This window comes from Chionomys nivalis, chromosome 13 (genome assembly GCF_950005125.1).
Source record: "Chionomys nivalis chromosome 13, mChiNiv1.1, whole genome shotgun sequence".
Classification (NCBI taxonomy): Eukaryota; Metazoa; Chordata; class Mammalia; order Rodentia; family Cricetidae; genus Chionomys; species Chionomys nivalis.
This window is the reverse complement of record NC_080098.1, coordinates 69,439,430-69,560,610: the sequence shown is the minus strand read 5'-3', so window position 1 is coordinate 69,560,610 and position 121,181 is coordinate 69,439,430. Positions and strand designations below refer to the sequence as shown.

Sequence of the window (121,181 nt, the reverse complement as noted above, 5' to 3'; positions counted from 1 at the left end):
GTACTGGTGCATTTTTCCCTCCTTACACCCGTCTGGACCATGGCATCTCAAGTCAAGCTATAAAGCAGCAGGAGAAAGGTGCTAGAGCCTAGGAAAGTGACATCCTCATCCAACAGAGGCACTGTGAGTGCTGTTCTTGCCCAAGAAACTCCCAGGTGGGCCCTGAAGCTGGTTTAGCAGGTAACGGTTCTTTCCAGCCTAAGTTTGGTCCCCAGGACCCACGGGTGGCAGGAGAGAGCTGTCGCCACAAGTTGTCCTCTGAGCTACACACAGACACACACACACAGACACACACACACTTTTGTTTGCTTTTTTGATTTTTTTTAAAAAGACTCTCAGGCCAGGCGGTGGTGGTGCACGCCTTTAATCCCAACATTTGGGAGGCAGAGGCAGGTGGATCTCTGTGAGTTTGAGGCCAGCCTGGTCTACAAAGAGCCAGTTCCAGGACTGGCTCCAAAGCAACACAAAGAAACCCTGTCTCAAAAAAGCCATAAATAAATAAATTAATTAAATTAAAAAGGCTCTCAGGTCTGGAGCAATGGTTCAGAGGTTAGGGGCACTTTCCTGCTATTACTGAGGACCTGGGTTCTATTCCCAGCACCCAAATGGCAGTTCACAACTGTCTGTAACTCCAGTTCCAGGAGATCTGACGCCCTCTTCTGGCCTCCAGTAGACCAGGCACACACATGATGCACACACATGCAGGCAAGACATCCATACATATAAAAAATAAAGTTCAAAAATAATTATTTAAAAAAGCACCCAGATTAATAAGATTTAAGCCCCTTAGCAAAGATTTGCTGGGGGCTTCTCCACCTCCTCCCCTTCACTTCAGTTTTCTGACTAATGTTCGTTCTTCCTCTCCAGGCTGTTCTGCGGTCCCTCCAGGGGACCCATGTAGGTAGTTTGAGTTAAGTATTAGAAGCAAAGCCAATGGTCTGCTAGGAATCTGGTCACCCTCTCTCACTCCCTAGACTGTAGATTGGAATAGCCTCCCACTGTGGTGGTCTGAATATGAATGGCCCCCATAGGCTCAAGATTTGAATGCTTGGTAACCAGGAAGTCGCTCTATTAGGACATGGGGAGGGGGAGCTTGTTGCAGTGGGTGTGGCCTCGTTGGAGGAGTGTGTGTGTGTTTTTTTTTTTTTTTTTTTGGTTTTTCGAGACAGGGTTTCTCTGTGGTTTTGGAGCCTGTCCTGGAACTAGCTCTGGTAGACCAGGCTGGTCTCGAACTCACAGAGATCCGCCTGCCTCTGCCTCCCAAGTGCTGGGATTAAAGGCGTGCGCCACCACCACCGGGCTGGAGGAGTGTGTTGTGGGCTATTTTTCCACTGTGTGAAAATGTACTGCTGTGATTGGTAGAAACGCTGAACAGCCAATACCTGGAAAGAGGTTACATGGGACTTCTGGGCACAGAGAGGACTCCGGGGACAGAGAGGACAGAGAAGAAAAGCAGAGTCACCAGCCACACATGGAGAGGAGACAGGAGTTGCAGGATGGAAGAGAGGTGATGCCATGTGGCAGAACACAGATTAAATAAAAGCTAGTTGAGACAGCCTAAGCCAAAGGCCAAGCTTTCGTAAGGAACAAGTCTCCATGTTGGCAGACCAGAGGAAAGTCTGATGACAGAAGTGTGTCACTGGAGGTATGCTTTGGGGCTTCAAATGGAGCCAACTCTCCAGCCCCACGTCCCCTTGTCCAGGTCTGCCTGTGAGCTGCCATGCTTCCTGCCATGATGATAATGCACCAAACCTCTGAACTGTAAGGCACCCCACTTTAAATGCTCTCCTTTATAAGAACTGCCGTGGTCATGGTGTCTCTTCACAGCAATGGACACGGACTAAGACACGGTCACTTTGGGGCTGGGGACAGCAGTTCAGGACATTCACTGGCTGCTCTTCTAGACGCACTGGCTTCAAAAAACAAAACAATAAAAGAATTTTTTATTTTAAAAGGATATGTTTCTTTTTGGTTTGTATTCTGAGACAGAGTTTTTCTGTGTAGCCCTGGCTGTCCTGGAACTCACTCTGTAGACCAGGGTGGCCTCAAAATCATAGAGATCCACTTGCCTCTGCCTCCCAAGTACTGGGATTAAAGGTGTGCACCACGTGCCTGGCCTAAAATCTCATTTTTAGAAGACTAATTCTCATTCCAGAAGATACTCCAAAGGAAATGAGAATACTATGATAATATCCTGATTAATAGACAAGTATGTTAAATTTACTTCAAAGCCTATTCTACACCTGAGGTCGAGAAAACTCCTGGGAGCCAGAGAGATGACTCAGCAGGTAAAAACGCTTGCCACCAAAGCTTGGCCACCTGAACTCAATCCCTGGGACCCACATCGTGGAGGGAGAGAACTGACTCCCACAACTTGTCCTCTGACCTCATCCTATGAGCCATGACGCATGTGCCTGAGCATATACACACTAAATACAAAGGGAAAGGTCTCACGGTGTTCGCAACAGTGAGCTAGTAATCATTTGATAAGCAAAATAAACAAAGGTGATACGCCAGATGTGTGTGGTAGCACACGCCAGGAGCTAGAGAGGCACCCAGGGCTGAGGCAGCTGGAGACTTTGAGGCCAGTCTAGCTCACACAGAAGGCTGTCTCAAAAAATAACAAAGATTGAAGTTGCTTGTTGTGATCTGAATGAGCGACACCCCCACACACCCGGCCAGGGTATCTGGACACTTGGTCTCCAGTTGGCAGTGCTGTCTGAGGGGTTATGGAAGCTCCAGAGGGTGAGCCTGGCTGGAGGATGTGTCACTGGGGAGAGGCTTTGGGAGTCTGTGGCCTTGCCCCACTTCCAGTCCACTCTCTCCACTTGCTGCTTGCAGCTAAAAAGGCAATCTCTCACCTCCATATTCTCTGCCTCCCCAACATTCCCGACTCTCTCTGGAACCATAAGCCAAAAAAAAAAACACCCTTTCTTCCATATGTCACTTTGGGTTGGCTTATCACGGCAAAAGGTCCTGACACAGTGCTGGATTCTGTTGTCACAGCAACACACTGGAGAAAGACCAGAGGTAAACACATCCAAAGGTCACTGGGGCCAGGGCAGGATGAAGAATATTTCATACGCACTGATGTCTAAATTAGTATAAGAGTAATTTATCAAGCCAGGCATGGTGCACAGGCCTTTAATTCCAGCACTTGGGAGGCAGAGGCAGGAGGATCTCCATGAATCCAAGGCCAGCTTTGTCTACAATGCAAGCTCCAGGCCAGTCAAGGCTGCATGAGACCCTGTCTCAAAAAATGCAAAGCACAGAGGCGGGAGGATCTGCAGAGCGAGTTCCAGGACAGCTAGGGCAACACAGAGAAACCGTCTCTAAAAACCAATAATAATAATAATAATTTTAAAAAGAGGCTTGTATAAATTATATGTTGTCTCTATAAAATATGCACTTTTCTAAGCCTGTGTGCACATGGTCAGAAGACATCTTTTAGAAGTCAGTTCTCTCCTCCCGCCATGCGGACACAGGAACTGAACTCACACAAGAGTCTTCACACTTGGTGGCAAGCGTCTTTATGTGCTAAGCCATCTCAGCAGCCCATGTTGTCTCTTTTCTAAATGTGTCCTCAACTAGACCAGACTCATCTTCAGACAGGAACGGTGTTTCATACTTCCTTTGGATCTCAACCCAGCTCAGGGTTCAGGTTTGTTTGTTTTGGGTTTTCAATCCAGTCTCTCTGTAGCCATGGCCATCCTGGATCTCACTCAGTAGACCAGGCTAGCCTTAAACTCAAGAGATTCACCTGCCTCTGCCTCCCTAGCGCAGGGACCAAGGGCATGCCCACTATCACCCAGCTCAGTGCTCAGAGTTTTAAGGCTCAAACAATGCACAGCTGTTATAAAACTGACTGAATTTTATGCTCCAGCACAGAATTAACAGGTTTTAATTAGAATGTTTATTTTTCCCCCAACATCTGCCATTCCTAGAAACAAGTGAAACCACTTGGAATTCCTTCAGAAAAAGCAGAGATCGCAGAACAATGGGCACGTGACTTTTTACTTCTCACAGGTGCTGCTGAGAGGCCCACACCCCTTCTGGTACTTTTCTCATACACTTTCCTGCTTAACGACACTGGAAGAGGAATTCGTCATATTCAAGTATTAAAATCAAGAACAGCTGATTCTAGCGAGCGCTTCTGCACCTGCGATTCTCACAGTACGAGCATGCCCACACGCAATCCTTCCAGCCCTCGTAGTTCAACAAGAACCTGATTCCTGAATCCGACTGGAACATCAGTCCCGCCGGGCACCTCCTCTTCCCTTTAGTGTCTCTATTCTGCGTGCTCCTGCTCTTGTCCTGGAATCAGCCACCGAATGCTCTCAGTCCGGATGGTAGCATACATAATAAAACTAATTAAAAAGAATAAGGAAAACACAAGCAGCCAATCCACGGTCTTTATCAACGTGCTGGGGAGAGGGCCCATTCGGTCAGCTTGGGTTACCACCACATTTTTCTTGGCTTCTATACCTGAAAGAGAAATCAATTGTTTCAAATTAGAGAGAAAACACATCTAAGGCTTGTCTACAGCACAATGCATGGCATGCAAAATGACAAGCGACCCTAAAGCAAACAGCACAGCGAGCGTATCTTGGACGGATTTCACCTGCGTGCCAGGGCGATTTGTCACTTGCCTTTCTTCCCAGCACATCAAAGGGTCAGGCATCTGTCCAGCAGTTCAAAGCTAAACCTCCAGAGATTCTGTGGCTCCTCAAAGCTTTCCTAGCCAACGTCCTGGTAGAGTAGACTTTCGTTCTCTTAAGACCAAAGCTCAACAAGTAAGACCACTCACAAATGTTCCCATGGGTTGATTTATGTTAAAGTCAAGATGCCTTTAAATAAGTTACTGAAAGAATCGCTTGAACAATTACCCGCCACTGGGTCAGTGATCACTAAAGATGGCGGGCACCTAGAATTTATCTACAAGCACTACACACAATGGCTTTCTTTCCCCACATCAATGAGGGATCCAGCACAAGGCTCCAGATTCCCAGCGACCTTGCAGCCTCTCACCTCTGAGCTAACGAGGATCTCTGCTCTCTCATGTTAGAAGAAAACTGAGCAGAATGTGCACTGAGGTGCGTTCTAACCTGCACTCGTTTCCAAGAAGTACGCCTCAGAGAGAAGCGGACGCTCATGGCCAAGGCTGTAAGTCTTTGAAAAGGGACGTTTTCCAGGGGAAGGTTTCTTCAGCTCACCACAATCAACATTTTACAAGAAATAAACCATAGGGCCATAAGCTTTGGCAAACACTAAGAATTCAAACAACATCTGCAAATGGATTAATAAATGGAACACACAACAGTGGTGCACGCCTTTAATCCCAGCACTCGGGAGGCAGGGGCAGGCGGATCTCTGTGAGTTCGAGGCCAGCCTGTTCTGCAGAGCGAGTTCCAGGCCAGCCAGGGCTCCACAGTGAGATCGTGTCTTTCCTCCCCCTCAGAATATTAATTATATTATGCCTGCATACCTGTCTGATTGAAGATGAAGATTTTCAGCGTTTCCAGAGTTCTGTCTGTGTGATTAAACCTTGCCATGGGTTTAGCTCCTTGGAATAACAAAATGTTAGGAACAGCCACAGTGCCAAATCTGGTGGAAAGACTGCAGGAGAAAGAGGGCAGCGGGTCAGAGAGCCCCAAACATGCTTCCTCACATGGCTTGCCTATGTCGGACTCTTGACTTTTGGTCTGCTCCTCACCACTTCCTCAAGGGTCAGGGTTCGGGCGTTCCTACTCTGCTATCCAACTCAATTGCTATTAGCACATGGCTCTAGCCATGACCCAGTGGTTCCACTATTTAAATTCCAAATGTCAAAACAACTCAGACCAGAAAATTCTAATTTGTGGATAAAACAAAGTGTGTCAATTTTCTTGACAGAAAAAAAAAATCAAACTTCATAATGCCCATCCCTCCCTCAAAAAAGATCAGCATAGTAAGCAATTCTTTGGCAAATTGGTACAAAGGAATCCATGACTCAACCTACACGCCAGGAGGCTGACATCTAGGAAGGGAGAACTCGGAAGAACCAGCCTGCAGGCTTGATTCGCCTTCACACAGACAAGTCCAGGTTCTGGCCATGGTTAGAGGACAGAACTCGCTCTGACCTTGGGGAAATTATTGAACCTCACTAAGCAAGCCTCGGCTTCTGCCGTGACTGAACAGTTGATGCTGGCATGTAACTCTGGTGCTTCAGACACTGGCAGAAGAATCAAACACAAGCTCCAGCCGCTGTAATGAAAATGAGGGTCCTCCACACTCAGGCAAAGGAAGGCAGCGAGGCCGTCACCAACAGCCTTCGGGAGGGAGTGCAAGGAAGGTGCCAGGCCTAAGGGCCGGAGTCTGGCATGCGTCAGAGCCTGACCAGTGTCACTATCCTTAGGCCAGGCCTGGCAGACACTATCCTGGAGCAGCTAGACGGGTGGCTAAGTTAGGGCTGACGAGATGGCGCAGTGACCTGTATGCGTCAGCTCACAACTGCCCGTAACCTCAGCTCCAGGGACCCGACACTCTCCTGCCTCCACACACACGCAGACACTCACATACCATGTGTGATGGCTGATCGTGGTTGTCAACTTGACCACATCTGGAATCGACTAAGACCCAAGCAGCTGGACACACCTGTGAGGGATTTTCCTGATTGGGTCATTTAAAGTAAGAAGACCCACCCTAAATATGTATAATTTGAGTTAAGAAGACACACCCTAAATCTGGCCAAACCTTCTGGTGACAGCCTACATAAAAGAACACGAAAGAAGTTTTAGCCTTTTGCCCGCTTGCCCTCACCCTAGCTGGCAAGTTCTTCCATCCTGCCCAAGAGGTGTTCCTTCGCTGGCTTTAGTGCCTACTTCTTAGGGATTCCAGTGTAGACTGGAGACCAGCTGGGACGTCCAGCCTCGTGGACTGAAGAACTACTGGAGACAGTCCTTGCTGGAGTAGCTGGGCCACAGCCTGTAAGCCACTCTAACAGATCCCTGTTAATAATACAGATTCCGTCTATTAGTCCTGTTCCTCTAACGCACCCTAGCATACCATAAATTAAAAAACAAAATAAGTCTTTTAAATATGATAATTATTAATTTGAGGGACAACTTATTTCTTCATAAACAGTCAAAACACATACACACACTAAATCAATAAATAAATGTAAAAGAAATGAAACTCTCTCTCTCGGGGACCTGACACCCCACGTTCAGTGCTCACCTCCCCTAACTCTCTCTCGGAGACCTGACACCCCATGTCCAGTGCTCACCTCCCCTAACTCTCTCTCGGGGACCTGACACCCTTTCCTAGTTTCTTCAGGCACTCATACACATGAGCACATGCACAAAGACAGATAAATGATAAAATTTTTAAGATTAAAAAAGGGAAATAGAGATGGCTCAATGGTTAAGAGCACAGGTTGCTCTTTCAGAGGACCTGAGTTTGATTCTTTGCACCCATATATTGGCTCATGTAACTCCAGTCCCAGGGTATCCAGCAGCCTCTTCCAGCCTCCATGGGCATGCAGTGCACAGCCATATATGCAGTCAAAACACCCATATACATACGTTAAATAAATAAATAAAAGCACTTTAAAAAGAAGTCGACAATTAAAAAAACAAAAACATGCCCAGAGCCGGGCGGTGGTGGCGCACGCCTTTAATCCCAGCACTTGGGAGGCAGAGGCAGGCGGATCTCTGTGAGTTCGAGACCAGCCTGGTCTACAAGAGCTAGTTCCAGGACAGGCTCCAAAACCACAGAGAAACCCTGTCTCGAAAAACCAAAAAAAAAAAAAAAAAAAAAAAAACATGCCCAGACCCAGCACAGCACAGGGCTGGGCCCACACTGTAGGCTACTGTACAGAGACCCCTATGTGATACCACCTGTGCCAATTTAATCTGGTCCTCTAGCCATGTCCCTGCCATTCTTATAACCCCACACACACACAACAGAACTATTTCATTAGGGACTCCTGGAACCCGGCACCAGCAGCGCTCAGAGGAGCCTGGCAACCAGCAGCCTCCACACTTGCCTTTCTCTTCCATCCTTTACAAAGGCCTGTTGACTTCCCTACTGTAGCCTTCTCTGTGTCGCAGTCCTGGCTGTCCTGGAACTCACTCTGTAAACCAGGCTCGCCTCAAACTCACTGATTTCCACCTGCCTCTGCCTCCCAACTGCTGGGATTAAAGGTGTGCGCCACCACTGCCTAGCCCATATTTGAAGTTTAACCAACAAAGGCATTATATGACTACAGCCATCAGCTGACAGGATAAGCCACAACCCCACCAAAGATACCTGCTGTGCTGAGATGCATCCAATGCCAAAAAGGCAAGAGTTGGAAATGCCCGAGGCAGAGAATTAAAATGAGGGGCCAGGCTAGCAGAAAACCGGCACCACGGGGTATAGAAGAGGACCAGCGTACAGTCACTACCATTTGGGTTTAGAAAATCCATAAGGTCCTGTAGAGAAAGAGACAATAGTTAGAAATCAGCATTAAATGTGTATGTGTGGCCTAGGCAAGGAAAGAAGTCTTTAGGTTAAAGGACAGTCAGGGATACATAGAGGGACCCTGTCAGAAAAACAAAGCAACCCCCCACAAAAGTCATACGTGTATGCTTATGAAAGGCTACCCAAGAAGGACTCCCAGCTGCCTCCAGCGAATGAGCAGCAAGTGGGTGGGCGGAGATGAGGGAGACTGAACACCTTAACCACTGTCGGGATTTGGAGCCAAAGAACACATGAATCGACAGAAAAGCACTATGAGGGCCAGGGCACACTTATCTCTGCCCTCTCCTGAAGCCACTTTAGTGTTTCTTTAACTGGTCAACTCAAGTACTAAGTCCTCACAGCACACACAGACCATGGCCCAGCCCACAGAATTGTATAACACAAACTATGCTATGGTTTGGATCTTTTAAGATTTTGCCAGGCACTGTGGTGCCCAGCTTTAATTCCAGCACCTGGGAGGCAGAAGCAGGTGGATCTCTATGAGTTCTAGGCCAGTGTGGTATAGAGTGAGTTCTGGGACAGCCAGGGGTACACAAAGAAACCTTGTCTCAAAAAAACAAAACAAAACAAAAAAGATTTATGTTATTTTTATTTGTTTGTATGCATTATATGTGTATGTGCACGGATATCCACGGAGCCAGAAGAAGGTGACAGGTTGCCTGGAGCTGGGATTACAGGCAGTTGTGAGCCCAACCCAGATTGGCTTGGTCATATGTGCGACACAGCAAACCAGTCCTGCATGGCCTGAGAACAGTGTTTAGGAGACACTCTGGAGGGAGTGAGAGCCAGCTGGCCGCGGTCCCCGGAGAAGCCTCATGAATTAAACATACCATGTCCTCTATGACACTGAGCTCTCATGGCTCCCGGAGCTAGAGTTTGCTTCTCCCGTGTGAGCAGGCTGATTGCATCCTGCCCTTCTGGCTTCTTGACCATCTACAGTGACTGTCAGCCATTATTCCAGAATACCCTTGGGGAATCATCGTTTATCTAAGTATCTGGAAACGTGGCTGGGTTTGGTATGACGGTCTCACTCACCACAGAACAAACAGTAGACTCACATTCTTTTGAGGAAGAGAACTTCTCACTGTAACACAACTGCCAGCAGAAATATCCAGCTGTAGCTTTAGTAGTTCATGTAGTTGTATTTCATTTATATTTTAATAAATAAAGTGTGCCTGAAGATCACAGAGTAAAACAGCTCCACAGGTCAGCCTTACGGACCAGGAAGTGGTAACACACCTTTAATCCCAGTAGCCACACTAGTTTGCCATAGAAACCGGCTGGTGCATGCCTTTAATCCCAGAACTAGAGAGGATTATAAAATGGGAGGAGACAGCGCTCAGTCTCAGTCTCATTCTGAGATTCCTGGAGGCAGGATCACCATTTTGAACCTAGGTCAAGGTAAGAGTCAGCAGCTGGCTGTTTTGCTTTTCGGGTATTCAGGTTGAACCCAATTTCTATCTCTGAGTTCTTATTAATCATGCTTCAAGTTCAGATTTTCTTTTCTTACAAAAGATTTTTTTTATTTTGTTTTAATCATGTGTGTAGATCTGAGTGTGGATGTGTATACCTGAGTGCAGTTGCTCAAGGAGGCCACAAGAGGGCAGTGGATCCCCTGGAGACAGAGTTCCATGTGACGGTGAGCCATTCAGTACAATCCTCTGGAAGAGCAGAATGTTCTTCATTGCTGAGCCACTTCTCTAGCCCCTCATTCAGATTTTTTTTAAGTCATTTATTTTTTGGTGGTGCTGGGGATTGAACACAGGGCCTTACACATGCTAGGCAGGTGTCTATCACTCAACTCTAGGAAAAGAAAAATGTCATTATGACCCCAAGCCCCTGTCAGTAGAATGTTTTGACAAGACTTGGAAGTAAGATTATCAAAAGAATGACTAGCTTTTGATCACCTAAAAAACATCTTTTTGGGGCTGGAGAGATGGCTCAGTGGTCAAGAGGGCTGCTCTTCTAGAAGACCCAGGTTCAATTAATAGCACCAACACTGTAGCTCAGAACTGTCTGTAACTCCAGTTCCAGGGGATCCAACACCCTCACACAGAGAATATACAGGCAAAACACCAGTGCACATTTAGTGCATTAATTTTTAAAAAACTTTTTTCTTTTTAAGAGCATCAGGCTGGAATCCGGGCAGTGGTGGCGCACGCCTTTAATCCCAGCACTTGGGAGGCAGAGGAAGGTGAATCCCTGTGAGTTCGAGGCCAGCCTGGTCTACAAGAGCTAGTTCCAGGACAGCTAGGACTGTTACTCAGGGAAACCCTGTCTTGAAAAAAAAAAAAAAGACAGCAGGTTGGGAGACAGCTCAGCTACAAGAGCTACATGGACAAAGCTGTGGGTTCAATCCCCAACAGCTCATAAAATTAAGTGTGGTGGTCCAGCCCTGTGGCCCAGCACCCAGAGGTGGGAGCAAGAGAACCAAAGTTTAAGGTCATAGGTCATGCTTTGCTATATAGCAAATTCGGGATCAACCTAGGATACCTGCCAAAACACCTGTCTCTGCTGAGACCTGTCAAACAAAGAGCGGGAGCTGGCTGCAGGCCTCGGCCTTCCCAGAACCGGGATTCCAGGCCTGCAGCACCATGTCCAGTGTTGCATAACGGGCGGTAGTGACATTTCATCTTTTCCCTATACGCGCCCTGAGAGCAAGTCACTCAACGCCACCCTCACTTACAGTGGACAGAGACAAAACTGAGGGTGGTTAGAGTGGGCTATTCATTGTGTTTTAATAAATAAAGCTTGCCTGAAGGTCAGTGCAAAGCAGCCACACAGGCTGGGCGGTGGTGGTGCACACCTTTAATCCCAGCCCTAGAGAGGAATATAAAACAGGAGGAAACAGGTCTCAGCTCAGTCTCATTCTGAGGATTCATGGAGGCAGGATCGCTATTTAGGTTTGAGGTAGAGGTAAGACCCAGTGGCTGGCTGTTTTGCTTTTATAAGCTTCAGGTTGAACCCCAATATCTGTGTCTGGGTTTTTATTATTCGTGCTACAGGTGGCAGTGCCCTCTGGTCACAGCTACCTGAGTCCAGGTGTTGGAGACCAGCCTGGGGAACGTTCATCTGAAAGCTGATGAATACTAGAGTGTTAAATCATAATAATATAGATTGTCGAATCAAGTACCAGAGCATTAAATCATAAATATGGAGTGTTGAATCAAGTACCAGGGCATTAAATCATAAGTACTAGAGTATTGGATCATGAGTGCTAGAGTATTAAATCATAAGATGAGTTTGAAGAGACAAAGGAATGACAGAGAGGCAGACAGACAGACATCATTAACGCAGGCTTCCTACCTGGGACATGTTTAAAATCTTCAGGGTGAAATTTTCTAGCCCGGTCACATTCCTCTCCTCGCAGTTCACCTTGGGAGACTTGAGGCTGTCAGTGCTGTTGGCATCCTCGGTGGCTACGGGCTCAGCTTCCGCCACTCCAGGCTCGGGGTAGTAGTCCTCTTCTCGCTCTGGGAAGCCGCCTGCACCGTGCAGCGCGAAGAGGCTCTCTTGGCTGCAGCGCGGGTCGTCCTCACCCAGCACGCTGCAGGTGCCATCTGGGGCCTCCGCACTCCGTTGGTCCTCGGCCGCACCCGGAATCACCGACAGCACTACCACGGAATCTCCACGAGGACCCGGTCCCAGAGAGGGATCAGCAGGCTCTGCCACCTTCCCCTGGCCCTGATGGCCCTGCGTGACCTCTTCTTCATGCAGATAGAGGGCCCCAACCTGGAGACCGGGGTCAGGCTGCTCTTCCCGCCACACATGGCCACTCTCTTCTGCAACTAAAGAAGGCAGCATATTGTCATATCTGACTCCAAAGCCAACAAACCCCAAAGACTTATCTTCGAAAAGGAGAAAAGGTTTCCATTTTTCTATCAGAGAGTCACCTACCTTCTCCAGTTATGGAGACCATAATAAGGAGTGCTGTACTGACAGATGCCAAGTAAAAAGATAAACACAGAACACTAGAAATCCGTGATTTGCCACATGAAATACAATTAAAAAATAAACAAAGAAATAAAAAAAAAACCAGTGAAGACCACCAGCTAGGAAAAGATAACAGAGACACTAAGAAAATAATGATGGTGGCCTGTGATGATACTTTGTTTGTGCTATAACAAATAAAGCTTGCTGAAGATCAGAGCTAAGCCCCGCTAGTTAGCCATAGAGGCTGGGCAGCGGTGGCACACACCTTTAATCCCAGCACTTGAGAGACAGAACTCACACCTTTGATCCCAGCACTAGGGAGGTGGAGACAGGAGTGATATGGCTGGGCAGAGAGGGGAATATAAGGTGGGAGGAGACAGGAGCTCAGAGAATCCAGTCTGGGGACTTGCAGAGACAGGATGCCCCGTTTGGTCCGAGGATGTCTCAGAGATAGGAACTAGTGGCTCTTTCAGCTTTCACCCCTAATATCTGACTCTGGGTTTCTATTGTGAAGACAGATTAGAATTCATGTTACAGGAGCCCACATCTCTAAACCCAGCACTTGGGAGGCAGAGGCAAGCAGATCTGTGAGTTCCAGGCCAGCCAGGCTATTACAGTGAGACCCCATCAAAATAGAGGAGGGAGAATTTCTTCTTTAACTTGACAAACTGATCGTAGCTTGAGCCATCCATCAAATGACAATTATTGTATCACTAGTTTCAAGTAAATTGCTCGGGAAATAAAACAACAATGGGGGCACTGGGCCCATTCTCCCAGGGAGCAGCACCCAGAGTCGGGGCCTTCCCACCACTCAGCCTCTCTCAGGAGACTCTCTGCCATCTGTGCAAGGAAGCCTAACGAGGAAAGGCAGGACAGGCTGGGGCTAAGGGGGCAGTGAACCTCAGCTTCCTAAAGGCAATCCCCAGCATGCTTCCGTAACCAATGAGAAATGTCACCAATGCAGGGAAACACACAGGACTACTGTGAGGGTAGCGGAGAGATGTCCTCAGTCCTAGGACATGAATGTCACAGTGACGGTAGCCGGGGGTGCTTACAGTTCGAAGAGATGTAGAATGCCACAACTGGACTCCATCCACTGTCCCCACTCCTCTAACACTGCCCAGACCAGGCTACAGCCAGCTCCCGCTGCACAACTGCTGTACCGACCTCCCTCTCCCAGAGCTGCTCCGTAAAGCTGCTCCTTGTGGCGGTCCAAGGGGAACTAGAATCCTGTTCTTGCTTCTCCCCAATATACACACTTTCAGTGACTTCCCCTGACCGGCGTGATTTATACTCTATAGTGTCTGGTCCCCAACCTGCCATGGACTATTCCTGAGGGTGGTTTCTCGGCTAAGAAAGCCCTCTACCTCACCTCTTTACCTCCACATGAACCCAGTATCCTTCGAATGGAGGCACTAAACTTCGCTTCTACAAAGACCTCTAGACCAGGGCAAGAAATCTCCAGATGGCACCCAATCATGTCCTGGGCTTTCCTTGATGTATTTTCCACCCTTATAATTCATTCAATAATTTGTATTCATTTGATGCCTGTCTTGCCCTGCAGATAGGAAGGCAGGCTCTCTACTTCGTCTAATCCTTCCCTGCACACCGGTGCCATCGATCAGTACACGGCATATGATGTGTTTCCCTGCACACCAAAGCTGGTAGTATACGGCATACAATGCATGGGAAGACTGAAAATGGGCTGGATGTGGTAAATTGTACTGGTAATGCTGGTAATGGGGAATCTGAGGCAGGGGGATTTCTCTAACTTCAAACTAGGATGGGTTACATTGTTCAAACAAAGAAATAACAAAATAACAGTCTGCTATCTGACCGCCTAGTAAAGACTACCATAGAATTTTGGGTCCCAAGAGCAGATGCTAACCCGCAATCCTAGGCACCTGAGCAGCACCGCTAGCCCCAAGTGCCAATCCGTCAGTAGTATCTGCCGGGGGAACCGGCTTTGTATTTTCAGTCACTCTGAGAAGGAACTGGCTGAGATGGTTCCTTTATCCATTTAGGATGTTCTAGATCCTAGCTGCATGACCAATGCCCTAGTCAGTTGGGGCTATCCTCAGGGTCTACATGAATGTATGAATGTAGCCTGCATTTTGCAATGAGCTCACAGTGACTACCAACCCTGGAAAACCTGAGAAAGTAGCGAGGGACTATCAATGTGTGCATAGAAGTAGAGCAACTAAAAGTAATATTGTTTTGTTTCTTTTGCTTATTTGTTACAGGGTCTTGTATAGCAGAGGCTGGCTTTGAACTCCTGACTCTGCCTACACCTATGCAGTGCTGGGATCACAGGCCTCAGCTGCCATACCTGGCTTTAAACATTAAAGAACGCCAAGATCAGGACGGCAAAGGGAAAGCCGGGACCACTCACATATCTCATGGCTGCTGCAGAGATGCTGTCTAGAGCCTTGGGACAGCTGGCAGGGGCCAAAGAGAGCCGTTTCCCGGCATTCCCAGCGTTGCTGCTTTCTGGTGAGGGACAAATAAGCCCGGGGAAGCAAGCCAGGAGAAGGAACACTCTCGCCCCTTTATCCCTTGTTCCAGTGCCTTCCAAAGTCAAGAGAGCCCATTATCCATACACCTTCCTCATTTTTAAGGCCAGTGAGTAAATGAAATGAAAACAGCAACTCCTGGCTGTGAGATCTGGCAGATATGGCTTACACCCTGACCCTCAACCCTGGCTGTATAACGTGAACCCGGGATTTACTGGTTCCGAGGCTCAGTTTCAGGTGAGGCATCCGTAAGTGGGGGCGATGAGGTCTGTAATCAGCACTGGGCAAGCAGCAGGATCACCAAATTGGGGCCAGTCAGGGCTGTCTCAGAACAAACGACGGCAACAGAAAATGCTTGGTGCGGAAGTGAAGGCTGGAGAACTGGGACTGCAAAGCCAACCAGGGTCACATGAAATTCTGTCTCAAAAACACCAAATAAATCCCCTTTCTCTGAGCTCAGCACAGCCTCCCTGCAGGGCATCCCCAGGAAAGGAAAAATCTTTTTCTGTTAAATGGATTTTAGGGGGCTGGAGAGATGGCTCAGCGGTTAAGATCACCAGCTGCTCTTCCAGAGGTCCTGAGTTCAAGTGCCAGCAACCACACAGTGGCTCACAACCATCTGTAAAGAGATCTGGTGCCCTCTTCTGGCCTGCAGGCAGAACACTGTATACATAATAAATAAATTCTAAAGAAATGGATTTTAATGGGGTGGATAAAAGAGCCATGAACTAAGGCCTCTCTCCGCTTCCCACTCTAGACCCACGGAGTGGCTCCCTTCCTCACTTAAGGGGTCCCTATACGCACGGGCCCCAGGAATCTGCTGTTGGTTTTCTGGTCTTTCTTTCATGCAGATACCTACTGAGCAAGAGTGGCCATCTTCGAAAGGCGGTCCAGCAGGATAGACTCCAGCATGGACTGTGAAATCAGAGAGACTTCAGGCTCTGGTCTTTACCAGGAAGTGCGAACAGGCAAATTGCTTATCCCCTGTGAGCCTCGGCATATCATCCAGCAAGTGAGAAGCTGTCTCCCGGCGCCGGTGGCAGGACTGACCGGGACTGACACCATGACGCAGGCATCACGCAGAGCTCTGGGATTCTAACGGCCACAGCAACAATCAGGGTATGCCTCGGCCAGCGCCAAACACTCCCTCCGCTCAGGCCGGCTGGGCCTCCAGCGCCCGCCGCCCCGCGCCGCCCCGCGCCGCCCCGCCCCGCCCCGCCGCCGGGAGAGAGAGGAGCAACGCGTCGCCCCCACGCAGCCGCCTTCCCCGGCCGGGCCCGCACTCACCTTCCAGGCTGCGGGCCGGAAGGCCCAGCACCCACAGCAGTACTTGCCACCAGCAGAGGAGACGCATGGCGCGCGACACAGCCGCGGCGACAGCCACCGCGGTGGAAGACCAACCGGCGCACAGCAACGGTAGGCGCGCCCCCAACCCCAGCCGGGCTGTGGGGAGGAGGAGACTTGAGAGCGCAGGCGCGGCTGCGGGTCGCCATCTCGACTCCTGGCGGTCTCTGCAGACGCCATCTTGGAGTCGGGCGGTCGGCCTCCGGCCAGTCGCTGGCGACCTGTACCGGAAGACGCTTTGGCATGGGTATTTTTGAGATCAGAGCAGGGCTTCAGCAGGCCTCCCAGGCCATCTCCTGGCTGCTTGCAGCACATACTGCACCTGCCTGCAGAGTTAATACCCTTCAATTCAAGAAATAAAGTCTCAAAAGCTTGTCGGTACACAATGGCGGAGGGGCAGAACCTTGGGAAGTCACAGATTTTCTTGATTACTTCACCATGTGATGCTAGCAAATCTAGTTAAGTTTGAATTTCATATAACTGCTAAGTTTTCACAATATATATATGTATATATACAATATATATGTGTATATGTATCTATACACACATACATATATTACAATATATATATATTGTAACTGAGCATCCTATAATCTACCAACATCTGGCAAAGTACGGTTTAATTGATTAGTTGGTTTAACACTGGGTCTCAGAAGTTAATACTAAGAATATGACACTTTAGCATGCTGAGTCCTTTGAACTCAAGGACGGTGGAAGGCCTCTTTAGAAGCATCTTCAGAACCAAGACCTAGCCAGGTGTGGTGGTTCATGCCTAAAATCCCAGCACTAGGAAACCTGTGAGGCAGGAGAATTACTGTGGGTTCCAAGCCAGTCAAGGCTACATTCAAACCATCCTAGGCTACAGAGTGATACCCTGTCTCAAAAATGAGAGGAGGGGGGGAAAGGAGAGGGGAAAATGGTTTTGAGGTAAAAAGCACATGTGCTCTTGCAGAAAGCCAAAGGTTACAAGCCAAAAGTCTTGGCACTCTGAGTCAAGAAGCTGTAATACTTAGCTGGTGCTGGCTACTGTCACTCAAAGCCCAAAGCAATAAGCCTCTGAAGACTTGTGAGCTACAAATCTCAGGCATTAAATTGCAGAGCCAGAACCTGGAGGAATGACTCACTTGTTAAGAGCACAGGACCAGGGTTTGATTCCCAGCACTCACATGGCAGCTCACAACCATCTATAACTCCAATTCCAGAAATGCAGTGCTGCCTCTGGCTTCCATCAGTACCATACACTAACATGATACATACATACACGCGTGTGCATGTGTACACATGCAAATATGCAGAAAAACACCCATAAACATGAAATATAAATATTTTGTTTTTTTGAGACAGGTTTTTGTAATCTTGACTGTCCTAGAACTGACTCTGAAGACCAGGCTGACCTCAAACTCACAGACATCCACCTTCCTTTGCCTCTGGAGTACCACCACCACCTGGTCATACAATAATATTAAATCAGTACTTTATGTAACTTTTTTTGAGATAGGGTCTCACTATGGTGTGGAATATTAAGATGCGATAATTTCTTTATGCTGTGGAACATTTGTTTTTAATGATACAAAGATGTGTTGCATTCTTTTATGTTGCATTTGTTTAATTCTGTGAGGCTGTGTTACTTTCCCTGTCTAAAATACCTGATTGGTTTAATAAAGAGCTGAATGGCCAATAGCAAGGCAGGAGAAAGGATAGGCGTGCTGGCAGGCAGCAAATAAATAGAAGGAGAAATCTGGGAGAAGATCAAGGATCAAGAAAAGAGGGGGCTGGTCTCCCAGGCAGACACAAAATAAGAAGGAAGGAAAAGAAATACAGAAACAGAGAAAAGTATAAGCCCAGAAGCAAACAGTAGACAAGATAATTTAGGAAAAGCAGGCAAGAAACAAACCAAGTTAAGACCAGGCATTTATAAGTAACAATAAGCCTCCCCATAAACACACACACACAGGAAAATAAAAAGAATTATATTGGGGCTGGAGAGATGGTTCAGAGGTTAAGCACACTTTCCACTCGTGCAGAGGATCCGTCTTCAATTCCCAGCACCCACATCAGGTAGTTCACAACTGGTTGTAACTCCAGTTTCAGGGGATCTGATGCCCTCTTATGGCCTTCTCAGACATCAGGCACACTTGTGGTAAGCATACATACACGCAGGCAAAACATTCATACAAAATAAAAATTTTATAAAAAAGAGGCTGGGCATGGTGGTGTCTTCCTCTAATCCCTCTGAAGGCAGAGACAGGCAAATGGTTGTGAGTTTCAGAAGCCAAACTGGCTTACATAGTGAATTCTAGGTCTATGTAGTATTGTTAGTTGTTTTTTACTCTTTGCTCTTGGCTCTTTTGAGGGATCGGCTACCCAGCTCCCAAATAAATCACACAGAGTCTTATTCTTCCTTATGAATGCCCAGTCTTAGCTCAGCTTGTTTCTAGCCAGCTTTTCTTACTATATCCCAGCTACCTTTTCCCTCTGGGCTTTTCCCTTTTCTTACTTCTGTATATCTTACTTTTATTCTTACTCTGTGACTGACCCCTGACATACTCTTCCCCTTGTCTATCATACTCCTTTCGGTCTTAGAGTTCTCTTCCTATTTATTCTCTGCCTGCCAGCCCTGCCTATCCTTGCTCCTGCCTCACTATTGGCTGTTCAGCTCTTTATTAGACCATCAGGTGTTTTAGACAGGCCAAGAATCACATCTTCACAGAGTTAAACAAATGCAACATAAACAAAAGCAAATGTAACACACCGTAAAATAATATTCCACAACGTAACATTTTCTTGAAAGTTATTTCATCCGTAAAATGGGGGTGAAATACATAGTATCTTGTGCCTATGTAAAAGCCACTAGCACAGGGTGTGGTGAAATACTTAGTATCCTGTGGCCATGTAAAAGTGATGAGCACAGAGCCTGGTTCATGTAAGCACTTCAAACTAGTAGCTATTGCTATCTGGATCCTGCAATTCTAGTACAACTAAAGTCTCTCCTTTTGCCCATCCGATAGAATATTAGGTCAGACAAATGCATCACTAATCTGACCCCAGGGATAAGTCTTACAGCCATGCTTTTACCATGGTTAAGTTCTCAAGTGTGTTCAGGGGAATCTGCAACAAAGATCAGATGAACCAAAAGGCTCAAGTTTCAGAGCTTATCTACACTCATTTAGCACAATCTTGCTGTCTCCCACACGTCCCCTACTTCATTGGAAAGCAAACAGGACAGAGCAGTAGAGGGATCATTTAAGACTGGGAATTTGACATCAGTTGAAGATCCTGCTACAAAATAAATACTGGCTTAATTTATACGCTAATGAGTGAGGAGCCTATAGGGAGGGGTTTAAAATTACCAGAGGAGATCATCTCTAAGATTAAGTCTAGGGGAGGATAAATGTGAGAAGGTAAGGTGAGTACCCCCTCCTGTTATCAGAAAGAGCCAGGGCAGACAAGCTGTTTCCTCTGCAGAGAAGGCGGCCACACCAGGGTAAGTCCCCATGCCTGTAAATTCCAGCTCAGAGGCAGAAGCAGCTCAGGTTCAAGGTGGGATACACAGTGCATTTGTCTCAACAAATGAAAAACAAAGCAGCACTTCTTAAAAGTGTGTACCAGTTACTTCTGTAACAAAATATCATGGTCAAAAGCTTACAGAAGGAAGAGTTCATTGTGGTTTATGGGTCCTGAGGGAAGTCCATAGCAGCAGCAGCAGCAGCATAGGAAGCTGGGATGTCACATCTTCAAGCACAGACAAGAAGCACTGATCAAACTGGGAAATGAGGCGAAGCATAAACTCTCAAAGCCCAGCCCTCAGCGACCTACTTCTTCCAATAAGAGGTACAGGGCTGTAATCGGAAAACAAAAGGAGTAGGCTTGTTGCTAGTGATGGGGTTCCCAGGGTCTTGGCATCTTAAGAATGAAAGGTCTAGGGCTGGAGAGGTGGCTCAGCGGTTAAGAGAACTGACTGTTTTTCCCGAGGACCCGAGTTCAATTCCCAGCACCCACATGGCAGCTCACAACTGTCTGAAGATTCGGTTCCAGGGGATCTGACACCTTCACACCAATGCACATAAAATAAAGTTAAATAAACCATAAAAAAAGAATGAAAGGTATAGATTACAAAGCAGCAAAATTACTTTATTCAAAGGAAAATAATAGTACAGATTAGAAAGAGTACTACCTGGGGCTTCTTTTTTACGGAGCCGAAAGGAGGAAACAGCTGGTCCCTAAGCATTATGGTTTCTCATGGTACTTTTCTTTGTTGATGGATAGGTTATTCTATAACTATTTCTCTACTGTGTATGTCCCTTCCCACACCACACCTGACTTTAATCATAAGCATGCCCAATGATGCACAGGCTAAGATGTCAATAGGGGATGGTGGCACTTGGGATTTAATCCCAGAAGAGGCAGGTGGATCTCTGTGAGTTCGAGGCCAGCCTGGTCTACAGAGCGAGTTCCAGGACAGCTACACAGAGACACCCTGTCTGGGGGGGAAGGGGGGAGATGGCAATAGGGGATTCTCTGGAAATCAACTTTGAGGACTGTCGCGGACCCCCTCGTCCAGCAAGGATGACGCGACCACCGGAGCTCTTCTCACTGCAGTTTTATTTCAGGACCTTTTGACAATTGTAAAATTTCTCTCTCTCTCTCTTTTCCTCTCTCACTCTTTTCCTCTCTCCTTTTTCTCCTCTCCCAGCCCTTAAATAGGCCTGGGCCGCCAACCTCAGATTGCCAGGTGGGCACTGCCCATAGGTCCACACATATGCAAGCAGCTGACAGTCATTGCATGATAATAGCATAAGTCAGGCCTAGTTGATAATCACAGCGAGCACTCGCTTTCGGGATTGCAGAGGGCGGGAGCCAGCACCATCATGTGCGACTCCACGCAGCTCTCTACATTGCCATCAGGTGTGGCTTCACGCAGCTCGCTACAGTTCCCCCTTTTTGTTTTGTAAAGCTACAGGCAAGAGTAGAGGTCTGATCTCTGTTAAAAATGGAACATGTACTAGTGTCTGTCCAGGTGTCATCCACCCAGAGAACACTAGACCTGTCCGGTGTCCTTTTACAGAGGTGGGAGTTAGACACCAACCCACATGCAATCAGACTTGCTCTTCTTGAGGTTGATGTATGCTTACCTCAAGTGCAGTGCACAAGCCTCGCATCCTGTGCTCGCTTACATCTCTTTTAAGATAGATAGCCAAACTTGGGGAGACTGTCCTGCTTCAATGGCCGTGAAGGCCTGAATGATCATAACTGCATTGCGATGCTGTGAAACCCTTATGTGACAGACGCACCACAGGCATACCAGGGAGGCAAGCACCATTAAGCCTGTTAGGGCTCCTACTCCCACCCACTCCTTCAGATGATCCATGGAGTGATCCAGGAGGATAGTCCTTCTGCCAGGCTGGTATCCATGCGTGTGGAATCTGCAGTCGCAATCGTCATCCGCAGCTTTTCCAGTTGTTTTTGAATTCACCAGACCAATTACCTAAAAGATATCTAGACAATTCTTTAGACAGATTAGCTGCATGGGTTAATCTTTCATACTGAATGCTGGTCACACACAGCCCTGGATGGATAGAAATGTCTGACAGACTAGGGTATGGACTTGCCTCTCAACATACCCCAGCTGCCATACCCCCATGGCACATTCATTCTTGTCAGCTGAGTGCATGGAAGACACCTTCTCCCTCGTGCACCTCTTTGGCTTCCCTAGCAGCTCAGCTGATCCTGCTTCTGCTAAATGACCATATGCTGTATTCTCATGAGTTGTCTGATCTTACACAGGATTTAAAGATAAATGCCCATGACAACAGGTGTTGAGATTGCCAGCAGTAGGGTTCCTAATCACCATTAGACCCAACCTCCCATTTGGGCTATGGTATTCTACCAACCCTTTGGCTAAAACAGTACACACAGGTACCTGCTCTTACAATAGGGCAGTCTCTTGATTTAAATTCGCTCTGTTGCAGACTCTTCAGCAGCGTGCAGAGCCTAAAACTGCCATTGCCTTTTCCTGGCCCTGCAGCTACGCTGCGTTCTCGGGCAGCCCTGTGGCGTCTCTGCTCCAGCTTGTCTCAGCTCCAGCACTTGTTGCTTTGCTGATACTCTTAGCACTGCTGTGGCATCCGCCAGGCTAGGCACCGACTGCTGAGGCAATGTGCCTTCCACCACAGCCACCTAGCAAAACTCTGCTCCAGCTCTGCCCCAGCTGTCTTTCTGCCCCAGCTGCATTCGTTCTGGGTCCAGACTGGTGCACGGAGTGGAGCGGAACTCAGGAAAGCAGGCTTGCTGCTCTGAAGGGACCCCGCTTAAATTATAGGGAATTTGGACGTTGTCAATCTGTCTGGCTACTTCCTGCTGAGCGGGGACGCTGCATTCTCACTGCCATTTTCAGCCTCACTTGGACGCAGGTCACGGCAGCGACTGGGGAGAGGCGGAGACTCTACCTCCCTACCGAGCTGGAAGGTGGAGGTGTGGCCGCGCAGAACAGCCCTGGTTGTGCTGCGCTTCTATGCCCTGAGGCACACGCTGGGAGTGACCTAGCTTTCTGGCCTTGTTGGTCCTCAAGGCAGGTCCTGGGGTTTGCAGGTTTGCAGACCCTCAGCTCCGCTTGGTCTTGGAGCCGCCTGGAGCTCCTTGGCCTTGGAGCCGCGGCTGCTCACTCTCCACTGCAAACTCAGGAGGTCTCGGTAATTCAAACCACAGGAATCTAACTCCCTTCCTTAGCGTACCTTGTTCTGCAGCAAAATTCAGATCTCTACCAAGCTTGTCCCAGGATGACACATTAAGATTGCCAGAGATGGCAAACCAAGGAACAATTGTGTCACATTCAGTCAAAAACCTTTCCAATGTGCTCCTTAACAGCTCGTTAAGAGCCAGAAAAATCAAGTGTGATGTTGAAGCGCCCATTCTAAAATCCCATTCTTCCTTTTAGTTTTACTTTAAACCGTCCACTTTGGTCGTGGCTCTCATTACCCCCACTCTTTCTACCGGCGAGAGTGGAAAACCCGTTTTCGCGGATCCCCAGTCTTTACCTGAGGATTATCTGGTGCACCCCCTGACTGCAGCAAGTTCTGGGCTCCACGGAGAGAGGTTTGGAGGATCCCCATACGCGGCACCACTTGTCTTGTCCCCGTACGGGCCACCACCTGTCACGGCCCCCCTCGTCCAGCAAGGATGACGCGACCACCGGAGCTCTTCTCACTGCAGTTTTATTTCAGGACCTTTTGACAATTGTAAAATTTCTCTCTCTCTCTCTCTCTCTCTCTCTCTCTCTCTCTCTCTCTCTCTCTCTTTTCCTCTCTCACTCTTTTCCTCTCTCCTTTTTCACCTCTCCCAGCCCTTAAATAGGCCTGGGCCGCCAACCTCAGATTGCCAGGTGGGCACTGCCCATAGGTCCACACATATGCAAGCAGCTGACAGTCATTGCATGATAATAGCATAGGTCAGGCCTAGTTGATAATCACAGAGAGCACTCGCTTTCGGGATTGCAGAGGGCGGGAGCCAGCACCATCATGTGCGACTCCACGCAGCTCTCTACATTGCCATCCGGTGTGGCTTCACGCAGCTCGCTACAGAGGACAGTTTGCTTTATTATAAATACAACCCAAGACAGTTCAGGTAGGATTAGAATTCCTGCTCGCTTAATGGGACATAAAGCTAAGTAAAACTGAATAGAATCCAAATGTGATAGTCGTTAAGGGGAGGAGGAATTTATTCCATTGTTCAGGGTGGGATGTGCATGCATCTCAGCGCCGGCAAGGATCCTAGTATGCTAACAGGTGGCTGGACGCATGGCTAAGAGAGGATGTGTGTGACATTCGCAGGTAAGGGTCCCAGGTTGTCAAGTGCCTTACTGGAAGAGAGGGCACATAGTCCAAACCAAGTGGAATACCAGACTACTGAACTATCCCTGCATTTACCTGCTTGAGGCTTGTTAATTCCCAACTCTAATATCTATAAAGAGACATCCTGGAATCTGATTTGAACTAGAAATGCCTCTTAGAACAAATGCATCACTTCAAACGGGAGCCCTTGAGGGTATCTGCTTTCCTTTTTTGAGTCTTAGCTGGGCATGGTGGCCCACACCTTTGATATCAGCACTGGGAGGCAGAGGCAGGCGGATCTCTGAATTCAAGTCCAGCCTGGTCTACAAGGAGAGTTCTAGGACAGCTAGGGCAGCCCAGAGAAACCCTGTCTCAAAACAAAACAAACAAAAGCAGTCAAGAGTCATATGTATCGCTGACTGGTCTAATACTCGGATGTATATAGGGGAGGATGATCCTGAATTTCTGATCCTCCTGCCTAACCCAACAAAGTGCAGGATTGCAGGGGGTGCAGGCACGAACCAGTATGAATCAGTACCCCTAGTTTTATGCAGTGCTGGGGATCCACCCTAGGCCTTGGACTATACTAAGCCAGCACTCAACCAAATTACATCTGCAGCCATCTAACCTACCTTTCTTTAACTTGTTGTATTTAAGAATAAAATTGTAAATATGATTTTGTTGGCCCAGCACTAAGACATATACCCATAATCCCAGGACTTGGGAGCTGTGGCAGTGGCACCGTGAGTTCAAGCTCACCTTCTGCTACATGGTGAATGTGAGATCATTCTAGAAAAAACAAAAAATTATGTCACTGTTAAGGTCCTTTTAAAACATTTTATTTATTGTCTAAATTTTCTTGCTATCTCAAAGATCTTTTCTTTTTCTTCTTTTGTTTGTTTGTTTTTGGAGACAGGGTTTCTCTGTGTAGCCCTAGCCATCCTGGATCTTGCTCTGTAGACCAGGCTGGCCTCAAACTCAGAGATCTGTCTGCCTTTGCCTCCTAAGTGTTGGGAATAAAGGTGTGTGTCATCACCGCCTGGCAACCTTTTATTTCTTAAGTCATACCAAGACACAAGGAAGATATCCAAAGTCAAAATGGCCAAGGAAGGGCTGACATCAGGTAAAATACTCATCGTACAATCATGATTACCTGAGCTTAATCTCAAAATTCACGTAAAGAGAGAAGCAACTCCACAAAGTTGTTCTCTGACTACAACACTTGTACCCTGAAATGCGCATGCCCACACAAATGCATCATACACTTATAATAATAATAAACATTTTTTTTAAATGACTAAGGAACCTGAATGGCTTCTACAAGGCAAAGCTGGAGCACTTGAACCTAGCAATGAATAATCTCAACAGAATGACATCTAGTGCCTCAGACTGTCAGGGTCATGGAGCCAGCGCCTTACCTCTTCAGTAATCCCACTGACCCTCCCATTGATTTGATTATCAAGGTAAAGAACCAACTCATCCCAGCAAGCGCGGTGTGTCGGTACATTTGATAGATTAGGCCTGTTCAGCGACTTTTCTGCTTACAATGTATTGACCTTTAAAGCTACCTCATTTAAATCAAGGAACACTTATATGAAAATCTTTGGGAATTCCCAGTGAAGGAGGGTGAACTCCTTCCCTGTGAGCTGTTGATCAGGGAGGAACCTGAAGCCCCCCAAACAAGACAAGCAGTTGCCCGTTGTTGGCTGCCAACCAGAACTAGATGGAAAGATGTCATTGCAGAAGACACAAGTTCTGGTGGCAGAACATGGGGAAATCAGGTTGGCACTGAACTGGAGGTTCTCCCTGTAGCCTAGCTTGCGGTGTTGAAGATGCTATACCCCTGCTTGGGGAGAACTGTCATCAGCAGGCTACTTCAGCTGTAGGCCCTGCACCCTATACTGTGACTAGCCAGGTAAGGTGGTCCCAAGACCGCAATGATGCCAAGTCTGTTATGGGGGTGACCAGCTGCTTTCTGGTTAGATTTGAGGCTTGCTCCACTGGAGGGAATTCATACCTGGTACCATACAACTGTTCAGAAGCCTGTGGCAGGGGAGGTCATAGGACCTAGTGGCAAAGCTACTACTGTTTTGCTAAATGGACGTGTTGTGCCTGTCAAATTTCCTTTTAAATAATTATGTTTATGGCCATAATTAGTGTTGCTGTCAGCTTTGGTCAGAGGCTGCTCTACAGCTGGCAGCAGCAACTGCAGAGATTCATAACGGTGGAAGTTAGGAAAGTAAGTCACTCTGGATGCTGTTGTGATCTGAATATAAATATCCTCCATGTGCTCATGTTTGAACACTTGGTCCTAGGAGACAGCACGAGTTCCTAGGTTATACAACACTTAGGAGGTAGGCTTTGAGGTTCTACAGCCTGGTCCCACTTCCTGCTCACTCCCCTTCCCAACTGTCAGGATGGCCTGCATCTGCGCTGTCCCTACCACAGTGAACTAATATCCCCTCTGAACTGTAAGACAAACCCTTTCTTCCCTGGCTTGATTGTCAGGACATTCTATCAGAGCAACAGAAAGTGATTAAGACAGACATTTAAGCCAGGCAATGGTGGCGTGGTGCATGCCTTTAATCCTAGCACTCAGGAGGCAGAGGCAGGCAGATCTCTGTGAGTTCGAGGCCAGCCTGGTCTACAAGAGCTAGTTCCAGGACAGGCTCCAAAGCCATAGAGAAACCCTGTCTCAAAAAAAAAAAAAAAAGGACAGACGTTCGGTCACAAATCGAACCATCCTGGCTAGTTTCCATGTCAATGCACCTCAGTTTAGAAGATGTCTCCAGAAGGCAAGTCTGCTGGGCATTTTCTTAATTAGTGATGGATGGGGAAGGGCCCAGCCTGGCCCGCACCTGGGCTGCTGATCCTCCATTCTATAAGCAAGCAGGCTGAGCAAGACAGGCCACGAGGAGCAGGCCAGTGAGCATTTTCCAGGGCTTCCGCAGCAGCTGTCTCCATGTTCCAGCCCTGCCTGCCTTTGATGATCACTGTAAACCACATGAATCCTTTCCTCCTCAAATGACTTTTGACTATGGCGTTTCATCACAGAAAGAGACCCTAAGATAAGAACATGTCTGTCACCCCCTCTAAGGGCCAAGGAACACAGCGGAAGGGGGCAGAGAGAAGGTAAGCCAGCGGATGGGGTGGAGTGTGGGACACTGTGCCAAGCATGACATTGCCACTGCACTTGAGCTGAAGCAACTGCAGCTACCTGCATGAGACTGGGCCGCTTACACGTCCTGTAGGGAAAGGGCTCATGAAGCCTGGCTCCGCCCTGAGGACTAAGACATCCAGTGGTTGCTGGGGGAAAAAGACATTTCTTTAGCAGTGTACCAATGGTGGCCATGCTCACAAGCAACGTCACTGAAACTCTTGGATAACCAAAGCCAGACATAATAGAGGGGGGAGCTGCTTCAGAGAAGAAAGGGGATTGGAGCAGGGGGCCAACAAAGACTGAGCATAACCAAAATACATTTTTAAAATTTTTATTTATTTACCAGGTTTTTCGAGACAGGGTTTCTCTGTGTAGCTTTGGAGCCTTTCCTGGAACTTGCACTGTAGACCAGGCTAACCTTGAACTCACAAGAGATCCGCCTGCCTCTGCCTCCTGAATGCTGGGATTAAAGGCACGTGCACCACCACCGCCAGGCTCCGAAATACATTCTAAATATGTGTAATTAATATGTGTTAGCAAAACAATTAAGGGAAGTCCTTAGGAATAAAAACACACAAACAAAAACCAATTCAAGAGGCACTATATGAACTTTGCAAGACTGCAGGACCAACATGTATAAAACAAGGCTGGTGAGATGGCTCACAGAAAAAACGCCGCCAGGCCTGACCACCTGAGTGCCATCTCCAGAAACCACCCAGCGGAATCAATTCCACAAGTTGTCCTCTGACCTTGCACGCACGCACGCGCACATACACACACCCAATCACAATAAATAAAAATGCAACAACAGCCAGGTGGTGGTTCACAAGCCTTTAATCCCAGCACTGAGGAGGCAGAGGCAGGTGGATCTCTGTGAGTTCAAGGTCACCCTGATCTACGAGTAAGCTCCAGGACAGCCAGGACTGGCCCAGACTTCCCGTGAGCGTGGACGAAGAGGCGCTGGTCTCTGGCAGGAACAACAGCTGCTCTCACTGGGCCGAGTCAGGACACTCCAAGGGTGTCGGCACTGATTGAGTGGTTCCCAGGGGACCAGCAACTCACAACTAGGAGGAAAAGTCTTCCGGCTCTCCCTGTGGTCTTCTCTCCTCAGGGAAAATGGCACAGCCTGTTTTCTGCACCAACCCACGGATGAGGAGGTGGCGGAGCTCAGACTTCTGATCCGAACTCTGCCAGATCCGGCCGTGCACTGTGGGAGGCTCAGCTCCTCAAAGTAAAACTATACAAGCTCCTCCTGGTCAGCCTGTTCCTGCTCAACACCAGCACCTGAATGCCTTCTGTCGGTTCCTAATTTGTGGAAAGTCTGTGGGTTCCTCTAAGACAGACCTCACAGCATCTCTCAAACTTTTAGACACAGACAAAACCGGTTATGAGCAAATGTCACTTGTCTGGGTTTTCCTCCACCCCTCACGGCACACAAGCCAGCGTCCATGAACATACATTCACTGACTCGTTTTTTGAGGAAAGCCGTCCACTTGGCATGGTTCCTGAAGATTCAACCACCTCGGTGTTACCGAGGCAAGTGTCCCGCTCCAAGACCAGCCCTGCAGTGACTTCAAAAAAACCCACCGAAGAAAGACACCCTGGGGAGAGGGAACGCCTCCCCGAGGCAGCCTGAAAAGGGCAATCCTGATTCCAGCCGCCCTGAAACTATTCCCAACGCCAGCCAGGAAGTTCCTTCTTTCGGCGTGCTTTGCCGCTCAGCAAACCCAGACTTGCCTTGGCAGGCGCCGGGTCTCTCTGTATCTCTGAGCCCTGGAGGAGGTAGGTTTCCAAAGGGACTTTCCTGTCCTCACTCTGTTTTGGGATCCCGCAGCGGCCAGTATTGGCAACCCTGCCTGGCTGATGCAAAAATGCCCGTGGTGACACCTTAGGCTCCCGTTTGCGTACACATGCATACTACACACACCACGCTTACACGTACGTGGAGGCCCGGCGGGGTTAGTAGCCGCCAAACTGTGCATGCACCCAGGAGCGAGCGCTGCTCTCGGGGTTCTCCCAGCAGCCCGGTGAGGGATTCTGGTCAGCAACAGTGATTCAGCATGGCTGCAACGGAAACCTCCTCCCTCCCGGTCCTCCTTCCTCGGACTTACTCGCAGCAGCTTCTACCGCAGAAGCGACAGAGGTAGAAAATGTCTTACCCAGAGCTCCCTGCAGCCCTTTCAGCTGCTAAAAGCAGCAACCCACTCGCTCCCCCTCCCCCGCAGGCTGGCTTCTCCTCTGTCTCCTAGGAACAGCCACAGCTTCAGCGGCGGCTACCCAAGGGTTATGCCACCTTTCCAACTGTTTCCTCTGTTCAGGCATCCCCAGCCCTAGCGCCTAGCCCACCCCACGGTCTCCTGCCTCCTCTGCTGTCGCAAAGTACCGGAAGAATTCTAACAGAGAAAAGCTGATCCCGCCTTCTCTCCTCCTCCTAGGCTGTGTGAGTCTGTGGGCCTGGCCGCATCGCTGGAATGAGGAGGCCCCTCTGTGGCCTGCGGTGGAGTTGACCCACCTGGGGAAATTCACTTGTCACATCGGCTCTGCCTAATTTCCCTCACCAAATCCACAGTAGTTCCGAGAGGCGACAATGAGACACGTGGGATTGGGACGGGTGGGTGTCACAGAACTGACGCGATTAAGAATTGGACAAGGGAACTGGAGCAAGACGTGCATTGTTGTTGGGGGGCGGGGTTACAACTGAAACAAGCCCCTTGTACTATAAAAACCCCAAAGATCATTGCAGTGGTCAGTCACCACAAGAACACTGCCACGCTGTCGTCCTGGGCCACGCTGAGAGGCCACCATAACAGAACAGCTGTCTAAGGTCTGCCAAGCTGAAACATGGCAAGCTGTAGCTCCGCCTCACATGGCTACTACCGAGCACCGTGTCCAGCCCAAGTCTCTGTTTGCTCTGGCTGTTGGTCCTACCTGGAGTGGCTCCTCCAGCCTCAGTCCTTGAATCTTTTTTTTTTTTGGATTTTTCGAGACAGGGTTTCTCTGTAGCTTTTGGTTCCTGTCCTGGAACTAGCTCTTGTAGACCAGGCTGGCCTCGAACTCACAGAGATCCGCCTGCCTCTACCTCCTGAGTGCTGGGATTAAAGGCGTGCGCCACCACCACCCGGCCTTGAATCTTTATAGAACAGCAATAGATCACAAGTCTTCTAAAACCTTCCCTACGTGACACCAATGACAGCAGTGACCTCCAAAACAACTCCAGCTGTTAATCTCCCCTAATGAACATCTCGGGAGCTCGTTGTTGGCATGCCTAGTTTCTCAGGCTAACAGACAATCTTGTGGAAAACCGGAAGCTAGCTGTGTCTCCTAGACATAACCAACAGGCTCAGAGATAATTGGGTCAATTAGTGATGGAAATCGGCTCAGCAGCTTCCCTGACGGTGCAGAGAACACAGACATGTGTGTCCCTGTTCTAGGACTGCTCACCCGCAGACACACCTGGCATCTCTGAGCCACTCAAGCGCAGGCCGAGTGTGTAGCCTTCAGCTCAGTAGTCTTCCCCTGCTCCTGATAGATACTTGACCCCTCATTCATGAGACAATCCCTCCTGTCTTTCGGAATGTCCCGCTTCCTTCTCGGTATGCCCTGGACATCTGCTTAAAAGGGAACTTTTCCTAGGCTCTAATGTTTGTGCGGAACTTCTCGGGGGATACAATGATGCGTGTGAAAATATAAGAGATGCTCACATGTGTTACCATTATAGTTCTGACCTGTGACTCTCGTGTGTGTTACTGTTATATGTTATAGTTCTGACCTGAGACACTCATGTGTGTTACCATTATAGTTCTGACCTGTGACTCTCATGTGTGTTACTGTTATATGTTATAGTTCTGACCTGAGACACTCATGTGTGTTACTGTTCTAGTTCTGACCTGTGACACTCACATGTTACCATTATTGTTCTGACCTGTGACCCTCACGTGTGTTACTGTTCTAGTTCTGACCTGAGACACTCATGTGTGTTACTGTTCTAGTTCTGACCTGAGACACTCATGTGTGTTACTGTTCTAGTTCTGACCTGAGACACTCACGTGTGTTACTGTTCTAATTCTGACCTGTGACACTCACGTGTGTTACCATTATAGTTCTGACCTGTGACACTCACGTGTGTTACTGTTCTGGTTCTGACCTGAGACCTTCACGTGTGTTACTGTTCTAGTTCTGACCTGAGACACTCACGTGTGTTACTGTTCTAGTTCTGACCTGAGACACTCACGTGTGTAACTGTTCTAGTTCCCATCTGTTAAATTTCTTCAGTGTTGCAGAGACCTCAAGTCATCCCACAAAGCGGGAACACAGGTACAGAAACTATATAGAAACTAGATGTATTAATGACTTGAACTTGACATAACGTTCTGACCTCAAACTGCCTAAGGCGTAAGTCTCAAAGTTTATCTCCCCAATCTCCCCGTGTCCTCTTAGCTGGGACCACTACCCAAAGTCATTTTCCCTCAGATGAGAGGAGGCCCGAGTGACAGCTCACACCCAGCGGCCCTGTATCTCCATTTTTTCACAGCCAAACCCCTGTCTTTCTCCCACCACGTCCATTCCTCCTCTAATCAGCTCTGTGCTTCTGTTCTTGAACTTGACATAACGTTCAAGACCCCAGGCCTCCCTCCACCCCAAAGCAATTTATGCAGTCAGCATTTCCAGCCACGATGCCGTCCATCAGCTTCATCCAGAATCCTCCAGCTCCCAGTTGGCTTGAGAAGAATCAGTGTTGAAAGAAAAACTTCCTTTTTAGGTCTTGATTGGTCTAGAAAGTTCTCCCTCCTGAGCTCTCCCTCAGCACAGGGAGCCAGGATGTTGTCTGAAGACCATGCCTTCCCATAAGGCCCCTTTCCCTCTTTTCTGGCTCCCCCAGTGCTTTGCTCTCTTACTTGGCAGGTGCCTAGCACAGCACGTCTCAAGTCACACCGTGCATCTGAACCATCTACTAACTCATTAAAGCGTAAGCATTGGGGGATCAAAGGCACAAAGGGGCTTTTAGGGTGATGAAAATGTTCCTTGTCTTGACGGCTTAGGGGGGTGCCAGAGAAATGGCTCTGTGGTTAAAATCATGTATTGCTCTTGCCGAGGACCTGAATTCGGTCCCCAACACCCATGTCTGGAGGCTCACAGCCACCTGGGGCTCCAGCTCCAAGGGTGCTTGCATTCACCCATGCACATATGCAAACACGGTCCTACACATATTTATATAACTAAATCTTGTATTAAAGAGAGACTACTGCATTTTTTAAATTATACACTTAGAAAGGGAACGTCTACCTAAGTCTGTATATTACAAAAAGAACACTGGACTATTAGGCTCTACCTCACACCTGTGGCAGAGCTCGGCATGAGCAATTCATGAACCCTGCAGGTGACTGAATGCACAGCTAGACGAGAAGATCGCTAGACATTGATATCCTAACGGGGCACAGTGCAAATGTGCTCACCAGACAGACGACCCCATGCACGTTGCTTTAGGAGCATCGTTTTTCCCTTCTAAAACAAGAGACTAATATCACTAGCTATGTCCGAGAGTTCTTAGTTTAAATACAGACGTGAGCAGGCAGCAGAAAACCTGGCCTATGACAAGTATCTAAAAGCCACCAGTGGCACCCAGTCCCACGGTCTTCCTCAAGGTTATTAAACAGCCTTGACCCCCTGATCTTGGAACCAAGGAAAAACTTAGTCAGGTTGAGAGGGCCTTTGTGGAGTTAGCGTCCGCTCCCAGTGGCCACAGCTGCTAACAGGTCAGCAAGGAGCGGCCAAGACTGGGGCTGAGAGTAGAGCCCACCTACCTGTCTGCCTCCCAAAGTCCCGGCAGACTCTGGGTCACTTGCTGAATGAATTCTAACTAAAGTGCCCTGGAAAAGCAGGAGGAAACTGAGAAAGGACCGAGGGCCCCCAACAGGCCGGCAGATCACTACCTGGTCCAGGGGGACACTTGCCTTCCTTCCCTTCTTCTCTGAGGACAGAGAACGCGTGTCCTGGGTCAGCCTTCTAAGGATGACTGCCTGTAGATCACTCCTGAGATCTGTGCTCCACCTTCACGGTGCTCGCATCTCCTCTGCCTCCAATTCACATCGCGGTGAGCAACTGCGACAGCTCCTGTTCCTCTGTATTCACTCAGAGCCGCGCGGCAGGCTCCACATTGCTGACTCACTTGCACCCTTTGTGTATTTTTATCCCCTCCAAGGCAGTGGTTGTCAACCCATGGGGGAGGGAACACATATCAGATATCTGTATATCAGATATTTGCATTGCAGTTCGTAAGAGTATCAAAGTTATAGTTATGAAGTAGCAACAAAATAATTTTATGGTTGGAGGTCACCACAGCATGAGGAACTGGACTAAAGCATTAGAAAGGTGGAGAAGCCCTGGGCTAAGGGTTATAAACATGAGAGGACTGAGGTTCTGAGGTAAATAACTTGACCAAGGCCTGATCAAGGGTGCCTGACCCAGACAACTTTCAACCTCACTTCTGATTTAGGAACCTCTAAATCAGAGCTGGCACCCAAAGCTTTCAAAGCCCTCTTTTAGGAATGACCTCTGGTCCCCAAGCAAGGTTGCCAGTGTGGAAAGCAGCTGCGCAGCATCCCCGGGAAGGGAAGCAGCCTCCAAACACCTAAGGGATTTACAATGCTCAAATTTTTCCCAGGAACTCTCTCCTTTCCCAGGTCTGCAGCCCACAACTGGCGCCCTCTGCTGGTCAACCTGTGTATGTCTCCTAGCAAAAGTGAAACCGCTTTTCAGTCAGCCTGCCGTCTAGAAAGAAAAGGAAAAGCCTGCTTCGGTCACAGACAGATTCGAGAATGAGCATAGTTCAGCTTTGATGGTGTTGACCTTTTATCTACTGCTCCCACCTCACCTTTCAGTTCTTTTCTGGATACAAAGAAAGTATAACTGTTTTGCATAAGGAGGTTAACTACAAACGACACATCTCTCCCCACCAATCTAGTGTACCGCGATATATGTGTGTGCTAAGGTAGGGTGCGCACGCCCAGGAGCTAGAGACTGTTTTTCTATAGCGCTAACGGCGATCTCCACGGCCTTGCACAGGGTGGGTGGACACCAACCAGCGGTCTACATGGGCCTCCAGAGCACGGGATGGCAGGTGTATGCCACATGCCCAGCTAGGCACCGAGGGTGCACACATGTGAAACAATGTAAAACCCCACATGCAGCTGAGCATGGTAACAGAGGGCTATACTCTCAGGTACTGCCTGCCTCAACCAGAGTTTGAGGTCAACCTGAATAACTCAGTAAAACTGTCTCAGAAAGGAAAGTAAAAAAGTAAGTCTGGGGATGTGTAACTCAGTGGATAAGCGCTTGCCTGGCATGCATGAGACCCTTGGTTCAACCCCCAGCATGGAGGACTGGGGAGCTGGAGAATGTCTCTGGTGACTTGATAGCTTATACTTCAGCCAAGGTCCACTGAACTCTGCAATGGGCTACAACGGGGCTATGGCATAAAGTTCTGTAAACCTGGCATGACTAGAAAACCCAAGCGTTCACAGACTGGCAGACAGGGTTAGGGTTACACACATAATGGCAGTACCTGAGGCACTCAAGAGACGTGCCTGTCAGAAGTCAGCTTGGAGAAAGTGGAAACCAGAAGTAGAAATAGCATTTGGATCTTAGGAAGTTTGTGGCAGGGTTTTGTTGTTGTTACTCTTATGGCTCAGTGGTTATAAGCACTGGCTACTTTTACAGAGGACCAGAGTCCAATTCCCAGCAGCCAGATGGTGGCTCACACCCATCTATAATGAGATCTGGTGCCCTCTTCTGGCATGTAGGCATACATGCAGGCAGAACAGTATATGCATGATAAATAATATTTTTTTAAAAATTACACTTTATTTTGCTTTTTTTGGGGGGGGGTTTCGAGACAGGGTTTCTCTGTGGCTTTGGAGCCTGTCCTGGAACTAGCTCTGTAGACCAGGCTGGTCTCTAACTCACAGAGATACGCCTGCCTCTGCCTCCCAAGTGCAGGGATTAAAGGCGTGTGCCACCATCGCCCGGCTCACAGCTGATTCTTTAGCCTGAGCTGGCTGACCAGAACCACAAAGTAGCAAATTCAAAGTAGCAAATGGCCCTGATAGACATCTTCACTTCCCCTGCAACATCACAGGCCGGGTTCCCCTCGACTGTGTTGCTCGCAGCATTATCCTCTAGTTTTCCAGGTTTCGCAACTGACCTTTGAAAACTCAGCTTCTCTAGGACAGCATTCCAAAGTCCTTCTACAACCCTCCCCAAACATGGCCAGGTCTGTCACAGCAATAGCCCACAAACCTGTCACCAATTCCTGTCTTAGGGTTATTGTCGCTGTGATAAACAAGGAGCTGGTGCAGATGCCTTGAGGAATGCTGCTTAAGGGTCTGCTCCTGTGGTACCAATCTGCTCCCATGGCTTGCTCAGCCGGTTTTTATAGAGAACCCAGGACCACGTGCCCAGGGCGGCACCACCCACAGTGGGCTGGCCCCTCCCACAGCAATCACTAATTAAGGAAATACCCCACAGGTTCGCCTGCAGCCTGATCTTCTCTGCTGTGCTGGGTTTTTTCTGATTTGACTGAGCCTGTGCAGGTCTTATGCATGATGTCACAGTTCCCGAGTCACGTGTGCTTCAATCCTGTGGTCTCCAGAAGACACGGTTTTCTTGTCACTCCATCTCTTACAATCTTCTGCGTCCTCTTCCAAGTAGATCCCCAAGCCTTGAGGGAAGAGGCTAAGGTACATTTGCTTTTTAACTCATACAAACCTTGAAAGTATTGTTTTCTACAAACCGCCTTTATTGATGTTGGCATAGCAGGCATTGGAAAGTTCTCACATACCCCATTCTCATTACAAGGCTCTCAGTTTAGAAGAATGTCACACTGTTACTCCCAGGAGAGGAAGCAGGAATACAGAGGGTGCTGGAGCTGTGAGCCCAGCAGACGACCAGGCACACAGAACAACTCTACTCACAAATTGGCCAATGTTTTAGGTCATATTCTCGGCTATGAGATTGCTTTCATTTTAAAACTAGGACCTTGTCTTCGTTAGAGTTTCTACTGCTGTGTGAAGCACCATGACCAAAAGGCAGGCTGGGGAGGAAAGGTTTGTTCAGCTAACATTTTCACACCCACAACTCTGTCCATCACTGAAGGAAGTCAGGACAGGAACTCAAACAAGGCAGGAGCGGATGCAGAGGCCATGGAGGGAGCTGCTTACTGGCTACTCACATAGCTTCCTGCCTGGTTTCTTCTAGAGCCCAGGGATGGCCCCACCCACCGTGGACCGGGCTGTCCACCGTTGATCAGTGCCTTAGTTAGGGTTTCTATTGCCATGAAGAGATGCCACGACCATGGCAACTCCTACAAGGAAAACATTTAATTGAGGGAGCTGGCAGTTTCTGAGGTTCAGTCCATTATTATCCATTACTATCACAGTGGGGATCATAGCAGTACACAAGCAGACACGGTGCTGGAGGAGCAGCTGAGAGTTCTTCCATCCTTCAGGCAACAGGAAGTCGACTGAGACCTTGGGCAGGATACTGAGCAGAGGAGACCTCAAAGCACACCCCCACAGTGACACACTTCCTCCTAGTAGTGCCACTCCCTATGAGATTATGGGGGTCAATGACATCCAAACCACCACAATCACCAATTGAGACAATGCCTTACAACTGGATCTCACGGAGGCCTCTCCTCAGCTGAGGCTCCCTCCTCTCTGATGACTCTAGTGTCGCACTGACACACAAAACCAGCCAATACAGACCTAATTATTAAGAAATCACTTTTTAAGTGAATTTGTGAGGTTTGTGACTGACTGCCACCTAGAGGTTACTTCACTTCTCTGCACTTGGCTGTATCCATTGAGAAAATGCTCCCAGTACCTGCCCTGCTTCCTTCACTGGGCTGCTGAGAGTCCACAAGTCAGGTAGCAACTGTGTTTGCAATAGTTAAGTTGGTGTAAGAAGGATATGTGTTAGGACGCTCTATCACTTGACATCAATGGAGGTCACTGCTGGCAATCCAAAATATGTCCTCAGGGACGCAGCTGCACCTTCGTGAAGTTTCCCTTGTTGGGGAGAACACAGTCCTCAGCCGTTCTTTCAGCTTTGCGGGGACATCTGGGAGACACTGAAAATGGACCAAAGTAGGATCTGGGAAAAGAATTGTTACTGAAATTTCATGTAGGCTTGAACTCTTGGCACGAGCCTATACTGGAGAATATCTAGGCAGTGGTGCCAAGTGTTATTTATCCATCTTTCCCAAGGGAAACGGGCGGGGAAGCCTAGTCAAGCAGCAATGACAGACGCTAAAGGAAGACCTGCCCGAGGCTGCAAGCCAATGAAGAGGAGCTTGTCCTCTGGGCAGGGGCGTGTCCTGCTTAACTGACAAGGCTCCGCCTAGCTTAGAGTCAGTCCGGCGCAGGACAGCTCGTGAGCGTGGGCTGTAGTAGGAAGTGACCAGGTTTAGCGTTTAAGGGAGTCGTGAGAAATAAGCAGAAGGAGGAAAAGTCTAGAACACTGTAGGCGACAGTGGGGTATGAACTGGATTTATTTAAACCCGAGAAGAAATACTAATGGCAGGCTCCAGCTTGGGACCAGGCGGTTATAGCAAGTTTAGTTCAGGGATAATCAGAGAGAGCCCTGAACCCAGGTTCTGCCTGGGTCCCACCCTGTCACCAAGGACTTGGGGACTCATCCCAAGGGCCTATGGTCAGTCCGCCCTGTCTGAATCTGGAATGCCAATGCAGTTGTTGGCGTGGCCGGGATTCTATTCTCTAGGTAGAGTTGGGAAGTCAGGGTCAAAAGATGATGTAGGAGAAATGAAGGAGGGAAGACCAACTCGTCTCAGACATGAGAACAGCGCATGCGTGTGTGTGCGCGTGTGTGTGCATGCGTGTGTGTGTGTGCATGTGTGTGTGTGCGTGTGTGTGTGCGCGTGTGTGTGTGCGTGTGCATGTGTGTGTGCGTGTGCGTGTGTGTGCATGTGTGTGTGCGCGTGTGTGCGTGTGTGTGCATGTATGTGTGTGTGCGCGCGTGCGTGTGTGCGTGTGTGTGTGTGCGTGTGTGTGTGCGTGTGTGTGTGTGTGTGTGTGACTTAAAAGTCTTGGTCCACTTGAAGCTTCACTAGTTTCAGAAAAATAGAATAAAACTATATGCAAGTGTCGTAATAGGAGCGGCAGGGCTGCGTCCCTGGCACCCAGCCGCCCGCATGGCTAGCTTATGCCCCGAAATAATTACACGAAAATGTAGCGAGCTGCATGAAGCCACACCTGATGGCAATGTAGAGAGCTGCGTGGAGTCGCACATGATGGTGCTGGCTCCCGCCCTCCGCAATCCCGAAAGCGAGTGCTCTCTGTGATAATCAACTCCTAATATCAACTAGGCCTGACTTATGCTACTATCATGCAATGACTGTCAGCTGCTTGCATATGCGTGGACCTATGGGCAGTGCCCACCTGGCAATCTGGGGTTGGCGGCCCAGGCCTACTTAAGGGCTGGGAGAGAGAGGAGAAAAGGAGAGAGAGAGAGATTTTACAATTGTCAAAAGGTCCTGAATAAAACTGCAGTGAGAAGAGCTCTGGTGGTCGCGTCATCCTTGCTGGACGAGGGGGACCGCGACACGGAAACTGTATTCTTTTGAACACTGCCTAGCCCATTAGTTCCAGCCTCTTATTGGCTAGCTCTTACATATTGATCTAACCCATTTTTTTTTTTTTTGATTTTTCGAGACGGTTTCTCTGTAGCTTTGGTGCCCATCCCGGAACTAGCTCTTGTAGACCAGGCTGGCCTTGAACTCCCAGAGATCCGCCTGCCTCTGCCTCCCGAGTGCTGGGATTAAAGGCATGTGCCACCACCGCCCGGTGTCGATCTAACCCTTTTTTTTTTTTTTTTTTTTTTTTTTTTGGTTTTTCGAGACAGGGTTTCTCTGTGGCTTTGGAGCCTGTCCTGGAACTAGCTCTTGTAGGATCTAACCCATTTTTAATATTTTGTGTAGAACCATGAGCTGGCATACCAGGAAAGATCTTAACCTGCGTCTGTCTGGAGTGGGAGAATCATGGCGACTTACTGACTCAGCTTCTTTCTCCAGCATTTTGTTCTGTTTACTCCACCCACCTAAGGGTTGGCCTATCAAATGGGCCTAGGCAGTTTCTTTATTAGTTAACCAATGAAAGCAACAGATTAATACAAGACCCACCTCCATCATGCAAGAACGCAGGAAGGTGTAATTGCGTGCAGTTAGCGGAGTGTTTATTTTATATTTCTTTGAGTTTGGTGATTTGAGTCTACCCCTGATTAAAGTACGGACTGGAACATGAAAATGTTCTAGTCAACATTTATAGACATAAGTACAAGAGAACTTTTCTTCCTAATCCGAGTGAAAATAAAACAGTTCCATAGATAAGATGTACTGGAGGACATTTGTGCTGTTGAGATTAAAAATCCAACCCAAAGCAAGAAGCCCAGGTAGGCTGTTGAAGTCCAAAGCAGTAAAACTGATCGCACGTAGATTGAGAGCTGCAAAACCTAAAGCCGGCTGAGGTGAAGCCCTGGAGACAGAAGGATCCAACAGAAAAGCTCCATGTGGAACCCAAAGTGAGGAATATGGGGTGGGAAAGAGAACAGCAAGCTCTTCTCTTCTCAAGCTGGGACTTAGGGGATAGGGAGGGGCTAAGGGCTCACCCTCCTCCCTGCCCTCACCCTCTATGACTCTGCCCTGCTCTGTGATGCAGACCTGACTAGAGCGAGGCCCAGGCAGCCTCAGCTCTCAGCTGCCTCGGCAGCCTAGCGACTCACACGATGGAGAAGGTCCTCTCCTTTCTGAATACCGCCACTGGACCGCGGTTGGGCTCTCTTGGATGCTGATCCACCGTCCCTTCCTGAGCGCAGGGGCTGCTTCTCCTGTGCCTGGTGTACAGAACACGTGGAAACGCCAAGACCTCAGAAAGGTGAGCCCTATAGATTATTCTCTACTGATGTGTCCCATTTCTGTCCTCGTATTATTGGAGGGCTGTAAAGAGTTTGGCTGTCGCAGAGAGATGTCTGAAGGGGGATGCCGAGGAGAGGAGAGAACACGGCTGCCCTAGGGCATGAGGCCTGGTAGGGCTGGGATTCAAGGAGAACCAAGGTTCTCATCTGGACCCACAGCCTACCTCTCTGAGTGTAAGTGAAGTCCCATGATCTAGGGTCAAGCACTGATTTGGGGTCTCACTGACTTCTTTCCAGATGGTGAGTTTCCTAAAGAGCAGTGTCCCCAATCCTTTAATCTGCCCTGTTCACTCTCATTGCCCTTCACCAGGCCTTTCCTAAGCTGGGCAGCAGATGAGGTCCCTAAGGGCCTCTGAGCAAAACCTGTGTCCCCAAAACATAGAACTTCCAGAGGTCCTGAGCTGTGGCTGCCGGCCTGAACCATGCCTGGAGTAGAGGACCAGGAGCTAAGAGCCTGGAATGTGACCGCGCAAACTCCTTTAGTTTCCCAAAGAAAGAACAGTTAAAAATGACTGTCTTTCAAAGTTAATAAGAATGAAACTGGTACTTGAAGTCAGTGTTCATGGATAATAGATGTAGAAGAGAAACAAGTTGCCGGGTGGGCACGCCTTTAATCCCAGCACTCGGGAGGCAGAGGCAGGCGGATCTCTGTGAGTTCGAGGCCAGCCTGGTCTACAAGAGCTACAAGAGCTAGTTCCAGGACTGTTACACAGAGAAACCCTGTCTTGCTGCCCACATTCTTATATACTTAATATCAGAGCAGAACCAAGAGAAGACCAAAAAAAAAAAAAAAAAAAAAAAAACCATTAACACTTAAAGCCAAGGTTCTTCCTGTCTGACCTGAGCCCCTCAAGATGCCCCTTCCTGTTCTTCCACGAGTTTCCGGGCCCATGATCTGACAATGTCACTTGCTAGACACAATGCCTCTCAAAGAGGAGTTCTCAGAAAAAATGCTTACAGGTTCACATCTGAGCAAGCCTCAGAGCCCCGGTGACCCCCGTAGTCACAGGCATTTGAGTGCTTGGTTTCTAGGTGGTGGTGGTGTTTGAAGGCTTAGGGGGTGTGGCCTTGTTGGGGGGGGGTTGTCACTGGGGACAGGCTATGAGATCTCAGACCCACCTCATTTTAAGTTTGTTCCCTCTGCTTCCTGCCAGAGGCTCCAGATGTGAGTTGTCAGCCGCTCTTGTGGCCAGTGGGCTCTTAACTCTCTGGAACTGTAAGCCCAATCTGCTTGGGCCATGGCGTTTTATCACGGCAACAGAACAGGAACAAATGCAGTAGTTGGAACAATGTACCTCGGCACTGGGTCCTTCTCCTTTCTGCTCGGGAGAGGTTTAACCAGGTCTATTGGCTGCTTGGAGTCATGACGTCCGTCTCCTGACATCATGTGGTTTGTTCCCGAGTACTCAAATATCTGTGCTCACCATCAAAGGACTCCCGTAGAGTCTATGTCTCAGTCTTCATTTCTGTATTACCTACTTTTGATGTTGCCACAATGAAATGCCCTGACCAAAGCCACTTGGAGGAAGAGTTTGTTTTGGTTTATAGTTCAAAGGTACACTCTATCCTGGAGGGGAAGTCATGGCAGCAGGGACTCGGTGTGACTTATTGCATCTGTTGTGTTTACCTAACTTGTCCTATTTACCAGCACAGTCTCAGGAGTCAGACATTGGGCTGAAAACCTGCTAGATCAGAGAAGCTGAGAAGCAACCTGCTGACCTTCCCTTTTGGCCATAGACCCTGCAAGAGAACCTCTTTCCACGCTGTCCCAAACCAAAAAGGCCTGCAAGTTTCCTTCTCCTTCCTGTCTTCCCAGGTCCTTCGTATTCTTTATGGCTAATTCTCATCGACCAGTCACTGGATCAGGAAATTAGCCTGATCCAAGGTTAGTCTGACTGACACAGTCTCAGAGATTCCCAGTGCAGTCAAATATCTCACGACACATCTGCAGCCAGGAAGCACTGATACATGAGAGCTGTCGGCTTATTCTCTCCTATGACCCCAGCCCGTCAACCAGAGTGAACAAGAATAATAAAAACCTAGAGACAGATATTGGGGTTCAAGCTGAAGATCAGAAAAGCAAAGCAGTCAACCACTAGAGAGACCTTTTACCTCTACCAAATCTTCAGACGGAAAGGGTGAGAACCTGTCTCCACGAATCCTCAAACTCAACATTTCACTAAGGTCCTGTCTTCTCCCCTATGTATTCTCCTCTCTGCCCAGCCATATGCTCCTGTCTCCACCTCCCTAGTGTTGGGATTAAAGGCATGTGATCCCAAGTGCTAGGATCACCTTTGTGTGAGCTCTGTTTCTCTTTTAGATAGATTCAATTTTGTGTAGCCCAGGGTGGCCTTGAACTCACAGATAATCGTCTCCCTCTATCTCCTGAGTCCTGGGATTAGAGGTGTGTGCCTCCACTGCCTGGCCTCTATGGCTGACTGCTTAGTGTGTGGCTGCTTTGCTCGCTGATCCTCAGGCAAGCCTTATTTACTAAAACATATTACACCAGTGCTGCCGTGGAGTGTGGCTCTTCCAATGTCCTTAGCCTAATGTAGAAAGTGCCTCGAAGACACGACAGGGGTTTGTTTAAGGATGGTAAATCCTACCACATCGACGACTGAGATTTACAATTACATAGAAACTACTGTTTTTATTTCCCAGACTGGAGAGCTTTCCAGAGAGAAACAGAAGAAGGGGAGAGGCTGTCTGCTCTGGAAGATAACTTAAGTATTTGTCTTTATCCTTGTTCCCCTTGTAACACGGCTGTGTGCCGTGGGTGCTCAGGGCAGCCGGTCCTGGTCCTGGAAGGGATAGTGGCTGGGTCAGAGATATGACAGACTATGACAGGCCTCAGGTCATCATCCCACCTAAGATGGGCCACCATGGCCTTCTGTCCCTTGTGTTGGTCCTTCCATGTGCACTTTGTGGGTGGGCATTGTGACAGCAGCTACTTGCAGGAACTAAGGTGTCCTGCTGAGGTCAGTCACCTGCTGTGCCTGACCAGCACAAATGCCCCATCTCTGGTCCCTTTGGCTTCCTTAGCTCTTGTGGCTGTGCACGACCTCCCTGGCCCTTCTTGGAACCCCAGAGCTAGGCCCTCTGCCTGAGTCTTTTCCTACTTTCTCCTCTATCCTGTCCCCTAACCAGGGGACCTCCTCGGGGAATGCTTCCACTCTGACCACCGAGTAGCTCTCTGACACTAGAGCCCACTCCTCCCCTGGAGTTTGACCTTTCCAGTGAGCATTCCTTACCTCGACTGCACACCCTCCCTCCCTGAAAGTGCTTCACACTCAAAAAGGTGATTCAGTTATTGGACTGGATCATTTTGTCTTTTCTTGTTGTTCAAATGCAGCCGTTCCCCGCACTCCTCCCCAGAGCACACCATACGAGACTGTCTCACTGTGGCTCTTCACAGAGAAAGTTTCCCTGGGTTGGGGATTGGAAACAGGACCAGGCCTTATTTCTTTCTTTGTCCTTCACATACAGGAATCGTAGACACAAATGAAATGGCAATGAGAGAAGAGCAGGGTGACACATTTTCGGGGCTCCGAGGGGTCAGAATATCAACTCACACCCCCGTGGAAGGTACCGGGGCAGGACGCCCCAGGCCCAAAAACTCACTGGAATCTCACAGGGGAAGCTGGACAGTTGGGGATCTCTGAAGAGCCTCTGTGTGTGAAGGCCCCAGGGAAAGACTTGGGCCAACCGCAGCACAGTCTACACTTCTGGGGTCTCTGCTCCCTGCACAGCGAGTCCATCGTGGCCACTCTCCCGGTGCCCCTGGGCAGCCATTCACTAGAACCTCACCTTGTGTTGTTTAACGGGGTCTGTAAGGCTGGCCCAGCCCCAGTACTGGACCACGGATCTCCAGCCCTTCCCCAGCCCCTCCCAGTGCCCCCACCTTTGTACATCCTCAGCCACAGACTGTCCCTTTCTCTCCTGTCCATCCTCGGGCTCCTATGCAACCTCCACACTCTCCCATACAATCATCTGTGCCCCATGGAAGTCCTCTCCAAACACTGCAGACCAGGACTGTCTCTGAAGTCTTAAGCGGAAGTGGACATCCTCAATACCATTTGTTGCAGAATCATCCAGCTAGCTTATGACGCGTGGTCCCTGAATGTCAGTATGAACATGTCTTTGGTCTTCTAGTTCCCAGCTTTCCCTCGGTCAGCCAGCCTTCACAGGCCTATGTCTCCATCCCCAGGACTGGCCATTTTCATTTCAACAGTGAACCTCAGAACAACCTGGAGCCCTATGGACCACACAGCCCCATCCCATCATGGCGCTATCAGCCCTGCATTAGGACAGGTGTCCCGGAAGTGGTGAACCCTCAGTCGAAGCCAACAGGAACATCTCCCCGTGGCTGCAGATGTGCTAAACCTCAACGCTCCGTACACTGGAGCCAGAACTGCAGTGACATCAGGACTGGAGAACCGAGCCAGTCAGAGAGTTTCTGTGAGCAGGCTTCAATGCAGCCTCAGCTGAGAAAAAATGTAGCCAAGAATCTCAGCCAAATTTTAGGAAGGTGCCTCCTAGACAACCCACAAGTGATCTCGGAGTGTTATGTCCTGAACAATCTCAGCGCTGTACCCAAGAAAGAGCAGAATTGTGCGTGCCACTCCAGGACTGGCTTGGAATGCCAGCAGTTCATCATAAGGAAGAGCTTGGACCATAGGCAAACGAGAAGCATTCTTAGGTCACACATGAACATAAAGCTCCGGCAGATCACAATGGGTCGGATCCCACTCCAGGTGTGCTGTTCATGGCTGGCTGAAGATTTGCCTCCCTGGAATGCACTGAGAAATGTTTCCTGCAATACTACGATTCCCAGCATACCTTTTCTCAACCACAAGATACAGAAGGTACTAGAAACCCATCTTATCAGGTTCCGAATGAGTCAGAAGTGGGACCTCCCCCTCAAAGTCATCGAATCCATAAAATGCTATATGTTGAGAGAAGCTAAAACATGGCCCCTTCCTCAGTCTGATTGCCCCTCCCATTCCAACAGTACTTCTGAGCTGGATTTGAAAAATACCTCCCCCCCTCCCCTCAGAGGAAGCTCTAACCTTTTCCATGAAGACAAGACAGAAAGAGCCTCAGCAAACTCAGCCTCCATCATAGACCAACTTCCCCTCTCCATCCCACATGTGGACGGCGAGGGAGGGGAGCCCCTCAGACAATCACACTCCAGCCCTGCTTATGAGGTTACAGAGACGGTCCAGACAGCCGAGGGAGACAGACCCAGCAATGTGGACAGCACAAGTCAGGACGATGCTGAACCACACAGTAGACCTAGACAGGAGCCGCCCGTGAAGGACCAAGTGGCTGAGTCTGAATCGAAGAATGAAATGGCAAGCTCGTCTTCTCACCCAGAAATCCCCAAAGGCGACCAGAAGGTGGAGAGAAACCCAATGTACAAGATAATACGGAGTATGCTCAATGAGATCCTCAGGGCCCTGGAGGTGAGCACGCTCCTGTTGGGGTCTGCTTCTAGTGGCAAGCTCCACAGAGGGGGATGAAGACAGGAATAAAGTAGCCTCCAGTCTGGCCACAGAGCACAACCCATCAAGGGTGCAGCTTCCTAAAGATCCGGTAGTGCTGGACTTTAAGAGGCTGTTGGTTAGGGAACTGAAGCTGAAGTTGGAGAACTAGGGGGGTGTGGTGAGCTCCTAGGGGGGTGTGGTGAGCTCCTAGCGGGGTGTGGTGAGCTCCTGTGGGGTGTGGTGAGCTCCTAGGGGGGTGTGGTGAGCTCCTAGGGGGTGTGGTGAGCTCCTGGGGGGGTGAGGTGAGCTCCTAGGGGGGTGTCTTCCTTTGTCTTTCTACTCCCCTATTGTTGAAGGAGAGTGGCTGCCTGGGGCAGTGCCTGAGCTAGGACCCTGGAAAGGAGAGGACACGGTCATGGGAAAGCGGGGACCCTGGGGTGGAAGGAATTCAAGTTTCCATCAGAATCCATAGCCTACCTCCCTGGGTGTTCGTGGTTCAGCGTTAAGCACCCATCCTGGTCTTCCTGGCTTAGTTCCAGATGTCAGGTTTTCTGAAGGAGAACTGCGTCTCCTTACACTTGCGCCCAGGCCCTATCCCTGGTCCTACGCCCCTTCAGCTCCTTCACCTTCACTTCCAAGTTGTGCTGCGGGAGACTAGTGGTGGCCACATGTGGCCTCTGAGCAGAACCTGGAGCCTGAGACCTGTCCCCAGGTGGAGCCTGAGACCTGTCCCCAGGACAAAGGCTCTCAGAGGGTCTCAGTCTGTGCTGCTCAACATGGGACTTCGTACTGATATCCACAGCTGCAACTCTTGCAGACAAAAATCCTCTTTTGATTTTGATTTTGATTTTGAGCATATACTTTTGTTGTATGATAGGGCATTTCTTGGGTATATTCCCAAGAGTGGTATTGCTGGGTCCAGGGGTAGGTGGATCCCGAAATTCCTGAGAAACCGCCATACTGTTTTCCAAAGTGGTTGCACAAGTTTGCATTCCCACCAGCAATGGATGAGTGTACCACTTTCTCCACAACCTCTCCAGCAAAGGCTATCATTGGTGTTTTTTATTTTAGCCATTCTGACAGGTGTAAGATGGTATCTTAAAGTTGTCTTGATTTGCATTTCCCTAATCGCCAAGGAAGTTGAGCATGTCCTTAAATGTCTTTTGGCCATTCGCACTTCTTCTGTTGAGAATTCTCTGTTCAGCGCAGTGCCCCATTTTTTAATTGGGTTGATTAGCCCTTTACGGTCTACTTTCTTGAGTTCTCTATATATTTTGGAGATCAGACCTTTGTCTGTTGTGGGGTTGGTGAAGATCTTCTCCCAGTCAGTGGGTTGCCTTTTTGTCTTAGTGACAGTGTCCTTTGCTTTACAGAAGCTTCTCAGTCTCAGGAGGTCCCATTTATTTAATGATGCCCTTAATGTCTGTGCTGCTGGGGTTGTACGTAGGAAGTGTTCTCCTGTGCCCATGTGTTGTAGAGTACTTCCCACTTTCTCTTCTATCAGGTTCAGTGTGTTTGGACTGATATTGAGGTCTTTAATCCATTTAGACTTGAGTTTTGAGCATGGTGATAGATATGGATCTATTTTCATTCTTCTACAGGCTGACATCCAGTTTTGCCAGCACCATTTGTTAAAGATGCTCTCTTTTTTCCATTGTATACTTTTAGCTCCTTTATCAAAAATCAGGTGTTCATAGGTTTGTGGGTTAAAGCTAGGGTCTTCTATTCGATTCCATTGGTCAACTTTTCTGTTTCTATGACAATACCAAGCTGTTTTCAACACTGTAGCTCTGTAATAGAGTTTGAAGTCAGGGATGGTAATGCCTCCCGACAATTCTTTATTGTATAAGATTGTTTTGGCTATCCTGGGTTTTTTGTTTTTCCATATAAAGTTGATTATTGTCTTTTCCAGATCTGTGAAGAATTTTGATGGGATTTTGATGGGAACTGCGTTGAATCTATAGATTGCTTTTGGTAGAATTGCCATTTTTACTATGTTGATCCTCCCAATCCAAGAGCAAGGGAGATCCTTCCATTTTCTGGTGTCCTCATCGATTTCTTTCTTCAAAGACTTAAAGTTCTTGTCAAATAGATCTTTCACGTCCTTGGTTAGAGTTACCCCAAGATATTTTATGCTATTTGTAGCTATCGTGAAAGGTGATGCTTCTCTGATTTCCCTCTCTGCTTCCTTATCCTTTGTGTATAGGAAGGCAACTGATTTTTTGGAGTTGATCTTGTATCCTGCCACATTCCCAAAGGTGTTTATCAGCTGTAGGAGTTCTTTGGTAGAGTTTTTTGGGTCGCTTATGTATACTATCATATCATCTGCAAATAACGAAAGCTTAACTTCTTCCTTTCCAATACGAATCCCCTTGATCCCCTTATGTTGTCTTATTGCTATTGCTAGAACTTCAAGCACTATATTGAAGAGGTATGGAGAGAGTGGACATCCTTGTCGTGTTCCTGATTTTAGTGGGATGGCTTTGAGTTTTTCTCCGTTTAATTTAATGTTGGCTGTCGGCTTGCTGTAGATAGCTTTTATTACTTTTAGGTATGATCCTTTTATCCCTAATCTCTCCAAGACCTTCATCATAAAGGGGTGTTGAATTTTGTCGAATGCTTTTTCAGCATCTAGTGAAATGATCATATGGTTGTTTTCTTTCAGTTTATTTATATGGTGGATTACATTGATAGATTTGCGTATGTTGAACCAGCCCTGCATCTCTGGGATGAAGCCTACTTGATCATAATGGATAATTTTTCTGATGTGTTCTTGGATTCGGTTTGCTAGTATTTTATTGAGGATTTTTGCATCAATGTTCATGAGTGAGATAGGCCTGTAATTCTCTTTCTTGGTTGGCTCTTTGTGTGGTTTTGGTATCAGGGTAATTGTAGCTTCATAAAAGGAATTTGGTAATGACTCTTCTGTTTCTATATTGTGAAATACATTAAGAAGTATAGGTATTAGCTCTTCTTGGAAGGTCTGGTAGAATTCGGCATTGAAACCATCTGGTCCTGGGCTTTTTTTGGAAGGGAGATTTTTGATAACAGTTTCTAATTCTTCGCGACTAACTGGTCTATTTAGATCGTTCACCTGTTCTTGGTTTAGCTTTGGTATATGGTACTTATCTAAAAAAATGTCCATTTCTTTTGCATTTTCCAGTTTTGTGGCATACAGGCTTTTGTAGTAAGATCTAATGATTCTCTGAATTTCCTCTGTGTCTGTGGTTATGTCCCCCTTTTCATTTCTGATCTTATTTAATTGCGTGTTCTCTCTCTGTCGTTTAATTAGTTTGGATAGGGGTTTGTCGATCTTGTTGATTTTCTCCAAAAACCAGCTTTTTGTTTCATTGATTCTTTGGACTGTTTTCTGTGTTTCTATTTTGTTGATTTCCGCCCTCAGTTTGATTATTTCCAGTCTTCTACTCCTCCTGGGCACGTCTGCTTCTTTTTTTCTAGAGCTTTCAGGTGTGCTGTTAAGTCCCCAATGTATGCTTTCTCCGTTTTCTTTAAGTGGGCACTTAGTGCTATGAACTTTCCTCTTAGCACTGCTTTTATCGTGTCCCATAGGTTTGAGTATGTTGTCTCTTTATTTTCATTAAATTCCAGGAAGTCTTTAATTTCTTTCTTAATTTCTTCCTTGACCCAGGTGTGGTTCAGTAGTTGACTGTTCAGTTTCCATGAGTTTGTTGGCTTTCTGGGGGTAGCATTGTTGTTGCCTTCTAACTTTAATCCGTGGTGATCTGATAAGACACAGGTGGACACTGATATTTTTTTTGTATCTGTAGAGGTTTCCTTTGTTTCCGAGTATGTGGTCAATTTTTGAGAAGGTTCCATGAGCTGCAGAGAAGAAGGTATATTCTTTCCTATTTGGGTGGAGTGTTCTATAGATGTCTGTTAAGTCCATTTGCTTCATTGCCTCCAACAATTCTCTTAATTCTCTATTAGGCTTCTGTCTGATTGACCTGTCCATTGGTGAGAGAGGTGTGTTGAAGTCTCCTACTACTAGTGTGTGTGGTTTAATGTCTGCCTTAAGTTCTAGTAATATTTCTTTTACATACGTGGGTGCTTTTATATTAGGAACGTAGATATTCAGGATTGAGACTTCATCGTGACGAATTGTTCCTGTTATGAGTATAAAGTGTCCATCTCGATCTCTTCTGATTGATTTTAGTTTGAAGTCCGTTTTGTTAGATATTAGTATGGCCACACCTGCTTTTTTTTTAGGACCATTTGCTTGAAAAACCTTTTCCCAACCCTTTACTCTAAGTAGATGCCTGTCTTTGTGGTTGAGATGTGTTTCTTGCAAACAGCAGAATGTTGGATCCTGTTTTCGTATCCAGTCTCTTAGCCTGTGCCTTTTTATAGGTGAATTGAGACCATTAATATTAAGTGATATTAATGACCAGTGGTTGTTTGCTCCAGTTATTCCTATTGTTTTTGGTAGTAGAGTTTGTGTGACTCCCTTCTTTGAGTTGAGCTAGTGAAGGGTCGCTAGATGCCTGAGTCATTGTAGGCAGTGTTAGCCATGTTGGATTCCTTGGGTTGTGATTTTCCTTCTATTACTTTCTGCAGAGCTGGATTTGTGGCTACGTATTGTTTAAATTTGTTCTTATCCTGGAATGTCTTGTTTTCTCCATTGATAGTGAACGATAGCTTGGCTGGGTATAGTAGTTTGGGTTTGCATCCGTGGTCTCTTAGTTTCTGCAGTACCTCTATCCAAGACCTTCTGGCTTTCATGGTTTCCATAGAGAAGTCAGGTGTAAGTCTGATCGGTTTACCTTTATAAGTTACTTGCCCTTTTTCCTTTGCAGCTCTTAATATTCTTTCTTTAGTCTGTATATTTTGTGTTTTGATTATTATATGGCGAGGGGATGTTTTTCTTTGGTCCAGTCTGTTTGGTGTTCTGTATGCTTCTTGAATATTCAAAGGAATTTCATTCTTTAGGTTGGGAAAGTTTTCTTCCATAATTTTGTTAAAAATATTTTCTGTGCCTTTGAGTTGTGACTCTTCTCCTTCTTGTATCCCTATTATTCTTAGGTTTGGTCTTTTTATTGTGTCCCATAATTCCTGAATGTTTTGTGATGAGAATTTGTTGACTTTGCTGTTTTCTTTGATCAGTGCATTTATTTTCTCTATGGTGTCCTCAGAATCTGAGATTCTTTCTTCTATCTCTTGTATTCTATTGATTATGCTTGATTCTGTAGTCTCTGCTCGCTGACCTAGATTTTCCATATCCAGCTGGTCCTCAGTTTGTGTTTTCTTCCTCGCTTCCATTTCAATTTTCAATTCTTGAACTGTTTCCATTACTTGTTTGATCGTTTTTTCTTGGTTTCCCAGGGTATCATTCACATATTTACTCATTTCTTCAAACTTTTTGTTATACTTCTCATCCATTTCTATAAGGGCGTTTTTTACATGTTGTTTAAGGGACTCTATTGCTTTCATAAAGTCAATTTTTTCCACTTCTTCTGTGTTAGGGTGTTCAAGTCCTTCTGATGTAAGATCATTGGGTTCTGGTGTTTTCATGTTGTTTTTCAGATTGTTAGGTGAATTCCTGCCTTGGCGCCTGCCCATCTCCTCCTATTGATGCTATCTAATGGGTCTTTTAAAGCAGGATCAGGTTTCCCTGCTGGGCCAGGGGCCTTGCTTACAAGATGCCCTCGCTCCGTTTCCTGTCTCCCACCGCGGGCCAAGATCCTTCTCACCACTCAGACGGGTCTCCAGGAACAGGGCCAGGCTCCCCGTTCGCCAGGGATCCCGCCAACAAAAGACCCACCACTCTGTGGGCTAGCCACCAAAACAGAGAAACTCTCGCTGCCCTCTGTCCCGAGCTCCCGGCCCAGAGCCCAAACAGGCCATGATCCCACAGCCCCGCGCAAGGGAGGGAGAGTGAAGAGGGCCCCCTGGGTGCAAGCTGGGATGGGCCAGGAAGAGAGAGGTCGCAGCAGAGGAGGTGCAGCACCGGCAGAGGGGACCAGCCCTCACAGACTAACTGAGGGGTCAAGGAGGTCTGGGAATGCCCCTGCTCCGTTTCCTGTGGCCCGCCGTGGGCCAAGAACACTCTCCCCACCCAGGAGTGTCTTCAGGGACAGGCCAGTGGATCTCGCCAATAAAAGGCCTCCCAATCTGCAGGTTAGGCCCCAAGAAACCTACTTGTTTTAATTGTAGTGGGACGATCTGCTCAGTGTGGGCCTCACTGTTTCATGCTTGGAGTATCCCACATCCGCCAGTCTCTGCCGCGTCTGGGCGCCGGTCTGTCTCCGCCGCGTGCGTAGGCCCGCCGGTCTGTCTCCGCCGCGTGCGTAGGCCCGCCGGTCTGTCTCCACCGCGTGCGTAGGCCCGCCGGTCTGTCTCCGCCCGGCGCGTGCGTAGGCCCGCCGCGTGCGTAGGCCCGCCGGTCTGTCTCCGCCCGGCGCGGTAGGCCCGCCGCGTGCGTAGGCCCGCCGGTCTGTCTCCACCGCGTGCGTAGGCCCGCCGGTCTGTCTCCGCCCGCTATTCATAGAAATCTTTTGGCTGGAATGTTTTAATGCTTAAAAATAGCCCCAATTACATTCGAGCAGGTTAAATGTGGAACAAGCATGCAACACGGAACACCTCCAGCCCCTGGAGGTCGGACTCGTGACCTGGGCCAATCACTCAGCTTCCACCCTTGGCTTCCAGGAAACTTGTAAACCCAAGCTGCCTCCACCTCTTCTTTCGTGTCAGGGCATTGCGAGTGGAGCTGGGTCAATCAGCCTGATAGCCAAGGAAGTTCAATCTCTTCTCCCACCTTTTTGGTTACCAGAGTTCCTCACAAAAGTCACCAGCTAAGGTCAAGATGCAGAGACTGAGAGAAAAAGGGATGTCTACATGGTAACCCCTCCCCACCCCAAGGCCCGTGGGTCTTTGTGGAAGAGTGGGGAGGAAAGGGTGCAGAGTCAATAATGGTGGAGGACCTCAAGGAAACTGTGTTTTACAAGGTATCAGGGCAACTGCACACGGGAACTCACGGCAGTTATGACAGCATACACAAGATCCGTGTAAGCTCAAGATATACAAACGCCCAACGCGGGGGTGCACAAAGCCCCACCCGTAGCTTCTGATGGCTGCTGGGACGGGGAGAGTCAGGCATCCTTAGTGCTGTAATACCTGGTATACCGACCACACTCCAGGGCAGGCCTCACAACCAGTAGTGATCAGGAAACACAAACTAGACTCAGAAGGCTGGGGAGTGGGGGGTGGTGAAGGAGAGGAGGTGAGTGGGGTGGGGGCGCGGGGGGGCTGTAATAGGAGAGAGGGAGAAGCAAGAACATGAAGGCTGGACGGGTTAAGGAGGTGGGGATGGATCGAGAAGGAGGTGGGGAAAGGGAGAGTGTGATAAAAATACACTGTAAGAAATCCTCAAAGAATGAATAAGACTTGTTATATTATCAGTTAGAAACTCACTACCCAGCACCTGCCACGGGCAGAGCTGTGTCAGTGAGAACTGTAAGGAGGAAGTACAAAGACACCATCCTTAGATATGAGGACGTGGCTCCAAGTTTGAGGACTTGTCATTTATATGAAGCAGAAGCACAAAAAGACGTGCAAGGCTCTCATCCAAGTCTAAGATACAAGCAAGAAGTGTGGCCAGGTAAAGTGTTACACGCCTTTAATCCCAGAACTTCGGGGTGGACAACAGCAGGTGGCTCTCTGTGAGTTCAAGGCCACCCTGATCTACCTAACGAGTTCTAAGACAGCCAGGAATGCGTAGAGAGACCCTGTGTCAACCTCTCACCCCACCCACTGAAAAAGAGGTTTGTAGGTTTGTCTGTAAGAACATCTGTGAGGACTAAGATGGGAGGAGAAGGGGAGGAGAAGTGTTATCAATAAGAGCTCTGGGAACGGGGTTCTGTGGCTGGGGAGCAGAGGGGGAGTGGCCAGGAAAGACTCCAACAGAACTCTTGGCGGGAAATGGGTAGGAGACAAATCGAAGAAGACTTATTTGTTCGGCAGGTAGGTTGTCCCCACAAGAGAGACAAAAAGTAATGACCCGGGCAGCCTGGCGAATGTTGGAAATTCTCAGCTGGGATTTCTCGCCTATGCGCAGCCTCCGAAAGACTAAAGCGAATGAGTACTCAGCCATAGGATCAGCTCCCCTCACTGATCAGCTGAAGAGTTCTGCGCTGCAAGGACTCACAAGCACGAACTGGGGACGCGATGGCTGTCCCCAAATGCTCAGTGGGCAGCAGTCTCGCGCCCACCTCAGCCCAGATACGCTATGAATCATGCAAGCAGACACAGTCCAGGACCTCACACCTCCAACACATGACTCTGTCCTCTGCTAGCCACAGACCTGTCAGAGAGGGCAAGGACCCTGTCCACCTCTGCCCCGAGGCCTCTGGATGTCCCACTGTTGTGAAGGGAGCCCAGAAAGTGGCTATGAGGCAGCAAACAAAGTCTCAAAAGTCCTAGGCTCGTGGTTCTCAACCTGAGGGTTACGACACTTTGGGAGATCAAACGACCCTTTCACAAGGGATGAATATCAGACATCCTGCATATCAGATGTTTACAGTACGATTCATAACAGTAGCGAAATTACAGTTATGAAGTAGCAATGAAAATCATTTTCAGTTGGAGGTCACTACACCATGAGGAACTGTTAACGGGTCACCGCGTTAGGAAGGCTGAGAGCCACTGTTACACAGAGAAACTCTAGCTTGAAAAACCAAATTATATCTTTTTAATGAACAGTAATTGTTTTTAACCACCGAGCTATCTCTCTCCAGCCCCAATAATGAAAACCCAATGAAATACAATGTTTGGAATCTCCAGCTTGGGGGGGGGGAGCATTCCAGACCCCATCTTCAAGCATGCCAAGTAGTAGCTCCCTGAAGCTGCCCTTCCAGACCCCGCCCCTGAAAAAGCCCCGTTGTAGGAGTTTATTCAGCCAATAGTTTTTGAAGTACCAGTCTATTAGGGTGTGATCTGAAGTACTATAAGCACAGACAGGAAGCGTGTTCTCTCTCAGCTGGCTCCTTCCCTGGAGAAGCCCAGAACCATGCATCCAGGTTGTTTAAAACGAGGCCCCCCAACCTGCCATATGGCTTTCTATCATGGGTTTCTCTTCATCCCCTGGGGCTACCCGGAAATGCTTTGCTCAGATTAAACCTGGATTTATTAATTCTTAATTCAGCTCAGTCTAATTGGCTGTGTCAGCAGAGCTTACTGGGGTACAGGAACCTGATGGAGGAGGGTCATCTTTCTATCTGTTGCTTTCATTGGTTAATTAATAAAGAAACTGCTTGGCCTCTGATAGGGTAGAATTAAGATAGGCGGAGTAGACAGAACAGAATTCTGGGAGAAAGAAGCTGAGTCAGTGAGTCACCATGATTCTCCCGCCGGACACAGACGCAGGTTAAGATCCTACCTGGTAAGCCACCAGCTTGTGGTGCTACACAGAATATTGGAAATGGGTTAGATCAATATGTAAGAGCTAGCCAATAAGAGGCTGGAACTAATGGGCCAAGCAGTGTTTAAAAAAATACAGTTTCCGTGTAATTATTTCGGGTAAAGCCATGCAGGCAGCCGGGTGCGGGGGACACAGCCCCACCGCTTATTACAACAGGAACCTTTCAACAAATATATACTATATATTAAAAAATGGGTAAAGAAAGACAGATTAGAATGCTCTCTCTATATATATATATATATATATACACACACACACACACACACACTACCAACAAATCAAAGTTTAGCACGTACGGCTTCTCTACTGTGCTAAGAAACAAAGCAGGGCCAAGTACCACAGGTGCCTGTTGAAAGGAAAGGCCGCTAGTTAGTTCCCGACTGCTCAGCCCCAAAATAATCACACAGAAACTGTATTATTTGCAATACTGTTTGGCCAATAGCTTAAGCATATTTCCGGCTAATTCATATCTTAAACTAATCCATCTCTATTAATCTACTTATCGCCATGTGGCTGTGGCCTACCGGGTAAAGTTCCGTCCTGCATCCATCTCTGGCAGGGGGCTACATGGCTTCTGACTCTGCCTCCTTTCTCCCAGCATTCAGTTTAGTTTTTTCCACCTACCGTATCAAGTTCTGCCCTATCAAATGCCAAGGCAGTTTCTTTATTCACCACTGGTAATCACAGCATACAGAGGGGAATCCCACATCAGCTACCACAAAGCCTGACCACCTGAGTGGAGAGAACCAACTCCCAAAGGTTGTCTTCTGATTCCATGCGCACAATGTGGCATGCACACGATCCCCTACCGCCAAATATAAAATAAATTAATGAAAAAAATAAAGCAGTAAACAGCTGGTTTTAAAGTGATGACTTTATTAATAAATATACATCCATATGATGATGCAGATACAAATCATGAACACTACTCCATTCCCATACACATAATTGCACACGAGTAGCTCAAGTTCATGGACATTAAACATACACAGTATCTATTCAGACTTTTTACAGCAGAGGACAACGTGCTTATTATCAGTTAAATGGTAATTATTTGCTTAATAATTGTCTGTGGAAAAAGGAAATTGTGAATCAAAGAATCAGAGTGGCCTGATTAAATCACACAATTGACTTGCTACAGAATTCTCAAAAATGTGAGAACACAGATCTGTCTACTTGGAAAAGGGAGAAAGAAAAGGATTAAGATACATCTTAGAGTTTGAGCGAAGTCAATGACATTATAACAGACAGAGCAAAAGGGCATCCAAACTTTTTATGCCCAAGACTGTTGTGAATTTATTACTGTGACGGATTATAAAAGCTTACTGCATATAGCCAAGGAACTGACAGAAGTTATCAACAACCCTGAACTGCTCTTTTAAAGCTTCTTAAAGTATAAAGAAGCTCACTATCTAAACACATTGTGGTCATTCTTACACTGGATGAAGCACCCTTAACCTCATATTAAATGGATCCAGATTTTACCTCAAAGAAATTCAGTATTCGTATTTCATGAAAATATATATGTAAATTCACACAAACAGCAGTTTAGAATTAATAAATACCACGTTGACAGATGTTTCTTTTTTAAATTAAAAATACAAAGATTAGTCTGATTTTAACACTGATTTTAAAAAATGCTCCCAAATATTAAAAATTAAACCAATTACTATTTTATTTTTTAATATATTGTGCCAATATATTTTTTAATATCCAGTGCAAAACTCCAAAGATAGTATCAAAATCACCCCATACTAAAGATTAGTTAGGCAAGGGAATACCTGTGGAATGAAATTTTCATCTGATTGACTCCTTGTTATATAACAATAATAAATAAGGCGTGTTAAAATACCCTTTAAGAAAAAGTAAAACAACTTACTGGCATAGTAGATCATTTTCTGATAAACAGTTTTAATATAGTGAAACCTATTTTATGAAGAATAGAATCACGTGTATAAAATTAGCAATTTACCTTTTAAGGAACAATTATACAGGGGGGCAGTTCTTCCAACTGAATACACTGACATCTAGGCAACTGTTTAACATGCTATTTCAGTGTCTGTCATGACAAAAGACCATGTTACAGAAGATGCAGAACGCAGTCTTTAGATCATGTAGAAGCAAATATTTTAAATGTGAAGACTTCATTCGTGTCATCACTCTGTCTCTCCAGCATGGCACTAGTAAACTGTCCACAAGGAGAGCAGGGAGTAGAATCAGATGTTCACCAGCGCTCACACTTAATACTCCAGGGAACGGCTCACAGGAACAGTAAATTCAGTTTTCTAAGTGATGCTACCCATCCACAGTGCAGCCACGCATCCCCCATCCTGGGCTAGAGCTCCCTATACAACACTGTTATGAACACCCCTCCTTAAACTGACGTCCCATTTCATTACACAATAATACACCCACTGTGTCTTCTGACACACAGCACAGCACCACTGAGTAGATGTGCTGGGGAGTGGGGGAAGGGAACAGGTGTGGAACAGCAAAGAAACGGATAAACAGGTATAAAAGCAGGAATGAAACCAAACTGGAAGGATGTTAGTGGACTTACTATGACACATAATATGTGCCCAATCCCTGACAGTGGTGCACAGTATTCCACAGAATACTGCAGCCATCTTCAGGAACTGGCTGTGCAAGGGTTTCTAAGCAGTCAACTGCTAAACATCCTCAGAAATAGCTAAATGATGGGTACTCAAGGGACCAGATGAACACACAATGAAGATGCAAGTATTTGTGCGTGTCAGAAGTTACACTGTTCTGAGTAAGTTATTACAAATTTTATGTTCTAGGCTTCTGCAAGAAGAAACACTTGAAGCACTGAGCTGCCCGAATGATAGCGCTGGTTGTGCAGTCACCCAGCATTGTCCACGGTTCCCTATTTGTGCAAAGCTGGTCCTGTTGAGGTCACTGATCCCCCAAGCAATGAAACATCTCTCATTGTTCGAGCAAAAGCCCAGCTGGGTGTCAGCTATCCCTAGGGGCACCTGAGGTTTGCTGCTTGTCTCCTGAAAGGCCTAAATCATGGCATTTACATAAAGTCAGTTTATATGGTCTCAGAGCAAGCCTAACCAATGGGTATGTGTCCTTTTATACTTTTGATTATTTTTAAAGTTTTTGAGTCTTTAATCTACATTTTAATATCAAAGGCATTTTGAAATGCAAGTAAAAAAAGTAATTTTTTAAGTTCAGTGAAAGCTTTTGTTTTTTGTTCTGTTTGTTAAGAGAAAATTTCTACCTAGAGCTGGCTGCCCTGGAAATCACTATGCACACCTCTCAAACTCACAGAGATCCACCTGCCTCTGCCTCCCACGTGCTGGAATTAAAGGTGTGTGCCACCTCTGCCCAGTGAAGCTTTTCAATTCTAAAGTTCATAATATTTTATGTAAAACTCAAAATAAATAAAATTTAACAGAAAGGAAGATTTCCCTCTGTAACTATACCTTTGTGCCCGGTATTTTTCTCTTTTCTATATTACTTTGAAAGCAAGCCTCAGTAGGGAGAAGAGATTTCTTTTGGAAAAGCAGTCTTCCTGGAGTCACAATGCCATTTTTAACCTAACCAGCACTCATTTTACATGCATACTGAGTTCTTATATTTCTTGGTATTTGGGTCTTAATAGGCAGGAAACTGCTTTCTTAGACCAGTTCTGCAGTCTACCACTCAATTTGTGTCCTTTGGTAGATATAAACCTGAAGATACAGTTAAGTACTAATGCAATATAATAACAATTACTCATAAAAACTAAAAAACCATTCTAAATGAGCACTAGTAATAAATGTTTTAAATATAGTATTTTGAAACTCACTAAGTATATGAAAGACAAAATAGAATGATTATAGTTACATGCAGACCTTAAGGTTTCTCTTTCTTCTATATTAAATATAATGTGCAGGCTTATGAAGTATTTAAGCATTTTGCTGTAAGAATGAATTATTCGTAGTGTATGGTGTATATGCTCTTAAGCAACTGAAGAACATATAGCCTGTAACTATAATCTCTGCAAGGCAAGTATTAGACAATGTTTTAGAAATAATGATCATCTAATCTCATGTGAATCAATAAATAAGAAGCTGTGTTTTAAATTCCAAAGCATCCAAACAGCTGTGTCTTATTTCAAGGACGTTCTAAACTCACACAGGCACGCCCTTTGATCTGCTCGCTAGTTGCTGTTCCACCCTGTCAGTTAGAAGCCTCGGGTAAACCTCACACCCGGGTTTACTCACAACTCAAAGTCAACCGTGGCAGTTCGCTGGCCTGTGAAGCGTCCACTAAGAATGGCCCAAAGGGAAAGCAAGGACTTAGCTGAGCACTGTCTGAACCTTGAACACTACAGGTACAACGCACTACTCCTGCCCAACTAGTGGCAGCTTCTGAGCAAAAACCAAAGAAACGAAAATCAAGTGGGGAGTGAGGGAGATCAAACAGAAAAACAAAACTGGGAAGTCCAGGTGGTAAAGTCAGAGTAAAGCAAGAAGCTTTGGGGCACCTCAGTCTGCTCCTAGCACATGCTCTCCTGCCTCGCTCACTCACTGGGTGGCTTGACTTCACCACTGGTTTCCTGAACCCCATGAACTGCTCTGCTATGCATCATAGGGTAAGGGAAGGCAGCAGTACCACAGCCATAACCAAGATCTGCAAGTCGGGACAGAGCTTTAATGCTACCTGGAGGTCTCCCTGGGCTGACCTTGTACCCTGCAGCTTTGGTTGTACCCAAAGGTCTGCCTGGACTCGTCTTAAATCCAGCTGCTTTGGTAGTTCCCAGGGGTCTGCCCGTGCTGGTCCGGTATCCTGCTGACTTGGTGGTTCCCGAAGGCCGGCCACGCTTACCAGATCGATTGAGGTTTTTCTTTTTCTTTAGTTCATCTTTTATCTCTATGTTTCTGCCACTGGTAGGCTGCAAGTGTGTGTCATTTAATGGGTCTTGCCTCTGACAAACCATTGGTTTGTGGCTGACTGTGTGGCCGTACTTGCTTTGCTGGGATGAATATATATCAAACTGATCAGCAGCTCTCATGGCATCTTCGTTGAGGCAGGAAGGCTTGCCAGGCCCACAGAACGCTGGATTACTGGCGGCGACAGGATGCATCATTTTCTACCAAAAATAAAGACAAATACGTATAAATATCTATCTGTATGACAGCATCCAGTGGAAAAACCATCTTTAACAACTATGAAGACTACCTGAAATTAGGACAATAGGGTAGACTCCAAAACACTTAAACAAACACACATGAGCAGTGTTCCATGACAGTCCCCCAACCCCCACCCAACCAAAACATTTCTTCCCAGAGGACAGAGACCCAGAAGATTCAATAAGGGAAATGTACAAGGATCAGAAAGCTCCAGAAAGTTAGGAGATTCACTCTCCCTCACCCTGCAAGTTTATAAAAGCAAGAAAGAAGTCAGGGAGAAAAAGACTCTCCAGTGGACAGTTGTGACCATGCTGGGAAGTCTGTTCAGGGATACAGCTGCTTTTGTTATCCATACATCTGTCCACAACCTAATAAACTGACTCACTAAGCTAGCCTTGCTTGGAATTCTTTGTTGGTGCCCTGTCTAGGGTAAACAGAGAATGCTGTCCATGTCTCCCCGCAAAAAGTCACAAAACAAACAGCATGAGAGTCCTGGGTTTCTCAATTACAGGTAGTAACAGAGATGCCATAAGATCACTCAATTAGAGGTTGGAAAATGGCTCAGCAATTATCAAAAAACTTGCTGCTCTTGCAGTGAGCCCTAGTTCAGGTCCCAGCACCCATATCGTGGCAGTATCCATAACTCCAGTTCCAGGGGACTGATACCTTCTTCTGACCTCATGGTCATATGCATGATAAACATACACACATGTAGGCAAAACAGTCATACACATAAATTTGTCTGATTTTTTTTTTTTAAATTTTTCGAGATAGGGTTTTATTTTTGTGTAACCCTGGTTGTCCTGGAACTCTCTCTGTAGACCAGGCTAGACTCAAGTTCACGGAGACCTCTGCCTGTCTCTGCCTCCCAAGTGTTGGGATTAAAGGAGTGCGCCATCACCTGGACACATAAAATTTCTTAAAAATCTAAATTTTTTAAAAAAATAACTCAAAGCACTAATTTAATACCTATAGTCTGGTTAAAGCTGAAGTAGAAAAATGAGTATTTTATAGGCTTTGGTTTTCCCTTTTAAGTTATTAAACTCTAGAAAGAGAATAGTAAAAAAACAGAACAAGGGTCAAAGAGATGGCTCAGCAGGTAAAGGCACTTGCCACCAAGCCTGATGCTCTAAGTTCAATTTCAATGACCCAAAAGGTAGGAGAGTCAATTTCCACAAGTGGTACTCTGACAACCACAACCACAAATGCACGCACGCGCGTGCGCACACACACACACACACACACACACATTTAAAATTTAAACAAGGGCTAGAGAGATGGCTCAGTGGTTAAAAGCACTGGTTGCCTTTCCAGAGGTCCTGAGTTCAATTCCCAGCAAATACATGGTGGCTCACAACCATCTATGTGATGTGGTGCCCTCTTATACTTTGCAGGCATCGATGCAGGCAGAACACTATACATTGTAAACAGATTTTAAATAAATAAACGAAAATAAGGACCCAGAACTCTTATTAAAATGATTTTCCATGCCTAGCCTTAGAATGTGCAACGATGTTAAGTCTTACAGTACACTCTCACGTGTATACTCTTAACCCGATCAATTTCCAGAGGATGGATACTCAGTCATTATGGTCATCTATTATTTATGCAGAACCCGGGTGTGTGTTACACTTTTCAAAAGCCAGATAGTGCCAGCAAGAACACAATGTCTTGGCCCAGCACAGAATCCCTTCCAATGGCCTCTATCCAAACAAAGGCAGTATCAACACAGAACTAACGAAGGTTTCTATTAGCTAAAACAGATGAGCACATACACAAACAGTGAAGACTTAAACTACAAAAATATGGACAACAGTCAAATACCATCTACTCCAAAGACAAAAGCTGTGTCAAACAGATCACATACAGCCGGGCGATGGTGGCACACGCCTTTAATCCCAGCACTCGGGAGGCAGAGGCAGTCGGATCTCTGTGAGTTCGAGACCAGCCTGGTCTACAGAGCTAGTTCCAGGACAGGCTCCAAAACCACAGAGAAACCCTGTCTCGAAAAACCAAAAAAAAAAAAAAAAAAAAAAAAAAAACAGATCACATACAGGGTATGCCGTCTTCTTGGCTTACAGGAGCCCTGAACAAGACAAAAGTCACTGTTTTGTCTGAAGACCTTGCTATAATTCTCTTTCTACATAAGGCTGTATCTGACATGAGCACTGACTTTGAGGCTGCAGCACTATGACAAAGAAAGACAAAGCCATGCACTCCAGTTCAGACTAAGGTCCCTCCTGAAATGTCCTTCACGCACATACAACTGCAACTACTCCCAGAGATCACAATCAAGGAACTTACTGAGCTCATAGAATTCTGCACAAGGAAATAGGACATGGGCCACAGAGGCACATGCTACTGAACTAAGTATTTGCTGAGAATCAACAGAGTTGTTGCCCAAGTAGTTTAAAGGCTCAATAATGAAGTAAAAACATACACTGAGAAGTCACTCACTTATGGTCAGAGCAACCAACACAGACTTGAAATTATGAAACAAGTCAAAGCAAAACAAAGTATTAAAAGAAGTAATTTTTCTTTTCTTCTTCTTCTTTTTTTTTTTTGGATTTTCGAGACAGGGTTTCTCCGTAGCTTTTTGGTTCCTGTCCTGGAACTAGCTCTTGTAGACCAGGCTGGCCTCGAACTCACAGAGATCCGCCTGCCTCTGCCTCCCGAGTGCTGGGATTAAAGGTGTGCGCCACCACCGCCAGGCAAAAGAAGTAATTTTTAAAAAGATTTACTTATTATATACAGTGTTCTGCCTGCATGTATGTGTGCAGGCCAGGAGAGGGCGCCAGAGCTCATTACAGAAGGCTGTGAGCCACGGTGTGGTTGCTGGGACTTGCGCGCAGGTCCTCTGGAAGAGCTGCTAGTGCTCTCAACCACTGAGCCATCTTTCCAGCCCCTAAAAGGAGTAATTTTAGTCACTTTCCGAATATGAGCTAACTATTAACCTTTACTTCACTAGCTACAATTCTATTTCAGATCAGAAATAGAGACCATCAAGCTAAGTTTAAACACATTAGCCTCAAGTTAGCTTCTGAGCATTTTCTCTGGGCCAGGCCTTTGCACACAATCCTCAGGGCATGCTGCTAAGGAAATGGGAACAGGGCTAGAGAATGGCTCAGCAGCTAACACTACTGCTGCTGCACAGCTGCAAGGACTAGAGTTTGGCCATCAGCACCTATCCACAGACCAGTCTTGTCTACAACCCCAGCCTGCTGCCAGAAGTGGAGCTTTCTGGCTTCCAGCATAACTGAGAAAACAAAAGCCCAGGTTCAGTGAGTCACCCTGCCTCAAAAAAAAAAAAAAAGAATGACAGGACACTCAACACCCTGGTCTCTGCATCAACACAAATAGCCACATACAGATACATGTGTGTGTGCACACAGACAGACACACACATACACATGAACCTTTTTTCTTTTTTTAAGACATGGGAATTGACTTTAAGTGAACTATTAGAGATATTCTTTAGGAGAATGCAAAGCCAAAACAGGAATTCAGCTATTCTGAATAGAGTCAACAGTTCATGTTATAGAATACTGAAGGTGTTCAGCAGCATCCCAATAGCTGTCAGGAATACAGCTTTCCCCCCAAAATTTACTCCAGATATTGCCCTAACAGGCATCAGTCTAGCACATTCACCTCTGGGGCAGGATGTAGTTCATGTGCTGACCCCTGGGTTCAACCCCTCATCACACCAAACAAAAAGTATCTCTTTAGCCCTTAACTTCATAAATATCCACAAAAATCTTCCTGTTGAAAATATGAATTATCCAAATGGAAGAGAAGCTAGTACTGTACTTCTTGAAACAATCATATTCTCTCTCCAAGTTATATACTAAATGTCTAGGTCCCCAGGACGCCCCACTATGCCCAGACTCATCAGGAAATTTGGGTAGGAATAGGGCTAATGACCTTCATTGTTTACAAAAGCAGTAATGCAAAGAAGTCAAGCTTGGAAAGACTCCAGTCCTGCTCATGAACCTCTTTAACCAATTCCAGAATTCACTGAAGATGAACCTGTCGGCCTGGAAACGTAAGCAAACTGTATTAGATGGGAACTTGGAACACTGCCGTACACTTATCTAAGTGCTGTTTGTGAAGGGGCATTAATAAATGCATCTGAGATGTATCACATATACATACGTACATATATGAATTAAGTAGGAATCTAAAGAGCTGTTTGTAGCCAATGAATTTGGACTAGCGACTACTAAACTCAAGGAGAAACACACATACCTGTAAGAAAACTGAACCCTCTTCAGTCATTATTTACAAAGCTGTCACAAAAAGAAATTGGAGCCAGGTGTGGTGACACAAACCTTTATTCTGAGGGAGAGGCCACCAAATCTCAAAAGATTCCAAGGGTAGCCTGATCTACCAGCAAACTCAAGGACAGTCAAAGCTACGTAACAAATGACCCTTCCTGAAAAAGAACCTCAGCAGTGGCTCTGCTGTTGGTAAAGGGCCAGCTGCTGTCTAAGCACAGTGCCTGGGCTTGTTCATATCCCCAGCACACACAAAGTGACAAGCACAGCACCCTGTGATGGGAACCCCCATGGGGAGGTAGTAGATTGCCACCAGATGCCTACAACCCCACTGGGCGGCCAAATCTGGAAGCTCCAGGTTCAAGTTTGGTGGGAGATCTCGTCTCAAAAAAAAAGACAGAGTGCATCCCTCAAGAAGACCCTTGGCATTGACTTCTGGCCATACTAGCACACACACATATGTAGACATTAAGACACACACACATGGGCTGGAGAGGTGGCTCAGAGGTTAAGAGCACTGGCTGCTCTTCCAGAGGTCCTGAGTTCAATTCCCAGCAACCACATGGTGGCTCACAACCATCTGTAATGAGATCTGGTGCCCTCTTCTGGCCTGCAGGAGTACATGGAGGCTGAACACTGTGCACATAATAAATAAATCTAAAAAAAAAAAAAAAAAAAAAAAAAAAAAGACACACACACATGCCTGTCTATCACTGGGAAGGGTGACGTCAGAGATTCCCAGTTTGAAGGCAATAGATGAAAGTAGTAAGTTAAGAGTTTTCTCTCACACATGGAACTGTCAAAAAAAGATTCTTTTTTTTTTTTTGGTTTTTCGAGACAGGTTTTCTCTGTAGCTTTGGTGCCAAAAAAAGATTCTTACAACCTATGTCAACACTATGAAAACCTTTATGTGTATGTGTGTGTATGTTTATCTGTATATATATTTACATGTACAATAAATTTCAGCATTAACGATGTTCCTCAAAATGCCCCCTTCTTTCTACTCCAAAACTTGCCTGCTAATGATTCTTTTGTTTTTTAGTTTTTAAGACCTGGTCTCATTCTTTGTCTAGGCTGACCTCAAACTTACAGCAATCCTCTTGCCTCACCAAGCAAGTAATGAGTGTAAAGGTGTTAACCAACATGTTTGGTCAGCTGTTTTTTAAAAGTGATGTTTGTGTGCACAAGAACCCGTGAGTGTGGGTAGTTGGAGTTGGTTTCCAGCTGTGCACTGACTAGGTGCAGGGACCCAGCCTCTCAAGACCTGTACACACCCTTAGCTGTTTTTATCCAGCTAACTATATAGAACTCTTTCCATACAAAGTTCACTAAGATGATGTAGGCTACATTTAAGAAAGTCCTGAGAATTCCTCTGAGATGTGGGTGGAAGGCAAGCTAGGAGTTACTGAACAAATTGTGTGTCTAGAAAAAGCTCCAGCTGTTTTTTCTGTTTTGTTTGTGGTACCGGGGGTGGAACCCAAGGCCTTGCACGCACATGCCAATGAAGAAAAACCTTTGCAAGCGATTCACTGACAGTTTGAGGGAGTCAACGAGGAGTTGGACTGCGACTAAATTATTAGTTCTGATGGTGTACTGAGTTTTGCTCTCCCTGGAGGTTTACTGTGGAGTTTTAAAGCTGCTGTCCTTCCATGAAACAATCGCATCTCGAATATGGCAGACATTATGGTCAACAAAATTATTTTTAGTAACTCTGCAAGGCACCTATGAAGCTTTGTAAATACAGCAAAGCTTCAAAAGCCCCCATTCTGCTCTCCAAAAATCAAATATCACAAAATTGTCGGACTTTTGTTACAATCTGGCTACCACTATATATAATTGCATACGATTTTATAATCCTAAACAAGTGTGTGAGAGGCCGTGGCAATAACTGGGGGTACTGCTCCGCTCCTGGCCTCACCCGGGGAAGTTTGGATACTAAGACTCAACATAAATAACGGTGTCCTTTGTCTTCACTGTACTCCTCAACTGTGCCCCGCGGCAGTTCCCCAAGGCAGCAGCCTAACTGGAGCCGAGGCGCTCACCGCCTTGAGGCCGGGATGCGCCGATCACCGCAGCGCGAGGACAAGTTTGCAGCCCCGCGCCCACCCTGCAGCCCGGACCAGGGGGCCCGCGCCGTGACTTCCGCCTCCCGCGAGGCCGGCGGGCGCCCGGGCAGAAGTGCCGCGGATTCCGGCCGCTCGGGAGGAAGGAGGCGCCTGCGCCCGCCACCGCATCCCGCGCCTCGCTCGCCGGGCCCCTCGCCCGCCGCCGCCCCGCGCCCTACCTCGGCCGCTCGGAGCCCGGCCCTCAGCGCGCCCAGGGACCGACCATAGGCAGGAAAGCTCCTGCCCGCTCCGCTCGCTCCGGCCGGCCCGGTCCAGTCCACGGCAGAGGGCCGGCGGCGGCGGGGAGGCCCACGCCAGCGCCGACTCCCAAGAGTCCTCGCCGCGGGCCCGGGACGCCGGAGGAAGAGGCCGCCACAGCCCCGGAACGTGAGCCCCGCGCGCGCGTACACGCGCACGCTTTGGTATCGCGAGACCGGTCGCCTGGCCCGCGGCCAGAGTGCGCGTGCGCGGGGTGGGGAAACCGCTGACGGACACGCGGCCTGGATTGATCTAGACTACCGCCAAGGGGAGTTTCTCACTCCGACCCTGTGGTGTCAGAACATCTATCTACTCACCAGATTTGTCAGTCATTGGGGGGCCTTGAGTACCAGCCTCAGTACCCCCTCAGGGCTCAGAATTGGATGTCTGCGGCAGCCGAGTTTCTGAGGGTAAAACATTAACTCAAATACGTTACCTCTGCATCTTCTTTATTTTTCGTGCAAGGGGAGAAAGTGGAGTGAAAGGGCGCGGAGAAGAAGAAGAATAGGGGGAAGAATAAGCAGAAGAAAGAAGGAGAGTGAGGGGAAGAAGAAGAAGTAGCGAAGAGAAGAAGAGTTAAGGGCTGATATCCACGAGGTTTCTAGTTTTTACAGACACAGTTGGAAAACTCCATAGGCAAGAACAATGATAATGTATATATATCAAAATCACAAAGAGGGCAGGTAGAATCTGACAAAGCAGTACCCCGGAACAGGTGGCCCGACCTTTCCTGAAAGAGCCAGCCTTCAAGGGAAAGTAGCTGACTTTCCAGACCGTTAGATAAAGTTACTAAACATCCCTGCATCCTGGGTTCACCCATTCTCGTCTAATCTCTTTGGTGATAACTGCAGCTGTGCTCCAGAAGTCGCTTTTCACCGCTGTTTGTAAACAATGTTTGACCAAGTGTGCTAGGGACTTCTCACACACGTGAGAAAGACTCATTGTCCAGTGCACGCCTTTAATCCCCGCATTTTTGAGGCAGAGGCAGGCGGATCTCTGAGTTTGGAGCCAGCCTGGTCTACAGAGTGAGTTCCAGGACAGCCAGGGCTAAACAGAGAAACCCTGTCTTGAAAAACAAAAAGACTCATTGTCCTTCCGTTTCTTTGGGTGGTTAGGACGAGATGCCCAACCTCCAAACAACATGGGAATATTCAGATGATAATGGCATTAGGAACTTCTGACATACGATATCAATAATTAAAAGCATTTTGTGGGATGCCCAATAGTACTTAGGTTTTCGTTGTTGTTTAAAATCCCTGGCATCTCTAGAATGCACTATAGCGCTGAGTCGCTAGCCTCACCCACTTTGGCTGTAACTGTTTCTGTTGTAGAATCCGTTCAATGTGAAGATGGTCTCTACCCAAAGCACCTTCTGATTGGTTTAATAAAGAGCCAAATGACCCATAGTTAGGCAGAGAGGACAGGCAGGATTGGGGTGCAGAGATGAATCTAGGTGTGCCTAGACTTGGAGTAAGCAGGACGCACACAGAAGAGAGGTAACCAAGCCACATGATAGTACATAGGTTAATAAAACCAGGCTAATTTTAGTTAGAAGAGCTAGTTGGGAAAGGGCCTAAGCTAAGGACAAGCTTTCACAATTAATAAGTCTCTGGTCGTCATTTGTGAGCTGGCGGCCCAGAAAGGGGTCTGACTACAGTTTCCTTCTGAGTCACTTTGTTATATAGTTACCTGGATTCAGGTAGAGTTCTTACCATAAATATATAACATGAAATTAATTAGCAGTCTTCCCATACTCCAAACCCACATTTGTTTCCAAGGAAAAAAACAAAAGCTGTCCAGCAGGATGGTGGCAGAAAGCCCACCTTGGAGGCAACAACCTGAGAACTGTCACTCAAACAGCCCCTCCCTCCAAAGACCCCTGAGCTGTCAGCAACAACATAGTTTGGGTATTTTTGATTTGTTTAAAATGAAAAAAAGCAAAACAACCACAAATCCCAGAGCTGCTGAAAAGACACCTACCTGTTCGGCAGAAAGGACTACCACAATGGTGCTCACGGCTGCTCCAATGGGCCTTGCTTTGGCCTCAACTCAAGATGTCCGTTGGATGAACCAGCCTACTGTCAGCCCAGATGACCCTGCTCACAGATACACTGGATCTTCCTGCAGCAGTCTTCAATCTGGTCAGACAGGAACATCTCCCCAGCCCATGACAGCCAGTGCACACAAATGACTCGCTGTACAAACAGCACTCCCTTCGTGTTTCTGAAACTTCCTTCCTGGCACGGCTTCTATGCAGCAGTGTGGACCTCTGAAGACTTGTCTCAGCAGTCGCGTTGTCTGCTGGCGGCTTCTGGGTGCTGGCGGAGTGGGTCATGGGGGTTGTAGGAAAAGCAGGTGACTAGGAGTACCAGTCCCAAGCAGCCCAGAAACAGCTAGGAGGTGGCTAGACTTTAACAGCTAGGCTGCAGGGATGGGGGTCAGAGAGCTGAGAAGCGAGACTGTGGAGCCATCAGTCCTGTGCGGGAAAGAGGAAGGCACTGAACCGCTGGCTCTGCTTGCTTAGGAGCTGGACTTAGGTTGGAAACTAGGCCACTGGCGCTCGAAGGCCACACTTGAAAGCAATATCCTGGCATACTGCATTTGGAGTTGCTGACTCTGACTTTCCCTTCGAACAGAGCAAAAGGACCCTCGGCTCAGGACGAAGTGTCAAAGAGGGTCACTCCAGAATGTAACCAGGCTCTGAGGCAGCAGAGATGCACAATTTCTGATTAACTAAATTCCAAAAACCCATGCAGAAGCATATTTGATTGTCACACCAAAGTTTTTAGAGTAAAGCAAGTTCCTCATACCAAAACACAGATCTAATTTCCATGTTTCTTTTTTCATTTTATTTATTTATTTTTGAGACAGGGTTTCTCTGTAGCTTTTGGAGTCTGTCCTGGAATTAGCTCTTGTAGACAGGCTGGCTTCAAACTCACAGAGGTCCGCCTGGCTCTGCCTCCTGAGTGCTGGGACTAAAGGCATGCATCACCACCACCCGGCTGATCTCCATGTTTCTTGAAGGAGCACCTCACCCTTGCAGATTTAGCCCTTATTGTGCACCATTGCAGTACTCAATAATGCAAGGATTCCAGGTTTGCCAGGACTGTCTTGTGGCTCTTCAAGTCCAAGTCCTTCCAGAAAACAACTACTTCATTCTGATGTTTACCTAGGTACAGTGACTCTAGATTTCCAACTTCAGTGAACTTGGAGGTTATTTCCAACTACAGTGGAACTTGGAGTTGATCTCTATGCCATGCTCCATGGTGTTAATATTGGCCTGGGACCTGGGAGTCATATCTGTCTATCAAAGTGATTCAGCACAGGTCTGAGTTGCATGGTATCAGTACCACCTCCAAAGGAACTGGAGACAGATAACCACGTGGACAGCGATCTGTCTACATGACCTCCAGTAAAAACCGAATAAACTGGGTAGTGGTGGTGCGTGCCTTTAATCCCAGCGCTCAGGAGGCAGAGGAAGGTGGATCTCTGTGAGTTCAAGGCCAGCCTGGTGTAGAGAGTTCCAGGACAATCAGGGCTACACAAAGAAACCCTGTCTCAAAAACAGGAAAAACAAAACAACAACAAAAAGGGAACACTTCTGCATTGCTGGTGGGAATGCAAGCTGGTATAACCCCTTTGGATGTCAGTGTGGTGATTTCTCAGAAAACTAGGAAACAACCTTCCTCAAAATCCGTAATACCACTTTTGGGTATATATCCAAAGGATGCTCAATTGTGCCACAAGGACATGTGCTCAACTATGTCCATAGCAGCTTTGTTTGTCATAGCCAGAATCTGGAAACAACCTAAATGTCCCTCAACCGAAGAATGGTTAAGAAAAATGTGGTACATTTACAAAATGGAGTACTACGCAGCAGAAAAAAATAATGAGTTTGAATTTTGCAGGAAAATGGAGCTAGAAAACATTATTTTGAGTGAGGTAACCCAGACACAGAAAGACAATTATCACATGTACTCACTCATAGGTGGTTTTTAAACATAAAAAAAGCCAGCCTACAAACCACAATCCCAGAGAACTGAGACAATGCAAACACTAAGAGAGACTTACATAGATATAATCTACATGGGAAGTAGAAAGTATAAAAAGACAAGATCTCCTGAGTAAATTGGGAGCATGGGGACCTTGAGGGAGGATTTAAGGGGGGAGGGGAGAGGCAGGGAGGGGAGCAGAGAAAAATGTAGAGCTCAATAAATATCAATAAAAAATTTTTTTAAAAAAGTTAAAACTTCCCTTTTTATTTAAACAGAAAAGGGGAGGTGATGTGGGATTCCCCTCTGTATGCTGTGAATATCATTGGTTAATAATGGAATTGCTTTGTGTCTATAGCAGAGCTATAGGGGAACAGAGCTAGGTGAGGAAAACTAAACAATGCTGGGGAAAGGAGGTGGAGTCAGAGAGAAGCCTTGAAGCCACCTGAGACAGATGTGCTGAGACATTGCTGGTAGGCCACGACCTTGTGGCAACACACAGATTAATGGAGATGGGTTAAATTAAGATGTAAGAGTTAGCAAATAAGAAGCTAGAACTAATGGGCCAAGCAGTGTTTTAATTAATATAGTTTCTGTGTGATTATTCTGGGGCTAAGCGGCCAGGAACCAACAAGCAGCTCTCTCCTCTTACAAGAGCGAGTTCTAGGCAGCCAGGGATACATAGAAAAATCCTGCCCCCCAAAAATAAACAGACCATATTACATTTGTATTTATATTGTGTGTGTGTGTGTATGCGCTTTGAGGGTTTTTTTTTTTGTTGTTGTTGTTCTTGTTTTTGTTTGTTTGCTTGCTTGCTTTGTTTTATTTTGTGGGGGTGCTTCAGGGGTGAGGGAAGAACATGGGGGAACTGGAAGGTAAATGGAATTGGGGTGCATGATGTGAAACTCCCATAAGAAGGATATTAAATTAAAAAAAAAAACAAAGTTGGGTAGCGGTGGGCAGATCTCTGTGAGCTCCATGCCAGCCTGGTCTACAAAGCAGTTCCAGGACAGCCAGGACTACACAGAGAAAGCCTGTCTTGAAAAACCAAAAACAAGGGGCTGGAGAGATAGCTCAGAGGTTAAGAGCATTGCCTGCTCTTCCAAAGGTCCTGAGTTCAATTCCCAGCAACCACATGGTGGCTCACAACCATCCGTAATGGGGTCTGGTGCCCTCTTCTGGCCTTCAGGCATATACACAGACAGAATATTGTATACATAATAAATAAATAAATAAATAAATAAATAAATAAATACTTTAATAAAAAAAAAAAGAAAGAAAAAGAAAAGGCGCACGCCTTTAATCCCAGCACTTGGGAGGCAGAGGCAGGCGGATTTCTGTGAGTTCGAGACCAGCCTGGTCTACAAGAGCTAGTTCCAGGACAGGCTCCAAAACCACAGAGAAACCCTGTCTCGAAAAACCAAAAAAAAAAAAAAAAACCAAAAAAAAAAAAAAAAATTAACAACAAAAATCATACTCCTGTGTATCAACAACCTCAAAGCAGTGTTTTTGGGAGAAAGGAGTCTCAAGTAGACCAGCTGAGGCTGGACTTGATATCCTGACCCTCACAGTGCTTAGAGTATAAGTATCTGCCACCATACCTGCCTCAAAGAGTGCCTAGTGAGAACTTTCTAAAGTATGTACACAGAGCTACTGAAAAGTTTAGAGCCTCCAAGTGGTGGCACACACCTTTAATCCCAGCACTCATGAGGCAGAGGCAGGCAGATCTCTGAGAGATTGAAGCCAGCCTGGTCTACAGAGCAAGTTCCAGGACAGACAGGCATACACAGAGGAACTGTGTCTCAAAAACATAAAACAAAATAAATTGATTAGTCCAATAAATTCCCTGTCACTGATAAAAAGATTTGGCCAGTATTGGATAGCTGTTTCCTCTAGGTTGACATGGTCAAATTCAGAAGCAGCAGAGAAGCAGAGATGCAGTCCACACTGCCACTAGTAGCAGACTCTCTTTCAGAGAGCTCCACTGGGGTAAAGATGAGATTTCTGACTGTGTAGGCTGGCGAGGATTTCAGGACATGTCAGGATAAAAAGGTTTTTTAGTTTTTTTTTTTCTTTTTCTTTTTCTTTTTTCTTTTTTTTTTTTTTTTTGGTTTCTTCGAGACAGGGTTTCTCTGTGGTTTTGGAGCTTGTCCTGGAACTAGCTCTTGTAGACCAGGCTGGTCTCGAACTCACAGAGATCCGCCTGCCTCTGCCTCCCAAGTGCTGGGATTAAAGGCGTGCGCCACCACCGCCCGGCGGTTTATTAGATTTTTTGTTTGTTTTTTATTTTTTGGTTTATTAGATTTTTGAAATGGATATATGGCATTCTAATTTTATTACACCTTAATGTGGGGGGCTGTGAGGTGCACATCACAGAGTTTGTGTGAAGGTCAGAAGACAATATATGGAACCAAGTTCTTTCCTTTCACTATCTGGGTCTTAAGACCTTTATTCAGGTCTTTAGATTTGGCACCATCATCTTTACTAGAGCCATTTCTCCAGTCCTGTGCCTGGAGCATCTCCACATGAACAGAACATCATGCCTAGAGGCAGTCTTCACAACACACTGGTTGTGTTGTAATTCTCTTCTCTCAGTAAAGACTTTAATGAGACTTGAGGGTGACAAGGCAATATACTTTGCTTTTTGGTTGTTTTTCCAGAGAGGGTTTCTTGGTATAGTCTGGCGGTTATGGAACTCACTCTGTAGACCAGACTGGTCCGCCTGCCTCTGCCTCCCAAGTGCTGGGAGTTACATTACTTTCCTTCTTTTTTAGGGTTTGTGGGGTTTTTGTTGTTTGCTTTTTTTTTTTTTTTTTTTTTTTTTTTTTCAGTTTTTCGAAACAGGGTTTCTCTGTGGCTTTGGAGCCTGTCCTGGAACTAGCTCTTGTAGACCAGGCTGATCTCGAACTCACAGAGATTCACCTGCCTCTGCCTCCCAAGTGCTGGGAATAAAGGCGTGCGCCACCACCGCCCGGCTTTGCTTTTTTGGTTTGGGTTTTTTCAAGACAGCATTTCTTTGTGTAAGAGCTCTGGCTATCCCAGAACTCACTTTGTAAACCAGGCAGGCCTCAAACTTAGAGGCCCGCCAACCTGACTCTGGAGTGTAGTCAGACATTTCTCTCCTGACTGCCAGTTCCCAAATAGCCACTCAGAGGTTTAGTATTACTTCTAAATGCTCGGCCAATAGCTCAAGCTTGTTACTAGCTAACTCTTACACTTAATCCATGCTTCTTATCGATGTTTTGCCATGTGGCTCATGGCTTGTTACCTCATTTTCTATATATGCTGCTTCTTCAGTGGCTGGCTGGCTGGCTGACACCTCTCCTCCTGGTTTGTGCCACCACAATATCCTGGAACTCACTTTGTAGACCAGGCTGGCCTCCAACTCACAGGTCCTCCAGTCTCTGACTTCAATTGCTGGGACTAAGGGAGTGAGCCACCTCTGCATGGCTGACTTTGCTTTCTTACACCCCGTTTCCTTCTCTGCCTCACGAGTAGCACTGAGTTTCCACACGGGACAATCTGAGATTATACCTATGAACATTCCCTTACAGAGCAGAGGGGGACTCACAGGCCTCCACGGGAGATCCTCAAGCCTCAGAAGTCCGAGAAGCATGTGGTGACCAATCCCAGACTGTGCTCAACAAGGCCAGTTATACAGGGGATAGTGAAGTGTGTGAAAGGAGCTGCAGGGAACCCAGTTGCCGTGGGATTTCATGTCCATGTCTCTTTTCTCCCTTTCCTCTTCTACAATGCTGAAGTTCAAACCCAGACCTCTTGCAAAGCAAACTGAGCACAAAACACGTAGGGGGGTGTGTGTGTGTGTATTAATGTATAGCCCAGCAGTGGTATTGAACTGCTTTAATACCAGCACTCAGTAAGCAGAGGCAAGTAGATCTTTGCATTTGAGGCCAAAGTGACTTCTAGGACTGGACAGTCAGGGTTACAAAGGGAAACCATGTCTCAAAACAAACAACAAAAACAACAACATAAAACGAAGAAAAAGAAATCTTTTCCTGGCCGGGCGGTGGTGGTGCACGCCTTTAATCCCAGCACTTGGGAGGCAGAGGCAGATGGATCTCTGTGAGTTTGAGACCAGCCTGGTCTACAAGAGCTAGTTCCAGGACAGGCTCCAAAACCACAGAGAAATCCTGTTGCGAAAAACCAAAAAAAAAAAAAAAAAAAAAAAAAAAAAAAAGAAATCTTTTCCTAAAACGAATATACAGGACTGACAAGATGGTGAACACAGGGACCATCCTGCCTCTTGAAAGCTGGGGTTACGTGTGTGCGCCTCCACACGTGGCTTAAGTCTAGAATGCTTAAAGAACTTTTCTGCTTTGTAATTTAAGAAACACTTATTTAATTCCTGATAAAGCTTTTTTTCTGGTAACAATATTAATTTTTCATGTATCAAGGAAACCAATGCCCTAGTCTGGCCTCTGCAGGCACCAGGGACATATGTGATACACAGACATACATGCAGACAAATAAATAAATACACATTAAAAATACATAAAATTTATTTTGTAAATTTTTTAAAAAGATGCACACTATGTATGTATGCCCCCCCAGCACTTGGGAGGCAGAGGCAGGAAGATCTCTCTGAGAGTTCAAGGTCAGCCTGATCTACAAAGCAAGTTCCAAGAGAGCCTGGGTTATACAATGAGACTCTGTCTTAAAAAACTCACAAAGATACACCAGCAATAATACTTCTCTTACATGTCTACAATATAAAAAACACTATAGAAAAAGCAAAACAACGTATTCAAGAAGAGATAATCTGAGGCCGGGCGATGGTGGCGCACGCCTTTAATCCCAGCGCTCGGGAGGCAGAGGCAGGCGGATCTCTGTGAGTTCGAGACCAGCCTGGTCTACAGAGCTAGTTCCAGGACAGGCTCCAAAGCCACAGAGAAACCCTGTCTCGAAAAACCAAAAAAAAAAAAAAAAAAAAAAAAGAAGAGATAATCTGAGACCAATACAGACTGAATTAACTTTATTCTGTAAGGAATTTTGCGAACAAAGTAATATCAGTGTTTCTTCACAACGAGATCCACAAACAGAAATTTCGAAATGATGTAACTTTTGGGCCTCAACGAGACCCAGCGAGTTTCAGGGAGCACCATTGAACCAGTGTGACTGCCATGTACTCGTAAGGTAACAAACTAAGGCGGGAACAAGCGCTGATGACCAGAATTCTGGGGTGAAGTTGAGTTTCATGATATTGTTATAGGTATTTCCTCTACTTTCTTCCTTCAAGAGAAATAACCGGATATGTAAAGGTATAAAAATTATTTCCCAATTACATTTTACCTTTGCAGGACAAAGACACTTATACTTAACAAACAGAATGCTCACCCGTCAATACGGCTATTAACTATGTTAAAAATGTTTGACTCTTCTTTAGATTTAATCACTAGAATTACAGACAGATATGAGCTGCCATGTGGGTGCTGGGAACTGACCCCGGGTCCTCTACAAGAGCACCAAGCGCTCTTAAGGAATGGATCACTGATGTAGGATTCCCCTCGGTATGCTGAGATTCTGGGCAGCCGGGAGGAACAAGCGGTTCCTCACTACAGAGCACCCCTCTAGCCTTAAAAGTATTTAACAACTCTAGTATACTCTGACTTAAAAACCTCTAAATCAAGAATATATACATATATATTTGTTTGTTCTCTTGTTTATAAGACAGGGTCTCACTGTATAGTACTGACTGGCCCGAAACTCATTATGTAAAATAGGTTGGCCTTGAACCCAGGGATCATCCTGCCTCTGCCTCCTAAAGGTTGGGATTACATGTGTGGGTTTAAGTCGAGGATGCTTAAAGAAATTTTCTACCTCTTAGTTTAAGAAATATTTATTAAATACCTGAGAAAGCTTTTTTTTCTTTTGAAAGCTTTTTTTTTCTGATGACAATATGAAGTTTTCATGTATCAGAAGTATTGAAAGTAGTTTCAGGTAATCCAATTACACCACTCAGAATCAGACCCCAAAAGCTCTAAAGTACAAATTTTGGGGAGTTTTGTGCACTAAATTTTACCAAGAAAGATTGTAGCCTGAAACTCAAATACCAGTATTTCATGTAATTTGCTTGTTTTCTTTTATTATATTTGTGTGTATATGTGCTCTTGTGCCCACATGTATGTATATGCGCACATAATGAGTGTCAAAGAACAACTTATGCTTCGTGCTATGTGGATCATAGGATTGAACTCAGGTGACCAGATTTGGTAGCACAAACCTTACCAACTGGGTCATCCGAGTCACCTCATCTGCCTAAGAACCAGCACTTGTTTTTTCCTTGTGTTAGACCTGGGGCACACTTAGGCAAATGCACTACCACTGACCTAGATCCCCAGCCTTGTTCTTTTTTGTTGTTTTGTTGTCGTTGTTTTATGTTTTTGTTTTCCAAAACAGGGTTTCTCTGTGTAGCCTTGGCTGTCCTGTAATTAGCTCTGAAAACGAGGCTAGCCTAAACTTCCAGAAATTTGCCTGCCTCTGCCTCCTGTAAGGTTTCATTATGTAAGCCCAGGATGGCCTCAAATTCATCATCTTTCTGCCCCCATCTTGGGTTCTAGGATTACAGGCATTCACCACCTGTTTTGTTTTAACAGGGAAAAGTTCATAACCTACTCAATCATCCTGAAGGAAAATTAGACTAAAAGCAGTTAGGTATTTATATAGCATAATATAGCTGTCTAAAAAACACTTTGGAGGGAAAGGAATCATATTTTTAGTATGATATGGCCACAATCACTTTCTCTAAAAGTAGGCAAGGATGAATTAGCACTCAGGCACAGTCAGAGCTGAGAGGGAACCTGAAATAGTAACATTGATGCAGCAGAAAGAAGTGGAAAGCTGAGGGTGGCAATCTCAAGCACTAGAGAGGTAGACGCAAGAGGATCACAAGTTCAAGGCCAGTCTGTGCTACAAAGGGACTCTCAAAAGGAGGGAAAATAAAAGAAAGAAATGCAAAAATCTCATTATGTTGCTTATGTTTAATTTTACAAAACCAAAGGCAAACCAACTACTACTCATTTCTGATGAAAAAAATTAAAATAAAAACTCTGAACCTATTTTGTGAATGTCTACTATAACATTCTTTGATCCTGTTCATGAGTTCTAGTCAGTCAAACAGAGAAGGTAAGCTTAAAAGGCAGCAACAAACATGTCAAGGACTTCACCTTTCTTAGATGATCACATCGCATTTTCAGTGACAGAGGAGAGGTCAGTGGCTCCCAGTGACTGACAGACTTTATTAGTACACTCAAGACAACACCCCACTGTTTCCAGACTCTTAAATATTGGTACCCAAGGTTGACATAAAGGAGTATCTCACTCTGAAAAGAGGTCTGACTGGAATGGGGTTTGGACCAGTGTGGGGCAGTACTTACTGACAGGCGACTTCTGTAACAAACAACTAGTTTCTTGTATTTAAAAAATAAGCAAGACAGAATTTTCAGAGTCTTACTTTACAATACATTGTAAACATCACAGACCAGCACAGGTACAAAGTGCCTCCGAGTGGTTTATAATACTTTGTATCGTCCTTTATTTGTTGGTTGGTACGAATTTTGCTATGACAGAAAATAAAAGGCAGGTTAGAAAAAGCACACATAAAAAAGGTGAATGTTTAAGATTATTTTCTTTTAACAATTTGTTACACTATCACATAGCCAAAATAAAAAGGCTGTTACTGAGTGGAGGCAGAGGGATAGCTCAGTAAAGAATTTGTTCTCTCTGTTCACCCCGCATTCTTTCCCTGATAACTCTGTAGTCTCAAAGCATGAAGTTCTTTTTCTATAACTGTTAGGTGAAATAATCTCAAAACCTTTGTACACTACTATACTATTAATACATTTTAGAAACAACACATTCAATAGCCCAGACTAATCCTGACTTTACAAAATCCTCCTGGTCAGCCTGCTAAGCGCTGAGATCACAAGGATGAGTCACCATACTTGGCTTGAGTCCTGACTTAAAGCTTGTTTGTATTTTCTCTTGTTTTGTATACCTTCTTTTTAAAAAACTATTTCCCTGGGTTAGAGAGATGGCTCAGCAGTTAAGAGCACTAGCTGCTCTTCCAGAGGACCTAAGTTCAATCCCAGCACCCACACATAGCTCACAACCGACTGCGGCTCCAGTTCCAGGGGATCTAACAGCCTCACACAGGCATTCATGTAGGAAAAACACCAATGCACATAAGATAAAAAAAAAAATTGTTAACAAAAAATATTCCCTGCCGTAAACTGGGCACTGGCATTGAATCACAGCACGCAGGAGGCAGAAGTAGGTGAATCTCTGTGAGTTTGAGGCCAGCCTGGTCTATATAGTGAGTTCCAGGACATAGAGAAACCCTGCCTCCAAAAAATTAAAAAATAAAAACTTAAAAATCCCCAAAAAAGATTTCTATGTATAAATGGAATTTCAGAAAAGCCCCCCAACCACAGAAGCTGCTGCATGGAGAGTTTATAGCCCATAACTGGTACTTAAGATCAATGATGAGGCCGGGCGGTGGTGGCGCACGCCTTTAATCCCAGCACTCGGGAGGCAGAGGCAGGTGGATCTCTGTGAGTTCGAGACCAGCCTGGTCTACAAGAGCTAGTTCCAGGACAGGCTCCAAAACCACAGAGAAACCCTGTCTCGAAAAACCAAAAAAAAAAAAAAAAAACCAAAAAAAACCAAAAAAGATCAATGATGTATCTGTGGCTCCCTTAGAAAGGTTATCTTTAGTAGGTTTTTCTTTTTCCAAATTTAACTCACTGCAAACTTTAAAATACTGGCCACACCATGGGTTGGTTAGGACACAGAATAACTGGCATTTTCAGATGCTCCAATGAGTAAAAACTGGTAAATCCTTTTGCAAAACAATGTGGTAATAACACCTACTAAATAGACTATATGGTACTTAAAAATAGAAATTCTATTCCAAAGTGTATATTCAATAAAAAGATGCATTAATGTATAGCAAAAAGTCAAAGAAGGTTCACAGTTATCTTATTCATAAAAGTCAAAAGTAGATAGAATACCCTCAAGTCCAGTATGTAAGTAAACTGCAATGTATGTTAACAATTAAATAGCATGCAGGTATGAAAAGGCATGCATTATTGCTACCTGCAACAATAGCCTGGCCTCCTCAGTATAATGCTGAGGCATGAAGAGTTGACAGCATGTAGTCCCATTACGCAGAGGTAAAAACACATAAAGCTAATGGAAGCCAGAGGCCAGGCTTCTAGATGGAGCAATGATCTGCATTTCTTCATTTAGATAGACTATACTCAAGTGCCTACTCCAAAGTTTCATCAAGATATATTTATGTGAGGCTGGAGAGATAGCTCAGAGGTTAAGAGCCCTGGCTGATTTCCCAGATGTCCTGAGTTCAATTCCCAGGAACTATATTGGTGGCTCACACACAACCATCTATAATGAGATCTGGTGTCTTCTTCTGGCATGCAGTCATGCATACAGATAGAACACTGTATACATAATAACTAAATTAATCTTTAAAAAAAAAAGACTTCTGTGTTGGGACAGGGTCTCAAATCCCACCAGGCTGGCTGTGAAACTCAACTGCCTCCATGTCCCAAACACCGGGACTGAGCTGGCAAGACAGGTGTTTATGATTTCTATGCCTGTGTGTATTAAAGTTCGATAAACAGTCACTGAAACAAATAAGGCCTGAGGGTTTCACTTACCAGTCGGATCAGTTCTTCTTTTATGAGCCTGGTGATTTCTGCCTTTGCTTTCTGCACAGCCAGCTCGTTGGCACCTGATGATTGAGTAGAAAATGTATGGTTCATACTACTGTTCTCCACTGAAAGGAGGTCTAGGAAACCACACTTCAGGTAATGTTAGGAAGTGTACTGCCTGCCAAGATAGTGAACTGGTACAGTTGGGTTACTTTCTAACTTAAATGCTGACCAAAGTATTTGACCTAACAGAAGTGTGTCAAGCCTGTGCTCACTTGGACAGCACATGCACTAAACTATGAAGATGCAGAGAAGAGAAACATGGCCCCTGACAAGGATGACACACAAAATCATGAAGTGCTCAGTATTTAAAGAAAATGTCTATGTCCTTAAAATTTGTACCTTCTTTAAAGCAATTTTCAAACATAATCCCCACAATAGGTCTGTAAGCTTTAAATGTATACGACCGTATTCTGAACTTCTAAGACCTCAAATGACACATGGTCACTGATTTCTTAGAGGTGTCCCTATTTTCAGTTCTCGCCTACTATCAACTTCATACTGACTTGTGTTACACCTACACCAACCCTGATCTAACTCAGGTGTCACACAAAAGCAACGGTACGTACTTTCAATCGCCAAGTAAATTTTCCGCTCTCCTTCCTTGGGCTCTTTGCCAGGAGGGAAGTAGGTGCCTCTGATCGTGATGGCGGCTTCCGAGTACTCACTGATTCTCTGCAGGGCTTCCTTAGAGGTGACTTTCCACCTCGCCGTCTAAAAAAAAAAGGTTTGGAGACTCAAATCACAACACAGAAGTCTGAGTTGAGGGTAGGTGAGATAGATGCTCAGTGGATAAGGGTCCTGCTACCCAGGCTAACGACCTGAGTTCAAGCCCTGAACCTGCCTGGTGGAAGGAGAAAACCAACTCCTGCAAGCTGCCCTCTAACTGACATGCCCATCCTGATCCCTGTGCTCCTCCAACTGCCAATACATAATATCACACAATTAATCTAAAATTCTGGGCTGAAAAAGAATAGATTCACTAGGCAGTGGCGGTGTATGCCTTTAACCCCAGCACTGGGAAGCAGAGGCAGGAGGATCTCTGTGAGTTTGAGGCCAGCCTGGGCTACAGAGTTCCAAGACAGCTAGGACTACACAGAGAAACCATGTCTCAAACAAAAACAGAAACAAAAACAAAAGAAAGGAAGGAAGGGGGCTGGAGAGATGGCTCAGTGGTTAAAAGCATTGCCTGCTCTTCCAAAGGTCCTGAGTTCAATTCCCAGCAACCACATGGTGGCTCACAACCATCTGAAATGAGGTCTGGTGCCCTCTTCTGGCCTTCAGGCATACACGCAGAGAGAATATTGTATACATAATAAATAAATAAATAAATAAATAAATAAATAAATAAATAAATAAATAAATAAATATTTTTAAAAAAAGGAAAGAAAAGAAAAAGAGAACAGATCACAGATTCACTATTACTCTCCCCTATTTCCCCTATGTAGGTATAAGTCAGGCATTTAATGTTCACATAGAAACAATCCTGTCTCAGGGGCTGGAGGTCCAGATCAGCACTGAAGTTTTGTCTGTGTGTACAAAGTCCTAGGTTCTCCTCTAGTGCAGGAAAAAAATAAGAGACAGGACTGGAGGTGTGCACTTGTCAACCCAGCACCTGTGAGGTAGGAGGGTCAGGCCCTACCTCAAAAAAAAAAAAAAAAAAAAAAAAAAAAGAAGGAAAAGAAAAGAAAGAAATGAACTAAGAACATCAGAGCCAATAGTTGATGTGTTTTAAGGAAAGGGTTCTGTTCTGAAAGAAGCATTTCTACTTCACAATATAAAAACCTTTATATTTGTTACTTGCCTGTGGGAAGTCATTAATTTCTAACTCTTCCTCGTATCTCTTGAAAGATTCACTCTGCCCACCCTCCTGCCTCTCCTCTTCCTGTTTCTCCAAAGGCACGTAATTGAGCTTGGCATTGATCTTTTCAGCAAGCTGTTCTGCAATGGTTTTTGCCGACACCGTGGGAGCCAGAATGGTGCCCCCTCTGAGAATGGCATTGGTGGCTTGCTGCATTACATCCTGCGGTTTAAGAAGACCTCCAGTTAAACCTCAGCTGCAGAAAAGAGAGGGCCAAGGACCTCACCATAAATGATTCTCCCTAAAGCCACTAATTCCACTTAATAAACAGAAAGTGTCTTTCTAACGCAATCCCTCACACAGTGTGAGTGCGTAACTGATACTGTCACTTTCCTCTCATGCTGATGAGAAAACTGAGGGACAGTCACTACAGACACGGAGCATTAGCTAAGGCGCAGCACGCAGAACATAACAGGGCTTTTCTAAAATCTCATACCTTGTGACTAGTGGCATTTCTACTTCGTTACAATGCCTGTGTGGCCATCATCACTGAGCCTTCCCCTACCCACAATGGACCATCCAAAAACGCAATAACTTATCATTCTTTGGGCATGCTATAAAAATTCTGTTTTGCTGGGCGGTGGTGGTGCACACCTGTAATCCTAGCACTTGGGAGGCATAGGCAGGTGGATCTCTGTGAGTTCAAAGCCAACCTTATCTACAGAGCGAGTTCCAGGACACACTCCAAAGCTACAGAGAAACCCTGTCTCGAAAAACCAAAGCCAAAAAAAAAAAAAAACCCCACAAAACCTTCTATTTACTTGGTAGTAAGCAGTGCCCAGCGCAATGGCTCACTCCTATAATCTCAGGAGCAGGAAAGAAGAAACTGTCAGCTCTGGGTTGGCTGAGAATACAGACCCTGTGTCTAAAAAACACAACCTCAGCTAGGCGTGGTGCCGCACACCTTTAGTCCTAGCTCTCGGCAGGGTAGGCAGAGACAGGGGGATCTTTGTGAATTGGAGGCCAGCCTGATCTACATAGTGGGTTTCTGGACAGCCAGGGTTACACAGAGAAACCCTGTCTCAAAAAAACAAAAAACAAAAAAACACTCAACATCAGGTCACCAAAGAAAAACAGTTTCAGATTATGGAGCATTCGGGATCAGGATGCTCATCTACTCTCTATGAGCTGTCCACAACTCATATGCCTTATGGGGTTCTACAAGAGGCACACAGAGATGCTCCTGGAGGGGACCCACACTGAAAGTGGGGTCTGAAGCATGTGGGGCACACTTGTCATCCTGGCACATGGGAAGCAGAGATAGAAGGACCAGGAGAGGGTCATCCTCGGCTACACAGAGGGCTCGAGGTCAGCCTAGGCTACAAAAAACCCTGTTTCTTTAAAAATCAAAGACACTTTCCACTTTGAACCATCACTCTAAAGATTCTCCTGTCACAGCAACAAGAAGAATGACTAAGACTCGGAACAAATTACTTAATACCTGAGACTCGATGCCTAGGTTCTTCTGAGCGTTGATTCTAAGAGCCAGCCTCTTGGCAATCTCTAGCTTCTCAGCGTTGCCTGCGGTTGGGGCAGGCACACTAGATGTGCCAGGTGCAGCCATGTCTTTTACTCTCTTCTTTGAATTAAACATGCTCTCAATCTGTTCATCAATCTAAAACAGGAGAAAATGAAGAATTAGTAAATACTGGGTTAGAAATATTAATTTAGTTGCACCTACACAAAAAGAAATGTTTCCATAAAGGTTAGAATTAATTAAATTTACATAAATTCAAATACATGAATCAACAGAAAAACAAACCAACTCTTCACTAACTTTTCTTTAAAAAGTTTATTGTCTGTGATAGAAAAATTAAAAAGACAAAATCAATAACAAAGAAATCTGCCATACTATAAGATTGCCATAATCAGACTTCTGAGAGGAAAAAAAAGAAATCCATCCTCATCTTGTCAATGAAGAAACACAGGCAGAAAGTCAGAGCAGCAGAAATGACGCACTGAACTGTTCCAGGGCTCAGGCACTAAGCCCGCGAGTCTCAGGAGGAATGATGCGGTGCTCTCCTAAGCAGGACTCCCACCCCTAACTCCTAAAACGAGGATTTTTCTTTTTCTTTTGAGACAGGCTGTCATGTAGCTCTGCTGAGGATCACCCTCAATGCTTTTTTTTTAATTTATTCATTTTATTTGACGTGTGTTTTGCCTGCTTGCATATATATGTACTAGGTATATGCTTGGTGTCTGAGGAGGCCAGAAGGGGACTTTGGTTCCCCTGAACTGTAGTTAGAGAGGGTGGTGAGCCACCATGCAGGTACTGGAGGAACTGAACCTGGGTCTTCCAGGACAGCAACAAGTGCTCTCAACTAAGGAGTTCTATCTTTAGGCTGACCATGAACTCCTGAACCTTCTCCTTTCCCTCTTACAAGAACTAGGACTGCAGGTTTGCAGCGCCACACCCAGTTCTTGCACTGCTGGAGATCATACCAGAGAGTACTCTAATAACTGAGTCCTTCTTTTAAATGAAGAAAAATGGGTCAGCAGAGAGGCATATACTTCTAATCTCTATATGAGATTAGAAGCACTCTATAGAGATTGGGATAGAAGGCTCAACAGTCGGAGGCCAGGGCAGGCTGCATAACAATAACCTGTCAAACAAACAAACGAGAAAGAGAAGGGACAAGGAAGGAAAAGAAGGCTTCCCTATGAGGCAAGAGCAACAATGAAGCTTTCAATTCTCCAAACCAGGAACCCTAGTGTAGTTATCTATACTGCCATTAAAAAAGGAAAATCACCTGCTATTAACTGTGTGTGCCTCAATGGACAACACATGGAGTCAGCTCCCTCCTCCCATCTTTACATGGGTTCTGGGGATAGAACTCAAGTACCCAGGTTTATATGGTAAGGGCCTTATCTGAGCCATCTCACCAGCTCCCTTGTCTTGTTTTAAATGTCTTTGAACAGGGCTTGGTGACACACATTAAAATCCTGTCTCAAAAACAGCTGGTGAGAAGGCTCAGGAGTCAAGGCACTTGCCATGTAGGCCTGCTGACCTGAGTGATGCTCCAGGATCTACAGGGGAAGAGAGAACGGAGTCACCTATGTTGGTCTCAGGCCCCAACACACATGCCATAAACATACACACACACAAAATTAACTATTAGAACAGAATTGAAAAAAGGACAAAACAAAAAAAGGACACTTTTACCCAGAATGACTTGTGGAATCATGATGAAAGCCACATAATTTCCTTCAAAAGATCAGATGTAGTGGGTCTTTTATCTTCTCAGACGCAAATGTAGGGAAGCTTGTTGGACTTAAATTTAATTAATTCAGAAAGCACTTCTAATGAAATGGTCTCAATTTAGTTTCCTTTTATAAAACATACATTTTTTCCCTTATGGAGTTAGAGCCAAATAGTTTTTATGGTGAGGGTGTTTGCAACTGTGCATTTAACTGAATGATGTTGTTTTAAATTAAACAGCACACATGCTTTTAAAAATCTCAGTAAAGCCGGGCGGTGGTGGCGCACGCCTTTAATCCCAGCACTGGGGAGGCAGAGGCAGGCGGATCTCTGGGAGTTCGAGAACAGCCTGGTCTACCAGAGCTAGTTCCAGGACAGGCTCCAAAACCACAGAGAAACCCTGTCTTGGAAAAACCAAAAAAAAAAAAAAAATCTCAGTAAAGAAGCCGGGTGGTGGTGGCAGCACAGTCTTTAACCCCAACACTCAGGAGGCAGAGGCAGGCAGGTCTCTCAGTTTGAGGCCAGCCTGGTCTACACAGTAAGTTCTAGGACAATCAGGGCTACAAAAAAAAAAAAAAAAAAAGCACTTGCCTCAAAACAAACAAACAAAAGAAAATCACATTTGTGTATTTGTGTGCGTGTGTATAACATGGTTTTTTAAATTATGGGTAACATTCCTCTTGAAAGTAGGGTAGATCTAATGACTTGATCAATATCATTTTTTGTTTTTGACTTTTTCTTTTTGAGACAGGGTCTCACTATGTAGCCCTGGCTAGCCTGCAGCTTACTATGTATACCACAGCACCACAAAATTCAAAGGGATCCTTCTGACGCCCGAGTGCTAAGTATGCTACCATGCCCAGCTCTAACCTGCTAACTTGAGTTTACTCAATAGAAGGTAAACATATAACCGAGCAGCAACTTTACTTTATTCTAAACTAGTGTGGTGCACCAGAAAGAAACGGCCAGCAGCTGACAGGAAACCTGCCCTGTCTGTGTCCAGTCCTGAACCAATACTCTCACTGTTTCAGTGTTCTCAACAGCCTGGTCAGGCTAAACCTACTTATAAGACGATGTCTCAACAGAGGTCATCTGTGGTCATATGAAAAAGTCTGCTGTGCTGCCCAGGCTGACCTTGTACTCTGGGGTCACTGCTCCTGCCACAGTCCTCTGAACAGCTGGTAAAGTCACAGATCACCACGTCTAGCTTGGAATCATTTACTATGATGTGTAAAAAATGTCCTCCTATGAACAAGTATGGTGGAAACGTCAAGAGGCTCCCTTGCCTACTTCTCAACGTTCACAAACTACTCCACGGCACACACACAGAGACCGCGATACTTACATCAACTGCAGCGTCCTCATCATCTGAATCTTGCAGGCCAAGAGCAGCTTTCTGTAACTTCTTCCTCTCATTGGCTAACGCCTGTTCTGTTTCATCAAACTTGAATCCCTTGCCAGAGAAACCACTACTCTTTTTAATTATTTTTCCTTCCTTTTAAAGAAAAGTTAACAAAGATAATTTTTAGAGTAAAAACTATTAAATATTTTCAAAGTAGAATATAGCAACTTAACAAAAAATAAGCAAAAGAGAAGATTCTAGTTTCATTATTTTCCCTTCTTTTTAAAAATGTAAGTGGCTGGATGTGCACCCTTAATATGAGCACTCGTGAGGCAGAAGCAGATACATCTGAGAGTTTGAGGCTGGCTTGGTCTATATGCCAAGTACCAGGACAGCCAGAGCTACATAGAAATACCCGGGGTGTGGGGGGAGGGGGAGCAAAAACAGCAACAAAAAAAAAAAAAAAAAAAAAAAAGCTAAGATATAAGTAAGATATAAGTGAACACAGTCATATGAGAGAGTTTAAGACTCACTGCTTTCTGCTGATCTTTGAAGTCACTCCAGAGCTTTTCCAGGTCAGGAGGCACTGCTGTCCCTGACAATTCAAGAGCTTTAATTATGTCACCAGCATAGCGAGCTTGATCTTCTGTGATGAAAGTGTAGGCATAGCCCTAATGAAAATGAGGAAATAGAATTAAACAAGATGATTCGAAATCAACACAAAAACCCAGCACCTTAGTTGTAAACAAGAAACAAACCTACCGACAAGAAGATGAGGAATACCTCATTCACCGATCTCAAAAAAAAAAAAAAAAAAAAAAAGTCTAGAAATAAAACTAGCCAAAAAGGCAAAGATTTCTACATTGAATACATTAAAACTCTGAAGAAGCGTTCTGTTCGTATGGTGCTTGCCCAGTGTGCACAAACCCTGGGTTCCATCCCACCACACAGGTGGAGGCAGCTACACAATCAATTCTAGGCACACCTAAGGTATGAGACCCTGTCTCCAAAAAGAAGAAATTGAAGACGACAATACAAGAAGGAAAGACCTGTCAGGAAGGATTAATAAAGTGAAATTGCTATATTACTGAGACATGATAAACAGACTCAATATAATTCCCAGAAAATTCCAATGACATTCATTATTGACCTAGTAAAAACAATCCTAAAATTCACATGGAAACGGAGGATGGCAAGCAGACAAAGCCATACTAAGAAGAACAATTATTTAGATATCATAATTCTATCTTTAGTTCAATACACATTTTTTAACACCATAAATTGAGCTTTGTAAACAATCAGCAGACACTGGGTAAGCGGAGGCAGCTGGCTGCAGTTCCCAGTTCAGATCATCCTCTCTGCCATTCCATGGATGAACTTCTGCATTCTCTCTACTCCAGACTCTGCTGGAGGAGAATGACTTTCAGCCTGTCTCACTGCTCTCTTCCCACACTGTCACTTAGAGATAGTCCACTCCTAGGCTTGCACACACCAGTTTTTTACTTGGGTTCTGGTAATTGAGTTCAGGTCCACAGTGACAAGAGTCATCTTCCAGCTCAACATTCTTAGCAGGGAAAGACAAGTTAAAACTACATTGATACTCCATTTCATCCCAGTCAAAATGGCTAACATTAAGAAAACAAATGACACCAGGCAGTGGTAGGGCACACCTTTAATCCCAGCAGTTGGGAGGCAGAGGAGGTAGATCTCTGTGAGTTCGAGGCCAGCCTGATCTATAGAGTGAGTTGCAGGAAAGGCTCCAAAGCTACAAGGAAAAAAAAAAAAAAACCTATCTTGGGGGAGTGGGGGGAGACAACAAATGACAGAAAATGTCACACTATTCACAGCTGCTGAGCAATAGAACCAGCATAGATGCATCAGCAGGTGAACAGATAATGAAAATGTGGCACAGACACACAGCAGAATTTTACACAGGTATAAAGAAAAATTAAATCAAGACATTTGTAGAAAATGGTACAAGAAATCATTAGGTTAAGTGAAATAAGACAGACTTCAAAGATCAAATACCACATGTGGACCCTAGATTTTAATTTTTCAATATATATACATACATCTAGGGTACATGTAGATTATAAAATCAGAAAGGAATGGGGTATACTTGATATGAGAGCAGAAGGGAGGCTACGGAAAGAAGACCAACATGGTAGGAATAACACTGGGAGAGAATGAAAATAAGAACACATATTAAACCATCATAATTTAAGAAAGATTTCTGGGATAGAGAGCTGACAGCTAAGAGCTGGCTGCTCTGGCGGAGGACCCAGGTTTGACTCTAAGCACCCACACGGTGGCTCACATCCACCTGTGAATCCAGGTCTAGAGCATCCAAAGCCTTTTCTCACTTCTGCGTGCACCAAGCTCACACATGGTACCACACAGACATGTCGTGGGATATCTGCACACTGTGTGAAGGTGTATCGCTGTGATTGGTCTAATAAAAAGCTGAAATGGCCAATAGGTAGGTAGGAGGTATAGGTGGGACTTCTGGGCTGAGAGAGGAAGGAGGAGAAGGAACCTAAGCTATTTCTACCTGAGGAAGACGCCAGGAGACGAGAGAGGAAACAAGAGGGACAGATGGAAGAGAGCTAACGCCACATGGCAGGATATAGATTAATAGAAATGGATTAATTTAAGTTATAAAAAACAGGTAGGAACAAGCCTGAACTATAGGCCAAGCTTCTTCTGACCTCCACAGAAAGTGCATGCATGTCTGTGCACCACGTATGTGCACCTGCTCAGAAGAGGACATTGGAGCCCTTGGAACTGGAGTTAAGAGACAACTGTGAGCAACCATGGGTCTTCCATGAAAGCAGTCAGTGCTCTTAACCGCTGAGTCATCACTCTAGCCTTTTAATTTGTTTATTTGTTGTTTTTATGTCTGTGTACCACACATACACCTGCTGCCTATAGAAGAGGGCATCAGGATTCCCTAGAACTGGAACTACAGATGGTTGTGAACAGTGAGTACTGTAAACAGAACACAAGTGCTGTGGAATAATCCTCTGTACACTGTGTGAATATATATTGCTATGATTAGTTTAATAAACAAGCTGTCTGGTCAATATCTGAACAGGATCGTTAGGTGGGAAAGCCAAACTGAGAATGATTGGAAGAAAGAGGAAGGAGTCAAAGGAGTCGCCAGTAAGATGATGAACAGGTTGGTCACACAAAATGGGACAGAGGTAAACCATGAGCCTCGGGGCAGCACACTGATTAATAGAAATGGATTATGTTGTAAGATCTAGTTAGTAACAAGCCTGGCTATTGGCCAAGCATTTATAATTTATATTAAGTCTCCAAGTCAGTTATTTAAGAAGCAGCTGCCAGTTCGTTAGGAGCAGGTGGCTGGGACAGGAAGACTCTGCCTATGCACAGGACCTCTGCAAAAAGGAGCAGTGTTCTCAACTGAAGCACAATCTCTGCAGCCCCATAACTGGTCATTTTAACAATATGGAGACATGGGGCTTGAGAGGTGGCTCAGTGGTTAAGAGCATTGCCTGCGCTTCCAAAGGTCCTGAGTTCAATTCCCAGCAACCACATGATGGCTCACAACCATCTGTAAAGAGGTCTGGAGCCCTCTTCTGCCTTCAGGCATACACACAAACAGAATATTGTATACATAATAAATAAATTAAAAAAAACAACAATATGGAGACATAAATACATATGTGATTAACAATATCCAGTCAATGTTCAGCTATTTAAAGACTTTCAAAATAACATCATAATGTTACTCTGCTATCTATTCCTGAAACTAAACACCTGTGCTGTGGTAAAGACATGACTGTAAAGACTTACTTTGTTGCCTGCCCTTCCAGTCCGTCCAGCTCTGTGCACATAATCTTCATAATGGTTGGGACAGCTGTAATTTACTACAAGAATCAGATGTTTCACATCTAGACCTCGAGCAGCAACTGACGTGGCTACGAGAAGTTTGCAGGTTCCATTCTTAAAGTCATTAATGATGCTGTCCCTGTCGTATTGATCAATACCTGTAAGTAAATTAAAGAGACAAACAGAAAAACATGTTGAAATTTTCCATTTCTACTAAGAAAGTCCTAAACACAGAAATAAAAAACAGACTCAGGGCTGATGGCTCAGAAATCTGAGTTCAATTCCCAGTAACCACACCCTCTTCTATCATGCAGGCAAACATGTAGGAAAAACGCTGCATATATAATCAATCAATCAATCAATCTTTAAAAATGTATCAATTTGATGATTTCTCAAAAACTTAAAGTCTGAGTTCTGGTTCTAGCAACTCCATTACTCAGAGGAACTAACAGCTGTTAAGATGAACACATACCATAGTCACATCATACACAAGAGTCGAATAATAAAACCAACCAGGTCTCTATCAACAAGTAAACCAAAAATAAATATACACAAAAGGATGTATTATCCAGCTTTTAGAAGAAAATCTAATACATGTTAAAATATGAATCATAAAATCATGACTGGGTGAACCAGAACAAACACAAAAGGATATGAAATGTATTAATTCCCAATAAACACAAAGGATAAGAAATTCATAAAGGCATAAGATAGTATGGAAGTATCAAAGTTATAAAGGACAGGTGAAGGGAAGACACAGAGAATAATTGCTTAACCGGTAGTTTTCATGTAGATGATGAAAAGTTCTAGGTACAAGGAGACAGGGAGAAGCTTCACAGGGAAACAGTGTTTGCTTGCTATGCAAAAAAGAAGGCCGACATTCAAGTCTCTAATGGCCATGTAAACAGTCTCCTTATACCTCTGACCGTACTAGCACTGGATCACGGAGAGAGGCGGATTCTGACAGCTTGGACAGTGAGGCACTATCTCAAGGCAATTACGTGAAGAGCAATCGATAGCAGCCTGCACTACATGAAGTTGGAATCTTGTCAAATGCCTGTCAGATTTCTTCTACCCACATTACAGAAAACAAAGCAGGTACTATTCAGAGCACACGACAGCTGTTGGCAAGTTAAGTTAAGCAAATGTTACCGCCGTGAAGAGACATGCAGGGGTAAGATGCTCTCATCAAGTCCTTCAGGAGACCATCGGCATGCTCCTGCTTGTCAACAAATATAATGACAGATCCCGACTCCTGATAATGGCCTAAAAGCTCGAGTAATTTCAAGAATTTCTTTTCTTCTTCAATCACAATCTGAAAACAACACATTGTAGCAAGTTAATGTAAAAAACACAAATGTGTCTTAAAACAAAAATGTTTAATCTGTATTGAATGAGGAGAAAATAATAGCTTCCTAGACCTTAAATTGGCTAAGCAAATGCGGACTTTTAACTGGTAGAGTTGTAACTGTGGCAGCCAGTGTGGTCACTGGCTCACTCTGTCCCTTAACCTCAATTCCATTAATTAAAGCCAAGAAAGATGTCTCCCATTTCTGTTAGCCTTCATTGCTGGTGGGGAGAACTAAAAAGAGCTTTATTAAGTCAGTTCCATGTACCTGGCAACAGACTGAAGGTTAGAACTGATGCATAATATTTAACTTTAGAAGTTATCTACCTATTTCACAACTATGATATAAAAAGGATCACACACACACACTGTCTAAACTAACAATTTCCTGAAAACGGTACCTACCACTTGTTGTTCCACATCTGAGCAAACCACACTCCTGCCCCCAACCTGAACTTCAATGGGCTTGCTCAGGATCCTGCGGGCCAAAGCCTCCATAGCTCTAGGGAAAGTAGCTGAAAACATAACTGTCTGTCGGTCAGGACGAACATTATCCACAATGCGCATGACCTGAGAAAACAATATAGTATATATGTATAAATACAATGAGTCTCCAAAAACCTACCCATTCCTCAAATCAAGCAGAAGGAACTTTGGAGAACTACTTCAGTTACTTTAAATTCATTATCTTAAAAACTCCGAACTTATACCAGAATTTGCAGCTCTCGGTTACATCTTGTCAAGAAAGGGCAGGCTCAGCTAGGGCGGCAAGTGTAGTGATAGTTTGTGTTTTAACAAATAAACCTGCCTGAAGATTGGCGTGCAGAGCTAAGCCGCTAGAGACCAGGCAATGGGGGCTCACACCTTTAATTCCAGTACTTGGGAGCCCCACGCCTTAATCCCAGCACTAGGGAGGTGGAAACGGGAAGGGATATGGTAGGGTGGAGAGAGGAATATAAGGTAGGAGGAGACAGGAACTGAAATGCAGTCTGAGGTTTGTTGGAGATGGTTGTAATCCAAGGCTGCAGTCTGAGGTGCAGTGTGAAGCAGTCAGAGGAGGCAGTGTGAGGACAGGATCTATCTCACCCCTTCAGTCTCAAGATCTGGTAGAGGTAAAAGGTCTCTCTAGTGGTTGGCTGCTTTACTTTTTTGATCTTCAGCTTGAACCCCGATATCTGTCTCTGTGTGTGTTTTTTTTTTTTAAATATTTATTTATTTATTTATTATGTATACAATATTCTGCCTCCATGTATGCCTGAAGGCCAGAAGAGGGCACCAGACCTCTTTACAGATGGTTGTGAGCCACCATGTGGTTGCTGGGAATTGAACTCAGGACCTTTGGAAGAGCAGGCAATGCTCTTAACCGCTGAGCCATCTCTCCAGCCCCCTGTCTCTGTGTTTTTATAATTCGTGCTACATTCTTTTCTCCTTATTGTTTTTGAGACAGGGTTTCTCTGTGTAGCTCTGGATGCCCTAGAACTCACTCTATAGACCAGGCTGACCTTGAACCCACAGAGATTCGCTTGCCTCTGTCCCCCAAGTGCTGGGATTAAAAGTATGCACCACCACTGCCTGGCTCTTTATCTTCTTCAATATAGACTTCTTTTTCTTTAATTATTTATTTATTTTTATTTTATGTTCATTCATGTTTTTGCCTCCATGTATGTCTGTGTGAAGATTTCAGAGTCCCTGGAACTGGAGTCACAGACAGCTGTGAGCTGCCATGTGGATGCTGGAAATCAAATCTGGATCCTCTGGTAGAACCACTAAGTCACCTCTCTAGCCCATCAATAGACTTCTGCCTAGACGCATACTACTGCTTTCCTAATCCTATTCAAACAGAGCCATCCTAGAGGATAAACTTTATCCTAGAGTATAAACTCTCGCTTCCTGAAGCTGTATTAGTCATGGTGATTTACCAATATCGAAATAGCAGCCCAAGAACTGAAGCCCTACTTACCCCATGATTTTAACCAATAAAGCTCACAAAAATCATCACTCTGTCTAATTTTCCTCTCCATGGGCTATAATAAAACTTTTAAAAAAGGAAAAAAAAATAAACAAGACTGGGTCAGTAGGTTAAGGAACCTGCCACCCAGTCTGACTGCCTGAATTCAATCCCTGGGCTCTACCAGGATTGGAAGCAAAGAACCGACCACTGCAAATCATCATCTGACTTTCAGCCCCATACACACATACAGCCATGTCCAAAATATATATTAAATACTGGGGGGAAACACTATTGATTATGCCCCTCACTGACAAAGCAGCCAGTTTTACCTAGAAGCAGATCCTGTTCAGTCCTTCAGCCCCATTCGCTGAGACTGTAAGACTGTGACAGCTCGTGAAGAACCTGAAGTCCTCTGCTCCATGTGAACTGGACTGCATCTATTTAACTGCTCCCCAAATGGTTCATGGATTCCACAATCCTGGATTTTTAGGCCCACCTACTCATATCTCATTCACAATTCAGCTTCTAACAGGACGTTGACGGAGCACACCTTTAATCCCAGCACTGGTGAGGCAGAGGCAGGCGGATCTCTGTGAATTCGAAGCCAGCCCAGTCTATAGAAGGAGTTCTAGGACAGCCATGGCTATACAGTGAAACCCTGTCTCCAAAAAAAGAGTTCAGTTTCTGAACGTAAATACAATGGTGGCACATGGCAGATGATGTCCCTTCCAGGCCACACAGGTGTCTCACTCTCACAGCCGTCACCTGCAGGGACAGCTCTCAGAGAACCAGGTCCAGCTCCAGGCACCCACCGAGCACCCACATGGAACAGCACACAATCACCTGTGACTTCAGCTCCAGGATGAGCTGACATTTCCAGACTCTGCAGGCACCAGCATTCATGTGCACACACCACATAGGCACACACCATGCACACAATTAAAGGTAGAATAAACCTTTAAAATTACAAAGAAATGGAATTATTACCTGTGGTTCAAACCCCATGTCAAACATTCTGTCTGCTTCATCTAAAACAACATATGTCACTCTTCGGAGATTTGTGACTCGACCTAAGGTCAAAAGAAAAAAGAAAGACAAAAAAACACTAACTATCAGTCACAATTCATGATGACAACCAAGAACTTTAAAAAAAAAAAAACCATAAAGGGAACTAAAATGCCTGACTTAAGCAGAGGGGAAGGTTAGGTTTCTTTAAACAGTGAAAAGAAACTTTGGTATAAAAGTCTTAATCTAGTGGCAAGTACTTTCTGACAGTGGGTACATGAGGCCCTTTATTTTGTCAAACTCGCCTCTTGCATACCATCATAGGGCCTGAAGAACCTGTAAAATTCAGAAAACAGCCCTCTCCAAAACACATCATAAAACTAAGACTGAGATGAAGCATCGAGCCACATCAGCCATTATCTGACAGCATCACCTAGAAAAAAACATATTAGAGATTACAGCGTATGTGTGGAAAGCAGGTTCCAGTGCTAACTACTTCAGAGGCAGAGAGCCTCTGCCACTTTACAGCCTACTACCATACAGTCAGAAGCACCTTAAATGGGCATGTCAAACCACTGACAAACTGCTCAAAATCACTGAGAACAATATATTACACAAACTTTAAATAACAAATGCATTACAGATAAATACACTTTTCTATGCAAAGATATACAGTAAATTATTAATTGCTGCCACTGATTTAATAAACAGCCCTGGCTTCTTAACCAGTTAAAAACTAAAAATACAAAAAAATCCTTTCTCAAAGATCAGTAAGAATTTCTATCAACTGCAGAATCAACCACCTGGCAAAAATATGTATAAAATAGTTATTAAAAGGTAAACAAAAAAAGACAAAGGAAAAAGGTAAAATTAATCAAGATGAAGTTCAGGAGGTTTAATTAATATAACAGTGAGAAAAAACAAAAAATTATACAGTCAGCACTCATCCCCAAACCTTCATTTGCTACACAAGAGCAAGGCCTCAAACAGCCTCAGGGAGAATTAAATTTACCCCAAGCTCAGGCGGACATTAGTACAAACATGCACTCCTCGGTTCCAGCACTCAGTTACAATAGTCTGAATGCTGCAATAGAAACCTCTAACCAGCTGTTTCTTCAAAAACTAAATATATAGTGTTCACACTAACATCTCCAGCCGCCAAGAGTCTCACAAGGTTGGAAAGAGCATTAAGTCACCTACCTTTGACGGTTACCATCTCGGAAGCCCAGGTCTATAAATCCTCAGGGCCTTTCTCCACAGAAGTTAAATAATGTCAACAGTTTAGTATCAGTTTTGATAGGGAATATTTTAACAAAACATAACATTTGATCTAAAAACATGCAGTATTTACAAAAGACACATTTCTTGAAGCTGCAATAACTTAATTTGTCTATTATTATAAAATACTAACTCCTGTGGAGAATTTTATAATAAAGACTATGATGTCACCCTTTTAAAAAGCAAGGATAAGCCAAAAAAAAGTCAAGTTAAATGCTGTAAGATACTGCAAAGTTAGTTGTGAAAAGAAACTGAACTGCCAAAACTAACTAATACTTTCAACAATAATATTCACACTTTAAGATATTACAGCTTTAAGAAGAAACATAGAAACCATTTGTTGGTTTCCAACATCTGTTTTAACAAAAATGTGTCAAGTTTAAAAAGGAAAAGAAAACAAAACAAATTAAAAAAAAAATACCTGTGACTTACCACTGTTAGCAGCTAACATGTCAATCATTCGACCAGGTGTGCAAACAATAATCTCAGCACCTCTTTTCAGCTCAGCGATCTAATGAAACAGGATGAAATTTCATAGTATAGTCATCAGGACTTCTCCAACAGATATGAAAACAGCAGCTGACCCACTCGTGGCTCTAACAGGTAAGACAAAGTCTGAATACAAGACTGGAGGCTGGCATGTGACCCTGGGGCTGCCAGCGTGCTGAAGGACAGGGAGCAGCAGGATGACAACTGGGGCCATAAATTTTAAACTAATGAAACTCAAGAATTTCCTAGATTTTAATTTGCAACTATTTCTCGAAAACCAAGAACAGGAGGTCAAATAAACAATAAAATACATATTCTAACACAGAGGTCCATGTTTTCCAAATTTAGGAAACCATGGCATCAGTCTTCTAAGGCACACCAGCAGATTTACCAATAGAAAACACAGTAACAGTGCACGGGACTCGGGAAGCTCTGCTGAGCTCTATACAAACACACATGGATGCACCAGGTTATACTGATGCATGCACTGCTCATTCTCTTTCCTTCTGCCCTTTATTTTGCATGTATGAGTGTTTTGCCTGCAAGAACGTCTATGCATCCCGTACATACAATGCCGGCAGAGGCCAGAAGAGGGCACTGGCTCTTCCTGAAACTGGAGTTACAGATGGTTGTGAGTTACCTTAGGGCACTGGCAATCAAACCCAAGTCCTCTAGAAGAGCAGACAGTGCTCTTACCACTGAATGATCTCTTCAGCCTTAAAGCAATTGCAACTCTGGGATGTTGGTTGGCCTGAAAGTCATCTCCTACAGCACAGGTACCAGCAAGAGTAGCAAATATTCTAGATGACATACTGCTTCCCATATGTGTTTTAGTATTTAAGAAAGTATAGGGCTGTGGTAAAGGTGCTTGCTCCCTGGATGACAACTTAGGTTCATTGCCCAGGATCTCACATGGTAAAAGGAGAGAACCAACTCCTATATCCATCTTCTGACTATACCCCAAGTGCTGAGGCATGTGCACATGTGCAAGCACATAAGCAAACTCAAATACATACATGACGCGCACGTGCACACACAAGCACACGTGTGCACACAAACACAGGTATAATTATAAAATATAAACAAAAGAAAAAAAAGGAAAAAAATGTAATGGTTCCTTTCCAATAGAACTAAGGCTGACAGAGCCAACACAGTCACTCACACACAGACTATTGTTAATGTTTTAACTTTTTTTGTTTTTTCTATTACAGAGCCCTGAGATGCTTCTCTGATCTCAAAGCTAAGGTAAGCCTGGCAGCAGCATCTTTGCCTGCCTGTCTGGTGGAAACCTAAAGCCCCTGTGGCAAAGCTCAACCCATTCTCACTGCAAAGGCTCTAAGATGTATTTTGTTTTCTTGCCAGATGTGGTGACACAGGCCTGTAAGTAAGCACAGCACTTGGAAGATAGAAAAGAAAGATCCATCTGGAAATATCAAGATCATCAAGATAGGAAAAGAAAGATTCATCTGGAAATATCAAGGTCATCCTCGGCTACACAGCAAGTTCAGAGCCATCCTGGGCTGAGATCTGTCACAAACAAATACACACAATTTGTTTTATAGCGGGGCAGTGGTGGAATCTTTAACCCCAGCACTTGGAAGGCAGAAGCAGGTGGATCTCTCTGAGTTCAAGTCCAACCCGGTCTACAGAGTAAGTTTTAAGACAGCCAGGGTTTTCTCAGAGAAATCCTGTCTCAAAAAATCAAAAGAAAAAAAATTATACATGTATCTCTTCCTACAGGCTGTTTGGTCAAATAAACTGGCAAAAATGAACAGTTCAAATATTTAAAATAGCAAAAATGCAAAAAATTCCCAAGGCATGTTCATACAACACTAGTTCTAAAATACACTTTCTTGCTAAGCGTGGTGGCACATGCCTTTAATCCCACCATTTGGGACGCAGAGGCAGGTAGATCTCTGAGTTCAAGGCCAACCTGGTCCACAAAGGACAGTCAGAGCTACATAGACAGATCCTGTCATGAGAAAATGCTAAATCAAAGACAGTCAAAGCTTCCTAAAATTTTGCTATATATCATTATGAACGAAGATGAAAGTCTAGCACTAACACATAGCATTAGTTAGCACCTTCTAAAGAAGCCAGTATGGATCAGAGACAGAAACTGTTGGTCTGGGAATTACAGGACCATGTCCTAAGGCAAACTGCAGCTCTAATTAACCTAGCTGGCCAACTTATTTCATCATTCTGCATAATTTTTCACTTATAAAATGGAAAAACAGACCTGCATTCTCAGGCATAGCACATATTAATGCTAAGAACTACTTTAAGCCCAGCAGTGGTGGTGCACAACTTTAATCGCAGCACTTCAGAGGCAGATGGATCTCTGTGAGTTCAAAGCCAGTCTGCAATACAGCAAAGAGGACAGGCAGGGACTGGAGAGGGAGGGGGAGAGGGAGTGGAGGGAGTGGGAGGGAAATGGGAGGAGGTGGAAATATTTAATAAATAAATAAATAAAAAAGAGGGCAGGCAGGGATACAAAAAGAAACCCTATCTAAAACAGCACCCCCCCCAAAAAAGACTTCAAAATTCTATATTAGATTTATTATTTTTCTTCATCCCCCAGGTTTTGAGAAACAATTAATGACAATGAAGTACACGTACTGGGAGCCAGGGACCTGTAGCTCACTGACACCAAAACTCCCGTCTAGCATTCATCAGGCCCTTGGGTCAATAATCCGCAGCACACACCGAAAAGAATGGAGTTTAGAAACACGAATGATGTTTTCTGGTCTATACACACATGGCAAGATGATCAGCACAATCAAAGTTCCATCTTTTATCACAGAGCCATCAATTTTTGTGTTTTGTGGAAAGAATGTTTAAGCTCAACTCTGTTATCAAGATTTAAGTATGTAGGGCTGGAGAGATGGCTCAGAGGTTAAGAGCATTGCCTGCTCTTCCAAAGGTCCTGAGTTCAATTCCCAGAAACCACATGGTGGCTGACAACCATCTGTAATGGGGTCTGGTGCCATCTTCTGGCCTGTAGGCATACACACAGACAGAATATTGTATACATAATAAATAAATAAATAAATAAATAAATAAATATTTAAAAAAAAAAAGATTTAAGTATGTAAGGGCTTTATTTATTCAGCCACATCATGCCTAGTCTCTACAGAATATATGCTTCCGGCATGACATCACGCAGTCTTAGGCCAAGGGTATAGGATAAGGTCTTGACACATACACCTGGCTGGCCTGGAACTTGCTATGTATAGGAAGCCAGTTTCAAACTTGCAGTGGTCCTCCTGCCTCTGCTTTCTTCTGAGTTCTGGGATTACAGGGATGTCCCATCTACACATACATATGCACCCTTCTCAGGACAGGGTCTTTCTATATGGTTCTAAGGCCTCAAGCTAGCGATTCTCCTTCCTCAGTCTTCTTCTTCTCTTCTTCTTTTTTTTTTTTTTTTTTTTTGGTTTTTTCGAGACAGGGTTTCTCTGTGGCTTTGGAGCCTGTCCTGGACAGGCTGGTCTCGAACTCACAGAGATCCGCCTGCCTCTGCCTCCCGAGTGCTGGGATTAAAGGTGTGCGCCACCATTGCCCAGCCCTCAGTCTTCTTAATGTGGGAATTACAGGCACACCACAAGCACTTATAATTATTTAATTATTATACTTATATATCTTATAATTATTTCACACCAAATACCCTTTAAGATTTTAAGGGGAATTACCTACATACAAACACTAAAATGAAAGAATTACTTAACTCACTGGAACATTCAATCTGAAAAAGACAGAAAGGCTGAGTGGTTTATTCTAACTACCTGCTCGCTGATTCCTGTCCCTCCGTACACACAGACCACTCTGAGTCCCAAGGTCTTCGAAAACTTCTTACATTCTTTAGTGATCTGTAAAGCCAGTTCTCGAGTTGGAGTCATGATGACAGCTGAAAAGATAAATATGTCAAAGGCTAATCCCAACCCTTCAGAAGACGCTTCAAAACACTAAAGTGGACCTCTGCAGGATGGCCCATGTTTCAGTGAAAAATTGTTTGGTCTTTATGGAAATCTGAAAACTGTGTTTCAAAAACAGTAATGGCAGAAACCAAGGTAAAGGGCAAGTGGATTCTTAAGAACGAGCTATAAGGAAATAACAGTTACACTCCACACCCAAACCTCAGAAATACACTCGAAAAGAACATAGTTTCCAACAGCAAATCACAGGGCAAAGGGAATCAAGTCACTCTGTGCTACAGAAGCCACAGCTGCTGCCCAAAGCACATCGCTCTGAGAGAGGTACAGAGAATGCACCGTGCCGTGTGTTTCCACAGAAAGAGCTGAGTAATTTTCCCTAATCAAATATGCAAGTAGTAACTGCAAAAATGCGAAGAAATCTGAATCTGAAGACCTAATCCTACATGAAACCCTGGCACACTGGGAAAGCACACTTCTCCTTCTCCTACGCCGAGTTCATAGTGCAGTGATACAGGGCTGAGAACACACCTCAACATAAATAAACAGAGAGATGCATGAGGGGGTCTACCTGCCAGGTCAGTTTTAAAACTGAGCTGTGCCAGCCTTGTTTTTCTACTTCTTAAGATGTCACTCCAGAGCTCTGAAGATTCTCATTCCACCTGCTGGTATGGGGAAATCAGCCCCAAACTGCCATATTGATAAAGGAAATGCACATAAAGACATCTTTATTGTCATAATTAATAACTGCAAGAATCAGGTCTTTCTGAAGTAACAACAGCACTTGTAAGAATGATGTGATGAGAAGACTTGTACCTATTGGGCCCTCTCCTTCTTCTAAAGATCTCTGATCCATGATGTGTCTAAACATGGGCAAAAGAAAGGCAATAGTTTTTCCACTTCCTGTCTTGGCAATGCCAATTAAATCTCGTCCAGACATTATAGCAGGAATTGCTTGAGTTTGGATTGGTGTGGGCTTCTCATAGCCATGCCTTAAAAAGAAACAAAAAGAACACAAGAATTATGAGCATTAACTACCCTCAGGGGACCACAAACATTACTTCTTCTAAATGTGATATATCCACCTGATAAAACATTATTTGGTGGACAGCAGAAAAAGCCAAGTGCCGTGGGGATGTCTTTCTGTATGCTGTGAATATGTTTTATTACCATTTGTTAATAATGAAGCTAATGTGATATCATTTGTTAATAATGAAGCTAATGTGGTCAACAGCCAGGCAGAATAGAGCCAGGCGGGAAATCCAAGCAGAGATACACAGTAAAGAAGGGCAGAGGCAGAGAGATGCCAATAGCCTCTGGGAAAGTAAGATGTTAGGTAACAAGTCACAAGCCTCAATGTAAAATATAGAACAATAAGGCCAGGTGGTGGCGGCGCACGCTTAATCCCAGCACTCCGGAGGCAGAGACAGGAGGATCTCTGTGAGTTTGAGGCCAGCCTGGTCTACAGAGTGAGTTCCAGGACAGTCAGGATTGTTTCACAAAGAAACAGTCTCGAAAAACAAAACAAACAAAAAAATATATAGACTAATGGAAATGGGTTAATTAGTTGTAAGAGTTAGTTAATGAAAAGCCTGAGCTAATAAGCTAAAAACATCTGTAATTAATATTAAGCCTCTGAGTGATTATGTTAAAAGGGCCTCAGGACTGGGCAGAACAAAAGAAGCCCCCATTTATATCTTGCTGGGCTGACATGAAGGCTTAGTGAGTGCTTGCATTCAGGCCAGATAACCTGAGTAGATATGTGGAATCTGAAGGTAGAAGAAAGAGCAGACTCTCCAGAGTTATTCTCTCATCTCCATCCACACAAGCCACAGTGCATGTGCTCCAGCAAGCATGCAGGCAGGCACAAAATAAAATACAAATGAAAAACAAATAAAAAAAATATTTAAAAGTCAGCACGGTGGTGCATACCTTTAATCCCAGCACCGAGGAGGCAGAGGCAAGCAAATCTGTGAGTTCAAGGCCAACCTTGTCTATACATTGAGTTCCAGGAGAGCCAGGGCTACATAAAGAGACAAACAACAACAAAAAAAAAAAAAAAAAAAAAAATTCACAGTTTTTAAAATAAATAATTTTTTAAATTGATAATGAAAGAATGAAGCACTAAGAAATTCCACAGTGTGGACCCTGAAAATAGTGATTTTACCAAGTGACAAAAAAAAGCAATCAGGAAAGACGACACACTATGTAATTCCACCTGTATCAACTTTCCAGTGGGGCCAGACCACAGGCATGGGATGTGCACTAGTGGTTGCCTAGGGTGAAGGAGATGGAAGAAGACTGATAAAGGACAGGGAAGACTGATGAAAATGTCTATAACTGCTGCACAAACCCATAAACATACCACTGGATCATAAAATCCAACTGGTCAACTCCACACTTACACTACAGCTCATTAAAGACGTTTACAAATTTCTTTAAAAGCCTAGGGCTAAGATGTTGCTCAACAGTAGAATATTTCCCTAGCACAGTCAACTACCTGGGATGGGAACTTTCACCTAAGAGAAAAATTTTAAGTTACGAATATAACTGAAATCCAGAGACATTTGTGTGAAAGGAACATGGGGAGTAGCAGGACACTGAAAACTGTACATAACCATCAACCACTTACTTTTTGAGGGAGTTTAGTATCTTCATGGAAATTCCACACTGGACCCACGACTTAATTGGTTTAGGACAACCTTTTCCTTTAACTGTAATGCCCTCCATTTCCAATCGAAACACATTCACCTCTGGGGAAAAAAGCCCGTTAGAAACTCTTCTGCTGGTACCATCCAGCTGTGTTCTCTAGGCGGTCAAAGGTCAAACATCCTCACCTTTGTTTAAGTGCTATCTAAAGAAATCCCACAGCTGAGCTACAGAGAAACACTAAAGCTCAGAGAGACCAAGTAACAACTGCTGCAGTAAATCAAGAACAACGCAAACACCCCAGTTTCAACACTCTGGTTTTCCTGTTTTCTTCGACTGTAGCAGAATAATAAATGCCCGACAACACAACCACCTGGTGTGGCATAATTTTCCCAGATCGCATTTACAGCCGGCTGATGGTGGGCAGTCATACCAACTGCCTCACACACCAGCAGGGCCAACAGAAACACTGTCGGAATATGACAAGGACAGTACTTCTACCCCTAAGAACAACTATGTGACTCTATAGTTTTGCTCTTTTTAAAGATACTTCCAAAACATCTTCCAGCTCCCAAGCCTATGCATGCTACCCCTGCGGAGTAGAACACACCCTCCAGGAGGCCACCACAACATAACCAAACAAACAGAAACATCTTACCCTCCTGAGACATTTTTGCTAGTTCTGGAACTTCAACATAAAAATTTTTTCTGAATGGTTCATACTCAATTTTTCCATGATCAACTGGTTCTAGAAGTTTTCTCTGTTTTGTCTGGTAGCCTGTCAACGCTGTCTGAAGATCAACTTCCTCCTCCTCTGAAGAATACTTGAATTTTCAGGAACAAAAAAGGAAGTCCATTATTAATTTCTCCTTCCGGAAGAAAACAGTCCCAGTTATCAAAGCCCTCCTCTTTTTTAGGCACGAAATTAAGATTGCACAACCTAAAAATCTCAAGTAAGAATGTCCATGATTTTTAACATAGGTAAATCAACTCCTTAAAAAGGTTTCAACTGGAGAACAGAATTCTGGGAAGAAGGAAGGCCTAGTCCACAGTCCTGACCCAGTCACAGAGCAAGCAAGATGTGACTACCTGGCCAAAAAAGGTACTGAGCCACGTTGCTAACACAGATAAGAATAATGGACTAATGTAAGTTATAAGAGTTAATAAGAAGCCTGAGCTAATGGGCCCACCAGTTTATAACTAAAAAAATAAATAAATAAAAGTTTTCAATTTAGAGTTGGGTGGTGGTGGTGCACACCTTTAATCCCAGCACTCGGGAGGCAGAGGCAGGTAGATCTCTGTGAGTTCGAGGCCAACCTGGTCTACAAGAGCTAGTTCCAGGTCAGGCTCCAAAAAGCTACAGAGAAACCCTGTCTCAAAAAATACCAAAAAAACTTTTCAACTTAGTATCTTTTTCTTTATTCAAAGTTTTAATAGTAATACAAACCCTCATATAATTCTCAGAAACGCCACTGAGGTTTTGCTGCTGTTTTCATTATCTAGACCTTTACATTAGAGGTTACTAGGAAGAAATGCCATTCACTTCACTGCTTCACTTGTCTTTCTGCTGCATGCCTGAGACGAACTGATAAAGCAGAGAATGGAAACGTAGGACACATCGCAGTTACACCGCTGCTATACACTGAGCTCCTGCCCTAGTAGTAGTCTGTGTAACTAACTGCGAAGCACATCAACACCGACGGTTTGCAATAAATGCTCCTAGGACATGAGCATAACCAAGTAAGACTGAAGACTCACCTCCATGGCATCCTGGTCATTCTCCATCAGCTCTCCCTTCTTCTTATCAGAATCCACTACTGCTTTTTTGGTTGTTACCACAGTAACCACTTTGGTGACGGTTGGTCCAGACTTCTAAAATAAAAAAGGATTACCATACTTTGCAAAAGTTAAAAAAAAATAGATTTTAAAACATGTGGACACCAGATAAAAGACAATGTTCAATCCTACAAAATGTAATTGAAACTAACATGATTTAGGGTTTTAAGAAGACCAAGAAGGCTTTGCTTTGGTTTTCTGAGAACTTGTCAATGTGTCTGCATAATAGTTCATAGATACACTAACAAACACAAAACTGTAAGTTTATACAACAATTTTTTGCTTGTTTTTGCTTTTTGCTTTTTAGAGACAGGGTTTCTCTGTAGCCCTGGCTGTCCTGAAACTCACTTTGTAGACCAGGCTGGTCTCAAACTCAGGGATTTGCCTGCCTCTGCCTCCCAGTGCTGAGATTAAAGGCGTGCTGCTACCACTGCTGTAGGATTTCGATCCATTTAGCCAGTGACCTTGGGGCAGCAAGCCATAGGGCATGGCCTTGTCTGAGTGAGTAGTGACCCTTAGAAGCTGATGGGGAGGGAGAGTGCACTCTCACTTTCTTGCTCAGGAGGATGGACCCCAGCTCCCCTGGACAGAACAGCAGGACACAGCAGCTGGATCATGGCTGAGTCTAATCTCTAGCGGAGTCTAATCTTTATCAGTGAGTGTTTACCCCATTTTATACCTAAATAAATTCTTAAGATTATTTAACAGACTCACGTGGTTTCACGTAACAACCCCAGCAATACAGCCCACTTTTTTACCCCATGATCACTTGACATTAGAATTCCCACTAACAAACCTGGAGGCCAAGAGAGCAACAGCAATAAAGGCAGCACTCCCGGCAGCTAGCCGCGTACCTTCTCATTGCCCGCACCACCTTTCACACTCCTCATGTTAAACTTCTTCACTTCTTCTTTCACTTCCTCCATGTAGGCATCTAATGGGTCTAACTCCTCGCCCTCCATTTCATTCCCTTCCTTTTCAGCTTCTGCAGGATCATCTTCGTCATCTAAAACGGCAGAGCGTATTTTCTTTGTACACATATTTCAAAGGGAAATACACAGCCAGTGACAGGCTCAGTGGGGAAAAGCTTGTGTTGCACAAGTCTGACAACCAAGGCCAAGTCCACGTCCCATGATGGAAGGAGAACTAATTCTTGGAAGCTGTGCTCTGTTCTCTCTCTCTCTGTGTGTGCGTGCGTGTGCGTGCGTGTGTGTAAGCGTGCGAATGCAGTTACATACAAGCACAAACTAGTGATTTTAAATAATTCAATAATTATAAAAATAATTTTAAAAAATTTTTAAAGATATATTCATTTATGTACATGAGAGCTCTATCTTCTTCTGAACAACAGAAGTCATTTGATTTCACTACAGATGGTTGTGAGCCATGTGGTTTCTGGGAATTGAACTTAGAACTCAACCTCTGAGTCATCTCTCCAGCCCATTTACAATTCTTTTTTAAAGAGGAGACATGCCACATCCATTCTATCACTTCCATTACTGCAGTGGGGCAGTGCGCTGGCAGCACCTGCTAAGCCCTGGGTTTAAGCCTCAGAAGTACAAGACAAGGCAGGAGAAATGTTTCTCTCTTAAATCATAAAAAGTTAGAAGTGTATTTCTCTTTTTAAAGACAAACATGTGAATGTATACATGTGTGTGCCTTGGTGCTCTGCTCTCACAGAGCAGAAGAGCGGGCTGGATTCCAGGCTGGAGTTCTTGATGATGAGGAACCATGAGGGGGGCGCTTACTCTCATTAACAGCTGCACTGAGGGAAAATACTCTAGCGCCATCTACAAACTCCGCAAGTGACAACTGTGTGTTCTCAAGTAAAATCAGTGATTCTTACGGGATGCTACTCTGTAATTGAAGGAGGTTTTTAAAAATCTCAATAAGGCCAGGCACAGTGACTTACCCCTACAGTCCCAACTACTCAGGGCATTAAGGGAGGAGTCACTTGAGTACAGAAGCTCCAGGCTGGCTACAACAGCAGCGAGATCCTATGACTAAAACTACAATAACCTTAGCTTAGTATGAATCCAGAAAATCTACCTCTAGGTACAAAGAGTTAACAAAAAAAAAAAAAAAACACAAAAGTTGTAAAAGAAAGGCAAATATTTCTGTGCAAACAACTCAAGCATCAACAGCCAGTGAGAAGATAAACCAGCCCAGTACAGTCCCAGTGTTTGGGAGACTGAAGTAGGAGACTCACAAACTCAAGGCCTGCCAAGGTTAGAAAGAGGAAGCCTGTCTTAAACAGGAAAAGAAAATATTTCCAGGAATAATGGCCACACTTTTAATTGCAGCACTTGGAAGGCAGAGTTCAAGGCCAGCCTGGTTGATACAGAAAATTCTAGGCCATCTGGGGATAATACAGAGAGACCATGTCATGTACATATATATACTCAGCCACACAGAAGAAAGCAGAGTAATACTTCAATATGAATGAAACTTCAAGACAATATGACAAACTAAAAAGCCAGACACAAGAAAACACCAATAGTATGCCTGCATATGGAGAAACATAGGCCACTTCTCTGAGACAGAAAGCAGTATGGAGACAGGATGGTAAGATCTTCAATGGGTCGAGTTTCCACGCGGGATGATTAAAGAGCTCTGGAAATGGACAGTGATGAGGGCTACGCAGCACTGGATGTACTGCAAATAACTAGACTCGCCATTCTGTGCCTGAGAGGGTTAAAGTAGACCTAGGGAACTAGCTCAGGGCTAGAGCATTAGGTAGACATGCCGAAAGCCCTGGCTTTGACCCTCTCTCTGTTCAACAGGGGAGACGGGCAAAAATGTGAAAATGTAAATACAACATTGTGCACATTTTCCACAATTTTAAAAACAAACATCACCCACTTCCCAAATATACCATCATCATCTTCTAAACTCCACTTTTTCCCTTGTTTCATTTCCTCGATTTCCTTCTTCAATTCTCCTATGTTTTCCATGGCCTTTTTACGCTGCTCTTCTCGCCATTTTTCAACTCTTTCTTTTCGTTTTCTCATTTCTTCTTCCAGCTTATTCTGGTCAAAGTTCTTTGGGGAGGGAAAGAGAAAAAGAAAGAAAGAGGGAAAATCAAAATCAGAATTAGCAAGTTTACTCCACATGAGATTTTTGTTTGTTTTATTTCTGAAACAGGGTTTCTCAGTAGCTACAAAGTCTTTCCTAAAACTTATTCTGTAGACCAGGCTGGCCTTGAACCCACCTGCCTCTTCCTCCCGAGTGTTGTGATTAAAGGCGTGCGCCACCACTGCACAGTTTATATGAGGCTTTAATAAGTTCTCAAAAGTATAAAAAAAGAAAAATGGATGTGTGTATACATTCCTAAATGCAAACCAGATTGTGTGTATACATTCCTAAATGCAAACCAGATTTAGTAATCGCCCATCTTTATAATTAACCCTCCTATTATATTAAAAGCAAGGTCAGTGGGATGGATGGCTCAGGAGATAAAGGCACCTGTTAACAAGAATGATCATTTCAGTTCAATATGGATAACTCATATAGTGGAAGTAGACAATCAACTCTTAAAAGTTAACTTGGGGGTTACACTTGTGCCATGGCATGCCATGTGTGTAACCCCCACAAAACGTAATATAATTTTGGAATTACAAAGTCACTCCTGGTCATTAGCACCTGTAACCGCAGAAGGCTAGGGTTCGTTCCAGACCAGTCTGAGCGATATACAACAAGACCCTGAGAAAGAAAGGCAGTGAGGGAAGGAGCGATGGAAAGAGAGAACAAGGAAGAGTCATAACAAAAGGCACGTTCAATAAAGAAATAAATGAGACTAGAGAGTTATCTCAGCAGTTAAGAGCAATGACTGCTCTTCCAGAAGGCTCAAGTTTGACTCCTAACATCTACATGATGGTTTGTGACCATCAGTTAACACCAGTTCCTAAAGATCTGGCACCCTACTCTGGCCTATTCAAGCAGCAGGCACACACACAATACTCATAATATAAAATAATAATCCAAAATTAAAAAAAAACATATGTTGTGGGATAATCCTTTTGTATACTGTAAAGATGGGGGATAATCTTTCTTTATACTGTAAAGATGTGTCTCTCCAAAGGGGCCTTCTGACTGCTTTACTAAAGAGCTGAATGGCCAATAGCTAGGCAGGAGAGAATAGGCGGGACTTCCAGGGGGAGAGACAGAGGATTATGGGAAGAAGAGAGGGGGACAGGACACCAGCCAGACACTGAAAGTTGGACATTATGTACAGAGGAGAGGTAACCAAGGCAGGTGACAGAACAGATTACTAGAAACAAGCTAATCTGAGTTAGGAAAAAAGCCTAAGCTAAGGCCAAGCTTTCCTAATTAGTAAGTCTCTGTGCTATTATCTGTAAGCTAGTGACTCAAAGAAAGTCCGACTACATCCATACAATTATTATGTCCTGGGGCTGGAGAGATGGCTCAGAGGGCAGGAGCACTGGCTGCTGTTCCAGAGGTCCCGAGTTCAATTCCCAGCAACCACATGGTAGCTCACAGCCATCTGTAATGAGACCTGGTGCCTTCCTTGCCAACAATACATTGTATGCTTAAAAAATAAATAAATCAGGGGAGGGGGAGGGAAATGGGAGGCGATGGTGGGGAGGAGACAAATCTTTAATAAATAAACAAATAATAATAAAAAATGAAAATAAATAAATAAATACATCTTTAAAAGAATTGTTCAGTCCTATTAGACTGATAAAAATGACATCCCAACCTTGGCAAGGATATGAGAAAGGAAAGCACACCGTTGTGTGCCTTAACCCTTTTCATTTTGATTTATTTACATACGCATGACAGTGGGCTGCACACACCACAGCATGGGTGCAGCAGACAATGTGTCGTCTGCCTTTCTTCCCACCTTCATGTATGTTTCATTCAAACTCAGGTCTAGGCTTCCATAATAACTGCTTTTCCAGCTAAACCACTGTGCTGGTACCAGATGACTAAAATCTGTATATAGTTTTTAGGCTAATTTGATACTTTTTATATGGACTGATCACATTTTCTGAATAAAAACAGGTAACATAAATATGCAATGTTTTCAGAAGTATTCTTCAAGACTTTTATCTGCTTATTTTATATTATTGTTATAAATTACTTAAAAGTAAAACTAAAGAAAAAGAGTATCATTAAGATAATAATTATCAGCTGGCGGTGGTGGCGCACACCTTTAATCCCAGCACTCGGGAGACACAGGGATCTCTGTGAGTTCGAGGCCAGCCTGGTGTACAAGAGCTAGTTCCAGGACAGGCTCCAAAGCTACAGAGAAACCCTGTTTTGGGGGGGAAAAAAAAGAAGAGAAAAGAAAAGGAAAAATTATCAGTCAGGTATGGTGGCACACTCCTATAACTCCAGCACTTGGGAAAGAAGCAAACGGATCTACGTGAATTCAAGGCCAGCCTGGTCTACAGAGAGAAAGCCAAGGCTAGGTTACACAGAGAAACCTTGTCTCAAAACAGAAAGAAAGAAAGAAAGAAAGAAAGGAAGGAAGGAAGGAAGGAAGGAAGGAAGGAAGGAAGGAAGGAAGGAAGGAAGGAAGGAAGGAAGGAAGGAAGGAAAGAAGGAAAGAAGGAAGGAAGAACGGAGGGAGGGAGGGAGGCAGGCAGGCAGGCAGGCAGACAGACAGACAGAAAGAAAAAGAAACAATTATTTGCCCGGGGAGCTCAGTGGTTAAGAGCAGTGTCTGTTGTTCCAAAGGTCCTGAGTTCAATTCCCAGCAACCACATGGTGACTCACAACCATCTCTAATGAGATCTTGTGCCCTCTTTTGGCTTGCAAACATACATGCAGGCAGAAGACCAATAAATAAATAAATACACTTAACCAATTTGGAAAAAATAAGTTTTTTCACTGGGTGGTAGTGGCACGTATCTTTAATCCCAGTACCCGAGAGGCAGAAGCAGGAGGATCTCTGTGAGTTCAAGGCCAGCCTGGTCTGCTGTGAAAACAAGACTGCCATTGCAGACCTGCTCCAAGCTGCACATACCCCAGCGTCCTTCTCCTTCTCATCTTCCTTGTCATCTTTGTCCTTTTTCTTCTCTTTAGAACTGTCCCCACCTTCTGCTTTCTCTTTGGATCTAGACCTACCAAAGAACAAAAGAGAGTAAGATACCAGCACTGGGAAACACAAGCATCATTTCATCTTCACTTTATGACATATATTTAGTAATGTGTATGTGTAACAATGCCTGTGGAGGTCAGGGGACAACTTGCAGAAGTCTCTCCTCCATTGGCAATGAGGGATCAAAGTCAGCTCAAACCTCAGCAGCAAGCAAGCATCTTTACCACTGAGCCAGCTGAAGGTCCTGCAATACTCATTATAGACTATTTAACAGACTTGGATCTCATTTTCTTATTTCTCCAATAATCAGCACATTGTCATAGTCCAACAAAAAATACCTGGCATATGAAGAAAGTAATCTTTTAACAACATTACTAAAGTAATAAAAAACATTACTAAACATTAGGAAATTTGTCTAAGAAAAACAATTACAAAACTTAGGATTGCAAAATTTTAGTAATTCATATATGTAATAATACAATCACAATGGATTTAAAATTCGACCTATGCCTCTAGTAAAATGGCTTAATTTTAATGATATAAAAAATTAATTGACATCAGGCTAACGAGTTGGCTCAGCTGTAAGGTGCACTGTGTTCTTGAAGAAGATCCAAGTTCAGTTCCCAGCAGCCACACGAAGTGACACCAGCTGAAGTGGGTCTCTTCTGGTCTGTGCAAGTCTTGTATGCAGGAATCCAGACACATATACAGGCAAAACATTCATATACCTAAAACTCAAATATCCCATCTCTCCTCTTCTGTTCATGACTGGTGTTTCTGAGTAATTTCTGGATAGCCTTTCAAATTTGACAAACATACTCAGAGACGAAAAGACATTTTCCAACAAAAACTGTAAGATTGACCAGTTAACTTTTTTTGCCATCTAATTTGTCTTTTGCCTTTCTAATGTGTATGTTCTTGAGTATAGGAATGTTTGTACATGTGTTCATATGTGTGCATGCATGTGTGTAACACAGTCTAAAGGACAATCTGGGGTAGCATGCCTTAGAAGCTGTCAACTTTATTTGTTGAGACAGGGTCTCTCACTGGCCAGCAGTTGGGTGATTTGGGCTAGACTGGCTGGCCAGCAAGCCCCACTGGTAAGCCTATCGCCTCCCTATCTCTGGGATTACAAGTGCACACCATGCCCTAACTTTATTAACCTAAGGGCTTGGGGTTGGGCTAAAATCTCAAATATGAGTACTGACGGCCATCGTTTCCAGCCCTATTTCTAGTCTTATGATCAGTTTGTAAAATATCCTTCTATTCACGTCTGCTAAGAAGTTCAAAAACATAGATATGTTAAATTTAATAAAGTGGGGGGGGGGGAGCTCAGTGGGTAAATTGCTGCTTGTTGCTCAGGCCTGAGAACCTGAATATGGGTCCACAACCCCAGAGAAAGTTAGACATGAGATTAGTTTCCCAGGAATTCACTGAAAACCTCCACGGCACATTCAGAAAAGCACTCTCTTTAAAAAAAAAAAAAAAAAAAAAAAAAGATGGTGGGCCAGGGAGGTTTAGAGCACTGACTGTTCTTCCAGAGGTACTGAGTTCTCTGGTGCCCTCTTCTGGCCTGCAAGCATACAGACAGACATAACACTGTATACATAATAAATCAATATTAAAAAATAAAGAAGACATTTGAGGAAGTACAGTTCTTCACATGTGCTCACACAGGCAAGTATACACACATGAACATATACAACACACACACCCCCACATTAAGAAAAAAAAAAAGCTTGGAAGTGGTGGCATGTGCCTCAATCCAGCACTGTCTCAGGAAAAAGAAAAATAGAAGAGAGAAAAAACTCTTTCTGAATTAAATGACCTTTCTCTTTAAAATTACTAATATACAGAATATCAGACTGATTTTCTAATGTTAAACTAATTTTCCTACACAGGACTCCATGTACACACAGGTGGTGAACAATAAAGAAATGGTCAGCAGAGGCTTCACCCAGGGAGACAGATGCTAGGAGAGTGAAAGATTAACAATCCTCGGGAGGCAGAGGCCACCAGGACTGCACATATGGGCCTGTCTCAATATAAAATAGAAGGTAGGACAGGAGAATGGAATACTAACTTGAAATCATTGTGCAACAGATATCAACATTCCCATAACCATGGTCAAGAGATAAAGCAGGGGACAGAGAGGTTGTCCGGTGGCGGAAAGCACCAATTGCTCTTCCAGGACTCTGGTTGAGCCCACCTGCATGTCGGCACACAACCATCTGTGGTTCCCTTTTGAAGGGACTCGGCACACTCTTCTGATATCCAGGACCACCAGATGGCACACGCTGCACAGACACATGTGCAGGCAAAGTACGCATCCACATGAAGAGATAAAATTTAGTATTCCATAAGTCCTCCATCTTCCTTTCTTTCTTTGTGTGTGTTTTATTTTGTTGAGACAGGCTGTCTCTAGAGAGCCCTGGTTGTTCTGAACTTTATATAGACCAGACTGATCTCAAATTCAGAGATCCCTGCCTACCTCTGTTTCCTGACTGCTAGGACTAAGGTTTATTTTTTATTTCATGAAATCCCAAAAGTATTGCACTGGCCTTGGTAAAATCAAAGTATAACTTCTAGAGCAAAACAATTTGGGAAAGGTAGCAACAACCGAATGAAACGGGAACGGGAAACAACAAAGAGCCAACACAGCCACTTCCTGGCTGCAGGGAAGAAGCAGTGACGTGCCAGGAGACTGAAGAGCAAGCACGCAGGGCTGACAAAAGCATTTCAACTCAGTGTTGCCAGCGTCACGAGACACACACACATTTAACTTACACAAGCAAAGGCCACACTTTCCAAATAGCAATCCAATAAGGTACAGCACGAGCTGTCTCGGTGATTAAGTCCATCGTCAACTGTTGCAAAGGACACTATTCCCACACACCAGCCTCCTGCCTCCACTGGCACACACACGAGTATACAGGACTAATAAGAATCTTTTAAAAAGTTGTCAACAAACATCTTAACTGTCTGAGAAAGCACTCTCCAAGGCACAGAAACTGATGCCAAGGATGTAACAAATACCAAGGGCTTGCCTAGCTGGCAACCAGCAAGCCCACTTCAATACTCATCGCTGCCTCCACAAAAGACACTCAATTCCCACAGAGATATTTACAAAAGTTCTCACCATTAATAATATATACTAAATAAGGGTACACTGTCGTGTTTAAAACCAGCAGAATCCACTAATCTCCAGCTGAATTATAAGCCCCATGACCTAATAAATAAAAGTTCTGGGCCGGGCGGTGGTGGCGCACGCCTTTAATCCCAGCACTTGGGAGGCAGAGGCAGGCGGATCTCTGTGAGTTCGAGACCAGCCTGGTCTACAGAGCTAGTTCCAGGACAGGCTCCAAAGCCACAGAGAAACCCTGTCTCGAAAAACCAAAACCAAAAAAAAAAAAAAAAAAACAAAAATAAATAAAAGTTCTGCCAACAGTTGATAGCAAGAGTCAGGCTCTGCATTACTGATAAGGATAAACTGTACAATTACACAGCAGATAGGGTCAGTGACAGTGTCACCTATTCTCAGCCTTCTTGCTTTTGCTGCCAGGACTGGAGGACCGGGATCGCCGGCCCCGGCTTCTACTCCTTGAGCGCCTCCTATCTCGGCTCCGAGATCTTCTTCGCTCTCGGCTTCTGTCTCGTTCTCTACTTCTGGAGCGCCTGAAAAGGAGAAATTTCATTTGTTTTGTGGCCAAAGGGAGTTATTATTTCAGATTATGGCTGTCCCAAACTGAAAACAGTTTCTTAAAATTAGGATCAACATTAGAGCAGCATTCTCAATTCAGTTAAAGAGGACACAAGTGAGGCTAGTTCTTACAAAGATCAATGGAAACGTGAGGATATATTGATATCTGCTAACAAACATAACAAGTTGTAACAATAAACACTTTAAACTCGCCATCTATAGCAAAGCCAATTCTCATGGACAGCACACAGCTGGGGCTGCAGCACAGCTCTGGGGCACTCGATGAGCTGTGCAAGACCTTAACCTCAGCAGCGGGAGAAGCTTGAGCCCAGCAAGAAGATGCACAGAACCTGTGCTAAAAGACCAGTGAGCTGCTGGTCACTGTGTGCACCCCAACTCCATGCACCCCACTTCCTCATCTAGAAAATATGGAGAATTCACTATCTCTCTCTTTTTTTTTGATCGCACTAGCGTGGAATATAAGAGATCCTCCTGCCTTTGATTCCCTAGTGCTCGGATTAAAGGCGTATACAACCATGCCCAGCTTCAAAGTTCTTGATCTAAAAATCTTACAATTTTATTTTCACATAAAAACTCAAAGATCAGTCAAACAATGGTGGCACATGCCTTTAATCCCAGCACTTGGGAGGCAGAGACAGGCAGATCTCTGTGAGTTCAAGGCCAGCCTGGTCTACAGAAGAGAGTAAGTTCCAGGACAGGCTCCAAAGCTACAGAGAAATCCTGTCTCCAAAACAAAACAAAAGGTTAAATGCTCAATTCAGTTAATATGTATTGACTGAATGTGGGAAACTGTGAACACAGAATACAAAACTGTCTGATTTCAACAGTTCCATCTGTCTGGAACCAGGGGTCTTCAGAAGAATGTCTTACCTCAGGCGCTTCCTGTCCCTGGACCGTGATCTTCTTTTGTCCCTGCTGCGAGACCTCTCTCTCCTTCTGTCTCTATCTCTACTCCTTGAGCGTCTGTCATCTCCACGTTTACTTCTTTTGTCAGAGGGTGAGCGACTCCGAGACCGGCTTCCAGACCGTCCTCGTGATGCCGATCGTTTGCGGTAGTGGCTAGAATTGTACGGAACCAAAGAGTAAGCTTAGCAAGCAGCTTGTATTTACTTCTATGTGTAGCAAATTAGAACATGTTTGATTAGGAGAAAATGAACTAAGCCACAGTACATATGCAGGGGAAGTCTCGAAAGATGCCACACACAGTACCTCATGCACAGCACTTGGGAGGCTGAGGCAGGAGGATCACTATCAGGGGTTTGAGGTCAGGGTTTGAAGTCTGGGCTACAACATAAAACCCTGCCAGGGGCTGGAGAGATGGCTCAGTGGTTAAGAGCACTAACTGCTCTTCCAGAGGTCCTGAGTTCAATTTCCAGCAACCACATGGTGGCTCACAGCCATCTATAATGAGACCTGGTGCCCCCTTCTGGCTTGCAGGCACACATGGAAGGAATGCTGTACACATAATAAATAAATAAATATTAAAAAAAAAAAAAAAACCCTGTCAAAAGGGCTGGAATGGCAGCTCTTCAGAGGAGTTTATATTCTGGAAAAGAAGAGACCACAGGCAAGTGAAGAAGTGCACCACCACGCGTCAAGTACTGCACTGGAGACAACCTGCTCAGAATAAAAGAAAGTGAATAGGAGGTATGACATTGGGAGTGGCTGCCTTCAGGACACTTAGTCTAGACTGGCTTCACCGCCTAAACAACAAAATGCTATTGACTTAATGTCTCAAAGTGTTAAAGCAATTAATTGTTGAGTTGTCCTTTGTACATGTTAAAGAAGTCTTTTGTTGTCTTCTCCTCCCCCAACCCTTTGGTGTTGGGGGATAAAAGTGTATGGAAAATTCAATGCAGCGATTTTAATATTCACTAAAACTCCCTCCCAGTGCTATTTACTTATATTTCTGATCCCCCACCCCCCTATCCTGGCAAGTTGTATTTTTGTTGAAGCTAGTCCCCGACACTGACATCTTATATCAGACAACTTGAGAAGCTCACTAATAAAGTAACATTTTTAGAGATCCTCGAAGGAAATAAAAGCAGGAATCATGTGGACATACAGCGGAGACCTTCCAGACAAACGGCACACAAGTAAACTCATGGGAAGGAATCTGGACTGGCACATGAAGGAATAGCAGCAAGGAATATGGTTAAACAAGTTAAGACAGTAGTCTAGTGTAGTGGCCACAACTTAATCCCACCAACTAGGAAGAAGAAACAGGCGGCATTAGTTCCAGTCTAACCAGGACTACACAGTGAGACTCTGTCTCAAAGAGAAGAAAAAAGAAAAAAAAACCACTCAAGAGAGTGCCATGGCACAAGATCAGAGGAATAACGAAGTAGTCAGAGGGTCTTACATGATTACGTCTTTTATTGAGTAAGATGGAAAGCTACTAGGCCACAAAAAATGGCAGACTCCTGCAGTGCCAGCTACTAAGCCTGAGGAAAGATCATGTATATCATACTTTCAATTTATGTATGTATATATTCATGTGCCTCAGTATGTGTGTGTGCATCCCATCTGTGCAGGTACCTAAGCAACCAGAAAGAAGAATAAGATCCCCCAGAACTGCCATTACAGGCATCTGTGAGCCATGGGGGTGAGAATTAAATCCCCTGGGTGAAAAATAGGTGCTTTCAACCACTGAACCATCTCTCCAGACCCATGAATAAATTTTCTTACAAGAAAATAAATAAGGCCGGGCAGTGGTGGCGCACGCCTTTAATCCCAGCACTCGGGAGGCAGAGGCAGGCGGATCTCTGTGAGTTCGAGACCAGCCTGGTCTACAAGAGCTAGTTCCAGGACAGGCTCCAAAACCACGGAGAAACCCTGTCTCGAAAAAAACCAAAAAAAAAAAAAGAAAAAAAAAAAGAAAAGAAATAAGCTGGAAGGAAGTGGCGCACACCTTTAATCCCAGCAGTTGGGAGGCAGAGGAAGGCAGATCTCAGCGAGTTCGAGGACAGCCTAGTCTACTAAGTGAGTTCCAGAACAGCCAGTTACACAGAGAAACCATGTGTCAAAAAAAAGTTTAAAAAAATTTAAGCCAGGCATTGGTGGGAGGCAGAAGCAGGCAAACATCAGTGAGTTCAACAACAGCCAGGATTACACAGAGAAACCCTGTCCAAAAAAAAAAGAAAGAAAGAAGAAACCCATTTAACCATCCAGGTTAAGAGACAGTGACAGAACTGCTGAGATATATCAAGATCTACAAAGAAAACAAAAACACAGCCTCGAGCACGAGCACTGACTAGATTTAATGGCGAACTGAATGTCAAGTATGAGGGCACCAGGAAGAGCTGGATGTCTCTACATCTGACCAGAATAAGCAGAAAACTGAGGCTGTGCTGGGTGCACAGGCTGTGTGGTCCACCCCTGACATGTGTGAGGCCCCAAGATCAACTCACAGCAGCTTCCTCAAGAGGCTGCCGTTCACAGGAGTTAATCCATTCACTTTCTGGGCCTTCTCAGGATCTACCTCCTCCTACCTCTCTCCAATCTTTCACGATAGCTCAGTATGTACAAAAACTGAGCTTTGTGCTGTTCTCAAGCACCCTGCTCTCCCTCACCTCTGAGCCACCACTGCTCCCTGAACAAACAAGAACATCAGCCAAGTACGGCATAAAAATAACAGTATAAAGGTAAGATGGGTGAAATGGGCCTTTGTAGGAAAGGTCTAGGGAGCCAGAATTTCACCTTTAAAGATCCAATGGAAACTAAGGCAAAAAAATGGCAAGTTCTTATCGTTATTTTTGAAGTGTCACTTTGGTTCCGGCAATACAAATATAATAATTATAACGGCAGGATCAAGAAAGGCAATTCAGGTGCCTGGCAGTGATGGTGCACACCTTTAGTCCCAGCACTCGGGAGACAGAGGCCAGCCTGGTCAAGACAGGCTGAGCTCCAGGACAGGCCCCAAGAGTTACACAGAGAAACATTGTCCCGAAAAAACAAAAGTCAGAGGCAGGAATGGGAAAACAGTGCAGAATCTAACTAGAAATGAATCTCTCAGCGAGGGTGAGAATGGGCCAAATATTGCTTCCAGATTTCTGGTCTAGTAGTAGCCAGATGAAGAACAGCGTCTTCGGGAAACTTGAAAGACAGTCACATGAACTGTCTGTAGTCAAGGTGGTATAGCCTTTGCCTTTATCCAGATGCTGCTACTGGCTTTTATATCCGCAGAATTTCACGATGCTCCACTCACACTTTGCTCAGTTCCTGAACCTAAGTCATAATGACCCCGGTAAAGTGATGTTAACACTAAAACAATGCAAAATTGTCATCCTCCCTAGGCACTGAACCAAAATATCTTTCAGACAGGCTACATACACTTCAGTCATCTTTCAAGATAATAATAATAACCTCAAGGTCTTGAACCTATTATCAACATCCTAAAGTTTTGAAGAATCTTTAATTATAATTATAGTTATAATAAGGTGCGCACGTGAACGGTTTTTAAAAGACAAGAGGCGGGTAACAAAGTAATACGGAATCTATCTGCGAAGTAAATGTCCATGAAACAAGTGTTTATTACAACCCAATAAGAGTTGGTCGTATGCCGGGCGGTGGTGGCGCACGCCTTTAATCCCAGCACTTGGGAGGCAGAGGCAGGCGGATCTCTGTGAGTTCGAGACCAGCCTGGTCTACAAGAGCTACTTCCAGGACAGGCTCCAAAACCACAGAGAAACCCTGTCTCGAAAAACCAAAAAAAAAAAAAAAAAAAAAAGACAAGAAGCGGGTAACAAAGTAATACGGAATCTATCTGCGAAGTAAATGTCCATGAAACAAGTGTTTATTGCAACCCAATAAGAGTCGGTCGTACACATATTGCAGGTGCGGTTAAAAAAAAAGTCTGCCCACACGCTCCTTTTAAATGACTTTGGAAAGCCGGGCGGTGGTGGCGCACGCCTTTAATCCCAGCACTCGGGAGGCAGAGGCAGGCGGATCTCTGGGAGTTCGAGGCCAGCCTGGTCTACAAAGGGAGTTCCAGGACAGGCACCAAAGCTAGAGAACCCCTGTCTCGAAAACCCAAATAAATAAATAAATAAATAAATAAATAAATATGACTTAGGAAGACGATGCGCGCACGAAAGTAAACTACAGAGCGGAGTAAGCAACGTTGCAAAGGCGAAGCAATGAGGGAGTGTGAGCCGGGGTCAGGGCTGACGGAGGTGATGAGGTTGCTCGTCGGTGACCGGGCGGCCTGAGCTGCGGAAGGCTGCTCCAGGTCAGGGCTCGACCCGGCTGTGTCAAGTACAGGGGACTCTGCGGCCCTGCGCGCCAGCAGCGCCTCCTCGCAGCCGAGGTGACCGGCTCCTCCCGCCGCGCCGCCACCTTCACCCGCTCCTCTCGGAGCCCAAGAAACCGCTCACCCGCGGACTCACCGAGACTCCCGCCCCATGCTGCCGGCCACGAGAAGTTCTGCGCCCTGAGAGACGATGCGCAGGCTTGTCAAGAGGACAAAGGAGGGGGGGGCGCCAAGCCTTCCCGGTGCCGAGCGAGGACCGGCCCTACGCACTGGCCAGAGGTCCGGCAGGGACCGCCATCAGAGTGCGGCCAACGAAAACAGGATGTGCTGGCGCCGGGCGCGGAAGGAAGCAGAGGCGGAAGGAAATGGCTGCTTCCCCACAGCGCCGCCCACCGGCTGGAGGCCGCGCGACGCCGGCTGCGCCTGCAGTGGCCCTCCCCGGGATTCCCCGTGCAATCTGGATGATGCGATGGAGTGGGACCTCAGCCAGGTCAGCCCTGCCTTAAACCTCTGAGTAGCCCTGCTCCAGAACTTTACTCTAGTGAACCCTCTACTGCCACACCAACCCCAGTAGATTATGTGTGACAAGTTCCACAGACTGAGGCGTTATACTCCAAAGGGATGAGGTCTCCTGGAACCGATTGTGGAACTCCCTAGCCGGAAAGAAATTATTGAGCCGTAGTTCTCATGACAA

At 45.1% G+C, this 121,181-nt stretch overlaps 4 protein-coding genes and 1 non-coding gene across 6 annotated transcripts; 2 read left to right on the top strand and 3 right to left on the bottom strand.

The window, feature by feature from the left end:
* Positions 1-3,896: 3,896 nt before the first annotated feature.
* On the bottom strand, positions 3,897-16,406 carry Txndc15 (thioredoxin domain containing 15). The gene is made up of 5 exons (XM_057787644.1): positions 16,236-16,406; positions 11,809-12,290; positions 8,290-8,453; positions 5,486-5,616; positions 3,897-4,485 (listed from the first exon to the last, which is right to left on the bottom strand). The coding sequence occupies exons 1-5, from the start codon at positions 16,300-16,302 to the stop codon at positions 4,289-4,291; spliced, it is 1,041 nt and encodes a 346-aa protein (XP_057643627.1). The 5' UTR covers positions 16,303-16,406; the 3' UTR covers positions 3,897-4,288.
* A 26,516-nt stretch (positions 16,407-42,922) lies between these two features.
* Positions 42,923-45,784, top strand: LOC130885546 (putative spermatogenesis-associated protein 31C1). Its single transcript, XM_057787078.1, has 2 exons — positions 42,923-42,989; positions 43,749-45,784. Exon 2 carries the CDS (start codon positions 44,735-44,737, stop codon positions 45,782-45,784), a length of 1,050 nt encoding a protein of 349 aa, XP_057643061.1. The 5' UTR covers positions 42,923-42,989; positions 43,749-44,734.
* A 10,238-nt stretch (positions 45,785-56,022) lies between these two features.
* C13H5orf24 (chromosome 13 C5orf24 homolog) lies at positions 56,023-67,103 on the bottom strand. The gene is made up of 2 exons (XM_057787938.1): positions 66,884-67,103; positions 56,023-60,285 (listed from the first exon to the last, which is right to left on the bottom strand). Exon 2 carries the CDS (start codon positions 60,280-60,282, stop codon positions 59,716-59,718), a length of 567 nt encoding a protein of 188 aa, XP_057643921.1. The 5' UTR covers positions 60,283-60,285; positions 66,884-67,103; the 3' UTR covers positions 56,023-59,715.
* A 10,829-nt stretch (positions 67,104-77,932) lies between these two features.
* On the bottom strand, positions 77,933-120,809 carry Ddx46 (DEAD-box helicase 46). Of its 2 annotated transcripts, none has more exons than XM_057787344.1 (23): positions 120,624-120,809; positions 116,107-116,295; positions 115,047-115,190; positions 111,441-111,537; positions 108,324-108,489; positions 106,303-106,454; positions 105,371-105,484; positions 104,271-104,436; positions 103,596-103,716; positions 101,780-101,955; positions 100,817-100,938; positions 96,975-97,053; positions 95,247-95,329; positions 92,714-92,878; positions 92,113-92,275; positions 90,925-91,118; positions 87,639-87,776; positions 87,109-87,258; positions 84,003-84,179; positions 82,508-82,726; positions 81,273-81,417; positions 80,650-80,723; positions 77,933-78,531 (listed from the first exon to the last, which is right to left on the bottom strand). In XM_057787344.1, the coding sequence occupies exons 1-23, from the start codon at positions 120,638-120,640 to the stop codon at positions 78,484-78,486; spliced, it is 3,099 nt and encodes a 1,032-aa protein (XP_057643327.1). In that variant the 5' UTR covers positions 120,641-120,809; the 3' UTR covers positions 77,933-78,483. The 2 variants fall into 2 exon arrangements, with proteins under 2 accessions (XP_057643327.1, XP_057643328.1); XM_057787345.1 differs by having other exon boundaries at positions 84,006-84,179.
* Positions 80,911-81,015, top strand: LOC130886306 (U6 spliceosomal RNA). Its single transcript, XR_009058278.1, has one exon. It is a non-coding gene; the product is annotated as a U6 spliceosomal RNA (small nuclear RNA).
* Positions 120,810-121,181: the final 372 nt, after the last annotated feature.

Excerpts from the sequence above, each read along its gene's own strand:
- Txndc15 (XM_057787644.1), bottom strand. The coding sequence starts at position 16,302 with ATGCGTCTCCTCTGCTGGTGGCAAGTACTGCTGTGGGTGCTGGGCCTT. Across the intron at positions 12,291-16,235 it reads TCCGGCCCGCAGCCTGGAAG|TTGCAGAAGAGAGTGGCCAT; the intron begins GTGAGTGCGGGC and ends TGCCTTCTTTAG. Across the intron at positions 8,454-11,808 it reads AGATTTTAAACATGTCCCAG|GACCTTATGGATTTTCTAAA; the intron begins GTAGGAAGCCTG and ends CTTTCTCTACAG.
- LOC130885546 (XM_057787078.1), top strand. The coding sequence starts at position 44,735 with ATGCAGCCTCAGCTGAGAAAAAATGTAGCCAAGAATCTCAGCCAAATT.
- C13H5orf24 (XM_057787938.1), bottom strand. The coding sequence starts at position 60,282 with ATGATGCATCCTGTCGCCGCCAGTAATCCAGCGTTCTGTGGGCCTGGC.
- Ddx46 (XM_057787344.1), bottom strand. Across the intron at positions 105,485-106,302 it reads GTGGTGCGGGCAATGAGAAG|AAGTCTGGACCAACCGTCAC; the intron begins GTACGCGGCTAG and ends TTTTTATTTTAG. Across the intron at positions 92,879-95,246 it reads ACATGGGGTTTGAACCACAG|GTCATGCGCATTGTGGATAA; the intron begins GTAATAATTCCA and ends TTGTTTTCTCAG.